General features: G+C 37.6%; 2 protein-coding genes across 11 annotated transcripts; both read right to left on the bottom strand.

Annotated features, from left to right (window-relative positions):
• Positions 1-23348: 23348 nt before the first annotated feature.
• On the bottom strand, positions 23349-57662 carry arhgap32a (Rho GTPase activating protein 32a). 2 transcript variants are annotated; one of them, XM_048160881.1, is made up of 22 exons: positions 57417-57555; positions 53604-53721; positions 47558-47645; positions 47372-47466; positions 47181-47265; positions 38392-38478; positions 37549-37686; positions 35008-35100; positions 34393-34515; positions 34228-34305; positions 32495-32576; positions 32075-32224; positions 31870-31972; positions 31271-31415; positions 31096-31178; positions 30339-30446; positions 30098-30243; positions 29789-29990; positions 29540-29685; positions 28803-28877; positions 27857-28507; positions 23349-26455 (listed from the first exon to the last, which is right to left on the bottom strand). In XM_048160881.1, exons 2-22 carry the CDS (start codon positions 53690-53692, stop codon positions 24201-24203), a joined length of 5022 nt encoding a protein of 1673 aa, XP_048016838.1. In that variant the 5' UTR covers positions 53693-53721; positions 57417-57555; the 3' UTR covers positions 23349-24200. The 2 variants fall into 2 exon arrangements, with proteins under 2 accessions (XP_048016838.1, XP_048016837.1); XM_048160880.1 differs by lacking the exon at positions 53604-53721 and having other exon boundaries at positions 57417-57662.
• Positions 57663-60302: 2640 nt separating this feature from the next.
• On the bottom strand, positions 60303-143346 carry igsf9ba (immunoglobulin superfamily, member 9Ba). Of its 9 annotated transcripts, none has more exons than XR_007180415.1 (22): positions 142987-143346; positions 121625-121822; positions 111581-111727; positions 95058-95209; positions 90330-90447; positions 80615-80756; positions 79261-79406; positions 76795-76937; positions 76573-76713; positions 76360-76479; positions 76125-76275; positions 72198-72321; positions 71835-72010; positions 71514-71740; positions 70970-71054; positions 70133-70294; positions 69893-69938; positions 69165-69251; positions 66914-68560; positions 66266-66311; positions 64844-65656; positions 64672-64689 (listed from the first exon to the last, which is right to left on the bottom strand). XR_007180415.1 is itself a non-coding variant. In XM_048160987.1 (21 exons), exons 1-21 carry the CDS (start codon positions 143048-143050, stop codon positions 64469-64471), a joined length of 4428 nt encoding a protein of 1475 aa, XP_048016944.1. In that variant the 5' UTR covers positions 143051-143340; the 3' UTR covers positions 60303-64468. The 9 variants fall into 9 exon arrangements, 7 of the variants coding, with proteins under 7 accessions (XP_048016944.1, XP_048016945.1, XP_048016948.1 ...); XR_007180416.1 differs by lacking the exon at positions 64672-64689 and having other exon boundaries at positions 64844-64974; positions 65378-65656; XM_048160987.1 differs by lacking the exon at positions 66266-66311 and having other exon boundaries at positions 60303-64689; positions 64844-64974; positions 142987-143340.
• Positions 143347-144179: the final 833 nt, after the last annotated feature.

The raw sequence follows: 144179 nt of genomic DNA, 5'->3' as shown, positions 1-144179 counted from the left end.
GACCAAATATGATGTTGATCTGATTAAAGCTCTAGGAGGAGTTAATTAAAGTACAACATCTGGAAATGGCAAAAACTGCACAAATTTTGCAAAGAAAATTCAAAATATCTGACTTCCTGTTGGTTTTCAGATTTCACTCCAAGAGACTTTTTTGTAGGTATTGGGCTGTTAGATGTGTGTACCACATTTCATACCTGTACGTGAAATGTAGTGTCAGGGGCACTTTGTTGAATTTTTTTAGGTGGCGCTATCGAGCCATTTTGCCACACTTAATTCTGAAACCCATATCAGACATACATTTTCACCACTTCTGACGCATCTGCAAAGTTTCATGAGTTTTCGAGTATGTTTCGGCCCTCAAAAAAGTGATTCACCTTACATGGTGAAACATCAGACTTTGTCGGTCACCACGGACACGCCCTTCAACGAAAACTCAAGATCTTTGCAATTTAACATCTCAAAGGCCTTAAGATTAGACTGGCCATATATGATGTTGATCTGGTTTAATCTCTATGAGGAGTTTATCACAGTGTAAAACATGTCATTTCCTGTTGCCCCCAGGTGGCGCTATGACTGTAACTGAATATTGTCATATAGATGTCTTCAGGTCAGGACTCTAATAAAACATGTGAAGTTTGGGGCAGATCAGACATTGTATGCCCAAGTTACAACAACTTCCTGTTTCATGGCGAAACATTGAACTTTGCCAGGCCGCCATGGACACGCCCTTCAGCGAAAACTTTAGATCTTCGCAATTTAACGTCTCAAAGGCCTTTAGATTAGACTGACCAAATATGATGTTGATCTGATTAAAGCTCTAGGAGGAGTTCGTTAAAGTACAACATGTGGAAATGGCAAAAACTGCCAAAATTTTGTAGAGAAAATTCAAAATATCTCACTTCCTGTTGGGTTTACAAACTTTGCACCCAGGGGCTTTTTTGTAGGTATTGGGCTGTTACATCTGTCTACCGAATTTCATAACTGTACGTGAAACGTAGCACGAAGGATGCTTAATTGAAATTTTGTAGGTGCCGCTATCGAGCCATTTTGCCACACCTAATTCTGAAACCCATATCAGATGTAAATTTTCACCACTTCTGACGCGTGTGCAAAGTTTCATGAGTTTTTGAGAACGTTTAGGCCCTCAAAAATGCGATTCATTTTGGAGAAGAAGAATAACTGGCTGAGCAATTCCAATAGGGTCCTCACACCATCGGTGCTCGGGCCCTAATTATTGATGGCTAACTGAACCGGACCGTCATTTAACAATTGTTAGCTTGGTTGCTGTCACCGGCATTTCTTTTACCTTTTCACTGACGTAATGACGCAATGACGTGCACTTGCTAGTCTGTTCCATTTACGTGTTCTCCAAATGCTAAAGAGGAGCCTCGCCTAGCCTCTGAAAGAAGTGACTTGGAAGGACCAGTCCTGCAAAGGAAGTATCCTTGACATTGAGAAACGCCTTGGTTCTTAGAAGGCTCGTCAGTTGAACCAACTCCGAACTGGCACTAGCACTAGCTCTGAACTAGCACCTGGTTCGTGCTGGTGGAAAGGGGGTAACAAGTACTTTCAAACCGAGGGGAAATCTTTCGCCCTCATGCAAAATTCCAGACCACATGGTTTCCTATTGAAAGTAGGGCTGCACGATTAATCGCATGCTTTTGTCATGTGTGTCTCGTCAGTAAAGCCGGTTCTGTGATTAGTGGTAAATGTCCATCACCTGCTTTCAAATGGAGTGGCACTTAATATACAGAGCCGTAGTTCGCGGACAAGCTACGCAATATCGCGTTCGCTAATCGAAAGCGATTCATCTGCGATTATGAACACGATATTGCGTAGCTTGTCCGCGAACTACGGCTCTGTATATTAAGTGCCGCTCCATTTGAAAGCAGGTGATGGACATTTACCGCTAATCACAGAACCGGCTTTACTGATGAGACACGCATGACAATCTCGTGCAATTAATCGTGCAGCCCTAATTGAAATAACTGTATTTTGGCCGCAAAAACAACGGTAAATGTGTCCACACCTTAAGACCTAGATCTAGCACAAAAGTCTCACCAGAGTAGCGCAGCATCCTGCCCTGTTTGGCAACAGAGGGTTAACGTTGCTTTTAGGTACGAGAGGAGTGCAGCAGGCAGCTTAGCTGGGGGTGTGCTACTGCCTTGCCCCTGACCCACATTCTCAGACGGAGCAGGCAGCAAATAAATATCTTCATCGCTGTCACTGGCTGTGTGTCTGAGAGCTTGATCTTTCCCATGGCTGCTGTCAGTGGGAGAGGCAGCCTGCCTCGACTCAGTGGGAATACGAGGTTTGCCGATGAGTCATCTCAGTATGTGGTGGGCCACAAAATATTTGGGAGAGAAGAAAGTAAACTTCTCAAAAAACTGTAATGGCAATAATTGACGTTTGGGGTTATGGTCCGTAGGCTACATGGGCTGACACCACATTGGCCTTTAGATTAACCACAGGAAACACATTTGGGGCGCAACAGCAGGAAAATTCTCCACACGGACTACATGTCAAATGGCACGTCAGAAGATTGCGACTGTACCGAAAATAATCCTTGATAAATGGCCAACATGACATTAACCAATGCAAGCATTAGTCTCATACATCATTCTCGGACAATGTCCCCCCAGGCATGTTTTATGTTTCAGATACAAGGCAATATTTCTCAGCTGTAAATGTCATGTTTGACTGTGCAGTTTATCAGCGATCTGTTCCCCTCAGAGAGCGCTAGTTTCGATAGGATGTGGAATTGATTTTATTGAAAAGCTCGTAACTGATCTCTACCTACAGCTTTCCCTGCATGCGACTCGGTCTAGCGGAAAGCGGCACTACAATGTCTCGCTCGTACACACAAACAGCTCCCACTAAAAGAGCTGAGTCACTAGCACTGTTATCTGAGATTGACACATCCACTATTCCTGAGAGCACTGTTGTCTGAAAGTTTAACTGGCAGAATCAAATCTCACAGCACTTGTATTAACCTCCTATCTTTTAGCCATCTTATTTGGTATTGTTAAGGTCTAATTGGTTTTCAAATTAATTAAGGTTTTAAAGGAAGTATACTTGTCTACACAGGCAAAGTCGGGGTTTACCACCTATAAAGACAGCACGGTTGGAGTCTGTAGTCAAACATTTTCATTGTGCAGTCGATGCAGTTTTTTCTCTTGTTTTTCACCTAATGGGTTTTACTTGATAACAGTGTTGTGGAAGCTATTTTGAAATAGCTTGTCAAGCTACAAGCTACTCTTGAATTAAAGTAGTTCAACTGCAGTCAAGCTACTTCTCTCAAACTGCAGTTAGATGCACTCGCTCATAACAAAAGTAGCAAACTGCTTTGAAGCTAAGAGAGCAATGTCTCAATTAGGGTGACAGTAAACTAGAAATGGCAAATTTACAAAAGATTTTAAAACATAGTAACAACCTGCAACATTTTAAAAAAAAAAAAGGATACTTTAGCTAATTTTAAAAAGAACTTTACTTTTTGAACAGAACTTTAAATACAACGTACTGTACTTAAAGGGATAGTTAACCCAAAAATGAAAATTATCTCATGATTTACACACTCTCAAGCATGCTAGGTGTATATGACTATCTTCTTTCAGACGAACACAATTGGAGATATATTTAAATATTTCCTTATTTCCTTATATTAATATTTCCTTAGTCCTCCAAAGTTTATAATGGTTGTGAATGGGGGCAAAAAAGAAGCATAATCCATACAGCTCCAGAGGGTTAATGAATGCCTTTTGAAGCGAAGCGATGCATTTTTGTAAGAAAAATATCCATATTTAAAACTTTATCAATTCAAATAACTAACTTCTGGCGAGTACTTCGCAAGTCAATTTGGGCGGGAGAGTAACCTTTGACATGACGCAATGACGAACACGGAGGCACAGGAGAGACAAAACAAAACACCAGTCACAAATTGTAGAACGAGAATTTTAAATAGAAATAGAGGGTTTCGATATAAGAGAAGAGGAGCTTAAATTTGTTGCTCAGCCCTATTTGTTTAAACCGTGGGAGACGTCTAAGCTTACAATACTCCTACATCCTGCTTCATACATCATGTCAGTGGGTTACTCATTTGCTGACTTGCACAGTTTGCGTATGGTTGTCTGCCGGAAGCTACTTTTTTGGTAACACTTTTGAATAGGGAACATGTATTCACTATTAACTACGACTCTTCCCTCAATAAACTCCTAATTTACTGCTTATTAATAGTTAGTAAGGTAGTTGTTAAGTTTAGGTATTGGGTAAGATTAAGAATGTAGAATAAGGTCATGCAGAATAAGGCATTAATATGTGCTTAATAATTACTAATAAACAGCCAATATTCTAGTAATATGCATGCTAATAAGCAACTAGTTAAAAGACCCTAAAATAAAGTGTTACCACTTTTTTTTTTTTTTTTTTTAAATGTGGCCCCCCATTCACAACCACTATAAACCTTGGAGGACTAAGGATATTTTATATAAATATATCTCCGATTGTATTCTTCTGAAAGATGACTGTCATATACACCTGGGTTGGCTTGAGGGTGAGTAAATCATGGGATAATTTTCATTTTTGGGTGAACTATCCCTTTAAAGCGTAAACTGAATGTAATGTTGAGCACTTAAATGCATGTTAATTGCAATTAAATGAAAATGTATTGTAGTTTGAATTTATATTAAATGCATCTAAAACTTGTATGTCATGTATTAAATATGTTTGCAATTATACATTTGCAGTGAAGTTGTAATTTCCCACGTAGAAGGTGACGTTCTCAGGACCTTGTTCCCTAAAAGTTCTCTAAAGGTGACGAAAAGTCAGAACCTTTACAGAACATTCGGGACGTTCCTAAAACGTCCTCTTTTGGTAATGAAAGTGCTGCAGTTCAAGGTTCCTTATATGACTTTAGGGGGACGTTCCATTTTAAGGTAAAAAAAGAATGTTACAAAGAGGACATTTGGGACATTAACAGAACGTTCCCACGCGGTCCTCCGTTGGTCATTTAGTAACGTTCCCGATATGAGTTTAGGGGGACGTTCTATTTTGGTTATTTTATGGTTGCGCGAGAACGTTACAAAGAGGACATTTGGGAAGTTATCAGAATGTCCTATAGTAGTAGTCCCCTAAACATTCCCAGAACGTCCTGAATGTTCCCTGAAGGTCCACCAAATAACGTCCCCCAACCCTTAAAAGAACTCCACATCATGACCTTCTCTGAACGTTCTGGGAACAACCATTTTAACCATTTCTCTGGCTGCTTTAACTGTGATATCAAGACACATTAGTTATAGCAAAAAATGCAAGCGAAATTCTGATCAGATGAATTGGGTTATTTAATGATGATGATTCACTGATCATCACCAGAGTCTAAACTATGAGTGTATTAACTGTTAGTTTTGCATTAATTAAAAGTTAGTTGTTGTTTTTTAAATTCCTTATACAGACAGAGTTTTGAGCAGTGCCTTTTAGACTCACACAGACATCATTAATCAGCGTATGAACCTCAACAATGGTGACACTAAACAAAAATCTTTTTGTGACTTTAGTAGCTTGTTTTGTTATGCTCAGAGTTAATCTATTTATCTGAAAATGTTGTCACCATTGTTGAGGTTCATACGCAGAATCTTGATGTCTGTGTGAGTCTACATGATGCTGTCTGAATAATTTCTGCACAATGATAAAAACTTCAAAATATCAAAGCAAAACAGAATTTTATGTATTATAGAACAACATGAAATGAATACAATATTCAGAGATCAGTGAATAAGGCCATGTATGATGACAAAATCATCAACAATGAGTAACCAAATCCATTTGATCAGACTTTTTTTTCTCACAATTTTTTTTTATTTTTATTTTTATTTATTTTTTTGCAACAAAGGTGCTTTAGAAACACAGTTACAACAATTGGGTGAAAAAGTAATGTCAAAATATCAAGGGTCAGGAGCTCAACTAAAGCAAGCGTTTACCTCCGTAACGGTGACATTTATAAAATTTGATAAAACATCAACACCTCATTAAGAAGATTTGAAGGAAAGAAATAAAGTCAGAGTGGTTTGTAATAAGTGAAGCTGCAGAGATCTAGAGAAATCTGTTAGTGTTTAATGTTCTGTTTCTGTTATCTGAGTTTTGTGAGGTTATCATTGTGCTGGAGAGTAGAGCCTGTGCTTCAGTCAGTGATGATCCAGAAACACTGATGTTCTGCTGCATGTTGCTTTATTTAAAGATTGCAGTAACTGTGTAGTTGCTGATGCAGTGATACAGCAGTTACATTAGCTCATGCATGTGCTGTTATCAGCTAATGACTTACTGCAAGAAATTTGCATTTTAAAGAAAAAGTTTCATAATATTAATCCAGAAATTACCTATAAATAGATTTTTTGTTTTCTGTAAGACATTTAAGAAAAATTAGTTTTTTGTTTGAACAGCCACTTTTGTTAGTCAATTTAGCTGCACCTGCCCACAGTGCAAAAACCACTTCTAAGTGCTTTGCTGACCATGATATTACTGTGCTTTATTGGCCAGCCAACATGCCTGACCCCTGAATCTATGGGATATTTTCAAGAGAAAGATGAGAAACAGTCGATCTAACAATATACAGATGATCTGAAGGCTCAATAGTGCCTCAGCAGTGCCACAGGCTGATCACTTCCATGCCACACTTCACTGATGCTGTAATTTGTGCTAGGAGCAAGTCATTTGCTGTAATATGTGCTGCCGACCAAGTATTGAGTGCACAAATGAACATACTTTAAAGAACTTGAACTTTTCTGTTTTGAAAATCCATTTTTTGATTGATCTTAGGAAATATTCTAATATTTGGACTTTCATTAGCTGTACGCTCTAATCATCAAAATTAAAAAAAAAAAAAAACTTTTGAAATGTTTTACTTTACATGTAGGGAATCTAGAATATATGAAAGTTTCATTTTTAAAAATAATTTATAATAAAAAAATGAACTTTTTCACGATATTCTAATTATATGACCAGCACCTGTATATTAACTGTAAATGTAATATTGAATGACACCAGTGTTAGGGGTAACGAATTACAAGTAACGCAAGTTATCAGATAACTTTTTCATCTAACTAAAGTAACGTATCACTTTTACAGGGAGTGCAGAATTATTAGGCAAGTTGATTTTCTGATCATATTTTTTTCCCAAGCACATTTTACCAATTCCAATCCACATCAATCTTAATAACTACTATTAATATTGTTTTTAATCATTTATAAGTGATATATAATTGTTCATGAAGGCTGGAAATGAAAAATGCCTTATATTCAGGTGTGCAGAATTATTAGGCAAGTTTTCTTTTACAGGCAAAATGAGCCAAAAAAGAGATTTAACTCAGACTGAAAAGTCAAAAATTATTAAATACTCATGAGAAGGACGCAATACTAATGCAATACTAGAAATTGCAAAGTTAAAGCATGACCAAGGGACAGCAAAATGCTCATTGGGTCAGCGGGGTCAGACAAAAACAGGTGGAAAAGAAAAGACACGTTAACTGCAAAATAATTAAGAATTATGTGTGAAACCATCAGGAACCCTTTAGTCTCCAGCGCCACCATTTTCCAGAACTGCAACCTACCTGGAGTCTCCAGAAGTGCAAGGTCTCAGGATCTCAGAGACTTAGGTTAGCTAAAGAATCCTAAAAAATGACCCGCACTTGATAAGAATCACAAGCTGAAGTGTTATAAAATACATGAAGACTGGGTTTTTATAGGCCTTATAAACAGACAGCTTGAGAGTGACTCCTGAAGGACCAGCACCACATCCTCTTGTACCACTGTTTGAAGAATTTATCTTCCAGAATCTGGCAGTAAGTTTTGGAAGATCATTTTTTTTACTTCTTACTAAAAGTAAACTCCCACACCTTACTGCCAGATTCTGGATAAATTCTTCAAACAGTGGTACAAGAGGATGTGGTGCTGGTCCTTCAGGAGTCACTCTCAAGCTGTCTGTTTATAAGGCCTATTAAAACCCAGTCTTCATGTATTTTATAACACTTCAGCTTGTGATTCTTATCAAGTGCAGGTCATTTTTTAGGATTCTTTAGCTAACCTAAGTCTCTGAGATCCTGAGACCTTGCACTTCTGGAGACTCCAGGTAGGTTGCAGCTCTGGAAAATGGTGGCGCTGGAGACTAAAGGGTTCCTGATGGTTTCACACTTAATTCTTCACCTTAATTCTTAATTATTTTGCAGTTAACATGTGTCTTTTCTTTTCCACCTGTTGTTGTCTGACCCCGCTGACCCAATGAGCATTTTGCTGTCCCTTGGTCATGCTTTAACTTTGCAATTTCTAGTATTGCATTAGTATTGCGTCCTTCTCAGTATTTAATAATTTTTGACTTTTCAGTCTGAGTTAAATCTCTTTTTTGGCTCATTTTGCCTGTAAAAGAAAACTTGCCTAATAATTCTGCACACCTGAATATAAGGCATTTTTCATTTCCAGCCTTCATGAACAATTATATATCACTTATAAATGATTAAAAACAATATTAATAGTAGTTATTAAGATTGATGTGGATTGGAATTGGTAAAATGTGCTTGGGAAAAAAATATGATCAGAAAATCAACTTGCCTAATAATTCTGCACTCCCTGTAGATTTGAGATACTTTTTCAAATAGGTAACGCAAGTTACTTTGTTTTCCCATTTATAGACTGGCAGCTCTCCTGTTGCCATGATGAGAGAAATCAGGAATAAAGTTGCACATCCTTAAGCCTGAGGTTTATTCATTTCACTTTCGGTGGGAAAGGATCTTTACATTTGCAAAAAAAAGAAAAAAAAAAAAGAAAATCAAACAAGCCCAGCCAAGGTGAGAAAAGTAAGGCAAAAAGGAAAGCAATGCACTACTTTCCATAAAAAGTAACTAAGTAACGCAATTAGTTAATTTTTCAGGGAGTAACGCAATATTGTAATGCATTACTTTTAAAAGTAACTTAAATAACACTACAGTAAAAATTCTAATCAAGTACTTTACATATGTGATTTTGGTATGTTAGTCAGCACATCAAAATAATTCTTTAAAGCATGACAAAAGATTATTAAAAAATAATGTTTTAAAATGTACATTAAGGTAAAACTTTTCATGTATTATTACAAAGTGCACTTTTTAAAAGTGTACTTGAGTGTGTTAAGAAACAGTCATGAATGTGTACTCTCTTTAAGTACACTTAAACAAGTACACTCTTTAAGTACACTTGTTTCATTAATATTATAGAGTAAGCCACAAGTGCACATTCAGTACAATTAACACACTTAATTTTCACAAGGAATAGTTCATGTAAATTTACCCTCATGTTGTTGCAGACCATTAGTTGCTCACACTCATGGCATTCAATACAGGTGAACTATCATTTAACTCCATATAATACACCATATATATTACACCATATAAAAGAAGACCTAAACTGCTGCAGGGATTCAAATTTGTTAATTTTTTTTAATCTGTCTGACAGAGTTATTTCAGTCCAGTGAAGGGCATTTGTCTGTTCTAGTCTCATTAGCAATTAAAAAGAAACATAACAAAGAAATAGACTCTTCAGCGACAACAGTGACGTGAAAATCTGCTACCAGTCAAACAATGATTTAAAAATACTTAAAGCAATTGACATTTAATAGACGGGTCTGACATTCCGCCAATTAACAATAAGTGCTTTAGGATATTCAATCATCACAAGGGAATCAGGATTTAGGTCTTGTACATTGTAACCCATTTGCAAGTGCACTGGTGTCTTACCCCCAAGAGCTTTTGGTTTATCTCAACCCATCTTGACAGAGCAGCTCTCTGTGAAGATCGTTACTGTCCTTGATGTGACACCAAAGACTGAGCTCCACGCAGTGAACACTTCCTCCAGCAGATGTTACGGCAACATCTATTGCTTCTCTATAGCTGAGTGCACAGTGATTACTGCTTTGGCCATCTTATTTCTCTCCATTTCTCACTGCACATCACCTCTTCCTGCGGACAATCACAGGACAGGAAAATAGAACGCTTTATCCCCAAGAGGTCTGCTTAGATAGATGTCAGCCGAGTTGTGCAAGTCATCTTTTTTTGATCTGTTAGCCACAGTGGGTCTGGACAAACAGACACGTTATTTTTATATATCATTGGGGAATCATGAATTGAGTGTCCACTTCAGTGTGGTGATTGTTTTTTTGTTTTCTTTTTTCTTTTTTTTCACAATCTACCACATGAGGTTTATAGAATATCACTGCACTCATTGCATTTGCATTTTTTTTTTTTTTTCCCCCCTTTTTAACAAAACTTAAATGAGAAGCACTTCGCCTATATATTACAATTTGGAAACATTAAAATTTTTTAATTTTTTTGAAAGAAGTCTCTTATGCCCACCAAGGCTGAATCAAAAATACATATACAAAAATACATAAAAAATACATTTAATCAAAAATTGTAAAAAAAATTACTACACATTAAAAGAACTGTTTTCTATTTGAATATATTTTAAAATGTAATTTATTCCTGTTATGCAAAGCTGAATTTTCAGCATCACACAGTGTCACATGATCCTTCAGAAATCTAATAGGCTGATTTGGTGCTCAAGAAACATTTCTGATTAATATTATCAATGTTGAAACAGTTATGCTGCAGTTAAAATAGAAAACAATTATTTTAAATTGTAATAATATTTCACATTATTACTGTTTTTTTTTTAACTGTATTTTTGATTAAATAAATGCAGCCTTGTTGAGCATAAGAGACTTCTTTCAAAAACATTTAAAAAATTGTAACGTTTCCGAACTTTTGACAGGTACTGTAAAATAGACAAGATTTCTAACATTGAATTTTAAACTATTTTTAAATAAAGTTTATTTGAATAAATGTACAGTTTATTTACATAACATTATGCCAAAATTGTGAATTGAGTCTAAATGAAGCTGTCACTCAGTAGAGGCTAGGCAGTTTTGGGCACAATTTTGGTTTATATAGTTATAAATACATTTTTTTTAAATTTCAAATTGATTAAATAAAAATATTTTCTATTTTTATACAATAACTTGAGTAACTGGGTTGAAGTTTGAGCTTGACAAATGCAATCAACGCTACAATATTTATAAAAAGTGAAAATATGACAAGATTATGAATTTATATGGAAATTATGTTAAAGCTCAAGAAATCAAGATTAATAAATATGCGACATGAAATAAAACACCTAGAAATCTCAAAAAAGGATGCATGAACTTTGAATAACTTCTTATGACAAACACAACGGATATATCTACCCTAGAGAAGAACGTACAAGGTTTGTAATTCATGTTGCGTTTTTCTTAGTCTTGATTTCTCACAACTTGTGTGCTTTTTCTGGGGGAGACGGAGTGAACGGCAGCGTTAATAGAGCCTCGCCAATGCGCAAGTCGTGCAGTCGTGCACAGAAGACCAATGGTCAAGGTCAATCATTTTGTAAATCTCAGTTAGTTTTTCACCAAATCCTATCATATACCCTCAGAACACTTGAAATATACGCATGGAATCATTCTGTGATACTTTTGCCTCTTTAAAATAAAAATAAAAACCTTGATGCTGGTTCTCACTGCAATATGGTCGAGTGTGAGTAGGACTTTTTAAAAAAATCTTTTCTGGTCGAATGTTTCTTACAAGTCATTCTGTGGGTTTGTAGATTTCATGGAATTTAATATGTAAATTTTATTTAACAAAATTAATTTCTTGTTTTTTGGACAGTTTTTTGTGTCAATTAAATTAATTAAAATTGTCTGTAACAAAATCTACTCAATTTTGTCATTAAGGATTTATCTATTCTTACTGAGTAATTCCAAACAGAGAGAATATTGAATGAATCCAACATGATGGCAATTGTTTTCAGAGCACTACCACAGTGATTACTTTCTTATTAAAGTAAGTTGAAAGTTTGTTAGCAGGTCCTCAACCCAAGCACAAGTGCAACACTTCACCACAATGGTAACCCTAAAACTATTAATTAACAGAAACTTTTAAATACCAACATAATAGAACAGTAAACATTAAAAAGTCTTTCCATTTTCTCATCTTCCTAAAAACTGCTTAAAATAACACTTTATTTCAACATTTACACTCCTAGTTCAGCCCCTTTGCAAAGCATGATGGGAAGTGAAAATCCTGTTTGATTGAGTCCTGGTTGGGATTACTTGATTGAAACATGTTATTCCAATATGAAAACATCAAGTTAAGTCAAAAAGTAATCGTTTCAAGTCAATTTAACATGAATCACATTTAAACCAGAAACCTGAGACAATGGTGTTGATTCAAAATAAATTGTTTAAATAACCTGAACAGCATCAAAAAATCTTTTTTTTTTTTGAGTGTATGAACATAGATGCATTTGCGGTATCATTAGGTATTAGAGTCACAAAAATGAATTAAAGTGCAAAAAAAAATGCAGTTAACCATTAAAACGTCTAAATGTACTCATGTGTGTGTTTTTTAATAGGTGCAACGTAATGAGATGGCGGTGTAAAATCTGCAGATTGCAACAAGCGGTGATCTTTTACATTACAGACTACAACATCTGTACCTGGAAAATCAGTGCCTTGTCTGCATTTGTATTGCCCAGTTTTCTGATAAAGAGTTTTGTCCAATGTCCAAAAAAGTTTTGTTTTGTCCAATGAACCCAATATTTTTGTTTAAATTTTACTTAAATTCTACAGTTACTCATTTTAAATGGTTCACTTTTAAGGAGCTCATTTGATTAATTTTAACTCAATTCTTATTTGTTCAATTTTATTGAATAATATTGCTTGTAATCTGTTGCCACATTTTTTTTTTGAGTAGATATAGAGTATTATTTTTTACAGTGCAGCAGACTCCCCTCATTTCGGCATTTGTTTAAAATGGGTGATTCCCCGAGGGTTTGAGATTTAGCTGCTCCATATGTCAACCTTTCTAGCTCGTCATGACAACTAACCAGTAGCCAGAGCAACTTTTCTCTATTTACAGAGACATGCACGGGCGAGTAATGTATGTACGCAATGTCCCGCAAAAACCTGCCAGGTCTAAAATATAGATACCGGATTAGACAACATGTTTTGGGAGAAGGAGGGATACACAGCAAAATCTCCAGAGTTAAATCACCTCTGCTCAGAGTACATATGGTCCCTCTCTAAATAGTGCTAAAATAACACTGAAGCAGAGTTAAAGTTAATGAGATAATTAAACAATTAATTCAGTGATGATTGTGCATAAGTGATGAACACCTGCTGTTAACAAGCAGAATCACTGAAGAAAAGAGAAACACAAGAACTACAACTGACTTCAGTCACAGCCTTATTAATTGCTTAATTATCTCATTAATTTTAACTCTGCTTCAGTGTTACTTTAACACTATTTAGAGAGGGACCATATGTACTCTGAGCAGAGTCGAGTTAACTCTGGGGATTTTACCGTGTAGCCTAATATATGGACTCATTATTTAAATTTCGTTAATCTGAATAAAAAGTTACATAGTGTAAAGAATAGTTTATCTAACATTTATTACAAAAAGAAAAATGGAACACCAAAATGCACCGTATTCATGGAAAGTGCTGGCTAAATGTTAGCCATATATTAAACCTCTGGTAGAAACAGCCATAATTTATCCATTATCCCTCAACCTTTTGGCAGACAGCGCTCAACCCTGGCATACAGAGATATCAGTGGACATCTGGCTAAATGGCTGAATGGACAGCAGCACAGACTTATAAATATTCAGGTCTACTCTTTCCTACCCTATTGTATTATCACAAACTACATAAACAATGCAGATGGATGGTTTTCAGAGGTTTGTCAACTTAAATCCATTTTTCTTGATAGATTTTCACTCCTGGTGTCAAGGCAAATCAGAGCCCCGCATCTGCAGCTGAGTTATTCCACCAAGGGTAAAAATGCGAATCAGAGCTCAGCTCGTCATAGATAATCAAGCCATCAGCATGCAGATGCCAAAGCCAGAGGTACAATCTCAAATGTATAATCAGGATGAAATGTGTGTGTGCGCGTTCAAGCAGCAACCGATCAGCTCAGACTGCAATACGGCATATCTGAACTTCTCTGCTAGAACTTGCTTTTTACATGCCATGCTGTTAGTCTCTTTCTTGAGCATCAGTGATGTTGGTCAAATGGCCCTGCACACTTCAGACGGACTCTATTCTGCTCTCTAATAGCAGCGTTTAACACTAATAACAGAACACAGCAGCAAAGGGCAAAGGTGGGACTCTGTCTCTTTAACTGTCTGTCCGCATTGGTTTGGTCGCTTGAGGGCACATTAATAAAAGGACTATTTGCACTTTGAGGCCATTTTTTGATAACTGTGTTATTTCAGGTAAATGGATAATCATTCGGAGTGCTCTTTTATCAGTGTGAGGAATAAAACTGAAATGATTTACATGATTTCTTCTAAAAGTTCAAAACACTGTCCTAACTTGACCTGCATTTACAAGGCTCGTTGGAGTCATATGGGTGAATCTCACAAAACAAGAACTGTTCAGGTCACAGTTCAGCCCAAAATCATAAGAAACTGTTTTTGCTGCTTAATATTTTTGTGGAAACTGGTACATTTTTCTTTCAGGATTCTTTAACGTATAGAAAGATCAAAAGAACAGCACTTATTTGAAACAGAAATCTTTTGTGGCTTTATACCAGCACTTTTAATCAATTTAACACATCCTTACTGAATGAAAGTATTAATTTCTTTAAAAAAAAAAAAAATTTGTATAATGGTTTACACAAAAAATATTACGCTGCAAAAAAATTTTTTTTAATGAAATGTTTCTTGAGCAGCAAATCGGCATATCAGAATGATTTCTGAAGTATCATGTGACACTGAAGACTGTAATCAAGTAATGATGCAGAAAATCGCATCACAGGAATGAATTACATTTTAAAATATATTCAAATAATAAACATTTATTAGGGGCCAAGCACCGAAGGTGCGTAAGCACCTATTGTATCCGTTGGCGTTCTTATTATTCTGCTTCTTCGCTCTGGTAGTCTATGGCAGCCCATAGAACCGTATGGTAAAAAGTTGTGAAATTTGGCACACAGTTAGAGGACAGTCTGACCTTTGTCCACAGCAAATTTGGAGTCTCTAACTCAATCCCTCTAGCGCCACCAGCTGTCCAAAGTTGCACTTACAAAATTCTTTTTTCCTCTGATTCCTTGGGTCAAGACGAATCGATCCTATGACGTAATTTTCCGTCATGAAAATTTTTCCGCCATTTTAAATTTTCTGAAAAACCTACTTCCTAAAAAAACTCCTCCTAGGCCGTTACTCCGATTTTCACGAAAATTGAACCAGATCATCTTCAGACCATGCCGACAAAAAGTTATGGAATACAAGTCGATTCCTCAAAGCGTTTTCGTAAAACACATGAATGAATTGTATGTAGCGCTTGCAAAAATAGACGTAAGGCTGTATCTCCGCAACGCTTTATCGTATTCAGACCAAACTTGGGACATGTCATCACAAGCATGACCTGAGGCAACATGCAGCGTTTCGACACAGCGTCACCTACTGGTGCGGAGATATGAAAAATGGCTATTTTTGCTTATAACTTCTGATGAGTTTGTCCAAAAATCAATTTGGTCTCGTTAGATTCGGGGCATCATGCCGAGTCGAATGATATCCAATTTTCCCATATCGGCCATTTTGAATTTTGTGCTAAAATGTATTTTACTAACGCATTAGCGTATCTTTACGAAAGTCGGTATGGATCATCAGCACAATGCCCTGAAGGAGCCTGAGAAGTTTCATTATAACAAAATTTACAAAAATGCTAATAACTTTTGACTATTTTAACTCATTGTAATGAAACTGGTCTCAGTTGATTCCTTGGGTCATGCCGAGAACACGGATATCAAATTTGTCATAGTCAGCTGAACTTCCTGTCCGCCATATTGTTTTTCTTTAAAAACCTACTTTTTCTAACTCCTCCTAGACCGTTGCTCAGATTTTCACCAAAATCGAACTGTATCATCTTCAGATCATGCCAACAAAAAGTTATGGATTTCAAGTCGTTGCGTCAAACCGTTTTCGTACACCGGAGCAACGAATTTGAGGCATGATGCAAAACCCACTCTTGAAGCTGTATCTCTGCAATTCTTTGACATATTGACACCGAACTTTGCAAGTGTCATTGTCACCTCACTCTGACCATACCACATTAATGTGGTCACAGCGCCACCTATTGGTCAAAAGTGATGAACCAGTAAATGCTCATTTTTGATCATTTTTCAGCTCTTTTGCCTAAAATGATCTTAATAGGTCTTTAATTGCTCACAGTTGTAGTTTGTCTGATGCTCACAGCCATGTTGGCTGGCTTATTGTGCCGTTTTTGTGCTTGGCCCCGTAATTGCTGCTTATATTTTTAAATTGTAATCATATTTCACAATATTACCATTTTTACTGTATTTTAATCAAATAAATGCAGATTTCGTGAGCATAAGGATGTCTTTCAAAAGAAATAAAAAAATCGTAATTATTCCAAACTTTTGACCAGTAGGGTAATTTATTATATTTCTTTTTAATTTGATTTCGGGCTAAAGCGTGAGCTGAAAATGATAGGTTTTATGAGACTGTGCAAAAAAAAAAAAATTGGTTGATTCGATGTTGTGGACTTTGGTATTAACAAAGGCACAGACTCAAGATCCTTTGTTTGCCTACAGAATTAGCCAGATAAGAAGATGAAATACAAGTTTTGGAGGTTTACCAAGTGAATTTCAGCAAGCAATGTGAAAACAGCACAGAATGCACAAATCCTGCTGCCATCTCAACATTCATCTCTCAGTAGAGCCTGTTTGTGCTAACCATGACCTAAAGCATTACAAAATCATCAGGAAATCGAGGCCATACATTCTCCCCAAGTCATTGATATGACAATTTTCACCCATATAAACTTCTCAGTGCTCAATTTACTCTAACTGATGCTGGCAGAGGGAAAAACAACTTCTAAATCATCAAGTTTTCTTATGTTTTGATCATTATGAATACATAATGAGATAATTTATGATATAAAATGAAGGGCGACTTGACATAAAGTAAACAAGGTTCCGGCCAGATGCATGTAAATTTGGTGAGCCAAGACATTCATCACGGATAAGCACAATTAAAATTCAGTTTCTGGTATCTATGCAGGTTTTCAAGTAATGAGATTAAATAAATTCACCCACATGCTGAATTACCACAGCAAAACCCAGTATGCATAGCTGGGTTTTAAAATAGTATTATATTATATGTACATTTATGATGTTTGATTTAATGTCTGTCAAGTAGCAAAATTTGATGAATTTAATGCACCAGTGCATCAAATGTGAATTATTCCCTATCTGGATTATAATTTAATGGATTTAATGATTTTACAGTGAAAATGAAACTGAAAATGAGGCAATATCTACAGGATAGAATGATGTTTCCCTGTGCATTGTGAGTTATAAAAACATTACAGACTAGATATTCTGCAGCTCATTTATTCAAGTTTATAGTCATCAGCTGTCATCTTACAACATAAACCACACCAGAGCACTTTTTAGTCATCCTTTTCCAAGACCAATTTGAATCCCATCACCATTATTATTCAAAGGACTTTTGGTATAGGGTGGACAGTTTGTCATTCTGAGTCAGCGGGAGAATGGAAGATAATGATGATCATGAAGAAAAGTTATCATGTATCCCAGTTTATCCTGATCACATGACCATCTCATGGTCAAATGTATGTTATACTGGCTTATTGTTCTGTTATATATGTGCAACTGCCAAAAAAAACTGTGATTTATGATTTGACTGAGCATTAAACATGTGAAACTGCTCAAAAGAAATGAGGAGTACTCCTTTGAGTATGAAAAACACTCTCGGTATTGCTTATTCACATTACTGTATGTGTAATTTGAAACTACTTTTTAAATTAATCATTTTTTAAAAATAAAAGAAGTCTACTGTTTAGTTTTCAGTCCTTGAATTTTATTCAGCATGTGGACTTTTTGCATGCCATTTGTCTCTTCACTTGTCTGTGTTCGTACGTTCCAAACAGAGGCAATGTTCACACTGTCAGTTTTGAGGATTGACAACCACATTTAAGACAGGCGTGTGTCTCGAAATGTCACGTTCACACAGCAACTTACAATAGCGTCTCGAACGTGCAACGGGAGTCAAGCCCATTCTCTAACTATAGTGACAGAGACCAAAGTAATTTCAAAGATGGCGATGTCCATAAAACCGAAAAGTCTTATCACTTTTGACATGACAATGACCAATCTTTCATGTGAAGGACATGTTTCTAGCATCTGTAAAACCGCATTCTTCCATCTTAAAAATATATCTAAACTACGACATATGCTCTCAATGAAGAATGCGGAACAGTTATCAACCTTAAGGCTAGATTACTGTAACGCTCTACTAGGTGGTTGTTCCGCCCACTTGATAAATAAACTACAGCTTGTACAATATGCAGCAGCTATTCAGCTAACCAGTTCTTACTAGAACTAGGAAGTATGACCATATTACCCCAGTTCTGTCAACACTGCATTGGCTTTCTGTTAAACATCATATAGATTTTAAAATCTTGCTAATTACTTACAAAGCACTTTATGGTTTAGCTCCCCAGTACCTGAGTGAGCTCTTAATGCATTATAGTCCTTCACGTCTATTGTGATCTCAGAATTCAGGCCAGTTAATAATACCTAGAATATCAAAATCAATCGCAGCCAGTAGATCCTTCTCTTATTTGGCACTTAAACTCTGTGACAATCTTCCTAGCATTGTTCGGGAAGCAGACACACTCTGTCAGTTTAAATATAGACTAAAAATGCATCTCTTTAACCTGGCATACACACAACACATTATCAATTTATATTTTCAAATCCATTACAGGATTTTTAGGATGCATAAATTAGGTCAGCTGTAACTGGGAACACTTCCTATAACACCAGATGTACTCGTTACATCAGAAGAAGAATTGCATCTATGCTAATATTAGTCTCTCTGTTTATCCCGAGGTTTACCGTAGTCAACCGGATCCAGGCCGTATCCAGGTGAGATCGAGGACCTGCACCTTGACACGACCACAACGCAGCCCTGAAGTATCAGCAGAGATTGAGTCAACTAGATCATCCACTGTGAAGGCCTCATCGACACGATAGCTAGTGGCACACAGCCAGTTCCTCAATAAACCGTCCATACCATCGTGATGAATACGATCCTCAACTGGATGGAACTGGAATAAATACTTTGAATGTTGCGATCCCATCGGACTTATGATAGCTACCTGAATCGTAAAAAAGCACCGTTCGCCAGAGGAGAACTGTCATTTTACGCCTGTTTGCCACCTAATGTCACCTGTTGGAGTTTGGGTTCCTTGCCGCTGTCGCCTTTGGCTTGCTTAGTTGTGGACACTTGACATTTGATATTCAACAATGTTTTGATCTGCCTGCATTGACACCATTTTCTGCTGTGCAGCCAAAATTATAAACCAGTTATCACTGTAAAGATGCTTTGACACAATCTGCATTATAAAAAGCGCTATATAAATAAAGGTGACTTGACTTGACTTGACAAGAGTCCCACAAGTTCATCCGTCAAATCTTCATTAACCAACAGCAGCTTTAATATCTGGGTGGAGAGCGGAGCATTTGAATCACACATAGAATACAAAACTGACGGGAGCAACTACGGTGGAAAACAGTGTTATAAACAGAGTCCCTTTAAGACAAGTCATTTCACTTGGCGGCCATCTTTGAAACGCCTTTCGGGCATTCAAGTGCAGCTCCTAACTCTTTGAATGGGGAAACATCAAATTCTCCAAAGCTGTTTGCCAAGCTTTCGATTAAACTTCATATTTGAAATCACCAATGAAATCTGACAACAACTGTCTCATAAATTTTGTTTCTAAATGTTCGAATCATTAAAAAAAAATTACATTTTTCAGGCTGGATCAAGCTAATGCGCATGCACAGTCCTAAATGCATGTCTCAAGTGCCTCATTTCGGAGGCGCGGATCTGACTTTTCTATTCTAACCGGAGCTTCTAATGGCCGCTGCAGTGACGCGATGACTTTACCAATCATCGATTGGCTCTTATTTAGAAGGCGGGACTTATTCCGCCATATTGCGCGTTGCACTTATCCTCATTCAAAAAAATACGAGTGATGCGTTTTGTCAAAGAATATACACTAACAAGAAGCGACACTCAATAGAACGTTCCATTGCAACACCGGCACCAGCAGCAGCCCTGTGTCGTCGGTCCACTAGTTTCTACGGCAATATCAGCTGCTTTGTTTAAAAAAAAAAACATACATTAAAGCTGAAATCCAACCTGAATGATGACAACACAGAATAAAATACTATCACTAGTGATCATCAAATCCTTTTAACAGTTTATTTTACACACTTTGTGTTTAAGTCTTCCACTTTTTTCAAAAAACCCTTGCTCTCTAGGAACCCAGTCAGTTTGGGTTCAAATTCTTTGAAGTTCTAGTATTAGCATTTTAAACACTCAATTAATAACAACATATGAAATTAAATTAAAGACATGCATCAGAAAAATTGGGAATGTTGGACAATAAATAACAGAAAATAACAGCTTGTTTTTGTCCAAAAGTGGGAATTATGCGATAAGAGACACAGCAATACCTCATGTATTACCTATAAGATCATTATGTTTGTAGCGAGATCCATTAAAACGTACAATATATATATATATATCTCAGTTCAGATAGTGGAGTAATACTATTATTGCTCCATTAGGTCTGATCTATAATGTTCGCTGCAAACATGATGATCTTAAATGTATTAATTATTAATTTACTATTAATAAATGTGTAAAGTTGCATAAAATGGGAATACTCAATAAAGAAGGCTAGCTACGTTACCTCAGATGGATGAATGGTTGGATTCCACAACTGGTAAAATAAAACATATATAAGACAATACTACATTTACTGTAGGTGCCGTAAAATTTACTGATGACTTAATTTGAAAAATGTTCTATTGCGCCTCTGATTTGGTTGTGAAATTTGCCGTTTTTGGGTGCGTAAGATGATGTGAAGGATTCTATGGTCCAGTTGGCATTTTCACCCCATAATGGCGGCCGCACTACCAGAGCGCCAGTGTCTGTTGCTCAAAAAGGATTAGAGTTTCGCCTCTTGGGTTCTATACTCTTTGGTCTTGAGTTATTCTACAGTCTTTGATATAAAACCTTCAGATGACATACAGTTGATATCTGCCGAAACCACACATGAAAACTTTCAATGCTTTGTCTCGCGCTGTATGACATGACCGACAACAAGTGGTCCAGTCCAGTGAATGCGGCGAGTCCTGAAAATTTTACGAGTTACAGAATGCGGTGTCGCTCCTGTAAATAACCGAACTGTGTGTGAACGTAACCATAAGTTTTAAAAACCAAAGTTTTAAATGTTGGTGAGATATATTGGGTTTTACATACGTTTCTTCATAGGTTGACAACTGGATTAAAGCTAATCAAGCTAATCATTGTAAAGCACATAAAGGCATAACAATTATTTTGTTTCCTCTAGCTTAATCATGATGTTACTCAGCAAAATATGCCTGATGTCCTTGGGTCAAAGTTTGGCCCCATTCACTGGTAGATGCAGTAACTATCATAATGCTGGCAAAAAGCATTGTCGTCTCCATTGAATAGTAGCTATGATGATGAAATACATTTTTTTGCAAAAAACATAAATCTGAAATATTTCATTTTATTAAGGTGTTTTAATAGTGCCCATTTTGTTTTTGAATGGACCTTAAAAGCATGTAATTGGGTGAAAATTGCGCTGCATTTATTTGTGGAGACATTTTCATGGTTCTGGGTTATTGTATAGCCTAATGCAATGATTTATTGTTTAAGCCAACTTAAGCACAACGCTTGACGACAATGCTCTTTATTCAACCTTAGCATATCCTTTAATCTGTGATTTAGCATAATTTTCTTTTCAAACTGCGTTTGTGTTAGTTGTGGACCCAGTATGTCCAGGCTTATGCCTGCACACAGAGCTCTTGCACACTGAGTATGAGAGTATGTCAGCGGGTTCTCTAGTCAATGCATCTGTTGTTGGCTCCAAATTTCCCCAAATAGCATATTTCTGCAGCTGTTAGTGGCACCCCTACAGTATAGTGATGCTTTAGTCTTATATGGTACATTCCTGCTCCTAAATAGTCTTTTCAACACCACTTAGCCACTTTGACGCACAAACAACGTAACATGATTTTAAAGAGTACGTTGATGGTGTTTTAGCCCATGCCACACAATTACTTTAGGCTGAAAATGACAGAGGAGAGAGTCTATTATCTGAATCACAGCCAATGTGAAAGTTTTTTGTGGTTTACTTAAGTTCCAATTCAAACTCTTCAGACAGAATGAAAACGAGATGAAATATGGTTTTACTCAGCCAACTTCTGCATAACACAACATCGGTCCATTATGTGTTCCACACCATACTGCTAGTGATCTGCTTTCTTCAGTTCTGAACACCTATGAATTATTTGGCTTCAGCCTTCAGAAGCATCAAAAATTGCAGCTAGCTGGTTGCTGGATGGAAGTGTTCATTGAATTTAAAGAATAGATCTTATGCTCCTCATGCATTCTCTCAGGACATAATGTTTTACTCCACTGTAGACCACAGCCTTTGTTTGATACAAATTAGGTATTACTTTAGAAACTAATAGCTATGTAGAAGCAAAATACAAATTAAATGCAAAGGGTTATATTTTAGAGCATTTTACAGCTTGGAAAGCCAAGACAACTCAATTTCCTGTTCAATTCACTCTGTCTGACTGATAAAAAAAGTGAAAACAATTAGCATTTAATATAGAATCCGCCATGGAACTCCGCAAGTCACCACCTTTGTTTCATTTATGTCAACATCCTGACAGTTCAAAACCTTAAAACCAAAATGCCTGGGATAATGTACAATAAACGTCGTCTTGCAGAAATAATAATTGTATTGCATCAGAAACCTAGTGCCTCTGAACCTTTGATGTGCCCTCATGTTAGAGCATATGGAGGAAACTTCATCATTAGATATGTCCTCCAGACGGTGCTGCAGTGCCCTCTGCTGTTCACTGCTCAACACCTGCAGGGACGATCAAATATAGTACCCAGTCTCATTAATATTAATGTATAATGAAACGTTCATTAAAATGGAACAATAACAGGACTGTATGTTAGTAATTTAACTTCCTGACTTGAAGAGTCAGATTAAAATGCTTTAGGGTGATAGTGCTTGGTATAAAAAGTCAGCCCAATAAACCTTGAAAGCAAACTGTCAGGATTTTGTCAAAAGAAACAAAACATAATGGTCTAAGCACTGATTACATTAGGTGCAACAAGGGTACATGTCATGATTTTGAATAAATAACTTTAATGAGAGTAAAGCAAAGTGAATACATTAAAAAACAAATAAAATCGAGAACTGAGAACAGTACACTTGTTAAAAACTAAAACAGCAGTTGATAAGAACAGCATATATGTATGTAACCATGTAATGATTACTACCATTCAAATGAACTAATGGTTCAAATGAAAGCTCACTCACATCTTTAACTCAATGTAGACAATCAAAAAAGTGAAAAAGGATCATGTTTAAAGTGCCTGTTGTTACATAACACAGACCAACTATAAAGTGCATGATTATAAAATTCAGAGGGAAAAACTTCTGGGGGGTGGGGGAGACCATGACCTTTCATAGTTATTATCTCAGATCATATATGCTGATGTCATTGACATATATAACTGTGTTTGATTCCACAGTGATGGTACATCAAAAAAAGAAAAAAAAACATTCTTCACCCAAAAACACAAGGCAGTGGCTCCTATATATTGCTCCTGTGGCAAACTTTGAAAGCCTTTGTTAATTTTTCTTTTTATTAAAGACCATATTTTGATTATTTTTGCAACCTCTAGTAACAAAATGACAACATTAACAACACACTTCAACAAATAAAAGTAGCAATAAAGCCACGATAACCCATTACCATAATGTATGAGTGATATCTCAAATTTACGCAGTTTGCTTAAGCCATTTGAACTGTAATATATAGAGTATACAGTGAAAGACACCCTTCAGTGAACAATTAAAGCATTTTTTAAATTTTTTATATATTATTTTAATTTGATTAGCAATAGAAAACCACTGCCCTGCAGAGGTTGTATATTTCTGGATAATAATTTATTTATTTATTTTTAGAAATCTGTCATTCAGCATAAATCTGCATCTCAGGCCTGAGCTCTGTCTTGTGAAAACCTGCGTGGCCCACAGCTGTGGAATACAGTCTGTTACTATGAAGCGGCATGCAGCCGTAGTTCGGGAAAACACCAGAACTTGCTCGGCTGTTCTTAGGGATTTTCGGATGTATAGATACATAACTTTCAGAATAGTCAGATGGCACAAACATGCTACGAGTTCTTGTCCTACTTTGGGAAGAGAACGAAAGTCTGTGGTCCCGCTCCAGGGTAATTTTCGCTTGACCATTTGGATGGCGAGTTTTTACACTCTGCGATCTCTTAGACCTCTGAGGGTCCCTGCTCATTGCTCGAATGTACTGGTAGTCCTCTTTGGAGTTGCTGAGAGTCTTATACATCAGCCTGTCTTGGTTGCGGTGTGCGACACCAAAGCTATCACTGGACCCGGTCTGTTTGAAGTCAGGGCAGCTGTACTCCTTATGTAGGGTCAGGTTACGTGGCAGTACTGTGGACTCGGGCCTGTGTTGAGGATAGTTGTGCATTGATCGACTCTGCTTCATTATAAGAGCTGACTTAGATCCCTGCCCACTACCATGCCTGTCTGACTTCGAGGGCACAGGCATATCAGGCTCAGAAAGTGGGTGCTCTGGAGAGTAATGGGACACCATGGTCACCCTGTACTTCCCATCAGCCCCTTCAGTTGAAATCAGCATCTCCTTCCCAGAGTTTGACCTGCTCCTAGTGTGCATTGTTTCTTGGCACTGACGGTCGCCTCTTACAAGATGGGGCTGGGACACAACTGGACCCGACAACCTCTCCTTGGCTGCATTTTCCTGCCTAATGGAATGTCGATCAGATAAACCTGAATTAAAAGCCCCGTAGAGAGAAGGGTTCTTCATTCTTGGCTGGAGACCGACATCTCTGGTCATGAAATCTGACTCGTTGTTCACCGGGAGGTTACGTAGAGGCTTGTGGTAGTACTCTGTACTGCCCATAACCTTTGATGAACGAGAAGGCAGTTTGCTGAGTGTGTAGGAGAGAGTGTATCCATGACTGTCCTCTCGATATTGATTGTATCGAGCCTCTGAATAGGGGCTGTACCTATACCGAACCTTCCCATCTTCAAAATAAGGCCGCACTTGCTGGATGTCTGATGCCGGTGGTTTTTGGTAAGGTTTCCTCTGGCTACCTTGATTCTGGAGGAAGAAAAACTTGTCCTCTGGTGGAGTGTGCATTGAACGTACCCTGCGGATAGTGGGGTAGACGGAGGCTCCATCCAATGGCGGATACCTTGGTCCTCCATGTCTATAGAGACCGACTGAGGAGTAGTCTTCCCGTTGACCTTTATATTTAATGGACTGGTGTAGGGATCGTGGTGCAAGGGTATTGCAGTAATTTCTTGAAAGAACTCTGGGATGGGGACGCCCATCGTCAGGCTGATAATAAGGGGTACTTTGCCCGACTGGACTTGACCAGTGTTGAGAGTAAGCAGACCTTTGGTCTCTGGGTTTGTACTGATACACTACACTTGGTGGAGTGCTTGAAGCTTGTGGAAGAACTTCATGCACTGAAGCAGGCATGGCTGTTTCCGCCAATATGGCTCGGAAGTTGGCAGCATTAGCAGCCTGCTTGTTGTGCAGTGCATCAATGGCTGAATGACTATCCAAGGAAGAAAATCTCTCTGAAAGAGCTGGCTGTAAACTTCCACCTACCTCCATCTCAGCATCAAGGCTTGATCCACCTCCATCTGTACCAACTCCAACATGGCGGATGTTATCTCTCATAGTTGTCTGGCTCTTTGGAGCCAGCTGAATCTCTGGATCTCTGCGAGAAGAGAAACCCTGGGAGGGCACATGGGTGCACTGGCCACCAGCTGGTGCATCACAGCCATCAGAGAAGCTGAGTCCGCTCTCACTGCCATGGCAGGCGCAGGTGCTGCGTAGGCTGCCTCCATCGGTGTGGCTCTCAGTAGACATGGTGCTTGATGGATCTGGGAAAGTCCTCCTAGACACATACTGTTCCTCTCTATCAGAGGATGTCTGTAGAGGAGGAGGAAACTGGAGTGTGAAAAGTGGGTTCTGATGATGAACTGGAGAAATGGGTGTGGGAGGTTCAGAGCTTCCACGTTTGCTGAGTCGAGTGGCCTGCTGGGCAGATTCTGCTAGTGCTAGAGCTAGCATACGGGCAGCACTCTTTACTGAAGGCTGTGGAGTTATGAGAGACACAGACCTCACCAAACCAGGCGTACATTCAAATGTCACTGCACCTAGAGGGAGAAAAACAAACCGACACTTTTAAATAGAGGAACACAGGACCAAAATAAAATTTAGCTTTGCTAAATTCCTGGCTTTCTCTTGCAAATATCCTGTCTTAAATGTCCTATTCCACATATGCCATTAGGTCAAAGGCTAGTTTTACTAAGATTGTTAGCTTTCTCTCATCATTTTAGAGGGTATGCATGTGATGTCACAGTCTGCCAGAGTGCCTGCGGTTACACCCACTCAGTGGCAAAAAGACTGCATGGCGGCAATGGTTTTCAGCGTGAATGCAGCGAAAAACACATAAAACACATCTAAAATGGGAAAGAGTTTTGTGATTGACTGTACAAATAGATTTGACAAGAAATCTGAGGTATATTTTTACAGACTACTGAAAGCTACAGAAAAGAAAAACAAATGGATCTCTGCAATTCACAGAAACAACTGGACCCCAGGCAGAGAAACTCTGGATTTGCAGTTATCATTTTGTGTCAATATGTTGAATTTTGAGATAAAAATCATATCCTACATTGCATTGTTATATATTTGTATTGACAACTCAATTAAATATTTACCAACTTATATTCTGCATAATTGGATGTTTTTAATAAACAGACAAAAAACGATACCAATTTTAGGGCTGGATGACATGACAATATAATTAATATTGATATAAGTGATCACCCAGATTTAGACCTATCTACAGTATACTGTATTTATATAAAGAGTTCACAGGCAAATTTGCTTTATGTATTTCCCCGGCGTCGAAATCAGGCACATGTACATGTCAGGAAACACGATTCCTGGCAGCATGTCAACATCCATGGATCATTAGATCTTTGGTAAGTTGTAAGGAACACTGCATCGAGTCCGGCCTTTAGTTTAAACTAATGATAATTTGTTTTACTTGCGTTTTCGCAGTTTCCCCTATTAAATCGAGTCATTCAGCAGGCTCGGTTGCCACTAAGTCCGGCTGAGAGGGCGTGTTCTGGCGGGAAAGTGACATCAATGCATACCCTCTATTAGTTGTCTCTATTCCTTCAAGTTAAATGCTAGCCTTGCTAATAGTTATGTTTTTCTTGCTAACATTCCCAAACTGGGGTATTCGTACCCGTACTTTGAAATGTTTTTTTATTTTGCATTGTTAATCCAATAAAACAAAAAGTACAACTTAAAAAGTTCTAGGGCTGTAAGAAGATTTATTCATAAACTATTTATTGTTTGATTTTTTTCATAATTAACAACTTAACACATTCAGTTACTGTTTTAGGGAAAGTAAACAAAATAATGAGTGTAAGTGTTGGGTTTGGCAATTTCTGTAGATGACACTTGTAGCGGAACATATGTTCCTTTTAATAAACGCATATGGATAATTTGAGTATTTGGATGAACGTAAGGCTGCCACTGACCTGAGTCTGCTCTTCTGTGCTCCTTGACATCTGCAGATTTATTTTCTGCTTTGCAAAAACTTGCAGAACGCTGATGGCCTTCACCACCTTTCACGGACACACTGGGCTTTTTCACAAGGGACATAATGTCAGAAGGACAGGACACAGTACTACTCTTTGCTACTGAGCTCTTTGTTGTGCCTTCTTGGCCAGTCTTAGAGGTGCCCACCTCCAGGTTAGTGGAGGCGGCTGGCACTTCAGAGGGTTTGTGATTTGCATGTTCTGAGTGCAGTGGGATGAGATCAGGTGGCTGGGAGGGACTTGTGACTTTGTCTGAAGGCTCCGACTCAATGAGGCTGCCTCCCGCCTTCTTGCGACTGCCTCTTTTCTTCCTGTCAGGTACTGTGGGATCAGCCAGCTGCGTGGACTGAAAAGCCAACGGGTCTATGTCTAAGGAGGCTATGCTTATAAACTCAGCTTCTGCTGCAGCGTGGGGTGGAGATATAAGAGCTGGCACACAAGAGGAAGAGGAAACAGTGTCCTTCTTGTGGTCTTTGAGACTGGACCGGGAGTCTCCAGTCAATCTGCTCTCCAACAGATCCTCATTAAAGGAAATTGACAAAGCATCACTGGTGGACAGCGGTCTACGTGGACGATAGATATTTGAACCACCTGAGACAGAACAACAGAGATCAGCCTATGGATGAATATACAGTAACAAGTGTACAACAGGTGATAAGTCACTGGAAACAACTGTATTAAAAGGTTCTGTATAGATGCCCTTTCTCCTAAACCGCACCACCAAAGACACGTCAGCAAACCCCGAAGACGCATTAACTCAGAGACAGATGTGATATTTCAGTGTCAGGCAGTAGAAATATTTTTAAGTGGTATAAAAAAATAAATAAAAAAAAACTTAAAGCACCTTTAAGTATGGAAATGTAATAAACTGAAATATGATTCTTACCCTCAAAGTTATGTGAAGAGGACAGAGATTCTTCACTTTTAGCAGATCTTAGTGTTCCACTGTCTCCTCTTCCACCTGTAAAAATGAACCAGAGTTCAATTACTACATTTGATGTTTATCCTGCTGACTACATATGCCTACACTACCGTTCAAAAGTGTGGGGTCAGTACAAAAAAAAAAAAAAAAGCTGTTCTTTTGAACTTTCTATTCATCAAAGAATCCTGAAAAAGGTATCAGGGTTTCCACAAAAATTAAGCATCACAGCTGTTTTCAACATTGATAATTATAAGAAATGTTTCTTGAGCAACAAATCAGCATATTAGAATGATTTCTGAGGATCATGTGACACTAAAGACTGGAGTAATGATGCTGAAAATTCTGCTTTGCCATTACAGGAATACATTACAATTTAAAAAAAAAAAAAAAAAATAGAAAAGAGTTATTTTAAATTCTAATAATATTTCAAAATATTAAGGTTTCACTGTACTTTTAATTTTTTTTAAAAATGAAGCCTTGGTGAGGATAAGAGATTTCTTTCAAAAACAACAACAAAAAAATCTTACCGACCTTAAACTTTTGAACAATAGTGTACCTATGTATGTTTCTGTGTTCGATTTATGCATTTGAGTACTGAATCTAGTGTGACAATGATGACTAAAAATGCCCTCTAGGTTAGGCAGTTCACTAGGGTTTGGATCGGATATAGGTTTATATTAAAAAGAGAGTCAATGCTGCACCTGGAAGGGGTGTGGTTTTCATCTCATTAGGCTCACTGGGATGGCGATGCAGTTTGGGCTTGGCAGTGGCAGAAGACTTTCCCATATTAAAGAAGGAAAGCCAGTTTCCCACGGGAGATTTCTTTGCTTTGGTTGAGCCCTTCTTCCTACATTTACCAGCAACAATTTTCAGTTACTACTCCACATCTGAGTTTTTGCTTAATGATAAAAAAAATACCACAACACTAAAACCAGAACAAACTGACAGACCTCTCAGAAGGGAAGTCTATGACGGTGTGGAACTTGCCCTGCAGGGCGGCAGGCCCCTCTCCCACATCGATATACTTGCTGTCAGGAGACACGGGAGAGATGAGCTGGGCTTGAGTCCGGGCCTGGGCTTCCTCCAGAGAAAGCAGCTTGGTGGACGGAGAGCTCACCAGTAGTGACTTGGGTCGAGCTAAAGTGGTGTGGCCTGTGGATTCAGGTTAGAGTTATGAGCTCATTTAAGATCCTCATTAGTAGAGTTTCATCTAAAAATCAATTCTGGTGGGAGGAGAATTGCCGAGGCTCATTTCTCACCTGTGCTGTGGCGGATCAGAGTGCTGAGTTTGGGACTGAATAAAACATCGACGTGATTAAGGATGAACTCCACAACAACCGACTGAACACGCACTTCCATGAAAGCAGAGGTGCCGCTGAAACACGCTGACTCAATCTGTTTAGACCTGCAACATTATTGAGGGACGGATATATTGACAGATAGTTTGCCATAAGAAACATATTTACAGATAAATTTACCCAAAAGCACTGTTGAAGTCACCTGAGAAGATTTGGAGCCCAGACAATAGCAAGGTTCTTGCAGTGCATGTTGGTGACGGCACTGTACGTTCCCATACGGGATAAATGTCTCATGAGAAACTCAAGAGTCCTGGAAACAAAGCATAAGAAGAAAGATGTCCATTAATATCATTATGGGATAGTTTGCCCAGAAATCATTTACTCTCCCTCATTTCATTCTTTTTTCTTTCTTTCTTTTTTTTTTTTTTAAAGGAACAAAAATATTTTCAAGAACATTTTTGTCCACTGGTTCCCCACTGACTCTTTTTTTTTATGACTCCGATTTATTTTTGGTGATTTTTGATAGTATAGAGTGGACAGGAAGCAAGGTGGCAGAGAGAGGGGGACGGGATCAGGAAAGGTCCAGGAGCCGGGACTCGAACTCGGGTCGCCCCAAAGCGCAGTGGTGCTGCCCACGAGGCTATCGGCAAAGATCCCGCTGACTTTTATTGTATGAAAAAAAACTGTAATGTTCTTCAAAATAACTTCTTTTGTGTTACGGAGAAAAAAGAAAAGTCATACAGGTTTGGAATGACATGAGGATGAGTAAAGAATTTCTACTTTGGGTGAACTATCCATTTAAATTTAAACAGCGATGCATTTCTTTTTTGCTTTCTTTGTATGCATCACATATTTTCCCAATGCTTAATGAGCACAAAAAAAAAAAAGGTAATCATCTGATAAAAAGAAAACTGCAATTCTCTTTCTGAGCAGCAGAGGATGCTGTGGACTCATCTAACCTGTAGTGTGGGGGAGGCAGCTGCTGTATGACGTCATGGACTTTGACCAGCCTCTCCTCATCAGTGGCTGCTGATACAGCATCCTGGGAAAATATGCCAAAACGTCACCTCTGTGTTTCAATATTGGTGCTACACACAAATTGTTGTATCTGTGTTGTGGTAATTTGAAGCTTACTGAAAATTTCTCATATAGCTGGTAGGTCAGCAGTGGGTTGGGAAGCTCACGGAAATAAAGTTTGCACAGCGATCCCACCGAATGAATGTCCTGGACGTAGGTGTCCTTTGTGAGATCTGGAACATGCTCTGAGTCAAACTCGTGCCTGCAGACACAGGAGGTTGATGCATTTTCTTTTATATACATTTTTTTTAACTGTATTGAACTTTTTGTTCATCAAAGAATCCTAAAAATGTGGCACAAATGCGTTCAACATATTTATTGAGTACCAAATTATCATATAAGGATCATGTGACACTGAAGACTGGAGTAATGATGCTGAAAATTCAGCATTGCCATCACAGGAATAAATAAAACTTTACAATATATTAAAATAGAAAGTTGTTTTAAATTGTAATAATATTTCACAATATTACTATTTTTACTGTATTTTTGATCAAATAATTGGAGCCTTGGTGAACATAAAAGACTTCAAATCTTACCAACCACAAACTTTTGAATGGTAGTGTATATATACATATTTTCATATGCACTACAGAAAAATGATTATAGAATATATACTACATTTTTATTAATGAGGTCTTATAAATAAACCTCACCTCAGTTTCTGAATGTTAGAAGAAATTCCAGACAAGCGGTAAATTCCATCCACGACTCCATGTCTCTCAATGAACTCAGTGCAGCTTCTGATGACCTGTGGAACTGTTGGACCAACACACATTAAATCTGCACTTTCAATATGATTTAAACAAAATTACATTTCAGTGATGCTATAAACTTTCTCAAATGCCTCTCTCCTCTCACCATCATGGCCTGAGTTAAGCAAATGTTCTCCGAGGTCACAGCCGAACACTCTCTCTTTCAGGATACCTCGCTGTTTCAGCTTCTGCTTGGTGGGACGTGACTTCATGAATGTGCGCAGAAATGTGATCAGCTTGCCATGCTTCTTAGACACTGCAGAAAATGAAAATAAAGCTTTCAAATCAATATTGCCAGCTAGTAACCCATCTAAATATCCTAAGCCTGATATAAAATTTCATTTGAAATTGAATAAAAATCATAATGCAGTGTTGGGTGTAACTAACGCATTACAAGTAACTTGAGTTATGTAATCAGATTACTTTTTTCAAGTAACTAGTAAAGTAATGTCATCTCTCTAAGCGAAGAAATTTATGGTGTTACAATTATCTCTATTTTACAATATTCTGGGCAAAAAGTGTGTACCTGGTTTGGCCAATGAGCTGGTCACATTTGAAGGGATTTTCTCACTAATTATTTCCACACATTCAGACGGAAAGAATCCCACCTGTGAATGGAAAGATAAAATGCTTAATATCTCACTTCATTCCAACAAGGGCAAAATTATCATAATTACTCTTTAAACAGTCTGAAATCTCTTAAAGACACAGCTGTGAATAAGTCTGTGAGTCCCTCTGTACATTTACAATCTTGCTGCAGCACAATGCGAATACATTATTTATAGCCCTGCGTATCATAAGCAATTACTTTATGACACGTTTATCACCACCAAGAGAAACATTGACTGTAATGAGTAATGTGTAATGTTTTGACTCAGATAAGACACAAAAAAAGGTGCAAAAACATCTTAAACGTATAGTAAACCTAATTCTAAAGCGATGACAGTTTTCCAACACATATGGACTTTTTAATGAAATTACACATGCAGTGGAATAAACTGCAGTGCCATGACATAAGAGAAATATATGGTGACTTTATTTTGAAGAATATTACAATATAAAACATACTTTTTCTAAAAAAAAAATAAAATAAAAAATTCATTAAAACTTTAGTCAAAGACGTGTCACTCGGATTGTTTTGAATGGGATAAAGTGTTACGCTCAATATGGCGCAATAAGTCCCGCCTTCTAAATAAGAGCCAATCGCCGACTGGTAAAGTCACGCGTCACTTCAGCGGCCGTTAGAATCACCGGTTTCTATAGAAACAGTCAGACGCGCGCATCCGAAGAGACGCGCATTTAGGTCTGCGCGTGCGCATTAGCTTGATCCAACCTGAAAAATACAGTTTTTTTTGTCATGATTCGAGCGTTTAGAAACTAAATTTATGAGCCGGTTGTTGTTAGATTTCATTGGTGATTTCAAATATGAAATGTAATCGTAAGGTTGGCGAACAGTTTTGGAGAATTTGATGTTTCCCCATTCAAAGAGATAGGAGCTGCATGATGCCCAGATTGCCCGAGAGGCGTTTCAAAGATGGCCGCCGAGTGAAATGACTTGTCTTAAAGGGATTTTGCTTTAGTTCACTTTCAAACAAACTTTTCCTGATAATTTACTCACCCACATGTCATCCAAGATGTTCATGTCTTTCTTTCTTCAGTCGAAAAGAAATTAAGGATTTTAATGAAAATATTCCAGGATTTTTCTCCTTATGGTGGACTTCAATGGCCTCCAGACGGTTGACGCTGTATGTCCTACGCCTTCCTTATTCAAATTACAGAATGAATGCGGCGCCAGTTCCGTTTTTTTCCATAAGTAGAATAGGGAAGGTGTAGGACATACAGCGTAACTTTTTGAAGAATACGTAAAGCGGAAGAATGTGCAAGGCGATTATTTTTGTTTATAAAGCATATACAGTTGGGGGTTTTTTTTTTCGAAAATGACCGATCGTTTCTCTAGATAAGACCCTTATTCCTCGTCTGGTATCGTTTAAAGCCCTTTGAAGCTCCACTGAAACTGTCATTTGGACCTTCAGCCATCCGAGGGCCATTGAAGTCCACTATATGGAGAATAATCCTGGAATGTTTTCATCAAAAACCTTAATTTCTTTTCGATTGAAGAAAGAAAGACATGAACATCTTGGATGACATGGGGGTGAGTAAATTATCAGGAAAAGTGTATTTGAAAGTGAACTAATCCTTTAAAGACATAAATAAAACAAATATTAATAAAACAAAAATAATGCAGTATACTACACCCACTTGAAAACCATGTTTGCCCCTCCACCAGCCAGTGTCTTCTTTAGGAGGCATATCAATAACTGATACTATGTCTCCAACCTTTTGAAGAAAGATTACACTTCAGTTACTAATACTCCAAAAACTTACTACAAACTAAATCCATATAAAACAATACTATAACAATACCTCAAAAGAGAGTTCATCTGCTGCTTGGGCGATGTAACGCTTTATGACATGGGCCGCAGCTACAGCGGGAACATTAATAGATGATTCATCGTGAACCAGCAGGTGGTTCCCTTTGTTATCAATCTAAGAGAGTGAAGAAAGATGTATGAAAACATATGAACGCATGCATATAATCAGTAACCAATAAAACATCACCTTATGTAGTGATTTCATATTCCCTTTTACGATGGCCTGAAAGATGCAACGTCAGTGTGGAAAACACACAAGACGCTGGGAAAGAGCAAGCAAACAACTCATGCGACTGAGAACGTTGAGACAAGTTGAGTCAGGTGTCTCCTATCCTTGTTAATGACTAACTACATATAAGAAAGTGGGTGTGAACTGTTGTATTATACACAGAGTCTGAAGTCTGTACTAAAATGGAATTGTGTTTTATGAGACACATCATGAGCAATTTATTGTTGTTAAAGCAAAGGTGTGAAACACACCTCTTTTGTTAAATACACCATGCCATGGTCAATTTGCTGCCAATTGCGTCTGTATTTAAAAAGGCAGGATTTGGGGAGGCAGCCACAGGAAGCCTTGTAGGTTAAAAAGCAGGAGTGACAATTATACCTCCATCCATGTGAGTGCTGGCCCGCAGTTGATCTTGTTATCAGCGATGGCTGAGAGACGGGAAATATATGCAGTAATCATCTGGGAAAGTGTCTGCGGAGAAAAAACAGACACTGAGAAGGGATTATAAACAAAGAGACAAGTTTCAACACTCTCATTGTGGTCCCTTCGAGATATAATCCATTGATCCAACACAATAACTCTGTTACAAAGCCTAGTGAGTGGCTTTGTTGTCTGCCATCTATATTGGAAAATACTGTACCTTCTAATGGAGCACTCTAACTGAAATAAACCTCACAAGAAGAGATTTGGCACATGCTACATAGGGAGCAACAGTATGTGACACATAAATAGATAGATAAATAAATAGAGCTCTGCACAGGCAGCAAGTCACTAGTGAATTAAGTCACTATTAAACAACTTATAGTGCATCCGGAAAGTATTCATAGCGCTTCACTTTTTCCACATTTTGTTATTTAAATTCATTATTGCTGTGTCATTATTGCAATACCCCATAATGACAACATGAAATAAGTTTGTTTGAAATCTTTGCAACTTTATTAAAAAAAAAAAAAACGGAAAAAAAAAAAAATACTTTGTTGAAGCACCTTTGGCACCATTTACAGCCTCAAGTCTTTTTGAGTATGATGCTACAAGCTTGGCACACCTATTTTTGGGCAGTTTCTCTCATTCTTCTTTGCAGGACCTTTCAAACTTGGATCAGGTTGGGTGGGGAGCATCGGTGCACAGCCATTTTCAGATCTCTCCAGAGATGTTTAATCAGGTTCAAGTCTGGGCTCTGGCTGGGCCACTCAAGGATGTTCACAGAGTTGTCCCGTAGCCACTCCTTTGTTATCTTGGCTGTGTGCTTAGGGTCGTTGTCCTGTTGGAAGATGAACCTTCGCCCCAGTCTGAGGTCTAGAGTGCTCTGGAGCAGGTTTTCTTCAAGGATGTCTCTGTACATTGCTGCATTCATCTTTCCCTCGATCCGACTAGTCTCCCAGTTCCTGCCGCTGAAAAACATCCTCACAGCATGATGCTGCCACCACCTTGCTTCACTGTAGGGATGGTATTGGCCAGGTGATGAGCGGTGCCTGGTTTCCTCCAGACATGATGCTTGCTATTCAGGCCAAAGAGTTCAATCTTTGTTTCATCAGACCAGAGAATTTTGTTTCTCATGGTCTGAGAGTCCTTCAGGCAGGCTGTCATGTGCCTTTTACTGAGGAGTATCTTCCGTCTGGCCACTCTACTATACAGGCCTGATTGGTGGAGTGCTGCAGAGATGGTTGTTCTTCTGGAAGGTTCTCCTCTCTCCACTGAGAAACACTGGAGTGCTATCAGAGTGACCATCAGGTTCTTGGTCTCCTCCTTGACTAAGGGCCTTCTCCCCCAATCACTCAGTTTGGAAGATCTAGGAAGATCCAAACTTCTTCCATTTATGGATGATGGAGGCCACTGTGCTCATTGGGACCTTCAATGCTGCAGAAATTTTTCTGTACCCTTCCTCAGATCTGTGCTTCAATACAATCCTGTCTCGGAGGTCTACAGACAATTTCTTGGACTTCATGGCTTGGTTTGTGCTCTGACATGCACTGTTAACTGTGGGACCTTATATAGACAGGTGTGTGCCTTTCCAAATCATGTCCAGTAAACTGAAGTTACCACAGGTGGACTCCAATCAAGTTGTAGAAACATCTCAAGGATGATCAGTGGAAACAGGATACACCTGAGCTCAACAAGCTTTGAGTGTCATGGAAAAGGCTGTGAATACTTATGTATTTTTTGTTTTTTATTTTTTTATAAATTTGCAAAGATTTCAAACAAACTTCTTTCACATTGTCTTTACAAGGTACTGTTTCTAGAATTTTGAGGAAAATAATTAATTTAATCCATTTTGGAATAAGGTTGTAACATAACAAAATGTGGGAAAAGTGAAGCGCTGTGAATACTTTCCGGATACACTGTAAATATTTGCAGATATGATATATGTCATATGCATAATGCATATATATATATATATATATGCAAAACAAAAACAAATACTTTTTTGCTTTAAAGTCAGCATGAAATGGAAGTTCTTCCCTATTGTGGCATATATCCCAGTGAAACAGCTTTTAAAACAAGAAAAAAAATGTAGGGTTGGACTTGATTTTGTCAACCGGGAATTGATTGGATGGTTGGATTGTTGTGGTTGGTGATCTCATGTGAGTGACAGGTTGTCCAGCCCTCACTCCAGTAAACATCATCAGAGAAGAGAATTTATGTCATTGCAAGAGGGAGGTGAAGTTATTTTGATTAAAGATTATGGGAAAAATATTTCCTAAGCCAATGCAGCTGAAAAAGTGGGCGGGAACTGTTCCATTCTATTGAATAAATAGTCGTTTTTAATTTGACTGAAAAAATTTTAATCAATACTTTTCAGTATTGAATGGATTACATTAACACTTCCATTTTTGTCCAACATTTTGAATTTTCACTACACTTAATGCAATGCATTCTGGGATTGTCTTCACCAAGGATACATGTATGTGTGTAACCTACCACTGCTTTGTCCTTCAGGCTGTCTATTCGGGGCAGTTCAGGAAGCTGAGAGAATCTTCTATCATAGATACAGAGGTGGAGGTGCTTGTCAAGAACACGAAACTCTTCATATGTACGCCTCACTATCCACTTACGACCCTAAGACACATAAACAGAAAAAAAGAGAGAATAAAGAGAGTTAGAGAGAGTTAGACTGATGTTTAAATCTCCTTGAGAAATTATTGAAAATGGATGATCAAACAAAAGTGGTTTTCAAAAATATTTTCCAAAATTCTTAATAAGTCATAATTATGGTATACGGCATATTGTAGACAATGAGATTTGCTTCAGTTGTGAGGGATGGTTCAGAAACATTAGAGCAGGACTCTTTCTAAATCCTTTCAGCTCTCACACTCACAAGCACAAAAATGGGCTCTGAATTCATATTTTTAGAAGCTCTGTGAAGGAGTACAAAACCCTCCCAGAGCAAAAAACACCCCCATTGTCTTGGTATGGAAAGAAATGCAGGACCAAGAGTATTTACATTTGCAGCTTTGTCTTCATCTTGGCCTCAAAATCCTCTTTGAAAATCCTGTCTTTTCCTAAATCCGGATGCATTCCATGAAACAGATAAATTGCTCTGCAAACTGCATGCGGTTGGCCTGCCTGTTTGATCTGAAGCTCTTAAAAGGTCTTTTTATAACTTCACCATTTTTCCTAGCATGGCAGCGGGCTTAGCTTTTGCTCTGTTGCCATAACAAATCAGTGATCCTGAGATGATATTTTTTCTCCTCTGTCACACAGTAAGGGCTACAGAGGTTCTGGTTTTTGAGATTTCTTTCCCCCTGTGTGAAACAAGCTTACCTGGCAACATATCTGGATCAGATACACTAACTCCTTTGAGTCCAGGCCATTGTGTGTGAGGTCGTTCTGATCCTCAGATAAAGACAACTGTGAAGAGAAAGATTCTGAATGTTATTATTCCTTAATACTCCTATTACATACAATATACTCACAAAAAATAAACAAACAGTCAAAAAGAGAATATTAAAGGTACAGACTACAAAAAACAGTGCAAAATGAAGTTCTTTACAAACCATGCATCACATTATTCAGCGCTTCTGCGTTCTTGGTCAGAACGGCGACTCATTATTGGCAGACGCATGCATTGTGGTGCTCATGTGAACAGCATCGGCCAATACTAAGCTGGTGTAAAAACGTAAACACGGAAGTGCTGCACTGTGTTTACAACGGAAAATGCGTAGGAGATTAACAGAGTAGAGAGGTAATTGTTGAATAAATCGTTATTTTTGTTTTGTTTTTGAGCACAAAAAGTATTCTCGCCACTTCATAACATTAAGGTTGAACCACTGTAGTCACATTGACTATTTTAATGATGATTATTTGACTATCTTTACTACTTCTCTGGACCTTGAATGTGGTAATTTCGTTGCTTTCTTTGGGAAATAAAAAACCTCTCGGATATCATCAAAAATATCTTAAAGGGTTAGTTCACCCTAAAATGAAAATTTTGTCATTAATTACTCACCCTCATGTCATTCCACACCTGTAAGACCTTCGTTCATCTTCAGAACACAAATTAAGATATTTTTGATAAAATCTGATGGCTCAGTGAGGCTTCCATTGACAGACAATTAACACTTTCAAACACCCAGAAAGCTGCTAAAGACACTTAAAACAGTTCATGTGGCTACAGTGGTCCAGCTTTAATGTAATGAAGCGATGAGAATACTTTTTGTGCACCAAAATAACAACTTTATTCAACAATATCTGCTTCATGAAGCTTTGAAGCTTTACGAATCTTTTGTTTCGAATCAGTGGTTCAGAGCGCGTATCAAACTGCCAAAGTCATGTGAACCATTGAAATTTCGAAACACTTGTGACGTAACGAAGCACTGATTCGAAACAAAAGATTAGTAAATCTTCGAAGCTTCATGAAGCAGTGTTTTGAAATCGCCCATCACTAGATATTGTTGAATAAAGTCATTATTTTGTTTTTTTGGCGCACAAAAATATTCTCGTCGCTTCATAACATTAAGGTTGAACCACTGTAGTCACATGAAATATGTCTTTCTGGGTGTTTGAAAGTGTAAATTAACTTGCTGTCAATGTAGGTCTCACTGAGCCATCAGATTTTATCAAAAATATCTCAATTTGTGTTCCGAAGATGAACGAAGGTCTTATGGTTGTGGAATGACATGAGGGTGAGTATTTAATGACAGAATTTTCATTTTGGGTGAACTAACCCTTGAAAATGAAGATTTAAAAAAGTATTATTGACACGTCCTGTGAAGGTCATAACACTAATGTAATAAAAGTCCCCCTTAAGATCAGTTGGTCATTGCAACAAACAACTAACTTTACTTTAAAGTTAGAGGAAAACTACACACACACACACACAAAATGCTTATAAAATTACACATTTCAAAGTGTTCAAAAGTGCTAAAATACTTGTTGGGACAGAGTATACGGCCATTTAAATGTAAATAAAACTGAAAAATGTATTATAATTAGGATAAAATAAATACAATAAACATAAAATTCAACAATTGACATTAAACTTGTCTTCAACCACTTTAAATCCAAAATAACAGCCAATACAAATTTAAAGACCTAAAAACATGCTTAAAACAGTATAAAAGGTAGACAGAATTTACATAGCATAGCCAATTTCATGATATAAAACAGAACTGAAAGGATTAACAGCAATAATGGCAAGTAAAACTCCGCTAAAGGCCATCAGCTCCAGAGAATGAGAGAGATGACAGACACATGCTCCTCGCTGCAGCTGGAACTGCAGTTGTGGCACAGCTCAAACATGATGATGGATTTTTAAGGCTACAGAAACAACAGGCCCAGATGAGTGACACAAAGTCAACAAGAGATCTACACACCACATACAAGAAAAAAGAAAAGAAAAAGGACTTCAGGTATACCACCCCTTCAATAGTGTCTGATTCTTTCTAGTTTTAGAAACCAACACATCAAGGAATATTCCCAAAACACTAGCATAGCAGTTCCAGTGCAACTTCATCAAGGCTTTTCCTCAGAAGTTTCCACAACTGGCTGATTATAAAACATCACAACATCTACTTGTCCCTGCAAATGTGATTTCGACCCTTGACTCCAAAAGCTGATGTGATTCAGGGGTTTCAATATGTAAATGAAGCATCCAGTCAGGCAAACTCCTCACAGAGGCAGTGCCGTCTTTGTAGTGTCTGCTGTAATTTACTTCTCTGCATCATCTCAGTAATGCAGACTCCCCATGCATCATTCAACACAAACACACACACACACACACACACCAGCCTCCACATCAAAGAAAAGAACTGCGACCCTTTAATTGATAGAAAATGCTGATCCAACACTGAGCCACTTCAAAGGTGCATTAAACAAATGAAAGCATTGATTATTTATATATAAAACTAACAGAAACTTACACAAGCATTAATGACCTACTTAGCCATTGCAGTTCAGTAAAGTAATACAAACTGCAGGATAAGCACTTGATTTACAGTACATCTGTCACCAATTTCCCATAAGCACAAATAAGTCCATTAAAATAATGCACACTAATGTATTTTTACATCCTAATGCATCTAACTGAATTAGACAATTTAGGATCAACAAAACTGGTTACAAAACACAAAAGCACTGAAAATCAAAATCAGTTTTTTCCTCAGTAAAAGCATCTACAAATAAATAAATCAATAAATAAGCTTTAACAAAGTCAATTTATCTGAAATGCAAGATTTTAAGACTTATTTTCATAGGTTATATCTTAAATTAAATATATTACTGTTTCCGTTTTAAAACTAAATCTTACATACATTAGTGAATCAAAATTTGCCAATGGTAAATAAATAAATAAATAAATAAATAAATAAATAATATATATATATATATATATATATATATATATATATATATATATATATATATATATATATATATATATATATATATATATATATATATATATATATATATATATATATAAATAAAAAAATAATAATAATATTTTCTTACACAATTTCTGTGGTACTATGAGGGGAAAAGACAAAAATAACATCCCATGGGAGAACATCCCAAAAAATATGATACACAGTGTAGTGTAAAAACAGTAAAGTAGTAATAGTGCAGTGTAGTGTGTATAACAATAGTAAAACCACATGACAAAGAAGGCAAGGATTTTAATTTCCTTAAAATGGTTATAATTCTTCCTATGTGAATGAGACGGATGGATACTCACTGATATGCCGTCTGTCTTGTCTTATCAGCACGCTCAGGCCCATTCTGACAGATCCAACCCAAGAGTCCCCTATCATCTCACACCTGCCTTTCCTTATTCAGCTCTCTGCTGATGTTCTGCACGGCTGCTGCTGCACGCAGACGCAGTAACCCGTCACACACGCCCCCACAGACCAGCAGCCTGTGCTCAGTCAGCCCAGCTCATCAAAAACAAACGGCCGGATTTAGAGCGGAATGAAAATCAGCAGTGTGCTGCAGTGAAAACACGTCCTGTCTGAAACAGAGACCTTTTCCAATCTTCCTCTCCTGCAGTACAGGGATGTGCATGATGCTGTGTCTAATAACAACTGAGGAAAAGGACAAATATAGAAATGGAGCACCCCCCTCCCCTCCGCCACAACCATCTTCTTAGCCCCTCCCTGCGCTGGATGTTGGTCCTCCCACTGGATCCATGCAGAAAGGAGCTGTGCTCTCAGATACAGACCTCAGAACAGGATAGATGCATCGATGTTTTGGGATGAATATTTTACATTTGACATCCAGTGGTGACCATTTAACAAAATAAATATTGTAAATAAATAAATAAATAAATAAATATTATTATTATTGCATATACTCAATTATACAAAAAAAAATAAAAATAAAAATAAAAATGATCATAGAATGGTCACAGAGTTTTGTATAGGCTCACTTTTTGGTGATTATTTATATATATATATATATATATATATATATATATATATATATATATATATATATATATATATATATATATATATATATATATATATATATATATATATAGTTCACTTATATTTAAAAGTTGTTTTATTTTTTGAAGCCTAATAAAATGTTAAAAAAATTGATAGCTTTCAATTACACTAATGTTAAATGGCTTCAGCACAGCCCGCCTGCCATCCATCAGCCGCTGATTGGCAGCTCGATAAACAGAGAGAAAATACAGAGGGTGATAATGTGGAAGACAAAGGCAAATCCGCCCTGCCGGATCAGTTTTTACTGGGGTCGTTTGGGAAGACGAAAGCAAGGGAGTGACAGAAGAGTTTGATTCATAGTAAAAGTAGCTGTGATAATTGGCGATGACATTGGGGAAAAATTTTTTTTAAAAAAATAGCGAAAATCATTCTCATCGAGACATGAGTAGCTGTATTAGTATCAGTGATACTGACCTTCATTCATTAAAAGATGCTATTAAACAAGTATTTAAAATATACTGTCTTTCTGTTGTTTTTACATTAATTTGGAGATTAACTGTAAAAATAATTACATTATCAAATATATTAAAAAATGGCATTAAAAACTTAAGTGTTTTGTTTTTAATTGCAATTGATCACGGAAAAAAGTGTGAATTTTTTTAAAAGATTGACAGCACTAATATTGGGTATAATATAATCATATATATGTGTGTGTGTAATCTTAGTCTGAATATGATAAACTGAAGTGAGAGCTGAAAATTGCCCAATGAGTCTATGTTATTCTGACCAAAATCACTTGAATGTACATTGTAATTATGATTTCGCAAGTAGGAACTTCCCGCGAGTCATCAATATTTTTGGCTCATTTTCCCAGAAGAGAAAGGCTATAAATTTTAAATGTGTATGTTTTTTTGACAACTTCAAAGAGTAAACTCACATATAGATGGCCTAAAAAAACATTTAAAACCTGAATGCTGTGGTGAAAACTCTACTCGAGTCTTTCCAACCTTACCATGACAGGCCCTTTCTAAACCACTGGTTTGGAAAATTCCTCTAGTAAAAACATGCCATTTTTTTTTTTTCTTTGGCTGACTCTCTGAAAACCTGAGATCATGTTCGAAAATCATCTCAAAACCTGTTGTAATATCGAGTAAAAGCGCATTTAAGTTTGTAGCGACTGAAAATGGGTAAAAAGTAGACGCCAAAGGTCAACAGCCACATCGGGAGTAAACTGATTGTTTACGTCATACAATCCGTGGATTGAAATTCCACTTGAGTAATAAATTCCAGCAAAAGATATAAAGCAATAAACCAAGAAGAAATTCCTCAAGTTGCATAAAAGCTAGAAAGAGTAACCCAGTGATCATGAGTTGACCTTTCTCCATCTGGAGCCAACATGACAGTGCCATAATTTACACAAGGGATGTCAGCAATTCAATCACATGTCATGCATCTTCCCCTAAAGAGGAGTGCCAGGAGTCTTAGAGATCAGAAATTAATCAGGCTCCATGAATATGATAAATCATATAATCCAGCGCTGACCCACTTTATAACTTAGATCCTGGATCAGGATCCATCTATAACATATTCTACGAGACTTCTTGATCATGAGTTTTCAGTAAAACTGATTTGCTGTTTCATTACAAAATCTTGATGCTCACCCAGTAGTATTATCAGCCATGCAGATTAAGCTCAGATAGCAAAAGTATCAATATTTCAAGATAGATCCACCTACTGGAAACCCTTTTCTCACACAGGTCAGCAGCACCGTTTGTGGAACCTGCTGAAACCTGCAGGTTTGGGTCCATTCTAATGAAATGGTGGTGAGTGAGGACTGCAGCGCCACATGAGGCCCTCCTCTCTGTCTGAGGTGATTTATAGCAGATAACAAAGAGACTTAATCAATGTCCCAACCAGCTGCTGATATGGAGATGGAGGTGACTGTTCTGAGATCAGTAAAAGCTCATTACAGCATCACTGAATTTGGCCCAGTTCTTCTTCCATCTCTCTCTGCACTAGAGGAAGAGGCAGGGATCCTGAAAGCTCCTCTGTAAACCTGAGCCGAGGAATGTGGAACATTCACACCACCTCTGGGAATGCAACAAAGGTCTACATGAAGACGCCACAGAATGGATGTTAACTCAATCTCCTATTCTAGGACTGAACACAGACAAGGTTATTCTTGCGGTCTAAAAAAAGTATATGGAAGCTTAAACCACATTTAAATGAATGTCATTGTATTTAGACAATAAAATATGAAACCAGAGTTAGCTGTTGGCCAAGTGTGGCGAAATACTTTTGGGGCCACTTTATTTTGTTTAGGAGAGTGATTTATGTTTCACTAATAATATTAATATATCTTCATACATTTTGCTTTTAACATTCCTAAAACCTAAAATATGAGTTTCTGTGTAATCTGATATCTGACCAAATGACCTGAAGGCAAAATGTGCATCTCTCTCACATATTTCATCTCTCATATGCTTGAACAAAATGCACACAGTCAGTGTTAACATAAAATAAGACAGCTTAAAACAAATCAAAATAACATAATTAATATTAGTATTAATATTAATACAAGTACAGTGTAAAAAAAGATTTTTTTAAGTTATTGAAGTGTGTTTTACAAGTACTACTTCAGTCTTTCTACTGAAAAAAATGTCAGTGTTGACAAAATATGACAGATTAACAAAAAATAATAATAAATATTAATAATTAATGTTAATATTATTACTAGTACACTGTAAAAAATGATTTTTCAAAGTTACAGAAAATACAGAAGAGTATGTTTCACAAGAAAGTACTACTTCAGTATCTATCTATCTAGATTTTTTTTTCTTGCCAATTTGGATTTTTTGACTAAAAACCTTGCTTAGATTTATGCATGACGTATTATGCATTATGCATGTTTAGATATTTTAAGAAATTTATTTTGCCCTGGAAAAAAGAGGCAAGAAATATTTTGTTAAGTGTAAAATTCATCTCCTTCAGCTCATATATTATGATCTTTTAGTTTTGTTCAGTTGTCCTTGGTACAGAAAAGGTTTCTATTTTTTCTAAGTTTACACCAGAAAGACAAAAGGCACCATGACATTGTTAAACTGCTAAAATATGCCCATGAGCTTTGAAAGCAACAAAAGAGATGCAGTAATAAACACCATTCCTTCTTAAACATGTCTTATTTAACTGCCAAGTTTGGAGTCGAGTATCATTGTTCTGGTACATGCATGACTCTGGACTCCTCCAGCCCCCGGCCACTGTGTCAGCGTGACGCACTCAAGAGATTGAATGCAATCTAATAGAACAGGAGTCTGTGTGACCTTGAGAGCTGAAACACACAAGATGATGGAGGCGCAGAGCACAGAGCTGTGAGACGTGGAGGTAAACCTCCTGTTCCTCAGCTATGACACCGTACCCTGTTTATGATGCATCGAAACCAACACCCTCAGCTCTTAGAGCGGTACATACAGGAAAGATTGAGGAGGGGCTCGGTGGTATTTACTGGAAACGAAATCTGCTGCTCTCTGCTGGAACCCATCAGCATAGCAAAATCTGGCTGGACAAAAACGTGTTTTGGGCCTATGTCGAAATAAAAATGAAGCCCAGTATGATGTTCTGAGAGACTGTATGGGGAGAAGAGCGGCAGCAGACTGACCACAAAAAGAAAAATCAAATACAGCGGCAAATATGGAATGGAAATCGCATCTTCCAGTTAAAAGTGCCAATTGCCTTTTCTGATCAAGATTTTTTTTACGCGAGAATGCACATAACTGGACTAGGCTAAAAGATATTTTTAGCGCGATTTGAAAAAAAATTGTTTTTAGTTGCTTGAGGGTGTAAACAAAATGGCTGCCAAGTTAACTGACTCGCCTTAAAGGGACTTTGTTCATTAAGTATGTCTGCATAAAACTAATGCAAATCTCCATTTCCATCACAGCTATTAATGTCATTAATCATTATGGTTACGGTGACTATGAAGATATTAACATATGACCTCACACATTTACATATCAACACATTAACATACGCAGCATCCTGGCCTGTGCTGTTAGTGCGAGATAGCCAGTTTGTGCAATCATACCAGAACATTTGCATAAGAAGTCTTAAAGGCACAGTAGCTATATATAATGGCCAATTAAAGCTTAAGAAAATGTACATTGCCATTCAAAAGTTTGGGATCAGAATTTTTTTTTTTTAAAGAAATTTAAAATTTTATTTAGGAAGGACGCATTTCTACAATATACATATATATATTATATATATATATATATATATATATATATATATATATATATATATATATATATATATATATATATATATATATATATATATATATATATGTGTGTGTATGTGTGTGTGTGTGTGTGTGTGTGTGAATAAAATATTGCTATTATCTGAGGAAATGCTTGTATAAATTTAAGAGGAGGAAGAGGGTTTTTAAGGGGTTTTCCACAGTCTGAAGATCCTATTTGTAGGATGGCAAATAACTATACAGAGGCCAATGTGGATTGCTTGTAACTTAAACCTCAGCCCTAATTTCAACATGATGGATAATCTGCCACCACTGAAACCAAGACCAAAGCAAAGAGCCTAATTAACACATTCCCGTCAACCATGAGTGATCATGGCCTTCGGAAGGACTGCATTTACCATAAAAACCCTCACCTGCACAGAGCCAAAGTCAACAATCTCATAGTGGAAGTGGGCACATTCTGCCAGCCTGGGAAAATGGCCTTTGGTGAGGGACAGTCTGCAAAACAAAAAGAGCTCATCAGTATTCTCCTCCGTAGGTCTGAAGGAGACAAAACAGAAAATGAATTCTGTAGAAACCTTCCCTTTATCATATAAACACCTACTTTTTGACGTTCTTGACCTTCATGCTGGCCGTACTGACACATGAGCGCAGAGAAGACTCTGCAGGCAGATCATGGACCATCGGCGCTCCTCGTGCCTGCATATACGAACACACACACAAACAGACGATTACACAGCACTCCAAAGGCTTGAAGCGTGACATACAGAAATCCAGTACACAGACGCACCATAACAGCAATGGCGTCCTCCCAGCCTGCAGTCTCTGCTGGCTGCAAGCTCCTATCTTCCTCCCCCTCATCCTCCTCTGGGTGGGGCCTTAAAGAAAAGAGAATCAGAGAGGGGTATGTTGAAATAAGCTTACGCTACGACATACATACATACCTCTGCATAGCATCATTCGGCACAAAGCAATAACACCAATGAAATTTCTGAACTAGGATTGTCTTAAAGGAATAGTTCACCCAAAATGACTCGTATGCATATTACTCTTCTGTAAAACATAAAATAAGATGTTTTGTAAAATGTTCATGCTGCTCTTTTCCAATCAATGAAATAATTTAGTGATCAAAGGTTATCAAGCTCCTTAAAGGCCATCCATATGACTAGTGAACTATATTCCAGGTCTCCTGAAACCACACAACAGCTTTGAATGAGGAACAGACCAAAACTTACAGGCTGGAATACACGACACGACTTTTGCCCCAATTTGCAGCCTGGAGGAGTCAACGCTAGCTGCAGAAAGTCATGGCGTTCTGAAGATTTTGGGCAGTCAGAGTTGATAAATTTTACAGAAAATTATGGGTATTATGGGCACAAACTCAGATTTTTTAACTTTAGATCAAATCTGTTTAAATTTTAAAAAATCATGTAGTGTATTCCAGCCTTAAGTCGAAAAATTATAGTTCTGTCGTAATTTTCAAATCTCATTCATTGTTTACGTATATTCAAACTTGGAACCACAATATGTCGCAGCACAAAAAAGCTATCGTATGACTTCAGAAGAATTGGAATATAACACACAAATCATATCGACTATTTTTAAGATGCTTTTCAAAAGAACATCTTTTGTGTTCAATAGAAGGAACAATAAATGACAGAATTTTAAATTCAACATTAAAATTAAAATTCACCCCATTTATTAGGGGCCTATTGTATCTGTTGGCGCTCTTTTTTTTTTCTTCTTCTTCCAGCCCATAGAATCGTATGGTAAAAAGTTGTGAAATTTGGCACACAGTTAGAGGACAGTCTGAACTGTGTCCATAGCAAATTTAGAGTCTCTAACTCAATCCCTCTAGCGCCACCAGCTGTCCAAAGTTGCACTTATGTTTACGTTAATAACTTTTGAACCGTAAGGGTTAGAGAAAAAAAAAATCCTTTTTCCTCTGATTTCTTGGCTCAAGACGATTGCTCCTCCAAGGCCGTTACTCTGATTTTCACGAAAATTGAACCAGATCATCTTCAGACCATGCAGACAAAAAGTTATGGAATTCAAGTCGATTCGTCAAACTGTTTTCGAAAAACACGTGAACGAATTGTACATAGCGCTTGCGAAAATAGACATAAGGCTGTATCTCCGCAACACTTTATCGTATTCAGACCAAACTTGGTACATGTCATCACAAGCATGACCTGAGGCAACATGCAGCGTTTCGGCGAAGCGCAACCTACTGGTCCGGAGATATAAAAATATTTTTACTTATAACTTCTGATGGGTTTGTCCAAAAATCATAAATTTGGACTCGTTAGATTCGGGGCATCATGCCGAGTCGAATGATATCCATATCAGACATTTTGGCCGTTGGCCATTTTGAATTTTGTGCTAAAATGCTGTATTTTACGAATGCATTAGCGTATCGTTACGAAACTCGGTATGGGTCTTTAGCACCATGCCCTGACAATACTCAAGAAGTTTTGGTGCAGCGCCACCTTGTGGTCAAAAGTTATAACAAAATTTACAAAAAATGTTTGAGTAAATTAACCGATTGTAATGAAACTGTTTTCAGTAAATTCCTTGGGTCATGCTGAGAACATAGATATCAAATTTGCCATAGTCGGCTGAACTTCCTGTCCGCCATATTGTTTTACTTTAAAAACCTACTTTTTCGAACTCCTCCTAGACCGTTGCTCCGATTTTCACCAAAATCGAACCGTATCATCTTCAGACCATGCCGACAAAAAGTTATGGATACACAGCGATACGAACAGTAACAATGGTGTCGGGTGTACCGTATCAATTCGAGTCCTCATGGAAGTGCATCAAAGTGGATTTTCTTTGGCAGTGCAGAAAACAATGTGTTCTCAACATGCCGACAACACAAACAAACTCTTTGAGGCCTCAGCTACAAATACAGTGTTTGAGGGCAGGGCAAAGTAGAGGCTGATCGCTGGCAGCCAATGAAGACCATAGGCTAGCATTATGCAAATTTGTTATGAACCTACATAGAGAACAGGAAGTGAGACTGGAATTACTGACCTCATTTGTCATGCACTTTGATCTTTAAAACTGAAAAAGCATAACAGGGGCACCAACTTTTTGTAGACCCAAACCCAAGTCCCCAACAAGCCAACAGCTCCTGTATGTCCCGAACATGTGCACAGCCCAGTTAGATATATTCCTTCAGTTTGGCTGCCTAATCAAGCGGGACATGCAGGCAATAAAATAACCAAGTTGAGAGGCACCACTCATTATACTGAACTCATGACCTCTGAGTGAGGAAATAACCAAACAACGAGCTACAATTTGACCAAGGCCAAGCTGTGTCAATAACACAAGAGTAAAGCTGCTAAACAAACACATACCAGGCCTAATGCATTTTCAATGTGTCCGTTAGGATCTTAGATATAGGAAAATTTCAAAATCAGATTTGTTAATGGGGGTACTAGACCTTATATAATGTCTTTAGACCATTAGTAAAGCTGTTTAAGATGTGTAATAGTTAAACCACTCTTCAATCAGATTATGCACAAACCTAAGTTTATAAGCTAATCATGATGAATTATTCATTCATCTCTTGTTTCTAAAAATAAAAGCTCACTCTTCACTTCACATCTACATGAAATATTCCACCCATTTCAGATAATCTCCAGAGCATTACCCAGTTCACCCTGCAGCTGAGAACATGGCCAAGAGGGTCGAAACAAGGAGACATTATAGAAGATCAGATCAGTGGTGGTAAAAAGCACACTATTGTATGTTTTGCAACGCACAAGGATATCGCTTCAATCAGTCAGTCAGTCAGTCACAAATGAATCCACCCTAAGTAACAAAGAACAGGGTTTGAAATATGATGCACTCCATGGGGCAAAGAAAGGTGAGCTGGAACAGCTTTAAGGATTGGAAAGCCTTTAGAATGGGAATAAAAGCCTGGAGTTTAGGCGATTCATTCAGTAGACAAAAGACAGAGTCAGTGATTTTGTTCCAGAACATCCCACACTACCCCTTTCTCCTCCAGATTAGACCATCATGAGATTAAGTGATAAAAATGCCTGATCCGGTTCATGGAAGAAAGAGGCAAAAGTTTACTGCCATTTTAAAGTCACAGGTGCAACATAATGGCAGGATAGTGAGTTTCAAATAACAAAAAATTATGGGTCAATACATCAAAAAATTATTTTCTTAGTATTTTTGTCTCATTTTCCACTACAAATATCTAAACATTCTTAAATCAGGATACATTTACTTGAAGCAAAATGACTTCAGATATTGTGCTGTTTAATGAAAAATTTATAAAATTATTGAGTTTATGCTTAAAACAAGAAAAAAAAAAAAATCTGTTAGTGGAGTAAGAAAAATAACCTTGTTTTCCCTTTGAATTAGGTTTATTTTTCTTGCTGACATTTTTTCAGAAAACAATACAAAGCAAATGAAAAAAACTACATTTTTGCAGTGAATGCATTATGAATTATGAGAGTGTCCATTATAGTGATAATTTTGTCAGCTATTTTTTTATTATTTAGTCTTAATTCTTGCATCAAATGTCTTTGTTAATTATATTTAGTCAGCCTTAACCTGTTTTTTGTTAGTCAGGTTTTAGTTAACTAAAAGTCTGGGCATTTTAGTCTAGTTTTAGTCAATGAAAACTGTTGATGTTTTAGTCATATTTTAGTCACATTTAGTTATTCTGCACAATAATGGTTAAAGTAATCACCACTATTTTGCTCAAAATTATAATCGTAATTATTAATGATCACCACTGTTGTCATTGAGAAACTGCTGCTCGTGCCATCCAATGAACCGGATATTTGGAATGTAAAAACAACAATATATAATATAGTCATCCTCTTTTTTGCCAACAAAAATAAAGAGAGATTTTGGTAACATTTTTATTTTATATTACATATTATTCATGTCTTTTTCAAATACTGAATGTTGATTTTTCACCAAAAATTTACACTCATAAAAATAAAACTAGTTTAAATCACTTCTTTGTATTTAAAGGTGCCCTCGAAAGAAAAATTTAATTCATCTTGGCATAGTTAAATAACAAGAGTTCAGTACATGGAAATGACATACAGTGAGTCTCAAACTCCATTGTTTCCTCCTTCTTATATAAATCTCATTTGTTTAAAAGACCTCCGAAGAACAGGCGAATCTCAACATAACACCGACTGTTACATAACAGTCGGGGTGTATGCCCCCAATATTTGCATATGCCAGCCTATGTTCTCAACATTATGAAAGGCATTAGACAAGGGCAGCCAGTATTAAAGTCTGGATCTGTGCACAGCCGAATCATCAGACTAGGTAAGCAAGCAAGAACAATAGCGAAAAATGGCAGATGGAGCAATAACTGTCATGATCCATGATATCATGATATTTTTAGTGATATTTGTAAACTGTCTTTCTAAATGTTTCGTTAGCATGTTGCTAATGTACTGTTAAATGTGTTTAAAGTTACCATCGTTTCTTACTGTATTCACGGAGACAAGAGCCGTCGCTATTTTCATTTTTAAACACTTGCAGTCTGTATAATTCATAAACAACTTCATTCTTTATAAATCTCTCCAACAGTGTAGCATTAGCCGTTAGCCACGGAGCACAGCCTCAAATTCATTCAGAATCAATGTAAACAATATAACAGTATACAATACTCACATAATCCGAAGCATGCATGCCGCATGCATGACGAACACTTTGTAAAGATCCATTTGAGGGTTATATTAGCTGTGTAAACTTTGTTTAGGCACAGTTTAAGGCAAGCGCGAGCTCCGTGGGCGGGGAGCGTCAGCATTTAAAGGGGCCGCACAGCATAAATCGGCTCATATTTAATGATGCCCCAAAATAGGCAGTTAAAAAAATTAATAAAAAAAAATCTATGGGGTATTTTGAGCTGCAACTTCACAGACACATTCAGGGGACACCTTAGACTTATATTATATCTTGTAAAAAAAACGTTCGATGGCACCTTTAATATAATTTAGAAAAAAAGTTAACATTTAAACCATTAAGTAAAATATTATTTTAGTATATGTAAGTGTACACATCAACCTGAACTAACCTTGCCTTGTCATAAAAAGAAGTCATATTATCTAATACTTTTTCATTTTGACGAGGGTCTGTAGGTGTGTTTATATAGCTTCCTGTTTTATGTTTTTTTCTGTATGTTGGTTGCATCACATGATGTTGATCTGGTGGAATAAATTTAAATGTTAATAAGCAGGTTTGTTCATTTTTTTCAATAAAAATAATAAAAGATTAACTACGGTACTTAATGTAGTAGTTAAGGTTATGTTTTTCCTTTCAAGAATTTAATTTAATCAGACATTTACTTTACTGCACAATATTAGAACAGTTATCACCCTGATAAAATTAACTAAATTAACTTTGAATAAATTAATAGTAAATAAAGCGTCATGTCATCGGCTTTTACATTAAACCATGCCTGCTTGCTTGGGGCGGTACAACACGTTCATTGATGACTGTCCTTGTTATCATCTCTGTAGGGCACCAGTTGCACACAAATCACCACAACAATTTACTCCTCAGGGGACAAATTCACATCTGCTGCATGCAGTGCAGCTGAAATATGCTGTCTCAGAAATAGAATAAGGTAACCAGTCACATGACACATAAAATGCCTGCGTGTGCAAAAACCAGTACATGCACTGCACCTGGTTATGCAGAGATTCAGCCAATTGTGAAGAAAATGCCTCATCTAACCTTGCAAGAGAGGGACACACACACAGAGACACACGCTATAAGCCATAACTAGCCATAATCGAGCACTGCAGCTGCCAAAGCACACTGAGAGGAGAATTCAGGCTGTTACTCACCTTTCACAGGGATCATGACTGCATGCGTCTCTCAGAGGTGTTGGAGCTCTGCTGTGTGTCGCTGCTGCAGTCCCGCTGCACGCCTCCATGATACTGAGTCACTGCAACAGCTGCCCGTCTGTGAGGGGAGGGAGGAGACCGGACTTCGCTTTAAGATAAACCTCCAACCTTGGCAAAGGATGAAGGCCTGAGGCATGCACATGTGTGTTATGTATGTGCATGGTGGACATATTTACTTACTTTGTATTGCTATACAAGAATAAAAGGTTATATTCATTGCGGATGGATGGATGGATGGATGGATGGATGGATGTATGGATGGATAACTTAAAAGCTAGTGGGCTCCAGAAAAATTGGCCCCCTTGGTAAATTGATAAAAAAATGCAAGTTTTTGAAAACAATACTGTTATTGTCTCCATGTAAACTACACAAACGCAAACTTGTGAAAAAGGTGACGTGAATGCGTATTATGTGTTCGGTCTACAGGTGCATATTTTTTCTTTACAAAGTGACCGCCAACTACTGGCCTGACACGCATAACACAAAGTTTCTAGTTTTTTTTTTTTTGCGGATACATGTGAACAGGATATGTGTAAACGTAAAAGTCTTTCATTCAAAATATTTACAAAAATCTAACCTTTAAACAAAAATCAACCTCCATTTGCCAAGATAACAGCTCTGAATCTTCTTCTATAATTCGTAATAAGGTCGATGAACATACGGCAAGAGATCTGAGACCATTCCTCCATTCAGAACCTCTCCAGATCCTTCATATTCAGAGGTCCATGCTTGTGGACTCTTTTCTTCAGCACATCCCACAGGTTTTTTATGCGATTTGGGTCAGGGAACTGCTATGTCCATGGCAAAACCTTCATTCTGTGGTCAGTGAACTATTCTGTTGTTTATTTTGAGATGTGCGTTGGATCATTGTCATGCTGGAAGATCCAACCACAGCCCAGTTTAAACTTCCTGACAGGTGTTGATTTAATATCTGCTGGTACTTGACAGAGTTTATGATACCCTGTATCCTAACAAGTTGTCCAGGGTCTTTGGAAGAAAATTAGCCCCACAGCATTAAAGATCCACCACTATATTTCACAGTGGGGATGAGGTACTCTTCTACATGGCTATATTTCTGTCAATGCCAAACCCACCTCTAGCTTTATTTTGGTCTCATCTGACCATAAAACCCAGTCCTACTGAAAGTTCCAGTAGCGCCTGTAGATGTACAGTATTTAGGCTTTTTTTTCAACCTTCCCAAACAAGATGTGGGTGTATAGGTGAGATCTGATCATAGTTTTAGAGATTTTCAGACCCCAAGACCCAACTAGCATCTGCAATTTTCCAACTCAAACTGTCCTCCTCAATCTATGTGGGGCCAATATAGACACACATTCTCTTCCAGGTAGATTGTTGCCATCTCCAGTTGATTTTAACTTCTTAATTATTTCCCAAATAGTGGAAATGAGCATTCCAACAATTCAACTATTAGCCATTTCATGATTTGTGCAGCTCAACAACCTTTTGTCACACATCATTACTGTATTCTCAGTCTTTCCCATATGGATGACTATAGGAATTTGGTCTGTGTCGCTTCATATTTAGAGCCCAGTGAAACAGGAAGTCATGACTTATCACTTAAATGTTCCTGAACACTAAGGTGAACTTAAAAACATATCATATGAATGGGAATATACTTAATTTAGATTTTTACTCAGAATTTGTAATACTTTTGGCACACATACTTTGGAAAAAAAAACATTTATTTCATTTATTCCACACATTACATTTTGTGTAAATTAACTTCAATTAAAAAGGTTAGATTTGTGAATATTTTGAATCAAAGACTAAAAGGAGAAATGGCAAAAACAAATTTTCAGTCATTTTTGCTTATTTTTACCAAGGGTCGCAATATAGCTATATAGTCAGATAATGAAAATGAATACAGATAATAGATGCACTACAATTAAATTTTAGTTTATGCTTTAATCAGTTGGCTAAATGGTGACTGTGGACCTTGAACCTAAACGAACCAAAATGAACCTGAAGAAAATCAGTAACAAGGACAAGGAGTGCTTGTGCCATGTTCAGTGATGCATTACCATGATGAATACAGGATTTACACAGACTTATACAAGCAACGTTACAATACGCTCCATCAATAATTCAAGTGTGAAGAATAAACAAAAGGAACACTGGAATATCGAGCCACACCCACAGTGACAGTTTAACCACCTCAAAAAGAGAGACCTTATGAAGACTGACATGCACAGAACTTATGAGAGTACCGAGATACGAAAACGACAAAATATTCCTCTCACACTCTGGCCCTGCTGTCAAAAGTGCTGAGAGGGAGAAACTTGATGTTGACTCAGCAGAATGAACCCTCCCTGACAGGAAAGACAGCTCCATGTGTGCATGCAGGCACCTGAGAGGGTTAACTTCACCTTCGGTACATAGGCACACAGTAGCTCTGGTGATTAATACAAACCTAATCACACTGCCTGTATGGACACTTAAATAATGATATAATGATAATGATAGTTATAATAATATGAGCAACAGTTTATGGTCTGTATCCTTTGATACGCAACAGAAAACAGTGGGGTCCAAATGTCTGACTACATAAAAAAAATAAATTCTGGGATTTAAAATCTATTTTATATATATATATATATATATATATATATATATATATATATATATATAAAATAGATAATATATATATATATATATATATATATATATATATATATATATATATATATATATATATATATATATATATATATATATATATATATATATATATATATATATATATATATATATATATATATATATATATATATATATATATATATATATATATATATATATATATATATATATATATATATATATATATATATATATATATAAAATTGATTATATATATATATATACATATATAATAGATTATATATATATATATATATATATATATATATATATATATATATATATATATATATATATATAAAAATAGATTATATATATATATATATATATATATATATATATATATATATATATATATATATATATATATATATATATATATATATATATTATATATATATATATATATATATATATATTATTTTTTATTATTATTATTATTAGGCTTACATACAAGTATTTTCACTAGTGGTCACAGACCTTTGGACCCCATTCTAGTATTAAAGTATTTAAATAAACAGAATGAACATTATTTACAACTTGAGTATGGAATTGTGAAGGCTGATGTACATTGATGTGGTTGCTAAGCGACAGATTTTCATGAAATCCTTCAGGAATCGGTCAGTCTTGTATCCTGAATATCTGATGGGGAATGTTTACAGACAGGAAATAATATTCGTGCACACGTATTTGTTTATTGTTTTGTGACTAAGGAGGTGAAGAAGTGAACCGTATAGTGATGTTGAAATCTTCCTTTGGCTGGCAATAAAATGCGCACTGTTGTCATGGGCAACAGCATGTGACTTCAAGACTGAGTTCTGTATCTCTAATGAGTCGTTGTGTGTGTGTCCATGTTTCGTAATACTGGGCTAAACTGTTTTAGGGTGCTTGTCCTCAACCGGGGGAAGTGAATAAAATGGAGGTTTATAAGGAATTTACAACGGCGCAGATTAGACTACTAGAAATGTTTAAGTAGCTACTGATACAATATTACTAGAAAATATTACTTGTGTATACTTAGTGTTATAATATAAGTGCAGATGCTTCTTAAATCGCCAACAAAAAGAGGAAAGATCAACACGAGTCACTCACCTGTCTGTGATTGTTTCAGCGTTACTTCCCCAAATGAAATCCAAGAGTTGTATCCCTCTAGAACATCTATCCTTTATTGTGAATGCGTGTGAAATAGAGTGAAACAAAAGCATCCTTCATCGTGTGTGAACGTGGGATCTGTGAGTGAGTGAGTGAGCTCGGTCTCGAGGCAGGACACATGAAAAGTTCTTTCGCACGCACCACCTGATAAACTGAGTGCGTGTGTTTGGAGGCGTGGCTGGGGGCGTGGCCAGGAGCAAGGTGGATGTCAGTAGGATCCACTTAACTCTTGTTAGTCCCTGCTGAGAACACCCACCTGAGATTTGATCAACATTTAAAACCTTAAATATTCACGAATATGGTACAATGGCTCTAAAGACTTCCCTTAGGGGAAATGTTTTGTTTTCTTGCCCTAAAGTGTATTATGATACCTACATCTTTAGCCATTTTCCCCTGGTTTCACAGACAAGGCTTAAGCTAATCCTGGTCTAAAATGCATGTTTGAGTTGCTTTCAGTTAAAACGGCTATTTTAAAATATGTCATTGCCATTGTTTTGTCTCAAAATGCACACCAGTAATGTTTTTTTTTTTTTCTATGGTAGGCTACATTCATAAAAGCTACTTAAATATCCTAATTGAACTAAGGGTATACGTTTACACGACAACGATATGGTTAAAACGGAGAAAAGTTTTCCGCTTACCCCAGGTGAAAAAAGTACATTTTAATAATGTACTTAAAGTGCTCTATTTTGGCACACTAATTTTGTACTTAACATACTAAAAAATTCTTCATTAGTACTTCTTAAGATAATCTTAAGAGCATCTACTGTGCTATTTCGAGACACCATGAAATATGAAGTAAAATGTGTTTTTAATATACTATCTCTGTATTTAAAAAATATATTTACCACTTGTAGTACACTATGGGTTCAAATGTACTATAAGTGATGTCTAAATACATTTTTTAAATACAGAGATAGTAGCCTATATTAAAAACACATTTTACTTCATATTTCATGGTCTCAAAATAGCACAGAGTAGCCTACACGTATAGATGATTTTAAGATTATTTTAAGATTAAGATTTTTTTAGTATATTAAAGTGGAACTCAGTAAGATTTGCGAAGCTCCCCCTACAGGTTCCTCCAGTGAATCACACTGTTGAAAATACTCCAAGCGCAGCTCTGGACTACAATGACTACAACGCTTACCAGCGCAGTAGTTTTGCAAATACAGTACAAGAAATCTCGATGGAGGTGGGTAATTTTCGAAATTGTCTTATAAAGTCATAATATATATCTTGTTTTTGAATTACCGTAAAGCATTTTGTCACTCAAGCGTGAACGTGAACATGAGGCGAGATTGTGTCGGGTCGGCGCAGCTCAACTTGCAAGTGCTGTTTTTTGGCGTAGACGTGCCAGAGGGGGTTAGTGCTCGCCTCAAACACACAACTACAAGTCAATTAACCATCGTAAGGACTTAGAAAACTATGAAGGTAAAAAAAGTTACTTAGTTCTGCTTTAAGTACAAAATTAGTGCATGAAAATAGAGCACTTTAAGTACATTATAGAAACGTACTTTTTTCACCTGGGACAGACGACACCATTAACAAAACGATACCCTACAAATTCGTGAAAATGACTAAAAATGCTGTATTCTGGCAGGCATTAGATGGCGATGAAACACTATAGATAAAACATGTAATGTGCATGATGTCATCGTTTTCACAGATTCGCGTTTTTGTTGTTTACACAGAGACCGTTTTCGAAAACTTGCACTTTGAAAACCGTTTTCAAGTTTTCCGTTTTTAGTTGTCGTGTAAACGGCCCCTAAGACCAATCCTGGCATACTGTCTGTGAACCCTGTCTGTGAAACCAGGCCTTAAGTATTTTAAGAGAAAATTACATACATTTTTTCACCCTCATGTCTCAAACTGTATTACTTTCTTTCATGGAGTACAAATGAAGATATTTTGACAAAAAATTTGGTAACCAAAATAGTTTGATTTTTCAAAATATCTTTGTTTTGTGTTCTGCAGAAGAAAGTTATACAGGTTTAGAATCACATAAAGGTGAGTAGCCTAAATGATGACAGAATTTTCATTTTTGGGTGAACTATCCCTTTAAATGAAACCAAACTAACTAGCAGTTTGTGAAATATATATGCAGTGAATATCATATTTGTCAGGTAAGATTTGATTCATAGATTAAAAAAAAAAACATAACATGCAGAATGGTCAAAGGTGAAAGGTCATAACTGGTTCATTAAAGCGATAGTCAACCTGTCATCATTCACTCGCCCTCAAGTTGTTCCAAACCTGTATACATTTCTTTGTTCTGTTGAACACAAAAGAAGATATTTTAAAGAAAGTTTGTAACCAGGCCACTTTGGGGCACCATTGACTTCCATATAGAAAAAAAAAAAAAATACTATGGAAGTGAATGGTGCCCCAGAACTATTCAGCTTCCCACCTTCTTTAAAATATCTTCCTGAGTCTGTCTCAACTTTTTCTTGAGCAATCATTGTCATCATCATGATAATTATTAAATCTGTCCAATGCCAAGGCGTTGGCCACAAGACTTATGCCAGTGGCACAGTGTTATCTATTCTGTGTTAGTCACTTACTTCAGATAAATAGGTGTGTGAGAGGGAGTTGTGTTGGTTAAGGACTTTGCGACTGGATGAACACTTTTATTTCCCTATATGACAGCAGTATCAGTCATTGTGGCAGATTTTCGAAAAACACCTTCCCTCCAAGGCATTTTGCTTAATATGTAGAAACAGAAGTTTTAAAATCAGCCATTCAGATGTATCATTATTCAATAATGGCCTCTAGTGGTCACTTCAGGTACTTAAAGTCAAAAGATCACTCGTAAAGAAATAAAAACACACTCTTATATTTTTTTTATTATATCAAAATACAAAAAGTTTTACGGGGTTATTACATGGACCAAAGCGTTGGAAAATGTCAACCTAATAGAGCTTGCCAAAATGTGCATATCTGGGCATCTGGTGATGTAAACAATGCAAATTGAACAGCTCCACTATACAGAACTTCAACTGGGCTGTTAAAGACAGCACACGCTCACACTCGCACACACATATTCAACACTCCATATGTTTCATTCCCAGGTCTGGTATTGATGTAACTCTCAAGGACAATTCATTTGTCAGGATAGCATATTCTTTTTGATTGGGTTCTTATTCTAGAGCAAAACTTATAAATGTAAAAAAAAAAAAAAAAAAAAAAAGATCAAAGCAATAGAATAAAAATAAATTAACAATGGGTTTTCCTTTATTCTCTAAAAATGCCATTGCTTACTGCAGGGTTGTTCCCTTTTAATATCAAGATGCTGAATCAAAGTGTCCAGCTGAGTTATTGTGGAGGTCAATGTCATACTTCAGAAGTTGGTAGTACAGATACGAAACATTTTAAACATTTACTCCTAGCAGCATGAAGACACACCAGGCACCATATCTTAACATCTGAGTATGTGGAGACACCGAATGCCCATGAAAAAGACTGTGAAGTAGGCCTACTAATCAAGGACTAGAAGATAGAGGCACACTGCACCTTGTTTCGTAATCAGAGTCGTCTAGCAATTTGTTGGAGAATTCATTAGCAGTGGCAGAAGAATCAAACAATACATCATAATAATATTGTACATAAGGCTTTGGTACAGCACCATACTGTTTAAGAATAATACCTGAAATAAATGAGATTACTTAACAAAAGATGCCTCTGACCCAGTCATTCAAATAAATCTGAAAGAAAAAAAAAAAAAAAAAAAGTTATAATTTTTTCTTAACATAAGAACAGTCTCTTTCTTATACATTGTATGTAGGGTGATCAAGATGGAAAAACATGTTTGCCCAGAACACATCTTCAGATAATATAATCTCCAAACAAAGTACAACACAAATTCAAAAGCAGTTAAAAAAAAGCACAAAAAAAATGCAATTTGAAATATGCTTCCAATAAGCTCTAAGTATGAGGTTTAATGTTAAAACAGTCATAAATTAGTGCATAATGCAGTATTACATTCTAAGTTTTCAGTGCTGGTTAATATGAACAGCAAAAGAATCAAGAACAAAAAGATGTACATTATCTGAAACGAGACAAACAGGTCCGAACAAGTGAAATATCTTGATTATGTAAGGTTAGTTCTGTTCAATCAACGAAAAAAAGAAAAAGAAAAAGTTTCACGAAGCACCATAAGAAGTAAGCACAAAACTGAATACAGGCAATCAAAGAGTTGATATGACACTTCCTGCAAATGAGCCCTCTTACAGAAGCAAAAAAGGGGGCGTGTCTACCTGTACAGTATCATATATATTCAACAAGAAGAGAAACGCTTCTTCAGTCGGGTTCTCCCTACAAAGACCACAGAGGAGCTGAATAAAATGCCGTCAATCACCATCCACAGATATACAGCGACACTGCACCTGCATCTTAAATCAGCGTGACAGCTTTACGCGAGGATGCATCGCTCCACCGTGTCCATGAAAAACACTATAAAACAGAAATGTCGCCGCTTGACGCGTCAGACCTCCAGGTACCAGGTTCTTTCCATGCTAAATGAAAAATTTACTATCATACCGTGGGTACATTTCATGGATTATACATTTGATATGCTGCCTCCTCAAATTCGTCTTTATAAATCTTTCTAAATACGCGGGTTTTTATTCATGGTGACAGCGACCGTTCACGCGATAACGTAAGCACGTACTGAATGTCAAAGCCGATTTTTATTTAACACCTTCAACGGTTTCCATACTGAAAGATAGTGAGCGCACAGGACCTGCCCTGTGAGAGAGGTTTTATTGCTTGCGGTCCTACTCACCAGAAGAACTCGACAACGGAAATCACGACGGAGCTAGTTTAGTTAGTTTAAGACAGAGGACTGTGCGTGAGTTTGTGTGTTAACCTCTGAACCACAGCACCACGAGTTCAAAAAGACATAGCACCAAGTCATAATGTGTACAATGTGCCTACATCCTTGCACGTTATATTTCTAGATCATGTAAACATTATGTGGTTGTTGTAGGACTTGTTAGCAATGAGCTCTTGACAAAACACGTAGCAAAAACAGAGTCAAGTCTAACTTTAACACTTTTCTCCAGACAGCTAAAGGCAGGTAATCAAGAATATCTAAAAATGAACACTGCCCTCTCCTCCTCAGAGACTACACGATTAAAGCAGCCTTATGAAGTTGCACCACGTGGGGTGGAAAACGCTACTAATGACGAAGACATACATAGAAATAAGCAACAGAATCTGCTGACCTAATACCGAATAGCTCAAATCACTGCAGTGAGATGTTTGAGCATTCGTTTTCATGTCGAGTAAAATAGTTGTATTCAAAGCAAGAGAAAGAAAAGACAAAGTAAACAGCCCTTTGGGCACTCAAGTCAAATCTTCTAAACTCAAAAAAGGCTACTACGAATCTCTATACACAGAAATTCATCCCAGTGTTTCCTGCTTGTATATTCAGCCTTATTCAAGTACTGCATGAGATTTCATTCGATTTTCTTATTAAACTCCATTCACAGATTCATTTTGGAGTTGATCGCATTGGTGCGTAAACGAGAGAAACATCACAATGAAAATATCTTCTAAGAGCAAATCATACATTCACCATCGGTTAAACTAAACGATTAGCTTTCACTGTAGGTAGCAAATCAGCAGCTGTTAGTGAATTCTAGAGACAATAAACATCCTTCGGAAACACTAAACTCGTCATTAATTCAAATAACTCAAACTTTGCTATGTCATCAGATGAGCCGTGATGGATGACAAATAGTAAAGATTACAATACAATTTACTGAAGTCGTTTTCAAGAAAAAAAAAAAAAAAGAGTCAAGCTACTTTTGGAGGTTCACTTTTGTAGGTAGAAAGTAACTGAGAAGATCTTTTTTTCCCCCCACTGATTAGATTAAGGACTATTTCACTTTTCTATTTTATACTGATGTCTTCATTAGTCTGCACAATATCTACTGTAATTAGTTTGTGTACTGTATGTCCATAGCAACATATAAGAAATTATTTACTTCAAGGAAGTGACGGAAAGATTAATAATGCATTTCACCACTTCTAACTACATTTGTGCAAGACAAGGACCAAGTAATTCAGTTTAAATATCACATTTCCACTGAACATGTCAAAAAGCATATTTCTAAAATTTAATGTGAACCTGAATCATTTTTCAGCAGGGGGCTATTATTAATCTACCTCCAACCACAGATTAAAAAAAGTGCCTTAAAGGTGTCCAATATTTATTTATTTTTTGTCAAAAATAATGTAAATTATTTAAAAAATAAATAAGAAAGCATGTTTTCAGCTGTTCAAACATTGTCTAGGACTGCAGCCATTCTTTTCAAGCTTACAATTTCAGTGATATTCTGTGCTTTATATTTCACGTTTAATATGTTATAAACAAATTCATTGTAATTTCTGGGCTTACATTAATCCCTCATGTTCTGTCAAGCTTTGCCGCAAACAGACAACATATGCCATCCAAAATGAAATATGCTAGCTTGCACAAAATATGGTAGAAGTGCTGAAATAAGTTCCCGATTATTAATTCCTTTTCGTTTTTTCTCTCTCTTTTTTGAGGTATATTTTGTAGAAGGAAGAAACGAAACCCTGTAATAACTATCACATATTTGTACAGAGCATTTAACTCTCTATCCTTCACAATATACACAGTTCTGACAACGTTATGACAAAAACCGAAGTGGTCAGCAAGATTTTTCCTAGCATGTAATGGAATGCTATTATTTTCTTTTTTTTATTATCAAATGAAAAGCTTTTGTCCTGTTCCAGTTTTCAGTTTCTTCTAAAAGAGCACCCCTGTACGTTTTTCCTTTGTGTAAATTTACAGAAAATACAGATATGTGTAGTATATTGTGCCAACCGAAGAACATAATAAATTGTATCTAGTTTAGACTGATTACAAAACAGTACTGAGAGCTTGTCCATTATACGGTTTTGCTAATGGACAAGAAGACGATCCGCCCCACAGGATAAGTTTTAGTGAGTTTGGGGGGCTCTCAGAGCAGAGAACCATAGTTTGAAGGGGCAGGGTCCATACTGGCCAGCAGGGATTTTCTGTCTTCTCTGGGGTGAAGCCAGCGCAGAAGAGAGGACAGATGAAGACAGGGGGGCTTTCTAAGTGTACTTTTCCACTTTTTCTTTGAAGGAGAGCTGAGATGTTCTCTTTGCTCAGAGGCCTGAGATGCATGCGGCTGCTGGGTCTGAGAGGTGGACACATCTAAAGACAGCAGAGCAAATGAGACACAGCAACAGAATAGATTTTTACATTTTCAGGTTGCCTGTGCATGCAAACCTCTCTGCCACGATGTTAAGGTGTCAGGGCTGATAACATGTCCATTTCTCCCATTATGTAATGTATGGGTGAAACTGACCTGTCCTTTTCTTGAATCTGGAGTTGTTGTTCTTGTTGGCTGATGATTTCTTGGCTTTATTAATACAATAATATATCAGTGCTTCAAAGCTCTCAGACCCTGCAGGGACTCTCACTGCACCTAGATGCTCCCTGTGAGAGACAAACACAATGATGCATTACTTCACAGCGCCACCAGGGTGCACTATGCTTTGACCGGCCTGATCAAACTGAGATTTAGCCCTGTCAGGGAACACTTTGGCTGCCCAAAGCCAAATGCAGTGTTAAAGCCTTCATGACAAAATACTGAAAATTTGAAAATACTGCCTATCAATTGACTTTTTGGTGCCACTTTTCATTGGTCATCAGCATAAATATTAAATATCAAATCACATTTCTTTTTATAAAAAACAAAAACTCTTCTTCATTAGATGGGTACTCTGTAAATTAAAAGCACATTGTATTAGTTCAGTTAGTCTGGTGAGTTGAATTTAGCATCCCCCCACAACTCATTTACTACAGAATACACCTAAATTAACATGAATAAACCTTTTACCTCATGTTGTACACTGCTGCCATGCTGCCAGCACTGTCCAATCAAATTACAATTAGCCAAAATCTCCTGTTTCCCAGTAAGCTCACTGGTTTCCTATTAAACTGACCACAGGGGTTACATTTCCTGACAAGTGTTGTCTTTTATCGCACATGCCATTCCTCTATCATGGCAGAGATCATGACACTCAAACGTCCATACTGAAGAGTCAGCCAACAACTCATGGGTTCACAAGGCACAGAAACACAAAGCGTTTACAGAGAGTCTCCCCTGCTGCTGAGGCTGTGGAAAGAGAAAGTGAAAGTGATTAATAGAGGGGGAGGTAGACATGACTGAGCACTAAAGTTCGCCACATCAAACACACTCTGGTTACCATGAATACACTGTACAGTGGCTTCACCATGCTGACAGGAGAAGAGATGGCAGGGAGGGGAGAATGGCCAGTAAAGAACAGTCACATAAAAGAAAGGAACCAAACCACTAGGACGACAAAATGTGACAAGAAATTTTAGTTTGAGAACTGCTGTTACTGATTCGGCATCGAGAAAGAGTATTTAGAAATGGCATGCATGATATTTTTGTACATGGAAACAAAATTTTAAAGGGGAATATCCAAGTGTGCCCCTGAAAGGGCGCAAGTGCAACATTTCCTGGAAAAAAAAATAATGATCACAGAAATGCTTTGAAAAGCAGTGCTAAAAAAGCTTAAAAATGGCATTGTTTATATACCAGCTATACATTTTTTCAAGATATATACCAAAAAATACAATGTATAAATGTTATCGTGTAATGAAAAAATGTTCAAAAATAAAGTAATTCCCCTTTAAATCAGAATGATTTAAGACCCCGCCTGCAAACCCCTCCCCTTTCAGACATGGATTCGACCCTTACCTATTGTGGTGTAGAGGACCTGGTCACAACAATGCTGCCCAGATAGCTGAGATCAATCAAAAACAAAGAGGGTAAGACTACCAGAGTCTCCAGAGAAAAGCGGCGTCTCTACTCTATTATGAGGATGAGTGTTGCAAGAGATGAGCGCACACTCATCCCTGGCAACGAAGGCCGCCTAAGAAGGCCACCGTGATGGTCAAAGCCCTGAGTTAGAGGAAGTGAGAGAAATGGAAGGAAATGAGTTGGAGAGGGTGAGTGATGTGATCAGCCGACAAAAGAGGACAAAGAAGGAAGAGCCATGGGATCATCATGGATGCACTAGAAAATCCTTAACCATGAGAAACGTTATACACTACAATCATTTCTTAAATCAAGATTATACTGTTTAAAGGTTAAAGAAGAATAGGATTTGAAGAAAAAAAAAAAGAAAAAAAAAAAGGAATGGAATTTTATCCTGTGAACCCAATAAGGAGTTATACTGGAGGACATGGACATTTGTGCATATGTAAATAGTTTATAGTAAGATGTACATGTAAAGTATTTTTTATCAAAAATCGCAAAAGCATGAAAGCATTGCTTTTGCGGCACAGATGATGAATAACAAACTCCTTTGTCATTTTGGAGCCTCCAATGGTATGGTTCACCTACCCTGGAGAGGGTTCTGAGGGGAGCATCTCCTCATCTGTCCTTCTCTGAGATGGCATCTGGCCGAAAGCATCACTGCTCTCCGTGGGGGGTGAAGGGGACTGGGAGGGGTAGCTGGCCGCGGCTGTGGCAAAGGCCATGTGGGCACGGTAGCTGAGGCTGGGCCGCTGGCCACTCTGGCCTTGGGTAGGTGAAGTGGCAGGGGAAGAGGAGAGAGACCTTCGGGAAAAGGAGACACTGGCAGGGTGACGGGCACTCTCGGGCATCTCTTGAGAGCGGGAAGACCGCAGGATGCTGGGGCGGGGAGGAGGGCGAACGAGAATGTCTGGAGAGCCGGCATGTGAGCTGGGAGGGGTCTGGGTCAGTGGGGAGAGTCGTGACGGCTGCAGGACCACCTGCTGCAGGCCGAGATCCATCCTTCGTGCCGCCCTGGGGCTCAGCCAAGGCTGGGCCTCGGACCTCCAGCCGTCCGAGCTCTCACTGTGCAGTGTGCTTGGGCTCCCCATGCGAGCCGTGGCGCCTAAGTAAGGCAACACTGGTACGCCCGTACCGTGGGCAGTGTGTCTCAACTGCCCCAGAGTCTGGGCCTGTTGCATAGTTATATGCTTGGCTGAAGGGCCCTGAGGCGGGAACCTGCCGGGAGATCTGCTCAGTTGGGCTCTAGGGGCCTCCAGCTGGAGGAAAGCAGAGCTTGAAGGGAGCTGAGAGGTGGTGCTAAGAGTGCGACTATGGGAGGGGTATGGCGGGGGCTCGGGGATGTCCCGGTGGAGATATGAGGAATGACGTGGTGGAAGAGCGAGACGGGGACCCTCCTGACCCAGAAAGGGGAAGTCAGGAGGCTGCCAGATCTCGGTCGAGCGAGAGGAGGGAGGGCTATGCACCAGTGGCAGGGCGTGGCCGGAGGCGCCGTACTGATGGATCCTCAGCTCCTCCCTCTCCTCTGGGATGGTGGGATGGCGAAACGGCCCCTCAGGGGGGTATGAAGGTGAGGAGGACATGGCAGAGCTACGTGGACTAACATCAGGCATGTAAAACGGAGGGTGAAGCTCCACCTCAGCACCACTACCTAGATAGCCATAGAAGGGGCCTGGAGGGAAGACCCTGTGAAAATGGGAGACCCGGCTCTGCCCTGTGGCCTGAAGCCGACTACCCTCCGAGATGCTCATACCTTCCATGGGTCTCTGGAACCGGGGGCTGTAGGCTGGGGGCTGCATGTAGGACTCCTGGCTGGAGGACACAGGGGATATCTGGGGCCTGAGGGTGGCCATGACTGGGGGTAGGGGCCCTGGGTCATCGTTCTCCTCATCTGACTGGCGGAACTCAGGATACAAGTCTGATTCCTCCACAAAGGGAAAACCCTCAATGCGTCTGGGCTTGAGGGACGTGTCGATGTCACTGGGGTCCATGACGAATCGGCCATCAGGTCCACGGCTGATCAGCTCGATGGGCGTGGTGACCTCAGCCTCATGCTTGGACACGCTGTACTTCTTACTGGTTATTGCTCTCTTGGTTTTCTTATAGAGGGAAAGCTCTTTCTCTTTCCTGGGGCTTGGCAACTTCTTAACGTATAGACTGTGGCCACCCACGCTGGCCAGAGATGGGGGCCGGGAGGAAGCAATGCTCTCAGGACTGATCTTCCCAGAGGACAGCCTATCAATTAAAAAAAAACATGGGGCTTAGGACCGAGCCCTGGGGAATACCAGAACTTAAAATCAGCACTATCAAAACAAGAACCACTACATATAGACATGTGGAATATAATCAAAAGGAAATGGCATATTACACTTTCTATTTGTATGCTATTTACTGTTTTTTGTAAATGAAAAAAAAAATTCTGAGAAATTAGCCTTTATACATGCATGTGGCTGTTTTCATAATAGTGATTACATTAAACATTGACCTTTATTTAATGGCCATCTTGTCTAATAAAACTGAAGGACGATGTCAAGATGAGACATAATGGAGAACAACAGAATGGGGACAGGACACAGAAACACATTAGTCAATACAGGCACCAGTGGGCCAACAAAATATCAACTAAACTATATCTTCACTCAACTCTTCAATAATAATCCATCTTCCTGACTTTAAACGGTCAAACAAGTGTCAAAATTAGGAGCAGCTGAGGGCTGAAGTTGTCTATTCCCCCACAGAAGCATTGTAGCTCCGCACCACTAACTGAAAACATGCAGCTACGGCAGACAGGCGCATGTTAGCGCCTGCTGCAGAGAGAGATACAGGTGCAAGCACTCACTGAGGGCTGGTAGATGGGGGCCTGTAGCTGCTCCTGTCTGGCTCTTCCCAGTAGGGCTCAATGCCAGGCAAGGGGGTAAGAGGAGGCCTGCGGTGACAAAAACACAATAGAGACGGGGCAGAGTCGGCCGTCAACCAGACTATGGTTCCACACTGCTATGTGGAAATGGGTGGAATGGGAGCATGAGACTGCAGCTCTATTAAGACCACAATGGAATCAGAAAAGAGCGTGAATCCAAGTTTCAACTGGGTTGGAGGTACTATCCTTAATGTTCCCCTTCCTTTATCTCTGGTTAAATGTAAGAGTGACATGCTGCCATGCCTGCACTGGTCGATTCAGAGAAGCTGGGGGGTAAGCATCATGTTTATAAATATGTTCTTGCACTATTGAAAGGTTCTATCACAACCTGACTGGACGGCAAAAAAAAAAAAAAAAAGAAAAAAGAAAGAAAAAGCTTGAGAAGATTGTTTGTAATGGCAAATCAATGCATCTCACTGCTGAAAAGCAGAGGTAAGCACAGATGCATTTATAGCAGCCACTTTAGTGACTACTCAAATCCTCCTCCATGCATCCCTCACGTTAACACAGCAGCTGCTAGGGTCAGCTGTTTGATTTCCCAAACTGTACATGCTCTCTCTCTCTTTCTCTCTCTCAAGCCATGTGCCTGGTAGTCAACAGATTTGCAGAAGTGCAAAGTATGATGGATGTTACCATGCACTGGTACTTACGGAGATTCAATGCTTTTCCTTGTGTGCGTAATCGATAGTGGAGGGTCTAAGGACAAATCACACAATGCCACATCAGCATGACAATATGCTTCATATCTTTATCTCAACCACTGCAATGTTGAAGCAGGAAAAATCCAATAAATTTGTGACGTGCAACAACAATGGTGCAGAAATGATACATTTCAGCTTTAAACCAGGAATGCAACAGTGAGACTGGTCTTGAAGTTTTGAAGGACTCACCTCGCTTGCGTTTGAGCTTGCGACGATGCTGCTTGTTGACGAAACAAGCAGCGAGCGTGCTGAAGAGGATGGCAGCCGCCAAGAAACAAATGGTGGCCACAATGCCGGCCACCACTGGCTTGGCCAGCCCCTCGTCTGAGATCTCTGTGGGAGGGAAGGGGTCTGAGAGAGGAGACACACTCCAGAACATGAAATTAGGATGGAAGAATGCAGCAAGCGTGTATTCACAAAGCAGGTTAACGTGATTGCTGACAGTGATTCAGTTAGTGTGCATTACAAAGCAGACTATAGCATAGTGTTAACATAACTGCAGCCTATCAGATCAGAAGCGCCTTGCCTATTTAAATCGAGGGGGCACGTGGCTTTCAGATTTTGAAAGTGGATTTTGAATGCAACTTTCAAAAACAAATCAGTATCTTTAATAATTAAGGTTATAGCGTTCATCTAAAACATTGTGGCAGAAATCACATCTAAATTGAATCAGTCAAATACACTGCAATGCAATTCCACTTGGTACAGAACTCAAAATTTCAGCTTTTTAATTTCAAGGAAAATGCATGGTGATCTATTAAAAACATATTAGCTCAATCACTAAGTAACTTTAGCTTTACATTAGCTTTAGTTTTGGTCATATCTTAAATGAGCCAGGACTGCCATTGTTGCCCCCTCCAAAAAATAGATGCATGGAATCCTTGTATGGCATTTACACAGCAAAAAAAAAAAAAAAAAAAAAAGAATACAGTAGGGCACTAACTACAATGAGCAGCAGGGGGCAGTGAAGCTCTAGGTGGCTAAAGCAATGAATTGGTGCATTTTAGCTATGCCCCATATTCTCACCTGTACTTGACACTCCCACCACATTACTGCTCTCACTGACAAGATCATCCATTACAGCTAGCGCTCGGAATTCATACCAAGAGTCCTGGGAGACAGAGAAACAGGTCAGTGGGTCACAAATCCTGTGAGGCCAACAGGTTGAAGTGTCAGATCTACCAACAGATTTGTAACAAGAACATTTGTAGCAGACTCCGCTATATGTCAGACTGAATTAAAATGACATCCTTTGAGCTTTTCAGCTGAAATGCATTCCCACACTGCGTTTCTCTCAATAGTCACAGAGCTGCCATGCAAAAACAAACGCTGGCACATAAGATGGAACTCACAAATTTTAACCTTCAAATTAGATATTATTTGATCATTTTATTTTATTATATTATCATTCTAATATGCTGATTTGGTGCTCAAGAAACTTTTCTTATTATCAATGTTGAAAACAGTTGTGTTGCTTAATATTTTTGTGGAAACCATGATGATTTTTTTTTTGAAGATGTATAAATAGAAAGTTGGATATAAGTAGTGACATTAACACAATAAGTGTTACCTGAATGAGGTCTCTTGCTATGATCTCAGTCTCAGTGGCAGGAATCAAGTCATCCAGAACCTCCCACCTTTCTCCCAGACGAAACTCAATGATGTAACGGTCGATTGGTGAAGAGTGATTGGCCGGAGGAAGCCATGTCAACAATACACCCTGCTGTGTCCGGTTGGCTGTGAGGCACCGTGGTGGAGTTAGAAGCACCAGTGGTTCAGGGGTACTTATGGGATACCCTAGGAAAAATAAAAGGAGGTTGTTAAGTGCATCTCATGTGGAGGGTCATTCAGAGGTCCATTACACAACAGCTTGTAATGAAGTGTCACCCACCTCCTGTAGTCACAGTGACTACCTCACTGAAGGGGCCGGTGCCCAGCTTGTTCTGGGCCAGCACACTGAATTGATAGGCAGTCTTTGGCTCCAACCCCTGGACCATCAACCACATCTGAGAGCCGGGCACAGGTATGGACAGCCAATCATGTGGCCCTAAATCATTCTTCACCTTCCTATTGGATTGTAGCAAAGAGTTGCATTAAATGCATTTTACCAAGAAAATCTGATTTTAAAAACAAGAACTTCTTGCATATCACATACATTATTTCTTGAAATACAGTGAAATGTAAATGTCACGAGTATATGTAGAAAAAAAGTGAGGAAGGAACTATATTTAGTGGGGGTTCTATCATGACTTACACCGGGCCATACCAGACCGAGAACGTCTGTTCAAAGCCTCCATCATATCCAGGTTCCCAGGAAACGTTAGCGGAGCTTGTGGATGCTGACACGTGGACATTAGTTGGCGCATGTGGACTAGTGCCTGAAATAGGGTTATTTTTAATTAGCAGTGATTTCATTCGTTAATACTGTTCAGAGGTGTAAAGAGTACCTAAAAACCATACTTGAGTAAAAGTAAATGACTCCATTACAAGTTACAAGCAGTGCTTGAAATGGGCCGGTACCAGCACTTCTCTTGTTGTGCCGAATTTCGACCCCCAGCCAGATTATTACCCCTCTAGTATTGTTTAGGTTTAGGAGTAGGTGTGGGGGAGGGGTTAGGATTAGGGGGGTAATAATTTGGCAGGGGGGTGGAAATTCAGCACAACACCGGCACTTCCGACATGTACGGAAGCCCACCGAGCCCTCTCTTCTTTAGGAATGTGTTTTGAACTGAGCATTAGGGGTACCGGTACTTTTATTTTTCCATTTCAAGCACTGGTTACAAGTCACCAATTCCAATATTTTTTTAATAAAATCTTAGAGTATCTGATTTGAACAGTACTTAAGTATTTTACTCTTATACCATGGTCTTTCTGAATACTCAATTCTGATTGGCTGGAAGGTGTGCAGTAAAACCCAGGTAGATCCAAGTCAGTTTAATCACTGTTCTATATTAATGCACTGTTTTCATTGAAGCACACAGAAACATTAAGGAGCACAGAAATTTATCAATGCTGCCCGCGACCTTTATTAATAAAATAGCTTTGCTACTGAATCGCTACACTATTTTACTCAGCAACGGGGCTAACATCGCTGGTTTTATAATAATTAAACTCACAGCATCGTTGTTAATAGAGAGAGATGCTGAACAGATGCAGGTAATTCGCTCAGGCATCTCTCATCTCTCTCTCGATAATGAATTCAAATTAATGCAATAATTCATTCAAATAAATGTAACCTTACTGCACTACTTTATCTCCATGTCTGATTCAAAGTGGGCACAATGCTAGATCCAACGAGCTGTAACTGACAAAAATAACCATAATTTTTACCCTTCCGGTCAAATATTGCACTGCAAACATCAATAACACCTTTAAGTTGTCAATGCTGGCAAATGATCATGGTATAAGCAGAATAATCCACGGCTAGCTGTGCATTAAACAATTTGAATGCACTCTGCTTCGCAACGGGTGGTTCTTTGCCTCCACATTGTGTATTAAAATCATTTAATGCACAGCTAGCAGTGGATTATCCCTTATGTACTGAATGTAGGCTCAAAGATGTGCTAGTCCTCAACACCTAAGAGACATGCCAGTGACAAACTGCCAGTGAAATACATTGGTGATAAGTATTGCATTACTCATCACAAATACATTGGAGTAAAGAGTACATATATTTATTAAAAAATGTCATTTAGAGAGTAAAAGTTGCTAATATCTTTCATACAAAAGTAGCCAAAAAGATATTTAAGTACAGTGACTAATTACATTTACTCAAATACTTTACACCACTATTAAAATTACTCATACTTGCAATGTTATGGATTTGAATAAACCACTAACACTAAGTATTCAACTTTGGCACATTACTTTTGTGCTATGGATAAATGACACATCAAAACATGTTTTTTGAGCTAAGCTATTTTTTTGCAAAATTTTGTAAAAATGTAAAAATATTGTACTTAGGGTGGGGCTCTTTTACTTTGGGCCAATAAGCAACCAACCAAAACATTTTAGCAACCACACAGCAACAGTTTTGCATAGGCAAGCACCTTTTTGTTTAATCTTTACTCTCTTTTATGATACCACTCAGGCAGAAACTCTCAATTTATTACAATTAAAAACACACAAATATACACTTCAGTTTAAATGTTTGGAGTCTGTAAGAATTTTTTTTTTTTTCAAAGTCTAATTATTTCAAAAATAGAGTAAAAATTGTAAAATAAGTAATATTGTGAAATATTATTACAATTTAAAATAAGCATTTTAATTTATTACATTTTAATATATTTTGAAATGGAATTTTCAGCATCATTACTCCAGTCTTCGTGTCACATGATCCTTCAGAAATCATTTGAATATGCTGATTTGGTGTTCAAGAAACATTTCTTATTACTTTTAATATTTTTGAGGAAACCATGATCTTTTCAGGATTCTTTGATGAATAGAAAGTTCAAAAGAACAGTATTTATAACAACATGATTTTTTTTTTTTTTTTTTTTGTGACAATGTAAAATACTTTACTGTCACTTTTGATCAATTTAATGCATCCTTGCTGAATAAAAATATTAACTTCTTTCCAAACTAAAAATCTTTAAGGTCTAAGCCAGGATGTTTGTCACAAAAAAAAAAAAAAAAAAAACGTCTTTCCAAGATGAATTTAGCCTTGTCAGACAAGGCTAGAGAGATTTATGAGGAACTGAAGAACAGGAGATCCATTTGTCTGACCTGAACCTCCTCTCACTTATGTTTTCTGACCAGACAATAAACAAACCCCAAGCACAGACTGACCCAGTCTGATAATAGCAGCAGAGCACCGGGTGCTGAAGACGATGAAGACTCTGAAGTGGAGGATGGATTCAGGAGTTCCATCACATCTCTTATCGGCACCTAGCAGCTGCGCAGAATCTGTTAATTGCTCCCTCATTAAGCATAATCTTTAGACTGTCATGACACCAGTCCATCACCAAACAAATAAAGTGTGTGTGGGGTTGTGTGCCTGCTGACACATCACTTGTCATCCGAGGGCGAACTCACAGACGTGACAGCTGAGTTAGAGCCCCCACAAGCTACACAGCCCCCCTACTGTAATGACTCACTTGTGCCGCTTGGCTGGGAATCGTAATGTCCTAGCCTACACTTCCTGTCTGGCACATGATGAGAAATCACATATGTGATGTATTTTGTGTCCTTAAAAAACCTTCAAAAATGTAGGGGAAAAAAACTCAAATTCATTTAGAAAAATGTTGTATTTACTAAATGATTTAGACAGACAGACAGATAGATAGATAGATAGATAAACAGACAGACAGACAGACAGACAGACAGATAGATAGATAGATAGATAGATAGATAGATAGATAGATAGATAGATAGATAGATAGATAGATAGATAGATAGATAGATAGATAGATAGATAGATAGACAGACAGACAGACAGACAGATAGATAGATAGATAGATAGATAGATAGATAGATAGATAGATAGATAGATAGATAGATAGATAGATAGATAGATAGATAGATAGATAGATAGATAGATAGATAGATAGATAAACAGACAGACAGACAGACAGACAGACAGATAGATAGATAGATAGATAGATAGATAGATAGATAGATAGATAGATAGATAGATAGATAGATAGATCAATGTTTTATGGCTCGTTTCCACCGAGCAGTACAGTACAGTACAGTACAGTACAGGACGATTCGGGATGGTAAACCCTGATTCGGTGTGTGCCGGTAAGTAGCGATCGATATCATTCCCGCGTGAAGAAGAAAGCACCAAAGAAAACAACAATGGAGGACATACAGCTGATCCTGTTCTTGCTTCTCGGGCCACATAGCTGCGCGCCAACATTGTGTTTCAACTATATATTTAAAAAATGGCGCCTCGTGTTGTCATTCCCCTTGTAGCACATGCAAGTGACGATTCTCTGTCAACCAATCAACATTCTGCAGTGAGTCTAGCTCCACCCTTTAGGTACCGGACTACTGTGCTAGGTACCCCAATGGAAAGGTCCCAAAAAAGTGGTACGGTACTGTTCTGTATTTTGGTACCATTCACAACTTCTGACAATCAAAACGGAAATAATTACGTACTGTACTGTACTATACTGTACCGTACCACTTGGTGGAAACGAGCCAATAGATAGATAGATAGACAGACAGACAGATTTACCTATTACAAAAAGGCGTGTGCTGGCAGTGATGCTTGTTACTACATTGGTGGCAACACATTCCCACTCTCCATGATCCTCTTTGCTCAGAGACATGAATTGCAAGCTACCACTTGGTAAGATGTTATGTTTGCTTCTGCTGGGTTTCCCGACCTTGACAAAGCACAAAATAAAAAACAGTTTATGATCATCTATCCATGGCAAGGGGAATATATATTATACTCAGTGTCATGGTACCTTTCTCCATACGATGGTTGGAATCTCAGGGTCTCCAGAAGCAGCACAGGGGATGACCAGCTCTCTCCCCGCCTCCTGGCGGTACTCCCCCCCGGGCCTCACGTTGAAGTAAGGGGGGTCCTAGGGTCACATGATGACGTTCAACATACAAACCTTCAAGGAAAAAGTGATTCCTCCCGATATGACCCATTTAATTAAGACGCACTGACTCACTTTTAGCACCAGAGTGGCTGGAGGGGACTGTCCCATGGTACCTAGGACATTGTAAGGCACACAGGTGTAGGTGCCAAGGGAGTCTTCAGTGACCTCTGCCACTCGAATGCTTCCGTCTGCCATTTGGCTCCATCCAGGATACTGTGAGAGGAGTAGAGGAGAGCAGTCAGTGATGTCAAAAGTCTTGACATTTCAGACATCAGAAGTCCACCCATTACAGACCTTCTCGATTCTGAGTGGGTAGCCATCTTTCTCCCATCGGACTGACATAACTGGAGGGTTGGCATCCACTGGGCAGCGAATGATTCCCGGCAACTTTCTTGGGACGTATATGACAGGTGGCATATTCACAACACGGGCAGGGTCTGCAAAGAGGATACGGTCCAAACAGGAATAAGGGACATGGGTAAAAATGTTAGTTATGGTACAGCAGATTAGAATTTTTTTTTTTAAATATCTGAAAAATTGAAAGTCAACATGAAATTGTCACAGTCATGTTCTTGTTATTTACTACGGTTTCTAATTAGTTCATCTTCGTCCAGCTGTTCCTGTTTAGTTCCCTCATTTACTATGTGTATTTATACTCCCTGTTCTGTTCAGTCCTTTGTCGGTTATTGTTTCGTGTATTTGATTTCTTCTTGTAAAGTCTATTTTGATGTGTTATCCAGTGTTTATCTTTTTCATTCCTCGACTAAGCGTTACAGAATTCACAAATCAATTTACTTCCGTAATGAGAAAAATAATATAGGTGAGGCTTGAACTTTTTATCCACTGAGATTCCCCTGGATTGTGAAAAGTGGGTCTTGTCTGTATATAAATGTGTGTCACATTGCAAGTTGGATTTAAAATTTGAAATACTTTATGTTACAAGAATACCGGTTAATAACCATCACAATATGGTTCATTCAACTTTTAGATATAAAAATCTGCATCAACGCATCTCTCGAATCTTCACTGCAAAATCAGTGTTCCTGTGTAAGTGATGTGTCGTAACAGAACGTGCAAGTGTTATTTAAAGCCCTTCCTGTGAAGTTCTCTCACCTGCAGCAGCCCTGGGGTGTCGCTGACTGATGTAGCACAACCCCAGCGGCACAGAGGAGCGAGCTGCTAATGAGACAGTCAGCCACTGCTCTGCATATGACACAATATAATGTGCTTTTCCACCACTAATCTTTTCTCTCTTCAAACTGCCGTGCTATATTTCCCTTCAGTTAATTCATTAAGGCCCCCTTGTCACCCCTGACCTCTTTTCTGCTGTGGAGATATGGGTCATGGTGATATACTGTTCTGGGTGGTAAATTGAGAGAAAAAAAGCAATCTTTTGAATTTTTTACACTTTTCCCCTGAAAATCAACATTTAGGACAATACACATTTTCTCTACACATTACATTTTCTTCCCATTGTGACAATCAATATTGATATTTTCAGACACCCAGAATCTACAAAACAGGGTTGCTGACTGCTGACTTGTATTTAATAATATAATATAATATAATATAATATAATATAATATAATATAATATAATATAATATAATATAATATAATATAATATAATATAGGAATAATTGATGACGGGCTGTTGAATTATTAGAAAATAACGCACACCCGAGGTGGTAATGCGGCCAAGAAGTGAAGCGGAGGTTAGGTGTACTGGAGATGCCAAATTGGCCATGGGAGTGTGTGCAAGTGTGTCCCAGTACTCTCATATCTGGGATGCGTCAGGAAAGGCATCCGGTGTAAAACCTGTGCCAAATCCAATGTGTGTGAAGCAGACCCTGCAAATGAGCGGGACTAATGCTAGGAAATTATAATTAGCATATTTTGAAGAGAAAAAAAAAAAAAGCCTCACAATCTTACTACTAAATACCTATAAGTATTGAGGTTTTCCGCCATTTTTCTCACTGACACGGCCCAACATATAAAGACCGGGGCTTAAAGCAAATCCCAGACTTCCCACTGGTATTTACGACTTTGTGCATAAATACAATCTTTCCGACATGACTTGAACACACGTCCCGTCACATGCGTTATATTGGCTATGCTATAGTGGCTTCTAACGTGCCTCATCCAATCTGATTTCAGAGTTGGAACTATTTGTTTAATAATGAAGTGTGACTTTACTGGAGTGTTAATTTGCAGAGCTCGTGCTAACATACCCATGTTGTTATGATCAGATAATTTTCTTAAGCTTCCTATGAAAAAAAATGCTTGCTGTTTTCTCATTTTTGTTGTGTTTATTTTGTTACTGAGAGGAAAGTGCGCATCACATATTTACATATTCATCTAAACGTTGCTCTCAGCAGTATGGGCGGCGTCAGATGTTCGATAACAGTATAACGCTGCTCATGTATTTCGAACTTCGTTTTACCCCCAAAACGAAGTGTGAAAAAGAACTTTGCCGTAAGTATATCGGGGCCTTTATCCGCCACTTCCTGCAGCACCTCAAGAGTCCTGGTGCAGATGGAAACACACTCTCAAACCCTCCAGAGAGAGGCACCAACTAGAACATCTCCGATGCCTGGCAGCCACCACGCCATCTCAAAGGGTGTAAATAGCTCTCTCCCTTTATGTGACAGACACCAATTACGGTACATAAAACACCTCAAAGGCATGCAAGACGTAGGCCAAGATTTCAAACACAGGCCTGGTGCTGCAGGCTGTTTAAGAGGTTGGAGGTGAAACTCACATTGCACGGTCAGGTAAGCTGAAGCAGAGGGGGATATGCCCAGGCTGTTACTAGGGCTGCAGGTATATTTCCCAGCATCCTCTGGCTTCACTCTGTAGATAATGAGGGTTCCATCAATAAAGATGCGCACACGGAGCTTCAGATCACTGAAGGGAAGAGAAGAGAGATGATCTGTTTGAAAAATATTATTAAATGCATTTGTACACAGAGAAGAACTGAGGCTGACATGATCCCATTATTATGCAAGCCTGTTTCTGCCTTAGAGTACATAATACAGAAGGTGATTGGGAGAAAGTTTAAAATAAACGTTATACTTTTTGTGAAAAATACAAGCCACAATTGTTAGATAAAATCAAAGTTACAAGAATTAAAGCTGCAATTGTGAGATTTATGAATTATGATAAAAATCCGCAATCTCACAGTTCCCATAATTTCAACTACATTATGTAATTGCAACTTTTTATTTCTTACAAATGTGTCTGTTTCTCATAAATGTAATTTTATATCTCATAATTGTGATTTTCACATAATTGTGCTTTTTTATCTCAAAATTGTGACTTTCTCATAACTGTGACTTTATATCTCACAATATAAAGTCACAATTAAGAGACAGATATAAAATAACCTTTTTATTTTTTACTTTAAGGCAGAAACAGTATTTCATCCATTATAACATTATAACTGATGGCAACTAACTGGCATTCAGCTGAATTTTAGCTTCTTAACCTAAACTAGCTTTGGTTGAAGTTAACTTTATATTAATTTTTTTCTTTAACAAAGATTTTTTCCACACACAAAAGTACTGCTTCGGACCCCTGTTAAAGACCCTCGCTTTATAGATGTGCATGCCTTCAGAATGTTAGGCATGTTACTCCTTGAGGTTGATTTTACAAATATCAGTGTCCACAGGTTTTTAAACAGAGTGGTATGTTGAATATTCCCATGAACATCCGTCCGCTCCTCACACAATTCTGGCCTGTTTCCACATAGAGGAACAGACTACAGCCCTGCGGAGAGAGAGGGTCAATACGGCCACGCTTGGGGGAGTCAGAACAGCTCCTGGCTTGGCTTCAGATGATCAGCATGTTTTTTTAGGCATGTGATGACACAAGCACAGTGTCACAAGATGTTCCCATCCCGGCATAAAAACCTGCTGTGTGCGCCTCCGCGTCACTGCGCTAGAATTTGCCTTAATGCAGCTGTAGAGGGCTTGAGATTCAGGGATTCTGGGTCTAAAAATATATGTGGCTCTAATCTAAAACCTTAAGAATGTGGCAGACACACACACACACAACAGTTTCTGTATTCAAGACTCTGAGGCTTGGCACAGAAGTGAACTCGATCATAACTTTACTTCTTGAAGTAGACGTTGTCTTCCTCCCAGAACCAAGTGTAGGTCAGGTTGCCAGGATACGCCTCTGCTTGGCACGTAAATTGGGCATTCTGGGATATGTTAACAGTGATGTTCTCAGGTGGTGACACAATGTATGGAGGACCTGGTGGAGGCAAACAGTGACAGGGGTTATAGACAGACAAACAGAGAAAAAACAAAACCATTTATTGGTTATACCAAAACCATTTTCTATTTTTTAGACTAATGTGAGCTGAAAGTAAAGTTGCAATTCTGAGTGATGCAATTATGAAAAAGAAAATTGAGATATAGGTAAAGATACACTTGTGAGCTATAAAATTGCAATTATGATAAACAAAATTTCAGTCTCAGTTGCAGTATGAGAAATAGACAATTATAAGATACAAAAAGGTGCAATTACAAAATATAGTTGTAATTATGACAATCAAACAGAAGACTTAAAAAAAATAGGATGTTAAAGGCATAACCAAGTAAAAGACAAGCCAAGCCATGAAACAAAACTGTTACACATGAATCTTATTTTATTCTTCTTTACACTCTTTATAACACTTCTTTAAAATGCTGGGTTAAAAACAACCCAAGTTGGGTTGATAATGGACAAACCCAGCGGACTGGGTTAAATGTTTGCCCAACCGGCTAGGTAGTTATATTTAACTCAACTATTGTTTAAAATGAACAAAATATTTCCAAAATATGTTGGAAATTAACATTTATTAATGTTTAATATAAGTTTACTGAATAATAATGAAACAACAACAAAAAAAATGTATTAAATTGCTTATTAATAAATGTTCACCTTTTGATTATTATTGTTGCCTCTAGTAATTATGTGTCTGATTTTTAATTTCCAACCTATTTTGGGCTCATTTTAAGCAGCCATATAGTAGTTTTTAAACAATAGTTGGGTTCAATAAAATCGCTCAACACTTTGGGCAAACATTTAACCCAACTGCTGGGTTTGTCCATTTGCAACCCAACTTTGGTTCACTGTAAACCCTAATGCTCAAAATACTTAATTGGTTTGAGTAGGACAAACTTAAATTAAACAAATTAGTTCAATTAAATTAACTGCTATGAGTATTTAGAACTTTCTTTTTCTTTTGTGTTCACAGCACTAACATATTTCAAGTAAACTGAACTGTTTCATTGTCTTGAGTTGTATGAACTCATTTCTTTTAATTTAGACTAACTTAAGTAAACTGGACTGGATTTCTATTTCCCAGCATGCTTTGCCAATGGCACTCGAAAGGGAGAGTAAATGCTAAAATTAAGCGTTATATAATGTTTTTTTGTGCAAGATTAATGGTAAGGGAGATTTAGTAGTGATTAATGTTTTGTTATGGTAATTTAGAAGAGTTTCGTTAATGTGGGTCTTTGGAGTTACCATCATGATGACAAGTAGCGCATGTGGCTTGGTATGAGAGCAGACAAATTATATGTTTTATGTTGCTGTACCCATTCAGTAAGTGTTATTCCATGCTATTGTTAACATGTTTGCAAATTAACAAGTTGGCATTTTTTTGTATTTTCTTAGGGTTTACAGTGAAGTGATTTGCAAGAACTCAAAATAAAAAACTTAATTAACTAAATATTTTATGTTAATTGCAAAGGGACATTGCAAACATGAATGAGTACTATACACTCAAAACTTGATAGTTCTGCTTACTTAAAATTGGGAACATGCAACTGATTACCTCAAATTTTTTGAGTTAGCCCAACTTATTCAGGTTTACAGTGTTGTTTTTAACCCAGCATTTTACTAGTGTAGAATTATATTCCTTATTCACGAAGATACTGAAGAAATAAGTTGTCTAAATAAGAGTAAACTCACAGCTAACATGCTATTTGAGTGCACATTCAAAACAAAACTAGCTTTTGACCGCTAACTTACTTTTCCGTAGCGTATTTTCTCCAAACACATTCCGTGTTTGTTTATATACACCAAGAGACCGGAATTATTGTCTGTGTTAATCGACTGCATGCCACAGATGTGGTATTCCTTCCAATTATCCTAATTCTCCTCCGTGTTTATCTTTGTATATAAACCTGTCTAATAAAGACAGCAAGGATACTACTGTCAGACCTTCCACAGAGAATATTACCCTTCCCACATGAGGCTGTCACTGAAATTGCCAATAGACTCTTAATTAGACGTGTGGGTAGGCAGGAATACTGTCGTGACACTCGGACCGCTGTGAGATTTGTGGGTGCTCTGCAGAAAGATACAGCGTGAACATTACTTTTAGCACAAACAAACCTATGACTAGCTGTGAAATATCTTCTAATTTTAATGTGTAGACTATGCTCAGCTTCCTGGATGTTTCCTTAATGTGCAGTAAATGACACTGCATCTAAGGGGATTATTGACAGTAGCGCAGCTTTGCTTATTAATAAAATTGCGAAAGGCATCACTTGAAAGCGTCTAAAAATATCCCCGGTGTTGCTCATACTCGTGTTATTGAAGCAGGTTTTAACTAGAGTGCCTCTCCAGAGGCTTCATGAGAATATTGCTTTTTGTAAAAACAATATTGCTAGTTTACTAAACAAAACAGCCCATGGCCAAGGCAATTTTGGCTCGGCACAGTTCATATGTGTCTCCATCTGACTCACTGGTGCTCAGATGAGAGCAGACGATTCTCTTCTAAATCACTCCAACTAAAGCTCTAAATTCCAGGTAGGGCAGACAATATAGATATATATCTCTCAAATATGTCACATGATCAGATATTATATTTTGTTTCAATGTCTATGTACTTTCTTATGGGTGCATTTCCCGTACAACAATGTAACTCGCTGATTAACCACCATATGATGCATCGTTGGAGAAACTAGCCAACAAGTCATGACTGTTTCCTGAAATTAATTTAAAGGTGCCCTAGAACTATGTAATATAAGTCTAAGGTGTCCCCTGAATGTGTCTGTTAAGTTTCAGCTCAAAATACCCCATAGATTTTTTTTAATTCATTTTTTTAACTGCCTATTTTGGGGCATCATTAACTATGCACCAATATATAGGTTGCGGCCCCTTTAATTCTCGTGCTCCCCCTCCCCCGGAGCTCGCGCTTGCCTTGAACAGCATAAACACAGTTTACACAGCTAATATAACCCTCAAAATGGATCTTTACAAGATGTTCGTCATGCATTTCGAAACCACATTTAACAGTACATTAGCAACATGCTAACGAAACATTTAGAAAGACAATTCACAAATATCACTAAAAATATCATGTTATCATGGATCATGTCAGTTATTATTGCTACATCTGCCATTTTTTGCTATTGTTCTTGCTTGCTTACCTAGTCTGATGATTCAGCTGTGCACAGATCTAGACATAAATACTGGCTGCCCTTGTGTAATGGCTTGATCATGGGCTGGGATAATATTGGGGGCATACATATTAAAGGTCCCGTTTTTCATGGTTTTTTGAAGCTTTGATTGTGTTTATAGTGTGCAATATAACATGTGTTCATGTTTCGCGTGTAAAAAAAACACAGTATTTTTCACATAATTTACTTATCTGTATACCGCTGTTTCCACTGTCATAAAAACGGGCTGATGACTTCCTTGTTCTATGAAGTCCCTCCTTCAGAAATACGTAACGAGTTCTGATTGTGCCAGCGGTTCCTGTGTTGTGATTCGACAGCAGCTTAGTGCTCCTTGCCCGGAAAGGTCACGCCTCTTACCATAACGTGGAGATGCACGCACTCAGTGTTATTGTAAACATGTCTTTAATTTTACCCTATCAATTTGAGCCAGAATCAGACCCGGTGATTGGACTGCGGGATGAAAATAACAGCGTTTCGACGACATGGCGACAAACACACTCTACAAACGCAACTCTTGTGTATTCCTGTGGGCGGAGGTTAGTCAAAAAACTGTTTTAGTGACGTCATTAAAGAAGGAAGTAGAGGGATGTAGTTCAAACTGGCCGTTCGATGTAGGCGACTTCTGTTAAATAAAATATCTCGCTTGGCATTGAACTTTGAGCTTTAAAATTTTACAGATTTTATTTATACTCTAACAACAACATTACACACTAACTAAAGTTTGAAACATGGGATCACGAAGAACGGGACCTTTAATGATCCCGACTGTTACGTAACAGTCGGTGTTATGTTGAGATTCGCCTGTTCTTCAGAGGTCTATTAAACAAATGAGATTTATATAAGAAGGAGGAAACAATGGAGTTTGAAACTCAGTGTATGTCTTTTCCATGTACTGAACTCTTCTTATTCAACTATGCCAAGGTAAATTCAATATTTAATTCTAGGGCACTTTTAATAAAAAATGCCTCACAATGACAATTACAACATTCAAGGAAATAAATGAAATTATTATTTTTCTGATTATTCTCATTACAGCATCTCACAGTAACAGATCACAAAATAAGTCTAATGTTTAATGCCCTTTAAGAAACTTAATGTCCAAACAAAAAAATAAAAAGTTTAAGTTATTTATTTAATATGTTTAGCACAATATTATTAAAAGCTGGTTAAAAATCATGATATCAATCATGATTATTTTATTTTATTGAGCAACTTCATTCTTTATATATCTCTCCAACAGTGTAGCATTAGCCGTTAGCCACGGAGCACAGCCTCAAATTCATTCAGAATCAAATGTAAACAATATAACAGTATACAATACTCACATAATCCGACACATGCATGCCGCATGCATGACGAACACTTTGTAAAGATCCATTTGAGGGTTATATTAGCTGTGTAAACTTTGTTTAGGCACAGTTTAAGGCAAGCGCGAGCTCCGTGGGCGGAGAGCACGAGATTTAAAGGGGCCGCACAGCATAAATCGGCTCATAGTTAATGATGCCCCAAAATAGGCAGTTAAAAAAATTAATTAAAAAAATGTGGTATTTTGAGCTGAAACTTCACAGACACATTCAGGGGACACCTTAGACTTGTAAAAAAACGTTCGATGGCACCTTTAAGAATTTGCCTATTTAAATCCAAACAGCGACTTTTTTTTTGTGGGGCCGGACAGTGTATATGAAATTACATAGACATCACACATTTTTGGGAAATTATTTTGGGCTCATTAGAAACAAAAGTTTGAAAACAGTGCATTTATATAATATAATATAATATAATATAATATAATATAATATAATATAATATAATATAATATTCCTTATATATCAGCCAGCCCTTAGCAGGTAGGGAGTGGATGAGAAGCTCCACATATCCTGTTCATGTCCTGGTGCTCTGTGATCACACGTGTCCTCTAAATTCTCCATTTCCCAGTGAAGGCTGTGTGTTAGCGTGCTGCTCTGTATTCACAACCATGCTCCACTGCCATAAATCTGACTGCAGTGAAAGCCACAAAGCCAGTGACAGGCAGCTTGCTCGTGTTTGCTGTCATACTGTACACGGTCGACGGATAATAAACTGAACCACTTCATCATTCTATACTAACGCTAAGACCATATGGGGGGAGACTGTGGTACCAGGACCAGGTGCTGATTCAAAACGAACAATGATTATTCTGTTTGCATGAAACTCACGCTCACACACTTATCAAACAAATCCCTTCATGTCCATCAAGAAGGAGACAAGATCTTTTTCCAGGAGACATTTGATCCATTGCTTAAATGGACTGGCTTGCAGATGATGGAAATTTTTATCCCATTAAATCTTTATACTGTATAATAATTTGTTTCCAACAGCCAGACCAAAAGGTAAAGAAGCCCACATAAGAAAAATATTATGCTTTGGTAAATAATAATTGTGAGATAAACTGGAGAAATTATGACAAACTAAGTAATAAATGAGACAAAAAGTCAGAATTATGAGATGCTAAGTCATAATTATAAAGATAAAAAGTCTGAAGATAAAGGTAATTATATAATTGGGAGATAAAAAGTCAGTTTTAACAAATGTTGAAATTGAGCTAAAAAGTCATAATTATGACAAAAAGTTTATTTTTTAACTTTGTCAACTTTGTTGTTTTATGTAAATTAGCGATTTGATTCTATATTGATTACTTTGGATATATATCAGGCACAGTACATGGCAAATTTTCTCACATAGTTATGTTAGTTCATGTTACATAATTACATAATTGTGTTTCTACTCTAATTTGTTTTTTGAAATATAAACATTTAAATGTCATCTGTCATAAAATTGGTCAGATTTATTCAAACATACAATAAATATTGAAGAACAGTAAAATATATAATGAATTTGTAATGTAGTGCTTAGTATATTTAGCAAAATGCTCCTCTTCAGAGTTCATTTAGCTGACTAATGAGTCTGTGGTCACTGAATGGCTTTTCTGAGGTAATTGTAACATGACATGACATTGTTTACATGATGTTTTATTGACGTCTTTCTGTGGTTGAAACACTGATTGAGTAATTACATGAGACATAAGTTGTACTGTATCTTTCAACATACCTTCTGATGTTCATTAATGTTTATTTTGTGCTGTAACAAGTAGTAAAGCGGTAGAGATGATCCGTTCACGTGAGCTCCGCTTGATCTGAGGCGGCGACAGCGATCTGTCATACCACATTAAAGAGCGCCAAAAGCGATGTTTATTGTTTGTGTAGCGGCAGCCAGTACCCGCTAAGGGGCTAAGTAGCGGGAATACATCCATGGTGCGTTTCGATGCAAAAGGTTTTTAATTACAATGTAGAAATGAACAGCAACATGTTGAATGAAGACGGTAAGATAGAAAACAAAATAAACCAAATAAAATTAAATAAACAAACAAAAATGAAATGGTCAACAGAAAGTGAGCGTCCCAGCTACTCACCCCCTTCCTCCATGATATCCACATGCAAACTAACAGGTAATATGCACCTATACAAAATGACGTAACAAACTGGAAGTGACAATTTCAAAATAAAAGACATCAAACCGTATCTGGCACCTACAGTTTGAATGTCATAATAAAATGGACATAATTTTAAATCTAAGATCTTTGTTTTATATCAAAAGTAACAGGACAAAGCTTATTACGATTTATTGGATGTGAGGCGTGCTACAAAGTTCTGTTCATTCATCAATTGTGTAGATTAAACGATCGATTCTAGGGATTTAAAGGTCCCGTTCTTCGCGATCCCATGTTTCAAACTTTAATTAGTGTGTAATGTTGTTGTTAGAGTATAAATAAAATCTGTAAAATTTTAAAGCTCAAAGTTCAATGCCAAGCGAGATATTTTATTTAACAGAAGTCGCCTACATCGAACGGCCAGTTTGAACTACATCCCTCTACTTCCTTCTTTAATGACGTCACTAAAAAAGTTTTTTGACTAACCTCCGCCCACAGGAATACACAAGAGTTGCGTTTGTAGAGTGTGTTTGTCGCCATGTCGTCGAAACGCTGTTATTTTCATCCCGCAGTCCAATCACCGGGTCTGATTCTGGCTCAAATTGATAGGGTAAAATTAAAGACATGTTTACAATAACACTGAGTGCGTGCATCTCCACGTTATGGTAAGAGGCGTGACCTTTCCGGGCAAGATGCGCTAAACTGCTGTCAAATCACAACACAGGAACCGCTGGCACAATCAGAACTCGTTACGTATTTCTGAAGGAGGGACTTCATAGAACAAGGAAGTCATCAGCCCGTTTTTATGACTGTGGAAACAGCGGTATACAGGTAAGTAAATTATGTGAAAAATACTGTGTTTTTTTACACGCGAAACATGAACACATGTTATATTGCACACTATAAACACAATCAAAGCTTCAAAAAACCACGAAAAATGGGACCTTTAAGAATCGATACCAGTTCATAAAAATAGAGAATAGATTAAAATGGAGAAATCAATATTTTTTAGTCATATGGTTTACCAAAACATAATTTTGGAAGTTGGTCCACAGAATGAGGTGCTGCTGTTCCTGCCAGGCTACTGATGATTTGCTGGTTCCCCAAATTAACCCTTGTGCAACCTTATGGACATTTTTGTCCATTTCAGTTTTGTTTTTTGTTATAAGTGTGCCTTTGTTAATGCCAACTACATGAATTTTGGCTCAGGTGTTTATTTTTATTGGAATTTTTATTGGAATTTTAATATTTTTACCCTCATTTCTCAAGGACAAAAATGTCCACATTGAAACCCATTAAAACTGCAATTTTTTAACCCAGGGCCATTTGACTATAAAATGATACAATATTTGCAAATAGGCATTCATTCTATCGGCAAGGCTTCAAATTTTACATTTTTACCATTTTTTAATAGACCATATTTTCAAATTTGGCATATAAAAGAAATACATGGACATTTTTGTCCATTATGGACCTAAGTGTAACTTTTTTTTTTGAACGCACATGGGTTAAAAAAAATAAATAAATAAATAAAAATTTCACCCTAAAGTTGCTCTCATAGCTTAGAAGACTTCTTTACTGTGTTTTATTAACTCAGTCTCAGATGTTTCTCCTAAAGGAGAACTAAAAAATAGAAAGAAATTAGACTTTACAGTTAACGTATAGAGCTATTAAATGAATGCTGATCACATAGCTCAGATAATCTGGGCAGAAATGTCAGAAATGTTTGCATGGATAATGAAATTTCAGATTTTTAATTACATACTTTTGTATCTGGTGGACACAGAGCACAGTTTGAGACAATGTTGATCTTCTCTGAAGAGGAGACAGAGAGTCTTTTTCTCCTTTTATTCTCATTACATTCTAGATACCTGTTTACATGGTATTCAGATGCGTTTTGGTCGACGCATTGTTGTTTTTGTTCTGACAGCCGCAAGACCATGGCAAACGCAGTGAGTGCATGTTAGAAATCAGGAATGGTCAAAGAACATAGCGCTTCGTACGTTTTTCGTCTTCAAACCAAAGTTGGGTCTTCAGCAAACGTCTTGCTAGCACGGAGTAGGCAGAGAGAAGGCGGTCTTTTGCGGCTGTTCAAACGGTCGAAAGTGGATAAACTCAAAACATTTAGACCCTGTTTAAACCTGTATTTAGCGTCGTCCACTTGTGATCCGATCGACCAAAATGCATCTTAATACCAGGTGTAAACAGGGCCTAGGAGAAATATCTGAGATATTAAAGAGATCTCCACTGTGATTTTCCTTTCTTATTGACCACCAGCTAGACCAGCACAAGCCCGGCACAAACAGCTGATCTTTCCAATAAAGAAGTAAGGAATATCAGAGGTTATGATAGAGATATATAAGATCCTCATGTGAACTACAGGCGAATAAATAAACAAGCCACTCTGAAGGTGAGGGAGCTTGTATACAAGGCACGAGTGGTAACCGTAAACCTACAGTATATCAACTCCATCACTCTGAGCAGGGCTGTAAACAGCTTATACTGGAAGGCTCCATTAGGAGCTGAGTGACGGGAAGTGATCTATGCAGATGGAGCGGACTGAACGTATTGACTGCAGCAGATGTGCTTAGAGTGACGAGACGTAAAGGCCAGACTTTGACAACACTGATGTGTCCATACGCGGATTCACTGAAAGAGACTAATTAACCAGGGAGCACCGAGGGATTTGCATCTTTGCAGCTAGTATTGACGGGACGGGATGAGCAAAGTTGCAAGTAAAAGGGCAAACATTAACCGTGAAGGACGTTTGCTGGATTTTCCTGACTATCAGTACCGGAAATTTCCTTTTTGTGTATTAGATGTGCCTGTTTATTGTATATGTATCTAATTGCTGGAGAAGGAAAATCAATGGATGTGTGTTGCAACAGATATTGCAGACCTCACCTTGCACTAGCAGGCGGGTTGTGTGTAGCGCCTCCCCCTGGTCGCTGTGGGCACGGCAGCTGTAGGCCCCCCGGTCCTCCCGCGTGATGGCCTGCACTGTCAGACTGCCGTCACTCACCTACAGAAAGAGTACAAGCACAAAACATGGGTCAGAAACACAAAATGTTTAAAATAGTTAAAAGTCTGGTAATTAGATGATTTTGCATGTCTCTATACCAGGAGTTTTCAAACTGTGGTCCAAGGACCCCCATGGTGACACAAGGAGCCAGTAAGGCATCCACAAAAAAATTTAGCAAAATACATTTTATTAGGCTGTCAAAGTAAACATATTAAGATATTAATGAAATATGTTCAATGCACTATTCATTCAATTATCAATTCTGAATGCACATTTGAATTCATACACTTTCAATATTCTACTTTATTAAGGCAGCACTACTTTATCAAGTGCTTTATGAAAGTGTTTTCAATCAACACTAAAAAGTATAGCTATAAAATTGTTCGTAACACTTTGCAATAAGGTTTCACTGGTTAACATTAGTTAACTACTATAATTAACATGATCTAAAAATGAACAATACTTCTACTGCATTTATTAATCTTAATGTTAATTTCAACATCAGTCCTACAGTTATTAAAATCAAGAGTTGTAGTTGTTAACATTAGTTAATGCACTGTGAACTAACATGAACAAACAATTCAATTCAATTCAATTCAATTCAATTCAATTCACATTTATTTGTATAGCGCTTTTCACGATACATATCATTTCAAAGCAACTTTACAGAGAATGCAGGTCAACATTACAATTTAAAGAATGCAGTTAGCTAATAATGTAATAATTTAGGTAATGAATTTACAATCACTGTTAGCAGTTTAACTGAAGGTAGAAGCAATGAGCTCCTGGAAAAATGAATTACATATTAACAATAATTAGGATATATAGAACAACGAACAACTGTATTTTTATTAACTAACATTAAAAAAGATACTGTAAAAAATATATTGCTCATTGATGGTTCATGCTAATTAATACATTAACTAATGTTAACAAATTAGACCTATTTTAAAGTGTGACCAAATTGTTAAAAATTGTTTAAAAATAATTAAATAATATAATAAATAAAATAAATACGATAAATAAAATAAAATAATAAATACTATTTTCAAATTTATATTGAATAAACATTTTTTAAACATTTAACAATTAACATTTTGTGCTTTCTAAAGACATTTTTTAACAATAAAAAAATGAAATAAACATGACATTTATTATGCATTTATTTCGGCATATATTTATTTATTTATACTAAAAAGTGTTAAAACTTAAAATGTATAAAATAGTTTCAACTGATATTTTTTACATTTAAATTAAAACCTGACTATTTAAACCTAATTGGAGGCCTTATTGTAGATGTTGCGCTTTCAAAATCATATTTCAAACAACATTGAAATGTAAAAAGAGATTATGCATTGTTTTGTTTGTTCGCTTTGTAAAAAACCAATCAAAATATATCAGTTTTCGCATCCGAGCCTTGAAAGTGCAGTTGCCTCTTCCCGAACAGCACACGGGTGACGTGAATTATTGCGTAGGTTCCTGACAGGGCGTTTTAGAAGAGGAGTGGGTCGAGTCTTATTCCCTGCACGTCAATTGCTTTAGCTAGAGGAGACTGGCCTTATTGTTCCTCCCACACAATATCCCAAGGTGTGTCAAGTCCTGCTGGACGGTTGACACAATCCTCCCGGCCTGTTCCATCACCATCCTGTCGCTGACAGACACATCACACTGATGACCCAGACGAGAGGAGGTAATAAACTCTCTCAAACACAGAGAGATGTGTGCAGAGAGATCTAATTTAAACACACACTGCTGTGGAGGAGGGCAGGGTGAGAAACAAGCTCTGTGCATCGAGACGAGACATCTGTGCCTCTTGCTCTTTAGTGTGTGTATTCCTTCATCACATTCTTCCATTTCTCTAACTTCTAGCCATGGAAGCCGGGAAAAGAATGGAGGACCACCGGCCTCCTCACCACTGTTCTTAAAGGTGAGGTCACGACACACTTCTTTTGAGTAAATGTCTGGGACTGTGGCTGGTTAGCAGTGGGAACGGCTTTTAAAAGTAAGAGCCAAGAAGCTGAAGCAGAGTGCTTTCTCCTCACAGAAGAAATAATTAAATATAGATTTGATACAATCTAATTGCAGCCGAAACAAGATTAATCACAGCATATGGGGCAATTTACTAAATGTGACGTGGAATTGCTTGGGCTGCTGCCAGCATTTACATTCACTGACATAAAAGTCAAGTGGGATTGTTTGCGAGGAGGTTTCGGGATTAAGCGTACAGCTCTTTTCTCAGAGCTAACTTCAATTTTCTGAGCTTTTTGTAGGTCCAAATACTGTTGTTTTATCATGTTGGACAACATATCTTATAGTTTGATTTTGATTTAATAACATCTGACAATTTTTTTAGCTATTCTAATAATTATTTTTTCATTCAAATAAAAATTACATAAAAAAAAAGTGGCTGGTGCTATATTAAAATAAATGCCTCTTTGTTTGATATTTTGTTTTATAATGCAAAGAAGAATTTATAATAATTTTATTTAATAATTACATATAATTTTATTATGATATTTATATGTATGTTATATAATGCAAAATACACAATTAATAATCATTTAAATATCACAATTAGTTTAATATTAATAAACAATAATCAATTAATCATTTTTTGTTTTGTGTGAATGTTTTGCTGCTATAATAAATGCCACTCAATTTGATATTTTGTTTTATATTTCAAAGACATGCTAATTAATACATACTAATAATTTTAATAACATTTTAAGTAAAATAATCATAAATAATAAATGATTATATGTAACAAAACGTTATGTTAAATCAGAATTTGTTTGAAAAGTTAGCTTATTAAAATAACAGATTATATACTTTATCATGTCTTTAGCAGTATTTAAAATATTATTTGTTATATTACATGCATTATATATATATATATATATATATATATATATATATATATATATATATATATATATATAAATACATAATACAAATAATATTTTAAATAATTCATACTGCTAAATACATGATAAAGTCTTTAAAAGTAATGTAATAATGAATAATAATTTAGTTAATAATTACATTTAACTAATTAATAAATATATAAAAAATATTTTGAATGTTTTTGTTTGCAGCTATAATAAATACCGCAGTGTTTGATATTTAGTTATATAATGCAAAGACATGCTAAAATGTCCAAACGTGAGAGTTCACGCCTCACCCACCAAACAGCTTATAAGACATCATAAACGTGACCTTTTGGGAATACGCTCCACTGCCGTGGAGCGAAGCCACGGGGTTGGAGAGTAACCTTGCTAAGAGCGGTCATGAAAGAAAAACAGCAGCCAGCCATCACTTCCTGTTCATCAGTCGGCAGTGAGTAAGAGTGGCAGGCAGAATACGGCAAATGGCATTCAAACACACCTCATGTAAATGCTAGCTGTGACCAAAATCACGCTGGGAAATGCGGAACAAGACGAACACAGCTAACAAAGGCGGTGCAGGTGGCTATAGTCTGGAACAGATGAAAGTGAACATTCAGATGTAAGACAGAAGCAGCTACACTGTCTCTCTTGTCTTTTATTTGTCTGTTTCCTCAGGGATATCTCCTCTGATGTGCTGAGAGGCAATGCCTACTGGAGCCAGACTGACTGCCTGTTCTGTCAAATCCTGCACCGCCTCCTCCCTCGCAGCCTCCATGCAGTGTAAGTTGGAAACACGCTTGTCAGTTTTTCTCCGTTCCCACTGCAGGCGTGTGCTCTTCAACTGTCAGACCCTCGACGTGGGCCCCGGCTAACAGAGCGTTTTCTTACAAATAGCTTGTGATGATTCACGCTTCCATTTCCAAAAAAAATTAGACAGTACAATTCACTGCAGATCAAATTCATGGCTAGACTAAATTCATACTGGCTATATTTGGAGACTTGTTAAATCATTGTCAATTTTCTACTTTATCAAGACAGCAGCTAACCAAAATGAAATGCTACATCATCTGAAACTGTTCACATAATATAATATAATATAATATAATATAATATAATATAATATAATATAATATAATATAATATAATATAATATAATATAATATAATATAATATAATATAATATAATATAATATAATATAATATAATATAATATAATATAATATAATATAATATAATATAATGATTTAGCACAAATTTATATAAACTTTAACAATATAATATTTCTGTCATAACTTCTTCAAGTTAAACCAAACTTTTGTTTTGACGTTTTAGTTTCAGTGTGTATTTGACGGTAGTTTTTCTCAAATGAAATGGTGAAAAGCTTGTGAAGTGACTGTGAAGTGACTGAAAACACAGTGAGCATCACATGTGTGTGAGTTTGTGTATCAGACAAAACCACGGCATTCATTCATACACAGAAACGCGCAGTAATCACTTATTAGCGACATGCACTGACTGAGACTAATCCATATTGAGTAAAAATGTCCAGAGCTTATCATCATTATTGACGTAAATTTTATTGCAATCTCTATATGATATTGTTTATCGCCCAGCCCTAGTTTGAATGCCAATCTAGTTAAGGATACTCAGATATTTAGAAAACAAGCAAAAAAAAAGATTAAGAAAAAATTCTGATTAAAAAAAAACAAAAAAAAACACAGTTACCGTGTATTTCCTGTTGCTGGTCAGCTGATCCCCCTCTCTCAGCCAGGTGACCACCGGCTTGGGGTTTCCAGAGGCAGTGCAGGTCAGAGTAATGCTGCCACCCTCCCTCGCCTCCACGTACTGCGGTGGCGTGTCCGTGAACGTAGGGGGCGCTGGGAGAGAAACAAAGAAAGGACAAGTTGAGTTTAGATTCTTTTTATATTTAATATAATATCACAACCTCAGGACCCCATAGTAAATGTGTAATGCTCTCTGTTGAGATCTGCAGCCACAGAGAACATACAGTTACAATACTCAGGTTGTTATGCATCTGCTAAGGTGTTCTTAATTATGGATAATGCGTAGCTATTCAGCTGTGTTGATGGTGGTGGAGCTGGTGTGGAGTTAGAGTTAGTACTGGCTGTGGATAAAGTCCTTGTTGTTGGTGATTTTAATATCCATGTAGATAATGATAAAGACTGGGATTGGCATTTATAGACATTCTAAACTCTACTGGAGTTAAACAAAACATGTCAGGACCCACTCATTGTCGTAATCATACTTTAGATCTAATATTGTCATATGGAATCGATATTGATGCTGTTGAAATTCTGCAGCAGAGTGACGACATCTCAGATCATTATATAGTCTCGTGTATACTACATTTAGCCAAGGCTGCAAAACCGCCACCCTGCCATAAATATGGTAGAACCATCACTTCTACCACTAAAGATTGCTTTATAAGTAATCTTCCTGATCAGTTACCAGACAGCTTAGACCTCGATGTTGCAAAAGAAACTATTGACTATGTCTTTTCCAGCAGAAAAGACTCAGTCGCTGAAAGAAGATTAAGGAAACTAATCCAATGCCGTGGTACAACAAGCACACTCAGGCCCTTAAGGGAGCTGCCAGAAAAATGGAGCGCAGCTGGAAGAAAACAAAACTAGAAGTCTTTCGCATTTCGTGGAGAGAGAGAATGATTGAGTACAGAAAGGCCTTAAAAACTGCTAGATCTGCTTATTTCTCAAATCTTTTATTTTCTTCTAAACAACCCTAGGTAGTTGATAGAGCTTCAACTTCTGATGTTTCCAAACAGCACAGAAGTAATGACTTTATGAACTTCTTTACTTGCAAGATTGACAATATTAGAGAGAAAATTATAACCATGCAATAGTCTACTACAGTATTACGTCAGACAGTGCACAGTAGTGTCCCTAAGGGAAAAATTCCATTCATTGGTTGCTTTAGGACAGGAAGAATTGTCTAAACTTGTTAAATCATCAAAATCAACAACATGTATGTTAGACCCTATACCGACTAAGCTATTGAAAGAGATGCTTCCAGAGGTCATAGATCCTCTTCTTAATATTGTTAATTCATCTTTATCACTAGGATACGTACCAAAAACTTTTAAGCAGGCTATTATTAAACCTCTTATTAAAAAACCACAACTTGATCCTAGAGAATTAGTCAATTACAGGCCGATCTCGAATCTACCTTTTCTGTCAAAAATACTAGAAAAGGCAGTATCATCGCAACTACATTCCTTCTTGGAAAGAAATGGTATCTGTGAGAATTTCTAGTCAGGATTTAGACCGTAACATAGTACTGAGACTGCTCTCATTAGAGTTACAAATGATTTGCTCTTATCATCAGATCGTGGTTGTATCTCTCTATTACTGTTAATAGATCTCAGTGCTGCTTTTGACAGTATCAACCACAATATTCTTATGAATAGACTTGAAAATTATGTTGCCATTAGTGGAATTGCATTGGCATGGTTCAAATCATACTTATCTGAACGTTATCAGTTTGTAGTAGAAAAGAAGAAGAGATGAAGAGATGTCATATCGATCACAAGTTCAATATGGAGTACTGCAAGGCTCAGTACTAGGACCGTTGCTTTTCACTCTGTACATGCTACCCTTGATAGTAGTGTCCATCGAATGTGCACTTCAGTATCTTACTGGAAGTAGTAGGTCATTCTGAGACTTTTCGCCTACTGTTTTTCGAATACTATGTATTCGGACATACTTCTCTGTTGGCTTACTGTTTTTCACATGCTATAGGTAAGTATTCGATTTCGGATGCAGCATCTATCTTTTTGTGAGCGGGGGGTTTAACTAATTATGGAACAAATTATTAACATCCAATCACAGAACATCTCACTGAGCTCATATCGGAGTGTTGAAAATTGGGCTGCAAAATTGATCTCACAATACAAAAAATAACATTGAAATCACGCTTAAACGCGATTCTTAGTGCGATTATGAAATCCCAAAAGCCGAGATTATTTTTTTATGTGCAGCTTGTCAATGAAGTATGGCTCCAAACGCTAATCCATCTGAAAGCACTGTGAGTTTGAGTCGCTTATAATGCACATTTGAAAAAGCAACATGTGTCAGACATCTTTAGAGACATGAGAAGCATTTATTAACATCTTGTCCAACAAAAGACAACATTTAATAAAATGTTTTTACTCCAAACTCACTTCATAACGACAGTTGAGCATCCTTCTGTGAGATGATGTGGCTTCTTACACAGAATAAGGCAGTTGTGTGTTTATTAGTCATGTTTAATCAATCAAAGCATTTCAATCTTCTATTCAGCTACAGTGATAGTACAATGCCCATAGGGATATCCTGGAATGACGTGTGTTATCTGCTTCTATGGCAAGGCATATTCGGAGTTTCTGCGCAAAAGCGCCCTCTGGCTTTCAGATGGAGAAGCATACACTCCTGATCACAGAGATGTACAGCTCTGCCAAGCTGCGCATAAAATAATCGCAGCCGTTGCCAAATCGGGTGTGATAAAATTTGTGATTTATCGCGATATATCTTGCAGCTCTAGTTGAAAACATGATGGAGAAGATCGTTTTAAATGTAACGGGATTCCCAGCATATTTATATCGGCCTCCTCTTGTTCTGATTGAATAGATCATTTGAATGTGTTTCTTCCAAACTTTGTTAATAATAAAAAAAATCCAGAGCATGAGTAGGTTTGGCATGTAAAAATACAAATACGTGCAAAATGTCATAGTTAACTATGTCTGACGTGAAAACTAGGGCTAGTCATATTCCCATGAAATGATAAATAACAAATAACACAAAATTTCTGTTATGTTTCATTCATTTAGTTTTTAGTAAATACAAATGTGACCTTGTTGATTGTAGCCATGGCAATGTCTGCCCCAAGACCACGACACAAGCACTGCCTTGACTGCACAAAACGCTTCCACTTCAAGAAAAAGCAGCAGCTGCGTGCCGACTCCACCGCTTGCCACGTCCCGTGTGAAAGGGCCTTAAGTGATTGCTAGGTGGTTGTTTATTCACCCAAGTCTCTATTATGTGATTCAGGGCCCTTTTTCAGTGAACGTCTATGGGGCTGTTTCATTGTTTTGCCACCAATCATAACACATAATCACACTATCTATCAAGTGGTAATACAGGTATAAACAATCTCTAGGAATATGTATGTGCACTTTCAGCAGTGAAATCCCAACTTCCTCTGCATGTGGGTCACTGTTAGCCTATAGCAGTTTTGCTTTCAACAGCGCAAACACCTGGTGAAAAATAAACAAAGCAAGCAATTAATGCCTCTGAACATCTGTCCATCTGTGCCTACCATGAGCTTTTTCATCCACGCTACAATCTGTTGCAGGCTAAACACAAGGGAGAAGAATTTATAGCCCAAAACATCTTGCTCATCAAATCTCTAAAAATATATATGTATTCCCTAGGGATGTATCACAATGGTTGACTACTTCAGCACCATACTAGTTCATTATTGACACTGACTAGTTTTTCTAGATTTTTTCTTGCATCTCTTTTTAGTTTTGATATTTTTAGCAGCAGTGCTAATTAATGTGCTGACAGCATATCAAGCAGTTTTCACAGTAAAACTTCTCAGAAACATTGCGTTTTAATTTAAAGGGCCTCCTCAGCTATAGTCTTTGACTGTATCTTATAATGTTTTTGAGTTGTAAATAGCATTCTGTTCCATTCCAACACACTAAATGTTTCTGAACTTGTCTGATGTGAATGCATCCTAAAAAAATGTGTTAACTAGTCGTTTAGGCGACCCACCAAGTCAATTCTGACACTATGTCTTTTTTAAATATCCCTGATATTGACCAAAAGATTCCTTCTTCCTTGTTACCATTTCCATCTCTGTTTCTCTCTTAGGAATACTCTTTGATACACACTTGAAGGTACTTTAAGGGACAAACAAACTCCATCACACACCTGCCCTACTTTCTGGACTTGTCTCACTATGTGTTTTTGGGAAATCTTGGGCTCACACTGCGAATGACAAACAGAAGACATATTTCAGAAGGCACTCATCTGAAGGTCTTTCCACACAAACAGATGGTCTGGACAGAGCTCACTGACTAGACACCCAACACCTCAAATTTTCTCTTTCTCTCACTCCAGACTTTAACTTCTGCCAAACAAACAAGCATAGCTTTCAAATGCTGATTGAGGTCTAATTAATAATACCTAAAATTATTCGAGAAGACAGATTTCATATACTGAGCTATACTAATTTGCCTTTGTAAAAGAACCCTGCCAAAAATCTTCAATGAACCTGTCAAACTCTGAAATGCAACAAGAAAACCATTGACATTGATGTAAATATTCAGCAGTGAGGTTATCCAAAGAAGAAAACTGATCATGTTTACCAAATTGCTAATTAAGCATATGGTTTTTTGCTGTGTTCATACCAAAGTTATCCATCGATCCCAATGACATCCACTGTATGGACTTAAAAACTGATACAGTCTTATGTGATCCTAGTCATCCTGGTTAAAACAACATGATGAGTAAATGATGACAGAACTTTCATTCGGGTGACTTATTCCTTGCTTAAGGGGACAGAGATGATATCTGATCCATTGTGGGTTCAAATCTGCAACCTTTAGGTTGCCAGCTCAGATCTTTAACCGCTAGGCTTCACCATTGTGGTTTAGACTGGCACTTATTATCAGAAGCTAATGATCTGTGCCCGCTATGGGGTTGGGCAGGATGCTCTGAGAGAGACAAGTGTGACGGCCGCACTGATGAAGAGAGGCTGTGTGATGACCTGAGTGTCTTCACAGTGCCACTACTGTTCTTTAAGCGGGTACATCTGCCCGGCTGACACCTGCTGGGTACACGCGGGCAGCCGGCCACCCTCTCACCCGTCCTGGCAGGAAGAACAGCCACTGTCCACACAGGATCCATACACAAGTGGATGCTAATATCGCCGGCAACAGGAAACCAGTGCTGTCAGGCTTTTCTGCCCTTGTGAGGCCAGACAGCACCTGCTCCAACAAAGACGCTTTTGGACAAGATGGGCAGTCTGAATACCAATGAACACCAGTGTTTATTACAAAACTTTTAAGATAAGCTTATGCAGTGAATGAGCATGAGCAAGTGTTCATATCTGTGATGCAACTAGTTACTGCAGATTGGACAGTAAGTAGTGGTCATTAGAGGTCAACCGATTGATGGGTTTTGCCGATTAATCGGCACCGATAACCGATTGCTGGAACAAACAGTTGTCGGCAAAAGTCCATACCGATAATTTTTCCAGGTTGCGTCCATTGCTGGAGCGGCGGAGAAGGGTGTGTTGTCATTATACAATATGAAAGCGGCCTCTAGAGGCAAAATAAAAACTTTCACTGACGGCTCGTGGAGTTTGTTTTGACACGCGAAGCTGCACACTGCACAGAGCGGGATCCTTCAGATACGGATTTAAAACATAGATAACTAGACAGTATGTATACAGAACACTACAGTACATGTTTTCATATCATTATAAAGTAATTAATTTGTTGACTAGATGCTGCATTAGTAGAGAACAGAAGTATGTTTGCTGTTGAGGCTGAAAGGACACGATTAGTACCTCTAGTGGTTAAAACAAACACGCAAAAAAAAAACACACGCAACTCAAGTTAAGTCAAGTTACAATCTATTTGCATTAGTTTATATCCAGCTGGACACTTTTATGTATTTGTTATGCAGAGTGAGCAAGTGATGTAAGAAAGCAAACTGATATGTTCATGCAGCCGACAGAAACATGTAAGAAACAAATAAGAAACGCATTCCGATTTTTATAATTCTTTTTTTTTTTCATCACTGTAATACATATTTTGTTATTTTCATTAGATATTCATCAAACAAATAAAATGTGAGAGTATATAACATACATGCGTGTCTAATTTCAATTGCCTTTGTGTAGATATTTACAGTAAATATGGCCATCTTTAAACATGACTGTTTGGATTTATATGAAATGGTAACACTTTACAATAAGAGTTCATTTGTAACATTAATGCAGTATGCAGTTAATAAAAGTATTGTTCATTGTTAATTTCAACATTTACTAAAACATTTTTACATTTTAAAGATGTATCTCTTAACATAGTTAATGCACTATGAACTAACGTGAATGATATATATATATATATATATATATATATATATATATATATATATATATATATACGTACACACAGTATCTCACAGAAGTGAGTAAACCCCTCACGTTTTTGTAAATATTTTATTATATCTTTTCATGTGACAACACTTAAGAAATGACACTTTGCTACAATGTAAAGTAGTGAGTGTACAGCTTGTATAACATTGTAAATTTGCTGTCCCCTCAAAATAACTCAACACACAGCCATTAATGTCTAAACCGCTGGCCACACAAGTGAGTACACCCCTAAGTGAAAATGTCCAAATTGGGCCCAAAGTGTCAATATTTAGTGTGGCCACCATTATTTTCCAGCACTGCCTTAACCCTCTTGGGCATGGAGTTCACCAGAGCTTCACAGGTTGCCACTGGAGTCCTCTTCCACTCCTCCATGACAACATCACGGAGCTGGTGGACGTTAGAGACCTTGTGCTTCTCCACCTTCCGTTAGAGGATGCCCCACAGACGCTCAGTAGGGTTTAGATCTGAAGACACGCTTGGCCAGTCCATCACCTTTACCCTCAGCTTCTTTAGCAAGGCAGTGGTCATCTTGGAGGTGTGTTTGGGGTCGTTATCATGTCTCCGAAGTGAGGGGATCATGCTCTGCTCATTCATGATTGCACTGAACCATGAAAAAATTTACTTTTTAAATATTATATACACACAGTCATGCCCAAAATTATTCATACCCTTGGTAAATATGACCAAAGAAGGCTGTGAAAATAAATCTGCATTGTTAATACTTTTTTTTTTTTTTAAATAAAAGATCAAAAGACAAAAATCCAACCTTTCATTGGAGAATAATAATTTTAAATGGGGGGGAAAATCTCATTATGAGAGAAATGTTTTTCTCTAATACACATTGCTCACAATTAATCATACCCTTTTATTCAATACTTTTTGCAACCTCCTTTTCCCAAGATAACAGCTTTGAGTCTTCTTTTATAATGCCTGATGAGTTTGGAGAACACCTGACAAGAGATCAGAGACCATTCCTTCATTCCTTCAGAATCTCTCCAGATCCTTCAGATTCCCAGCTCCATATTGGTGCTGCTTCTCTTCAGTTCACTCCACTCATTTTCTTTAGGGTTCAGGTCAGGGGACTGGGACGGCCATGGCAGAAGCTTGGTTTTGTGTTCATTGACCCATTTTTGTGTTGGTTTTGATGTTTGTTTTGGATCATTGTCCTGATGGAAGATCCAACCACAGCCCATTACATGACTTCTAACAGGGACAGTCAGGTTTTGATTTTTTTATCTGTTGGTATTTGGTAGAATCTATTATTCCATGTATCTGATCAAGATGTCCAGGACCTCCAGCAGAAAAATAAGCGCACAACATTAAAGATCCAGCAGTATATTTCATTGTACAAATGGGGTACTTTTTACCCCTGTGTGCACCAAACCTATCTTAAGTGTTTGCTGCTAAAAAAGCAAATCTGTTTGCTTCATCTGACCATAAAACTTTTGAAAAGTAACTGACACTACTGGAACTTCAAACGGGATGGGTTATATAGTGAGATGAAGCAAAAAAAAAAAATTGCTTTTTTAGCAGCAAATTTTTATCTTATATCTTGGGAAAAGGAGGTTGCAAAGAGTATTGAGTAAAAGGGTATGATTAATTGTGAGCAATGTGTATTAGAGAAAAACATTTCTCTCATAATGAGATTTTAGCCCCATTTAAAATGATTATTCTCCAATGAAAGGTTGGATTTTTGTAGATTTTTTAAATAAAAGATTAAAAGTATTAACGATGCAGATTTATTTTCACAGCCTTCTTTGGTCATATTTACTAAGGGTATGAATAATTTTGAGCACAACTGTGTATATATATATATATATATATATATATATATATATATATATATATATATATATATATATATATATATATATATATATATATATATATATATATATATATATATATATATATTTTTTTTTTTTTTTTTTTTTTTTTTTTTTTTTTAAGTAATTTTTTTCATGGTTCAGTACCATGTTTCCATTCAGTATCAATTTTAAAAACTATCCGTTGATTAATCGGTTATCGGCCAGTGCAGTCCAACCTAGTTAAATGCAATATCGGTCGACCTCTATTGGTCATATTATGCTGTCCTTTTCAACAATAATGTGCATAGTGATGGTCAGTGACTGACGCAAAAACAAAAACTAGGCCGCACAAAACAAAACTACATTTGTTTGCAAGTTTACAAGATTTAACAAGCTATCATTATCGTTCAGTCTGCAAAAATTCAGGCCAGCACCATTTTGGTGGAAAAGGCTTACCAAACCACAAGAGCAATTATTATTAATATTGTGATTATTAAACTGATTTTAGAGTTATTTACTTTTTACGCCCCACTGAAAAACTTTGAAGTACCCACATAATAAATGCACATAAAGCATTTCATCTCAAACTGACCAAGTCAGCTAGTGGACTATTCCTGAGAGGGTCATCTTTAAAGGCATGACAATGCATGCTTATTAAAAGTCATAAAATAGTTACATCTCATAAGAACCTTATGCCAAAATCTACTGGGAGGAGCAATATCTGCCTCTATCTTTTTCATTTCAGTCAAAGACTCTGCCATGGCTGCAGGTCAATCACACATCCGCAATCAAAGCAATGTAGTGAATTTCAAGCAGGCATTATGTCCTTTAGATTCAAAGCTGCACTGCTTGCAAATCCAACCATGAGCCATTTAGCCAAAAGGCTATTATGCGCGTCTTATTGTAAAATGCCCTGACGACATATAAAAACCACACACCATCTACACGCCGCAATCACTGATATCGACATTTCGGAAAGCACCTAAGGGCCAGGAGTGTGTGTGTGTGCGTGTGAGAGGACGTGACTGAGTGAACCGGCGAACTGACCATGAATGCAAACGAGGGAGGGCATGAATGGCCGCTGCGGCAGTAGAGAGGAAATAGGAAGCCATGAAATAAACCCTCACAGATGTTTGCACTAGCGCCGCCCGCCACAGCTGCACAGGTGACATTTCTCCGGCCGAAAAAAGATGAGGCAGACACTGAACTCATTCACCCTGGGCCAAAAACACACACATACACAAACACGCACCCCGCATGCAATAATACACCCTTCACTTGCGCCTCTCACTCGCTCGCTCTCCCACCGCAGCTCTGAAATGGAGAAACAGCTACTGTGCATTTTCCAAATAAGTCACAGTGATTTCTGCAAGCGAACGGCTGTGGACTTTTAACATGGACGTAAGGTGCAGCAGACGGTTACCCTTGCTGGTGACATTGTTTGAAGTTTGGAATATGCATGAGTCTCACCTCACAAGCATATGTTAAATATACAAATAGCCTGCGCTTACAGAGAGCTGACAGCACTAATTATACTGTTCCTGTGGATGACACCTCAATGTCTGACAGCAGACAAATAAATATCAGGTGCTGCTTCATTTCACAATGAATAATCAACAGAGATACAAATAAGCAAATTATATCACTGCAGCAAACATGTACTCATAGCCAGAGTATTCATAGTACTCATATGCAATAGTGAAAACAGCTAGCACTGATCTACTACTAACTTAGATTATTTTTCATTGTACATGGGTCAATGACGTGACAGGTCATTTTTTTGTCCAAAGGCCTTAATAATAATAAAAAACAAAGATATGACATCCAGAGTATGGAAGGTAGTAAAACTAGATCTCTTTTATTGAATCAAAAAGGTTTTAATTATATTTTTGCTACATATAAAGATATTTTAAAGATTTTGAAGCGTCAAAAGGTCATTCGGTTTAACCGTCCAAAGGCAAATACAGTAATTTCATTTGTGATAAAAAAAAATCTTAAAATGTAATAAATGTTTTTTTTTATTATTATTATTATTCTGGCATGATTTTATAACATCATATATTAACATAGTGCAAAATGGTATTAAAATTATGTGTAGAAGTCGTTGCTTTGTTATGAGAAAGAATGTCCAGAAAAATGAATTTCATTGATAGGAGTAACCAATATAAAGGGACCATTTTGGTCATTTAAGTCATGCGGTCAATATCATGTGACAGGATGTGACATCATTCAGACACCTGCAAAGGATCATATGGTCATGAAGCAAAGTAACTTACTCTCTTTTAACTATTTGAAAAATTCATGTTTTCACTTGCTCATATGCAGGTCCCGAAACAAAAGTGACATTCGGTAAAACCGAAATTTTGGTTAAACCGAATTACTTTTTTGGTGACAAATTTTGTCCATCTTGTAAAAAATGACAAAAGCAGTGTTAATTGATTATAAAAAACTATATAATCTCATTGTTAACACTTAATAAAACTTCAAAATGAATTATATCTCCATTATGTTTTTTTTTTTGTTTTTTTTACACTTTTAAAATAAAACATCAAAAAACAATACTTAAAGGTGCCCTAGAACACTTTTTCACAAGATGTAATATAAGTCTATAAGTCTTTTCAGCTCAAAATACCACATAGATATTTTTTATTCAGTTTTTTAACTGCCTATTTTTGGGCATAATTAGAAATGCGCCGTTTCTGTGTGTGTCCTCTTTAAATGCTCGCGCTCCCCTCCCCCCAAGCTCGCGACTCTATAATACATTGCATAAACAAAGTTCACACAGCTAATATAACCCTCAAAATGGATCTTTACAAAGTGTTTGTCATGCAACCTATGTGAGTATGGTATTTATTTGGATGTTTACATTTGATTCTGAATGAGTTTGATAGTAGCCTATATGTGGCTAACAGGCTAAAGCTAACGTTACACACTGTTGGAGAGATTTATAAAGAATGAAGTTGTGTTTATGAATTATACAGACTGCAAGTGTTTAATAATGAAAATAACGACATGACTCTGCTCTCCGTGAATACAGTAAGAAACGATGGTAACTTTAACCACATTTAACAGTACATTAGCAACATGCTAACGAAACATTTAGAAAGACAATTTACAAATATCACTAAAAATATCATGTAATCATGGATCATGTCAGTTATTATTGCCCCATCTGCCATTTTTTCGCTATTGTCCTTGCTTGCTTACCTGCATAAAGTCTGTGTGCTGCCCCAGACGTTAATACTGGCTGTCTAATGCCTTGAACATGGGCTGGCATATGCAAATATTGGGAGCGTAAATATTAATGATCCCGACTGTTGCGTCACAGTCTGTGTTATGTTGAGATTCGCCTGTTCTTCGGAGGTCTTTTGCACAAATCAAATTTACATAAGAAGGAGGAAACAATGGTGTTTGAGACTCACTGTATGTAATTTCCATGTACAGAACTCTTGTTATTCAACTATGACGAGGTAAATTCAATTTTCAATTCTAGGGCACCTTTAACTAAACAAAACAAAAGTGCCAAACTCTAACATAAGTTAAAAAGCATCATAATTGACGATCCTCAACTGGATGGAACTGAAATAAATACTTTGATTGTTGCGATCCTATCAGACTTATGATAGCAACCTGATTCGTAACAAAGCACTGTTCGCCAGAGGAGAACTGGCCCCCCGACTAAGCCTGGTTTCTCCCAAGGTTTTTTTTTTTTCTCCATTTTAACACCTATTTGCCACTTGTTTGCCACCTGATGTCACCTGATGGAGTTTGGGTTCCTTGCCGCTGTCGCCTTTGGCTTGCTTAGTTGGGGACACTTGACATTTGATATTCAATAGTATTCTTGACATTTATTCAACAGTGCTTCTGATCTGCCTGCATTGACACTATTATTTAAGAGCTGCTGTGCAGCCAAATTATGTACCAGTTATCAATGTAAAGCTGCTTTGACACAAACTACATTGTAAAAAGCGCTATATAAATAAAGGTGACTTGACTTGATTATTATTGCATTCTGCTAGGAAATCATGAGATCATTTGCTATTATTATTATTATTTATTTTTATTGACAGCATTATACATCTAATAAAAAAAGATGTCCCATTGTACATGGAAACATATATAAAATCTCAGTAGCATCAAAATGTTTGAAAACCCCTGCATTAAACAAACTTTCAAGTAACTAAAATAACTTTTTTCTCTTGCTTGAGTAGTTTCAGATATGTAATTGTGCATTTCTTCCTTATGTACCAATATGAGTTGAACACTCAATCCCTCCTGTGCAATTTCAATCAGAAGACCACATCATTGACTGAACACTTTCATCTTGCTGCTGTCCACTGAATGCTCACATATCTCACTTGGGGATGTAATTCAATAAAAACACTATAAAGGTCTAACAAAGTTGCTTATTGCCAACATATTAATACGGCAAACGCTAACGATTTCTCACTAACATGAGAAGAGACAGTGCACTGTCACTGCCACTGCAGCTCATACATGTAAAATTATGTACAGTGAGAATCAGTATGCAGTGCAGCCGAATACAAAAGGCTCCAGTATTGGAATTAATCTGCCATGTCAGCACTTGATTTAAGCCTACAGCGGCGTTGTGATACTATTAATATGCGACCGAGGGCCTTTTGGATATTGACCCCCAGGCAATGATTACTGAGCTGTGAATCATGATAGTTTACATATTGTCTTAATGGATCGTATTAAATTCATCATCTAATAAAATGCAAACACTCACCGTGGAGAAGATAATATATTTCCAGTGGTGCTGAACCATGCCCATAAATAATAAATCAGGCAAAATGCGATGTTCAAACAGAATGAGAGAGAGGAACATGACATGACCAAAGGCTTGAGCTACCCCAAATTTGCCTCTGTAGTTTGGCACCATGGAAGACATCTCCATTAGTGTAATGGAAATTATGGTGGTGCCTGGTGAAATATTACTCTGTTTATTAGACATAAGGGTAATGCACATTTCAGAGAAGGCCCGATGGGTTTCTTTTTAATGCTAGCCCATACCCTAAGGCTCATAATATTGAGTGTAAGCTTCCCTTTATTATTTTAAACACCCTTATGAAATCGCTTGACTGGCACAGTTTTGTCCTGTGCTCCTAATGAAATGGAAGTTTTGGAGGGACATATTGATTGATAGTCCCTTTCACAGTCATGAACTACAATTTGCTATTTTGCTAGTCTGGAATTGGATGCAGGACACTTATATTCTGGAGAGGATTTGATTGGACAAAAATCTGTGTAGTGCATGATGAGTCATCAATATTTCTGATCCTTTTTCCTGGACGAGAACACCATCATGTAGGAGTAAACAAGCATATGGATGACCATAGAGATTACAGACATGGATTAAATTAAATGGGACAAAACTCTAATTTTGATTTCATGGCGTCTGTAATACTTTGACAGACACAGTAACATACTAACTAAAAACAAATCATGACCCATTATTTTCCAATGTACGACAAGAACAAAAAGTCATCTCTAACGAAGATGGCAATAACGTTTTCTGATGGAAACAATGGCAACAGACCTAGACCAAAAATCACAAGGGAGTACATTGCTCATTTCTCCAGCTTGAGCATAAAAGCTGTTTTTTGTTGGGTCTACCACACATATTACTCACAGCAGCAGGCATTCATGAGTGGTAAGAGACAGTCACATCCTCCTCCACTCCTCACAGCTCTGATTTACTGCTGATATTAGAAATGAATATGAAATCAAGCCACGATTAGTCCTACTCCACCCCCAAAAGCAGACATCCATTATATGCGAAGGGGAAGGGATGAGAAGAGAGAAGAGAGAGAGAGAGAAACAAGAAAAAAATATATGTCGGCTCCGTCCTGCAGTGTATCTAGAGTCTGTGTATGGAGAAACTGAGTACACACATTCACATATGTAGATATAAGCAAAGCCTTATACACAGAAGAACAAACTACTAAATGAATATTCATCCATCCAAATCCATCCATCTGTCTAGATAGATAGATAGATACAGATTAATTATATCGCATGTTACCGATCTTACTGATATAGATATTCTACAGCAAAGTGATGTCACTGATCACTAACTTGTAACTTGCGTACTGCTTATATTTGCCATGTCGCTCCACATTATCAAGAAAGAACAATTATCTCAACCACTAAAGACACAAATAACACTGCCTAATCTGTCTCAGCTGCTCAGTGTACCCAAACACACAAATTAACTTGATGAAATGACTAGTAATATTACTCACGCCACTCTCAAGAGCAAAACTCGTAACCTAGAGAGCAAATAGAAACAAACAAATTTAGAAATCTTTAGAATCGCGTGGTAAATCCCGCTATAAAAAGGCTCTAAAATCCACCAGGGCTGAGCATCTCTGCAAACTCATAAAAAATAACCAAAACATTACTTTTATTTAGTACAGTGGCTAGAACAAATAAACAGACATCAACCTGAACTGAATATTCCAACACAGTTTAGTAGTAATGAATTTATGAATTTCTCTAAAGAGGAAATCAAAAGCATCAGAAACACAATTGTAAATGTACAACCTTTGGCAGCATTTTATGATTCAGCCTCAATTTTCACCCCTCAAGAACAACAGTGCTTTACAACTATAGGACAAGAAGAGCTAAATAAACTTATCATTGCATCTAAACCAACAACATGTTTATTAGATCCAATACCCACTTAATTACTGAAAGAGTTGTTACCTGTAGCAGAAGAGCCTCTTCTCAATATTATTAAAGGTGCCCTAGAACCTCTTTTTAAAAGATGTAATATAAGTCTAAGGTGTCCCCTGAATGTGTCTGTGAAGTTTCAGCTCAAAATACCCCATAGATTTTTTTTAATTCATTTTTTAACTGCCTATTTTGGGGCATCATTAACTATGCACCGATATATAGGTTGCGGCCCCTTTAAATCTCCCGCTCCCCCTCCCCCGGAGCTCGTGCTTGCCTTGAACAGCATAAACACTGTTTACACAGCTAATATAACCCTCAAAATGGATCTTTACAAGATGTTCGTCATGCATGCTGCTTGCATACATCGGATCATGTAAGTATAGTATTTATTTGGATGCATTACATTTGATTCTGAATGAGGATATGCTCCGTGGCTAAAGCTAACATTACACACTGTTGGAGAGATTTATAAAGAATGAAGTTGTGTTTATGAATTATACAGACTGCAAGTGTTTAAAAATGAAAATAGCGACGGCTCTGGGTCTCCACGAATACGGTAATAAACGATGGTAACTTTACCCACATTTAACAGTACATTAGCAACATGCTAACGAAACATTTAGAAAGACAATTCACAAATATCAGTAAAAATATCATGTTATCATGGATCATGTCAGTTATTATTGCTCCATCTGCCATTTTTCGCTATTGTCCTTGCTTGCTTACCTTGTCTGATGATTCAGCTGTGCACATCCAGACATTCTGCCCTTGTCTAATGGCTTGATCATGGGCTGGCATATGCAAATATTGGGGGCGTACACCCCGACTGTTACATAACAGTCGGTGTTATGTTGAGATTCGCCTGTTCTTCGGAGGTCTTTTAAACAAATGAGATTTATATAAGGAGGAGGAAACAATGGAGTTTGAAACTCAGTGTATGTCATTTCCATGTACTGAACTCTTGTTATTCAACTATGCCAATATAAATTCAATATTTAATTCTAGGGCACCTTTAACTTGTCTCTATCTCTGGGTCATGTCCCAAGACCCTTCAAGCTGGTCGTTATTAACACTGTGTCTACGCATCGCAACAGCTAGAAACTGTCTACACTGGATACAACAAAACGACCATTGAAAATACATTTGTCCTTCTTTTGAGAAGTATCGCGAGTGCTTGGAGTACATGATAGAATATGTGCTTGGACGAGGCATCAGTTTATTGTCGGGGATTTGTTGCATCCAATGTAGACAACAGCACTGATTATAATGGGGTCTATTGCTCTATTGTCTTTCTTCTGTTGTCCAGTTTGAAAGCCTGAAATGAAGGTGACCTAAACACCTGTGAAAAGATGCCAACCCCTACGAGGACTTTAGATGACGCAACACTGAATCAACATAAACAACTGCCAAATTTTCTGTAATAACTTGTAATAATTGCTTTAATGAGCTCAGTTTCATCTCTGATAACAAATTACTCTAAATTGTAATGTATAAACAAGCATTTTCTGGATGGATGGATGGATGGATGGATGGATGGATGGATGGATGGAGTCTCACCGTTGACTGTGAGGTGAACCCAGCTGCCGTTGTGGAAGGTGTCATATTGTTGTTCCAGCATGAGGACCCTGCACTCATACCAGCCCTGGTCTTCTGAGCGCACCTGGTCAATCTGCAGAGACGCTTTGCCATGCAGACTGGTTCTACCTGAAAGAGCACAGGAACAGAGGAGCGCAGAGTGAGACTTTTTTCTTTTATTTTGCAAACAAAACAGGGTTTAATTACAGTTATTACAGTCTGTACACAAATTCATTTTCACCTCAGTCAGCTTTAAAACTCATAAAAATGACAGCAGGCTTCAATTCACAGCGTCAGAAGCCAATGTCAGAAGCAGAGGACCAGGTGTGTGCATGTATTGATGGATTGTTATGATATTGATATATCTGCATCTTTGCAGTTCTTTGTCATAAATGCAGTTTTCACAATGTGATGCGGAAGCAATGCAAGATGATTTCAAGTTTCTGCTGCGTTCACTCATCACACCACAGTTGTTTTCCACCAGTGAAAATGGTGTGCTTATACCCATTCATGTGCTGTTTTTTTTGGAATGGTTTAATATTGGGCAGATTAAACATACTGCCAATCTAGACAATTGAGTTTTTAATGAATATAGTTTTTATTCATTTTAATTAACTACATGAAAATGAGAAATGTTGTTTTGGCAACTAGCTGAAATAAAATATTTTATTGCATTTCAGTTGACATTTATTTTATATAAAGCAGCAATTTTGTTTAATGGTTTTAGTTTTAATTTCAGTTAATAACCCTGACACATTGTGAATAATACCTAAAGACTTTCAATTAAAAAAAGGAAACAAGTGCAAAGCAGCATCAACAAAAAGCCTTATTTATTTAAAGCATGAGGAGAATTTCATTGTAAACTGTTCATAAAACCATTCTTGCATAAACTATTGTATTCAGTTTTAAGTTCAGTGGTTTTATGAACATTTTACACTGATTTCAGGGTCTGCCTTGTTTAAAACGACTCTTACTCTGCGGTCACCGCATACTGCACCCACTGCTGAAACAGGAAATTTATGTTTTAATTAGCTGTCTGTGTAATATTGTTTGATGGAGATTATTATTAGTTGTTATCTCCATGAAATAAAGCCCCGTATTGCCATTGTGATTACAGTTAATCACTCCAGCATGTAAAAAGAAAAAACGCTGAAATGAATATAAAAAAATAGTAACTCTATGAATGTTATAAGCTATATAACTTAAAGTCACATCATACAACAACTTTATGCAGTATTTCCAAGGTTTCACCTTGCTATTCACAAAATGATTAAATAATAAGCAGCAAGCCGCCAGCACGTGGAGCAACGTATAACATTACTAGCAAAGCAATATTCGCTTGATTTCAGCCCTCCTACACTATCAAATGAAAAGTGTACTGTACTTTAAATAGAAAAGAACGAAGTATCACAGCTCACATCTGAGTGTTACACTTTCTCTAGTAAGAGGCTTAGCAACACTGACAATACAAATAGAAACGGAAAGTGAAAAACATTCAGGAAGTCAAGCATCTCTCTGACTGAACTAAGCCATTCCAGATCTGTCCAATAGGAAGACACAATCTCTCATTTGCCTATTTGAGGACTTTAGCTAGGATTTAATGTTTTTCAATTCAAGTTCAGGGTACTGTTCACTGGGCCGATATCTCCTGAGTGTCTCAGACTCACATGTTTACGTTCCGACTGGCCTTCATACTTCATACTGCTGTGTACTGAGCAGTAGATATCATAGCCATGGGATCACAGCTGCACCTGAGAGAGGAAACAGCAGGTTTCCAGAGCAGAAAATCAATACAGCATGGGGCAGAGGAGGCTGCGGTCTTTCAGTAAAAAATAAGGCCTTCAAAATCACAGCTATTTTCGTGTAGAGTAATAAAGTACTGATGGGATCAGGCATGGGCATCAAAGTCAGGGAGAATCTTCACACTGAACGCAACAGCAAATAAAAGGCCTACCTTTGCTAAAAGGACTGCATTACTATCTTTCCCACTATCTTTTACCATAGGTTTAAATGCAGTGTTCTATGCAAGTCTATTTAAACTTCATGTGTTCTCTACTGATCAGATAACTATTTGATATCTATACTATCAATATTAGAATTATCCCGGTTTTTGCAGACTCCCCTACTAAAGCCAGTCATGTTGCAGAAAGTTTTGCCACTCAGTTCCGGTGGGAAAGTGACGTCAATGCATACCCTCTATATAGGAGCTACATATATGAGTTCACCTCAAGAGATCCCATTTTATAAATTGCACTCTATGCTCAGAGCGCACAGGGGTGTTCATTAAGCAAACTTGTTAGGCGCTTAATTACCAAAATCTTCCTGCAGGCCTCTTGCCAGAAATGAGTGCACTGCGTTTTAGGGGGCCGTAAACAGGCCCGTCCTGACTGAATACAATCTGCCTCTAGCTAAGAATCACTTTAGGAGAGCCTGTGTAAATCACATCTAAACTGCTGCAATGATTGCTGCATAGATTGTCTGTCTGCAAGACAATGAGGACTCTAATACGGTAAATTGGTTGAGGAATCAGACCCGGAGCTCTGGCAGTAGCCAACAGGGAGAGAGTTTGGGAATTTCTGCAGCAGAAAATTGCATTGTGAGTTACAGTAATAGCCTTTTGGAGTTCAGTGGTAATTGTGTGCGGGTCCAGCCAAACTGTGAGACTAAAGCCTTGTGGCGTAGAGGAACAATACAAAATGAGCTGTCATGGCGACTCTATAGTACCCACAGGAGATGATATACAGTGGAACTGAACATTAGATCTCATATCTAATTTAAAATGCAATGAGGCCACAACCAAATAGTGGAATGATAGTTAATTCACTTCCCCTTTCCTCTCCCTTACTAAAATCAATTATTTATTTTATGGGTGGGAAGGATTTATGAGAAATTGTAATATAGAGATGTGAATTATAAGTTAATTCTTTCCCAGCCTGACCTCTCATTCAGAGAGGGATATGGGTTCAGCTCCAAACCCTAATCAAACACATCTCAACCAGCTAATAGGCCAAATGTCACATGATCAAACAGGAAAACAGGACTCTCATCCGCTTGTCTGAGAAAGTGCTAATGACTGTACGAATTGAAGACGATATCTATGGACTTATAAGGTAATTAGCTAACTTCGCTGGTTATTTTTATTGTTGGCATTTATTATTTAAATATCATATGTATTTATTCAAATATAAAATATTTAAATATTAATATTTCAATATTACAAATTTAAATTTTAACCAATATTTGTGTTTGCTATGTATTTTAAATGATAAATATTCATTCATTTTTGAAGCGTTAAAAAGCCAAATTACAAATGTTTGCATTTAAAAAAAATCTAATAGTATATTAAGTATATTATTTTTTTATTTAAAATGTAAAATTAATTTACAACTTTAAATATTACATTTATTTATTAAATATTATACTAAATATTATTTAAATATATTAAAATATATACAACTTATATATTTTAAATATGCAAAGATTAACCCAATAACTACCACAACCATTATTTGTTTATTATGTATTTTCTTTTTATAAATACATTTTCATTCATTTTTTAAGTTTTTATTTCAAATTGTATATACATTTTTAGTAACAGAATTTATTGTAATACACATATTTTTAAAACATAGTAAAATACATCAAATCTATATATTTTAAAGGTGCAGTATGTAATATTGACAGCTAGCAGTACTGCAGTCCGAATTCAAAATATTGGAGAGTTGGCCCCGCCCCCTCCTCCTCAGACAAAATGCTCATGCGGGTTGCCAGATTGAGGACACACAACAGGAACGAGCACAAATGACAATGGAAGGTGATGAGCCTTCAAATTGATCTGTTCATTTATCCATGTTATAATATGGCTCTGGTCATAGAGCTTTTTAGATGGATATCGAGGCTTTTTATGTCGGGTGGAATCTGCGATCTCCTAACCAGTATTGGGTAAATTGGCAGTGGCATTGGCAACAAAAACAGACATTCCGACACGGAACGCACATTTAAAAGTAGAATAACTGGCTGTAGCATTGTTTTTCGGAGAAACAATTATGTGAACTTATCTGCAAATATATTATGGTATTGTAAGTTTTAGTCCAAAAAAAATTGCATACAGCACCTTTAAATATGCAAAGTTTAAAGTCCCCCTGAAATCAAAATTTAAGTTTTTTAGCTTTTATTATGAATATGTTAGCCTTAAAGGAACACTCCACTTTTTTTGAAAATAGGCTCATTTTCCAACTCCCTAGAGTTGAGTTTTTTTGAGTTTACAGTTGAGTTTTACCATTTTCGAATCCATTCAGCCGATCTCCGGGTCTGTCGGTACCACATTTAGCATAGCTTAGCATAGTTCATTGAATCTGATTAGACCATTAGCATCTTGCTCAAAAATGACCAAAGAGTTTTGATATTTTTCCTATTTAACACTTGACTCTTCTGTAATTACATCATGTACTAAGACCGATGGAAAATTAAAAGTTGCAATTTTCTAAGCCGATATGGCTAGGAACTATACTCTCATTCTGGAGTAATAATCAAGGAACTTTGATGCCGTACCATGGGTGCAGCAGGCGCAATGATATTACGCAGCGTCTCTCACAAATGTCTCCATGGTTGCAAGGCACGCTTCCTGTGCAAACAGAGGGTCACAGCCGCTGCGTAATATCATTTTACCATAAAAAAAACGGTAAAACTCAACTGTTTAACTCTAGGGGAGTTGGAAAATGAGCCTATTTTCAAAAAAGTGGAGTGTTCCTTTAAGGTTATAAATAAGCTGCTGTGTTCCAAAACAATGACAAAATTTGCATTTAGGAGACATAAGCATTCAAAACTTACAGTCTCTCACTTCCGCTAAAATGGATCACGGATTTCATGACATCACATCACACTTCAGTTTCTCGTCAAATCTTCAGTCCAATCAAATGCTCTCTAGAATCTGAAGCCCCGCCTCCTCCTACACTCTTACAGATGCTTGGCTCAAGTCATTTATTCATGCATTTACTACTTTCTATATGGTGAATGGCACATAGTGCACTATTTAGGGAATAGGGAACGATTCAGACAGTGTAAATATGCTTTCCATTGACGCGAATGAAGTCCGTTTTCGCGGCAGAGATTAGAAGGAAACAGAGGTTTTACAGAGTCTAACGGCTCTGGTGAGCTGTAACATAAACAAAACACTATTGGCTATTTAAAAAAAGGGGCGGGGCTGTTCGATATATCGCCCTGTCTTCCTGTTTCAGTTAAAATTACTTCAACACATTTAATAATGCTGCGCATTCCAACACTCTTCAGTGGACCTTTAACATAATGACTACTTAAAAGGTCCCGTTTTTCGTGTTTTTTTGAAGCTTTGATTGTGTTTATAGTGTGCAATATAACATGTGTTCATGTTTCGCGTGTAAAAAAACACAGTATTTTTCACATAATTTACTTATCTGTATACCGCTGTTTCCACTGTCATAAAAACGGGCTGATGACTTCCTTGTTCTATGAAGTCCCTCCTTCAGAAATACGTAACGAGTTCTGATTGTGCCAGCGGTTCCTGTGTTGTGATTCGACAGCAGCTTAGCGCTCCTTGCCCGGAAAGGTCACGCCTCTTACCATAACGTGGAGATGCACGCGCTCAGTGTTATTGTAAACATGTCTTTAATTTTACCCTATCAATTTGAGCCGGAATCAGACCCAGTGATTGGACTGCGGGATGAAAATAACAGCGTTTCGACGACATGGCGACAAACACACTCTACAAACGCAACTCTTGTGTATTCCTGTGGGCGGAGGTTAGTCAAAAAACTGTTTTAGTGACGTCATTAAAGAAGGAAGTAGAGGGATGTAGTCCAAACTGGCCGTTCGATGTAGGCGACTTCTGTTAAATAAAATATCTCGCTTGGCATTGAACTTTGAGCTTTAAAATTTTACAGATTTTATTTATACTCTAACAACAACATTACACACTAACTAAAGTTTGAAACATGGGATCACGAAGAACGAGACCTTTAACTTAATATTTGCGTTTGCTATGTATTTTAATGATAATTACGGAGTATTATATTGTAAGCTTAGCAACATCTTAGCAAGCTGAGTCTCCTACGGGCTAGTGTGAGGAGCGTTTTGCGTTGCTGTCCATAAACAGCGTTCCAGATCTTTTAAACTTATGAGATACTAGTGCAGTTAGAACACTCCCTTAGAAGGTAGCTGCCTATGTAGGCTGTAGACAGCGCAGCAGGTTTTAAAACAGAACTCTCTTAATTTAGAAAGCAACAGAAGTTTCCGATTGACAGCAGTTAAGTGATCAAATAATCTCAAACAATCACAGAGATGGATGTGTCTCACGCATGCCCAGTGTCATGGAAAGTGTGTGCTTTGAGAAGTGCTGACAATAGTTGATTTTTCACCCAGACGGCCAGCAGCACACCTGCGGTAATTAAGGTTCAGTAATGCACCTTGAAAAAGAATGAGTGCCATGCTAGCAGGCAGCTATTACTAAAGCTTTTCACAATCCGTGTCAAAGGCAAAAGGCTCGCTTTCACGTTAAGTAGTAAACAGAAAAACTGTGCTTTCACTCAGCCTCACACAAAATCAGCACATTAGATCAAATTCAACAATTTTGACTTCAAAAGGAACTTTGAATGGTTTGTTTTCAGTCAACAGCTTTTTTTAAAGCTGTCATGAGCAGGTAAATTTAATCAAACCAAACGTAAATCTCGGGGCTGAGTCCCAATTCACATTCTATTCCTTCTGCAAATGCCACCTTGAATTTTTATCCTGGTTCAGGCTGGTTTATGCTGGTTCATGGTGTTTTGATGCTGGTACACTTTAATGTACTATTAAATTGGAATTACTGCTGAAAATCTGTGATTCAAATTTTAATTTCAACCTGGAAAGTTATTGTGAAATTAAAAACAAAATCGTGATGCCGATAATATAATTTGTACTGAACAAAAAAAATAAAGTAGAAAATTACATATTTTCTATGCAAATTTTTTTTTTTAAATTTACATATATTCACAATTTGTGACCAGTGTTATTTTAATATTATTTAATAGTATTTATTAAGCTTCTATTTTAGTATTTTCTGTTTTCATTTTCATTTTAGTTTAAGTTTTAGTAATTTTGTTATGTGCTTTTGTCATTTTATTCGTTTATATATTAGGGCTGTCAACGTTAACACATTAACGCATGCGATTAATTCAAAATCCTTAACGTGCTAAAATAATTTGACGCATTTAATGCAAAAAAATTACGGAAGCATGTGAAATTGTGTCATAGCTTAATTTACGTCACGCAGTTAGATGAGCTTAAAGTCCATGCTGATTATATCAGAGATGGCAGAAAGAATTATTCATTCCAGTGTCTGTTTCACTTTAAAACACGAATTCGTGTCATATTCCGTCATTGTATCTGAAGAGCGCGAGCCCTCCACATCGCTGTTCCTGTCTGAACGGAACATCCCGCCACTGTATGGCCAGATCATTTGAAAAGTATGTTTCTCGGCTGGATAAAGGAAACCAGCTTCTTGCTAAGTTTTGATGGAAGATGACTGCGGTGACGTACAGAAGCATGCGTGAGTCTGTTATATTGATGCGCAAACAAATCATGAGCACTCACGACGCACTGATCGCACATTGTATTTATGCACAGACACGATTCAGTACATTCATGTTGTTTTCACACACATTCAGGATAATGTTTGTCCTGTGTATGTTGCTGTGTACTTTAGTATGCAGGTCAAGGTGGTTGGTTTAGGTTTTTTTTGGCATCTCCATGTGGTCCTGTTCAGTATTGCAACTTGCCTTGTCTAAAATGTAAACAAGCTCTTGGCTGTTGCATATACTATCCACTGTAAATTCTGAAACGTTTTTTGTTTTTTGTTTTTGCTGTGATTTTTTTTATGGGTGCTTTGGTGTAGCCTACAAATGTATGAATTATATGAAATCATATAATTTGGTTATTTGGTGTCCTTTTTTGGAAAGACATCTAAATTTACCTGAAAAATACAGTTTTGGGAAAATCACACTTCATTCTGATGGTTTCCTTTGCTGGATATAGGCAATGATGGCAAAATCGACGTGTTAAACAAGATAAATGTATGATTAATTTCACGTTAAGTGTGCGATTAATCGTGATTGAAAATGCGCAATTAAAAAAAAATAATCTATTGACAGCCCTATTTTATATATACACACACACACACATATATATATATTACATATTTTTTTTTTTTTTTTTTTTTTTCAGTTTTAGCTTTAGCTTTAGTAATTTTAAACTTTTTTTATTTCAGTTAGTTCCCATGGCACAATTTCTAATTTTTAATTTTTAAAGTTTAGGTTAATAATATTTACATTTTAATTTTATTTTATGTCAGCCTTATTTCAATTATTGAAAACGATTTTTTAGTTAACTATAACAACACTGTCTTAGACTATTGGAAGCGCAGGATACTTTCTACACTTAGACAATAAGTTTTTAACATCAGATGGCGCTCTTGGCAATTTTTTAACCACATGCTCAAATGCTCACGAAGAAGACCGCTCGTGTGTTCGGCTGAGTCTGAGCAAAGAGCTTAGAACCCAAGAGGCGACACTTTGATACTTTTTGGGTAACAGCCACTAGATGGCGCTCCGGTAGCGCGGCCGCCATTTTGGGGTGAAAATACTAACTGGCCCATAGAATCCTTCACATCTTACGCACCCAAAATCGGCGAATTTCACTGCCAAATCCGAAGCGCAATAGAACAGTTTTTTTAAATTAAGTTACCAGTAAATTGTATGGCTCCTACAGTAAATGTTGTATTGTCTTATATATGTTTTATTTTACCAGTTGTGGAATCCAACCATTCAACCATCTGAGGTAACGCAGTTAGCCTACTTTATTGAGTATTTCCATTTTATGCAACTTCACACATTTATTAATAGTATTAATAATTCATAAATTTAAGATCATCATGTTTGCAGCGAACAATATACTTGCACCTCAGAATAGAGACCTGCACTCCCACTGGACTCCCGCGGGATCCACGGGACCCAATGCAACAGAGTGCAGCGCGGGACAAGATTTGATGGGCGCGTGCGGTGAGACACTACTCGTGTGTGGTTTGCGGGAGAATTAAATGATTCACGGGGCTTTTATTTAAATATACAATTTTTTAAAAATATAAATGTTTATTCATATATTGCAAAAAAGCAACAAGAATAACTAATATAAAATAAAAACGATTTACAGTCGCAGATATGCGAGATTCTATTTATAACTTGTGTTTGCAGTGTTGAGATATGTAGCCAATCACAGAAGATACGACACAATCAGGTGTTTATGTAACGCTGCATTCAATGCATTGATTGGCTGACTCCTGTGTTGCCGCTTGAAAAGTTGAGAAATCTTCAACTTCTGCTGCTTGCAACGCGAGTGAAGCGACGCAACGGAACCCACAATTCAGTTCAGCAAAGCATGACGTCATTCATTCAAAGTAAATGAATGTTAACGCCGACGCCCCGTGTGAATGCAGCGTTCACCAATCACAACGCTGGAGTTTTTATGCAGTGCTGAAATTTGCGTGGGCGGGAACGGGACTAAACATGAATGTCGCTGGCGGGAGCGGGACAATATAAAATTTTTTCGCAGGAGCGAGACAGAATCCTGCAGGAGCAGGCGGGTCTCTACCTCAGAATGCTTTTATGACGTGAGATTAATGTAAACAGCCCACTGCAAACACCCTTGTAATTCACTTCAACCTTTTCGAACTTTATGAATGATTATTTTATAGAAGGTTCAAGTGGTGTGTGTAAGGAATTGAAAGGAAGCAGAGTATGGCTGTTTCCAAAGCACGCAGTGCCATCTGCTGTTAAAAACTAAACTCAGAATCGATTCGACAGAGAATCACGATACATACAGAAAAGAATCGATCCAGAATCATTTCTCGATTCACGATGCATCGATGTATTGTCCCAGCCCTATTAGACAAGGATTAATTGTCTACATAGTAATTCATTGAGATTAAACACTGGACTTTACAAAAATGCTGCTGCTTACCGGCGTATTCAGGGTCCACATGAGGAGGATAGAAACGGAAGTTGATGAAGAAGGGAATAGGCACACCGAATTTGAACCACTCCACCACATAGGGAGTCTGCTGGCCGTTTAGGGGGTGGCTCACGTCACATCCCAAAACAACGCTCTCTCCTGCACGGGCCGTCACAAACTGGGGCTCCTCTCTCACTCCGTAGGCACCTGGACACAAAAAAAAAAAAAAAAAAACACACCCCTTCATTCAGCACAGGAAGTAAATAAACAGATTTAAGTGCATGTTTGCCCTATTTGTCCCTAAAAACTAAACCCAAAATGAGGCGTCAATCAGCTCATTGTCCTATTAAGCAAACATTTCTTGTGAAGACTTGGATAGTTTCCCAAATGCTGGACTTGTGAAAGTTCTCAGGTAATTATTTGTTAAAAGGAACGGCCAAGCACATAATGAGATGACAAGAGGCTTATCCACGCACCTCATTGATCTCAGCTAATTCACACTTGGATGGGTTTTACAATAGAAGGGCCAGAGTTTTAGCAATCAATGCACAAGCACGTCACATGCCCATGGGTGACCTATCGGAACGCTAAAGGTCACTGTACCTGCCTCAGCAGAAAATATATTGGGGGAATGGATTTTCTTCAGCTAGCTCCACCACAGCCATTGAGCACACTCTCCTCTATCAGAGTTAGCATGGCTTCAGCGCCTCAATGAAGGAGAAAATCACCTCCGGGATCAAAGGACCTGCTGACGGTGCATTCTCCACCATGGAGACACTGTATGGAAAACTAAGTGATTCAGTAACAGTAAAATGTAAGAAAAAGTAGGTTACAAAAACACTGCTCTCAGACTTTATTTCCTTACTACCACATTAAACATAAGAATATGCCCAAACTCAGAGTACTCCGCCATCCCAGGTTGGGATAGGAATAATTAGAAGTGAGGAGATGCTGGAAAACTGTCATAGAACAGAGGTAAGTCTGCTGTATGATGCTAATTGAGTTGATTAACTGAGCTCCTCCTGTGTTAATTAATTTTCTGAACATGCCCCTCCCAAACTTTGTTATTAAAACATCCTTTAAAGGCACAATATGTAAGATTTTTATATTAAAATTTCCAAAAACCACTTGCACAGTGTTATATATTTTGTTCTGCTGTGTACTTACATTATCCTAAATGTTTTCAAGAATTTGTAAATTCACATTTTAAAAGTGACCGTTCCTCCCTTGTCACTTGTCGCTTGTCAATGACGTAATATCTGCATTACCGCTGGTTTCCTTGTACTACATAGTAACCATGGCAACAGACGGGATAGCTGCTTAATGTCTAGTGGCTTGTTGTTTCATTCAAACATTATATGGACCATGGCAAGCAAACTTTAGGACAAAGGGGGAAAAACAAGGATCGATATTGCCTTGGTGTTTCCGAGGTGGTGAGCTTTGCCACAACTTTGACTTGACGCCGCTCTTGCACGTTATTAGACAAGGTAATAAATAATGTAGGCTAACGTTACATAACACTAATCGTTATATAGCTCAACACAATGAAATGTTAGAATATCATCAGTATGATATTCTAATGTTGAACTAGCTTACTGTTAAGTCTCATACAGCCAACAAACTAATACATAGAATAACATTACAACTTTTAACACATTCAAATGCAGTTTAATATGATAGTGAGAGCAAGTGAAACAGTGCTGCGTTACCTCACAATTTTAAATCTTCAAATAAACTGACCTGTATGAGTAGTATTTCAGCTTTGCGAGTAGTTCGGTAGAATGAAATGTTCTCAATCCTTTATATCCCCCGGGACTCGCGTGTGGCACTGATATCTGTCTCTCATTAGCAATCGCGCCCGCGATTCTCGGCCACGCCCTGCTTTATACCACAGTCATGTTGAAAACATGCATTCACTCATTCATTATCATTATTTCGCTATAAACATTATTAGATCCATCGAAATTACGGTAAGTTCCATGATTCCACGTTCATTCACTGCGTAATCAATCTACGCCTTTGTTATTGTTTTGAAGAGTTTAGCGACCCCTATCGGCGAAAAAAACATTGTTCCTTAAAGCTTAAAGGTGCTAAAGAGGATGTTTTGTTTTATACATTTTTGCAATATTACTTGAAACTGTCTTTACTAACTGATAAAAGACTATTTATTAGGTGCACTGAAAGGAATAATATTAATATACATCATCTGTGCACGAGGTAGGGCCTTAAAAACATCAGCCAATCGTTTACGCGATGATTGATTGGCCCGCTGGCTTGTCAATCACTGCCATGACGTTCCTTGTGAGAGACGTGCGCGGCTGCGCGCTCCAGTAACTTTCCACACTCCACAGGCGCCGCATGCAATGTTTTTGTCAGGAGACAGGAGTAACAACTGCAGATTATGAGTTACCTGCGGTGAGTCCGACATAATGAATCCACTAACACGACATAGCGAATGCCGGTGGTAAACAAACACTCATGTTCCAATACTTGTGGCTGCTTCAGGAAGATTCGGAGCACAAATGAATCAGTGTATCGAATCATGATTCGGATCACGTGTCAAACTGCCAACGGCTGAAATCACGTGACTTTGGCGCTCCGAACTGCTGATTCGACACGCTGATTCATAACGCTCCGAAGCTTCCTGAAGCAGTGTTTTGAATCGGCCATCACTATATAAGTCATTATTTTGTGTTTTTTTGGCGCACCAAAAATATTCTCTGCGCTTTATAATATTAATATTGAACCACTGTACTCACATGAACTAATTTAAATATGTTTTTAGTACCTTTATGGATCTTGAGAGAGGAAATGTCATTGCTCCCTATGAAGGCCTCAAGGAGCCATCGGATTTCAACAAAAATATCTTAATTTGCGTTCCAAAGATTAACGAAGGTCTTACGGGTGTGGAACGACACAAGGGTGAGTAATAAATGACAGAATTTTCATTTTTGGGTCAACTAACCCTTTAACCTAACAAAATGAATGCCTTGCGGTTCAGTGAGTAAGTGATGACCTGAGCGGACTTACACTACCATTCAAAAGTTTGGAGTCAGTAAGATTTTATTTAAAAATATTAATACTTTTATTCAGCAAGGATGCGTTAAATTGATCTCAAGTGACAGTAAAGTCATGTATAACATTACAAAAGATTTCTCTTTAAATAAATGCTTTAACCTTTAACTTTATATTCATTGAAGATTTCTTAAGAAAATGTATTACTATTTCCACCAAAAAAATAAATTAACTGTTTTCAGCACTGATAATAATAAGAAATGTTTCTTGAGGACCAAATCAGCATATTAGAATGATTTCTGAATGATGTGACACCGAAGACTGGAGTAATGATGCTGAAAATTCATGAATAAAGAACATTTTAAAATATATTCAAAATATTTTTAAATAGAACATTTCACAATATTGCTGTTTTTACTGTATTTTTGATCAAATAAACACAGCCTTGCTGAGCATAAGAGACATCTTTCAGTCACATAAAAAAAAAAAAAAAAAAAAAACACATTTCTATGTCTAGTAGATCTGAAGACATAGAAATAACTCTTCATTTCACCCTTAGAAATTAATGGGTAACTATGGTACCCAACTGTTTTCCCTCACAATAAACTACACCTCCAGTATGATGCATTGTTGAATGTATCAAACCGAGCAAATTCAATCCAAAAACTCATGACACTGATTTGTGAGTCGTTCATTCATGAATCAGACTACATTTGTGCGTACATTAGTTGTTGCATGCAGTCAGCAAGAGCAAAGAACGATGTGCTGCCCAATTACTTTGTATTATTTCACATTGTCCAGTCTTCTGTAAAAGCATAGATTCAGTATTCAATCAAAAATAGCAGCGCAGGAAACGCTATTTTTGGTGTTCAGTCCACATCTGCAGAAAAATACGGATGTTTCAGAACTGCATATGCAACTAAACATTGTGGAAATCACTAATTTATAAAAAATATATAAAAATTTATAAAAATTCCAGTATTTGTAATAAAAATAAGAACTGTTTCTCGATTTTCAACCAAACTCATAGTCATATGCAACAGTGTTTACCAGTTAAATCAGCTTTATCCAGTGGAAGAGTTAATCCACTTTATTTGATTTAGCTCACACAGCTTTCGGACTGAAACAGTGCAGATTTAATCAAATTACTCCTAAAGTAGAGCTGGACCCTCCAGTCACGGACCTGGGCCCTGGAATCCGCTCTACTATTGTGAGTGCAGAAGACTGCAAAGCACCACAAAGTGAGCAGCTTAGCTTTAATAAGAGACCAACAGGGCGCATGCATATCCATAAACTCACTACAATCTGCACATGACCAGCCCAGAGCAGGTTCACAAAGAGCATTTCAGCAAGCCATAAATTTGGGTCAGGGAGTCCCACGTTTAGCCTTGTTAGAATGGCCTAATTGTCATCTTGTAACACTTCTGCCCAGATAGGAGTGTACATACTGTAATATAAATGTTGCAAGATCAAGATTTGTATATTGCACATAATTAACACTTCACTTTATCTGCTAACTAGCAGTATAGCTATATTTAGACAGCTTATTTTTATAGCTGCTATTATAATACTTTTTTAACAGTTTATTTTTCTTCCCACTGAAATCCACTTGTAATGGTAGTCTCTTTCTCTGATCCTTTGAATCAGAATTAGAAAACATTAATACTTTTATTTTTAGTGTTCTAAATATTTATCAAATCCTACTCATTACCTCACTGTGGCGCACCAGTCTTGCATTTGTATTCTGCAGATAATTTGATAGCACCAGTGGTCTATAAAATGAAAAATGTAAGGACAGAAACCAGTAACAATGGTGATATATTGTATCTAACAAGTAAGAGCAGTTACCAATAATATTACATATTTAGGCTAATTCAAAATGCACATTCACCAGTAGATCATCATATGCTCTACAGTTCATTTGCCTTCTTGAAACTTAATCATAACTAGTATCGACACTTTTAGTGGTATTTGTAAACTATGGCAACCGCAGGTAAAACCATTGCTCCGTTCACGCCACCTCATAATTACCTTAATATTGAGATGACAACACGTGACGTTGTATTCGGAGCATAGACTGTAAAAAAATATGGACGTCACCGCACGTCACTCCCGGATAACTGAAAATGGGCAAAGAGGTGGGACGTGTTTGAAACTGAGGTGCCTGGTTGCTAAACCACGCCCGCCTAGCACGACGTGATCATGTTTGCAGGCAAAGGAGCTATCTATGTATCTTAGATACAAAGCTGGGTAGTAATGGATTACATGTAATCTGGATTACATAATCAGATTCCAAAAATCAAGTACTTGTAATTAGAGTAAACTAATTAAAATACTCATAATCAGACTACAGTTACTTTTTTATGGGTTACATATTATTTACACAATGGCAGTAAGTTGTTCACAATTCATTGATTCTCCTAATTTTTCATTTTTTTTTACGTTTATATTTTTTTCATAATAAACCTGCTGTTTATATACGTTTGTGAATCTTTACGTTTTTCCGGCGGTGAGGGGGAGGGGTGTGGAATCGTGTACAGAAATCAGCAACAACAAGAATATTTGTTTTTGTAATGTTGCTGTTTTCTATATGTACTTTATTTTTGGTAAATATGTTTTAAAATCATAAGATGTGATTTTGTTTTATTCACTGTTACTATCAGCAAACACTAACAGGTACATTATGCCAAATTTACACTGCAAATGTGGCACAGAAGCGCTTCTGAAGTGGCATTTAGGTGTCTTTACACAGACTTTTTAATGCTGCTCAGAGGTGGAATACATGCTTTACACAGCAATTTCAACTGTATACTTTGACACTATAGGAACTGAGGTGGATCAGAGCAGGCATAGTTTGGTCTGGCTTTTATGCAGCATTATGTCTTTATACAGAATTTTGAGAATATATGGAATATATTTTTTCTTTGTATCTGTCAAAATTGTACAAGAGTATCCTACAATATATGTGACATCAAATAAGGGTTAGCACAAAAGTAATCCAGAAGTAGTCAGATTACATTACCAAAAATGTGTAATCTAAGAGATTTGTAATCATGCAATTTGTAATCAGTAACTGATCATCGTTCTTCAAGAAATTATTCAACCTGAGCAGCGATTATATTGTAAAATTATATATATTCATATATCTCACAAACAAATGAGCCCGTATAAAAAAGTATAATTTTTCAAAATGCAGCAGTTTTAGTTATAATATCCAAGCAGTGCTGTCGGAGTTTTACATCCTCCCGCCATTGTCATTGTAGTAAATCTCACAAACAAAACTTGCCAATGCCAAGATGATCCAACAACATGTGTTCTGTATATCTTCCACATATGTGCACGTCTACACAGATGCACATCTGTCTCGAGTCTCGATCATTAACGCAGGAAGCCATATTATTTTATAATTATATAAAATAATCCTGAAAAACCACAAACAGGCAGAGATGCCAAATTCAGATGCCAAATTCAGCAAATTCAGCGTCTGTGACTGCTCACAGACAGCAGCGCAATTCACCTGTCACTCAAGTGAACATGCCCTTAATTATGCAGAACTTTAAGGCTTAGCAGTATAGACCAAAACCACAATTTGTATCAGCTGTAAACATGTTTTTTCTGCTGTAAAGTTGCCCATTTTAACATGGGGGTCAATGAGATTCTGCTCTCTTTTGGAGCCTGTCCCTAGCGGCCAGTCGATGAATTGCAGTCACTTCCGTATTGGCTTCAAGAGAAACTGGGGGAGGTTGCCACTTGATTCTGAGCTGTTCATGTCCTCGGACTGGGAATTATGTGTTTCTATGGCAACACTATCAACACCTAAATGAATCTACAGCGGCCACGTGGTACACGTGTGAGCTTTCAGAAAACCTCCAGCTTACAAACTGTGAACGCTTTTAACGCTTCTGTATCATGATCTGCGAGTAAATGCACCTGCTCTGCGTCCATTTGTCTGTTCTGATAATTGGCCCGTGCTGGTCAATTGACTCTGTTTCGTTCCGTATTTGGAGCATTTGCCATTTCATATTTCGAATAGTACACAACTGAAATGGCCGCGCCTAATCAAAGAGACTTAAGGAGTCATCGCGTCATGTTGGGATTGCCGTAATTACGAGATTCTGACTTGTAAAATGCGTTCACGTCCTCGTAGAACTCATAATTACAACTTGTGAACGGCATTTTCTGAGAACTCTGACTTGTAACACGTGATCGCTGTACTACATGACTGCTGCAGATCCATTTTGCCGTTGATAGTGTTGCCATAGAAATGCATAATTTCGAGTCTGCGTTCAACCATGTTGTAATTGCCATGGTCTCAAGATAACGATAAGTAGGGACTTTAAGCAAGAGCTGTTGATGGAACGGCAACATCGACTGGAAGTAAACTGTCAACTGCTGTAGCTAAAGAACACAAAAATCGCTAAGCAACAACAAAGAGGACGGCGTAATGGATCATTTAATCATTTTACATAGTACAAAAAGTTAAATTCGCGCATGCACAACTGAATGCCAGAATGCCTTTGCCGTTGTGTCAGCAGCTGCTGCTTAAAGTCAATAGTATTTGGAGCTGTCCACCTCGGACTGGGAATGCATTTCTATGGCACCACTATCAACACCTAAATAAATCTGCAACATCAAGCTTTTTACAAGTTGAAACAAAAGTTGCGTCCCAAATGACATACTATGCACTATGCACTTATACACTATGTACTTATGCACTATGTACTCATCCATGTAGTGCGTGAATTGTATAAGGTTATTTTGTCATTTAACAATGGAGTCTGATACCCCCTCCAATACGTAATTAAAGCTGCGACAGTTGAGTGCATGAAGTGTCCAACATTCCACACTTCGTTTTATCCGTTATTTTAGTGCATCATCCGGGTATTTAAAGTGTACTTTTTCTTTTTGGAATTTTCAGTGTGGATGCACTACTTGCACTATTTATACTTCATAGAATAGTCATAAACGTCATAGAATAGTGCACAAGTACGCGAATTGGGACGCACCTAAAGACTATAGAATAACACAAGACGCGTCACTCGTATTGTTTTGAATGGGAGAAAGTGCAATGCGCAATATGGCAGAAAGTCCTGCCTTCTAAATAAGAGCCAATCACAGATTGGTAAAGTCATCGCATCACTGCAGCGGCTGTTAGAAGCTCCGGTTCCTATAGAAACAGTCAGATGCGTGACTCCGAAATGAGACAGAAGAGACGCGCATTTAGGACTGCGCATGCGCGTTGTTGATCCAGCCTGAAAAATACAGTTTTTTTGTCATGATTCGAGTGTTTAGAAACTAAATTTATGAGACAGTTGTTGTCAGATTTCGTTGGTGATTTCAAATATGAAATTTAATCGAAAGCTTGACAAACAGCTTTGGAGAATTTGATGTTTCCCTATTCAAAGAGAAAGGAGCTGCACTTATATGCCCGAGATGCGTTTCAAAGATGGCCGCCGAGTGAAATGACTTGTCTTGAAGGGACTTTGGTTGAAATCACGTAATTGCAATAATTACGACATGGTGTGAACGCACATTTGTATTGGCACCAGTGCGACTTATAACAGAATTTAGCAAGATTTTGAAAATAATAATCAGTCTTATTAATTAAAATGAATCAAACTGTACTCAAAATTCAGATTTCATAATTATGTTTGTATCATTTAGTAAAAAAATCCCTAACCCCAATAAATCGAACAGAATGTCATAGCAATTTTTACACCCTACTGTATGGATTACACATTATAGGCTATGGTTTGGTAAGAAATCTCCAGTTATTTAGCTCAAAGAAGGGCTTAAAACAGACTGCAAAATGCAAATGACTGTATGGCAGGCAGGAAACATGAGGATTAAAGGTGCTGGACCCTAGTATCAGCTCAACTCATGTGACCACTCACCCCTTAATCCACTTGTGTCTGCTTTCACTCCCAAAGGCACAACAAAGACACATGACCCTTTCAGCGCATATAAACACAACCATCACTCATACCACACATTTACACTGCATTATATGGGTCCTTGGTGATCCGAATGGGGCGGATATTTGTGTTATATATCAGTGGTTGAGGTCTTAACTCAACTGTTATGGTTCAGAGAACCTTGCATTTTTTTCCCTTTATTAGACCAGTAGATTAATACTGTCAATGTGTGTCATATGCATATGCTGAGGTGTTCAAACCGAACATCCATATACAGTATCTCACAGAAGTGAGTACCCCCCTCACATTTTTGTAAATATTTTATTATATCCTTTCATGTCACAACACTAAAGAAATGACACTTTGCTACAATGTATAGTAGTGAGTGTACAGCTTGTATAACAGTGTAAATTTTCTGTCCCCTCAAAATAACTCAACACACAGCCATTAATGTCTAAACTGCTGGCCACAAAAGTGAGTACACCCCTAAATGAAATTGTCCAAATTAGGCCTAATCAGCCATTTTCTCTCCCTGGTGTCTGTGACTCGTTAGTGTTACAAGGTCTCAGGTGTGAATGAGAAGCAGGTGTTAAATTTGGTGTTATCGCTCTTACTCATACTGGTCACTGGAAGTTCAACATGGCACCTCATGGCAAAGAACTCTGAGGATCTGAAAAAAAGAATTGTTGCTCTACATAAAGATGGCGTAGGCTATAAGAAGATTGCCAAGACCCTGAAACTGAGCTGCAGCATGGTGGCCAAGACCATACAGCGGTTTAACAGGACAGGTTCCACTCAGAACAGGCCTCGCCATGGTCGACCAAAGTAGTTGAGTGCATGTGCTCAGCGTCATATCCAGAGGTTGTGTTTGGGAAATAGACTGGTTGAATAGAATAGGTTGAAGGGGTGGGGTCAGCCTGTCAGTGCTCAGACCATAGGCCGCACACTGGCTGTCGTCCCAGAAGGAAGCCTCTTCTAAAGATGATGCACAAGAAAGCCCACAAACAGTTTGCTAAAGACAAGCAGACTAAGGACATGGATTACTGGAATCATGTCCTGTGGTCTGATGAGACCAAGATAAACTTATTTGGTTCAGTTGGTGTCAAGCGTGTGTGGCGGCAACCAGGTGAGGAGTACAAATACAAGTGTGTCTTGCCTACAGTCAAGCATGGTGGTGGGAGTGTCATGGTCTGGGGCTGCATGAGTGGTGCCGGCACTGGGGAGCTACAGTTCATTGAGGGAACCATGAATGCCAACATGTTCTGTGACATACTGAAGCAGAGCATGATCCCCTCCTTTCGGAGACTGGGCCGCAGGGCAGTATTCCAATATAACGACCCAAAATACACCTCCAAGACGATCACTGCCTTGCTAGAAGAAGCTGAGGGTACCTAAACCCTATTGAGTATCTGTGGGGCATCCTCAAACAGAAGATGGAGGAGCGCAAGGTCTCTAACATCCACCAGCTCCGTAATGTCGTCATGGAGGAGTGGACGAGGACTCCAGTGGCAACCTGTGAAGCTCTGGTGAACTCGATGCCCAAGAGGGTTAAGGCAGTGCTCGAAAATAATGGTGGCCACACTAAATATTGACACTTTGGACCCAATTTGGACATTTTCACTTTTGTGGCCAGCGGTTTAGACATTAATGGCTGTGTGTTGAGTTATTTTGAGGGGACAGCAAATTTACACTGTTATACAAGCTGTACACTCACTACTTTACATTGTAGCAATGTGTCATTTCTTCAGTGTTGTCACATGAAAAGATATAATAAAATATTTACAAAAATGTCAGGGGTGTACTCACCTCTGTGAGATACTGTACTTCAAGCTCTCGTGCTCTATTTTTAAAAGAGTGTGTTGAGATATCATCCAAATCATTATTTATGCAGACCTATTATTAAAAAAATAAAATAAAAAAAACAACAACATGGAACTAAACAAAATGCTTTCCCAGTCTATGCTTATAGTCTTAACAGGAAATCAAGGATGGAACTCCAGCAGCATCCCTCTAAAGATCCCTATTCAAATGAGGGAATTACTAGTCCCTGGTAAATTATTCATTGTTGGAAAATGCAACATTTGTACAGAAGACAGTCTACTTACATCAAATATTTACAGGAAAAAAAATCTTGATTTCAAAGATGCAAATTAGAAATTTGTGGCATTTAGTCCATGTCTGTTTCGTTTGAGGTCATCTAGGTCTTTTTTTTTCTTCAATAAAATACAAAAACCCTATATATATATATATATATATATATATATATATATATATATATATGATTCTTGTCTTATATCTTGAACATCACTGATCCATCTTCCATCTTTTTGTCTTTATCATTTCATTTACTTATTTTTTTATTTTTTGTCATACCAAGGAAATAAATGGTAATCAAAACTGTTAAATTAGCAACATTCTTTAAAATATCGTCTTAAATGTTTTGCAGAAAAAAAGAAAGACATGGACCAACGATGTGGGTTATTAAGTGATGACATCTGAGAGCTCTCTGTCCCTCCATTGACAGCCTACGCAACTACCACTTTCAAGCCACAGAAAGGTAGTAAATACATCATTAAAGTAATCCATGTGACTAGTGGTTTAGTGGCGACACTAGAGCATAATTTACCACTTTATTTACAAAATATTAATCTCCGACGTACCTTCACACAACAACGTCTGCTCTCGCGTCAACACAACATGCATGCATCGTGGTGCTCTCGTGAACGCGTGTTGGCCATTAATATTTTGTAAATAAAGTGAGAAATTATGTTTTTGGATTACATGGATTATTTTATGATGTCTTTACTACCTTTCTGGGGCTTGAAAGTGGTAGTTGCATTGTCAATGGAGGTACAGAAAGCTCTCAAATTTCATCAAAAAGATCTTAATTTGTGTTCCAAAGATGAACGAATGTCTTACGGGTTTGGAGCGACATGAGGGTGAACTAACCCTTTAAGAAATGCCATTCATTATGAATTTGTCACAGCTAATTAAATCATCTGATCTTATTCACTCAATGCTGGTTCCACACAAAACATTGATATCAAACATTACAGAATCAGACTATAAACAGACTATAAACCACTAAAATCCATGAATGAGTCGACTCAAAGGGGAGCTCTCAGCAGTGTGACTCCCTCCCATTCTGAGACACAAACAGCAAGCTGAATGGTAACTAAAGCTCAGACAATCCCGAACTTAAAAACCCTTTCCACCAGCAGATGGAATTATCCATTATCAGGATGAATAAACTAATGCCAAAATGCTGAAAGCTGACGAGTAAATTTGTTTATATTCATCATAATTAGATGCAGTTATACAGATTACACCACGCTCACAAATGGCATAAACTAATACTATATGATAGCAATTACTCGGCACATCAGCAGCAAAACCGTCTATTCCTGGGATCAAGCGTAATCTGTGCGCCAAGAGGCAGCGTTAGTCTCCCTGCCAACAGGGACATTGGGACACATCATGAATAGGCAATCAAATGGAGAACAGAGCAGAGGTGGGTTCTCAAGGACACTAACCCACTCGGCTGCACAGGCCACTGACAAATCTGTAATTGAATGCCAGCCTGTACATGATGAAGGTCACTTCTCAGAGAGCAATGTGTCAGAGCTGGCCAAAGAAAGCAACACATGGCGTGAGGATGAGCGACCTGGGTAAAAACATCAGTGCAAGTGAAGATATACAGTAGAAATACTACATTCCAGTGTGGTGGACATATATTTTCTAACTGGCCTCACTGATGAAAATTCTTGAATCCATGTTCTTCCAGCATGCACTGGAAAGCCTTTTCAGATGTGTAGAAGCTGTTTTATCAGCAAAATGATGACTAACCTTTTGAAAAAAACAGCATTTGCTGGTCAGATATGTTTTGAAGCATGGCAGCTGGTTTATGCTGGTTCTTAGTTGGTCATGGGCTGGTTTAAGCTGGTCCTGAGCTGGAGCTAGTTGTTTAGGACCAGCTGAGGTAACAGCACTTGACCAGCTTAAACCAGCTCATGACCAACTAAGGACCAGCATAAACCAGCTCAGACCAGCTCCCATGCTTCAGAAACATACCTAACCAGCATATGATGGTTTTTTCAACAGGGTAACTACCTCTTAATACAATGCAGCTCATATTTGTGAATCAGGTGAACTCTAAACATTAAGGGAATATAGTCAAGAGCATTTTGAGGTAACTTTATGGTTGAATTGAAGCAAATACACTCAGTATTGCATGATAAAAGTAATAGTGCCCTCTCCATGACTCTAGCACAAAAGAAAAAGTTGATGAAATAAGAGACCTCTGGGACACCAGATGGCCGCTTTGCTCAATAGAAACACAAGCCGCCATCACTGTAACAGGGTCGTAGGTGTCCATCTGATGGAGTGCATCGCAAACTCATCGCCGTGGCCCATCTGGAGGATGGTGTCTCTAAACTTACCAATCTGTTCCTAGCCTGAACATGGATTTGATGCCACCGTATGCTAAAGATCTCCAACTAGGCACTGGTTTCGAAATAGGCTACTTTAATCATAAATAACAATGCTTGAGTAGGCGAAATTTGAAGAAAGAATTTGTTCAACAGTAAGATTTTTTCTAGCTGGCCTTGTCACTTGCCCATTTATTAGTATTTTTTTTAGGGCTGTTAAGATTAACGTGTTAACGTATGTAATTATTTCTTCCAGTTTACATATTAAAATATTTAACACAACATCCATTTTTTCATCATCCTTTAGCTAGCGTTACATTACATTATATGATTACGCTATCATTCTTTCAAGTGCTATTAAACCATTCAAGCGCGATAAGACGCAAAAAAAAAAGAAAAGAACTTAAATCTGTACTGGTGTGCTGTTTGTGAATCTCCTGTCTGTGTGACAGACACACACGACTCATGTGCACAAAAAGCCGCTTCAGACAGCGCACCGGCCACAATGAGTTGTCTTTCGCGCATGAACGGACAAAAAAACACACAAAAGTATGCCAAAATGCCTGATTTGTAGAGTTTTCTTGTAAGCAGAGTCTTAAATGAGTTAAAGTCTTAAACGACCGTACATCACTGTAACTTTATTCAAAGTACTTTAATCAAAGAACAAAAGACAAAGAGAAAATCACTCACTGCTCTTGACTGAATCACTTATGTAGCTTTAATAAGGATTAATCTATATTTAATTAATAATTTATGCAGTGAATGCTGTGAAGTGTTTGATAACTTTATTCAATTTCTGTATATTTCCTACCTGTTAGATCAAATATTTAAAATACACTGTCTTTATGTTATTTCTAAATTAATTTGGTGGTTAAATGTGAAATTATTACAATACAAAAAAACGTTAATGTTAGGTGCGATTAATCACAATTACAGAAAAAATGTGTGATTAATTACTTTTTTATCGATTGACAGCACTAATTATTTTATATTACCTTCATTAAAGGTGCCATAGAATTGAGAATTGAATTTACTTTGGCATAGTTGAATAACAAGAGTTCAGTACATGGAAATGACATACAGTGAGTCTCAAACTCTATTGTTTCCTCCTTCTTATGTAAATCTCATTTGTTTAAAAGACCTCCGAAGAACAGGCGAATCTCAATATAACACAGACTGTGACGCAACAGTCGGGATCATTATTATGTACGCCCCCAATATTTGCATATGCCAGCTCATGTTCAAGGCATTACACAAGGGCAGCCAGTATTAACGTCTGGAGCTGCACAGCCGAGTCATCAGACTTTATGCAGGTAAGCAAGCAAGAACAATAGCGAAAAATGGCAGATGGAGTGATAATAACTGACATGATATTTTTAGTGATATTTGTAAATTGTCTTTCTAAATGTTTCGTTAGCATGTTGCTAATGTACTGTTAAATGTGGTTAAAGTTACCATCGTTTCTTACTGTATTCACGGAGACAAGAGCCGTCGCTATTTTCATTTTTAAACACTTGCAGTCTGTATAATTCATAAACACAACTTCATTCTTTATAAATCTCTCCAACAGTGTAGCATTAGCCCGTTAGCCACGGAGCACTATCAAACTCATTCAGAATCAATGTAAACATCAAAATAAACACTGTACTTACGCGATTAGACATGCTGCATGACGAACACTTTGTAAAGATCCATTTTGAGGGTTATATTAGCTGTGTGAACTTTGTTTATGCAATGTATTAGAGTCACGAGCTCGGGGGCGGGGACGCAGCCTGAATCGGCTCATATTTAATGATGCCCCAAAATAGGCAGTTACAAAAATTTATTTAAAAAAATCTATGGGGTATTTTGAGCTGAAACTTCACAGACACATTCAGGGGACACCTTAGACTTATATTACATATTGTGAAAAAGCATTCTATGGCACCTTTAAATGAAATTAAATAGCACACACAAGATATGATGTGTAACACAATAATTGCCTAAGTAACAGTTCCTTTAACTGGGCCTAAATTCCCTCAAACTGTCCTCCAAGCCACCAGGCCATCTTTATTTAGACATGCAGTATAATCTCAGTAAATCAATAAAGCTTATAAAGAGCTCAAATACAGGAGGAACGCAAACAGAGGCAGGTACACAGAGTCTAAGGACGTACAGTTTACCGCACCAGACATGAAGATGCCTGGAATGTTGGAATGGCATTTGATTACAGTTACGCTTAAAACTGATGACAGCAGAGGAAGAAATGCACATTCTCAGCAGGAAATCCCATCTTGAGGAAAACAAAAGCAAAGCATCAGCATCTTTTTCCACATTACACTGAGGTACGATAAGATCAGAAAGCATGACGACACACCCACCACGCAGAACAATGCAAGGTATCTTCTTAATAAGACGTCATCTAAAATATGATGAATAATGAAGCCGGCCGATTCGGCGTACAATACAGCACCTCCACTGTGGAGTTCTCCTCTATAAAGTAGCTACGCCCGAGGGAAAGTGAGAGCCGAAGATAGTAAAGTGTCCCTGAGGGAGGAACGGAGATTCTTGTGCTTGCTATCTCCTAAACACAAAGCCATCAGTGTAATATTTCACAGGAACAATTCGAAGAGATATGTGGTGGAAAATTAGCCCAATGCATATCGCTACCGAGTGCAACAAATAGCTTGCTAATGCATCAGTATATAAGAGCTCATTTTAATGAGGAGAGTCTCCACAGCAGTGCGCAGTCGAGTGCAAAGGGCTCTTCTAATGTAGTGCATTGTGAAGTCCTGTGTGTCTGAGCGGACTGTTGAATATTTCATGGCGGTGAGGGAAACGGCACGAGTCGTACCGACGGAGCCCCAGCTGATGGAGGACTGGAAGGAGACAGACTGTAAGGTGAGACTGGGAGAGGATGTAGGCAGCGCCGTGGCAGCGCGCCCAACTTTAGCAGGAGCTACTGTCTCAGCTCAGCCTAAAACACCACTACATCTCACAAGGGCTGACAGCAGCACTGTGCCTTTACTGACTGACCCGTACAGGCTGACAGTGGAAACCTATAGATATCTCATGGCTTTTTCAACATTATAAAAAAAGTCTGCAACTGAAAAAATGTTTAGTCATCGGTTGCATTCAAAATGATTGGTTGGCCTAATAAAAGTTCTGGAAACTAATACATTTAAGTTGTGGTGACGATACTTTTGAGGGCTACATTTAGCATCAGTACATTTTAGCATCAGTAAAGGGCTTTTCACACTGCGCTTAAAGGATTAGTCCACTTTTAAATAAACTTTTCCTGATAATTTACTCACCCCCATGTCATCCAAGATGTTCATGTCTTTCTTTCGTCAGTCGAAAAGAAATTAAGGTTTTTGATGAAAACATTCCAGGATTATTCTCCTTATAGTGGACTTCATTGGCCTCCAGACGGTTGAAGGTCAAAATTACAGTTTCAGTGCAGCTTTAAAGGGCTTTAAACGACACCAGACGAGGAATAAGGGTCTTATCTAGCGAAACAATCGGTCATTTTCGAAAAAAATACAACTGTATGCTTTATAAACACAAAAAATCGCCTTGAACGTACTTGCGGTTTCCGCATTCTTCAAAACGCTTACGCTGTATGTCCTACGCCTTTCCTATTCTACTTACGGAATGAACGCAGCGCCAGTTTCGTTTATCAGAAAAGTAGAACAGGAAAGGCATAGGACATACAGCGTAAGCGTTTTGAAGAATGCGGAAACCGGCCGTGTGTCTCAATCAGCTCCCTAGTTCAGTAGTCAGGGCACTGATCAGGGAGTCGGCCACATTCACTTTCATGATATACTGATTCACGACCTAGGGAGCTGATTGAGACGCAGGGCGGTATACGTTCAAGGGCGGTATACAACTGTTATAAAGCATATACAGTTGTATTTTTTCGAAAATGACCGATCATTTCGCTAGATAAGACCCTTATTCCTCATCTGGTATCGTTTAAAGCCCTTTGAAGCTGCACTGAAACTGTAATTTTGACCTTCAACTGTTTGGAGGCCATGAGTCCACTATAAGGAGAATAATCCTTGAATGTTTTCATCAAAAACCTTCATTTCTTTTCGACTGAAGAAAGAAAGACATGAACATCTTGGATGACATGGGGGTGAGTAATTTATCAGGAAGTTATCAGGAAAAGTTTATTTAAAAGTGGACTAATCCTTTAACCCTGGATTATATTCGTTCTAAACATTGCTTTTAATCTTGTGTAAAGGATGTACGGTTAGCACCGCTTTTTATCCAGGGATATGAAACCCTACTCTGGAGCAGGGTTAGCACCACTTTTGCTAGACGCTTAGCAACAGGCACCCAATCACGTGCCTCATATTCACATGCTAGAGCTTTTATGTAAACAGGTCGCATGCTGCGTTCGACCAATCAATGACAATGACACCGCAAATAAGAATGTTAACCCAGAGTTTAGGAATGTACCATGTGAAATGTCAGTTTATGAATACCCAGGATTAATTGTTAACCCCACATAAATTATGAGCAGTCTGAAACGTGAAGCAAGATAACCCACAATTCTGTTTACCCGGGTTTAGAATGACCCAGGGTTAACTATTTCAAGTGTGAAAAGCCCTTAAGAGGGTCAGGCAAGATGCTCATTTTGTCATAGTGATTAATTTATTACATTTACTTTAAAATATGTTTCAAATGCAATCCACACCCTTACAACAGGAAATTATGCAATAGAGGACCCCTGCAGACCCTCATGACAGTCAAGGTCAATAAATCTCTTACAGTAATAATATTTTTAATCTGACATTTATGATAAAGCAAGGTTAGTTCAGGTTGTAAAATGTCATGCATTGTGACTCCCCAAAAACAATGATATTTAAGAATTAGTAATAATAATATATATATGATACAGATTCTCCCTAGAATCATGGATACACAGTAGACATGTAAAGCCGTAACCAAGGATCTCAGTAAGTCGTCAGTTTTCACTCTCCCTGAACTGGGACAAGTGGTTGCACCCAACGGTCAGAAGGCTGCAGGTCAGACAAATACTGCTTGGCAAGGTAAGGGGGAAGGGAGCTTTGCCAGAGGTGTCCATTACCGACAATGTGCAAACTGTGCCAAGAGCTGCTCTTCACAGCTTTATTAAGACGGAGACTTTTGCTGGCCCTGCTTATTGTAATTCTCTGTGGCTTCAATGCAGAGGATGATGTTTGGTGTGGAAAACATACTCTTTGCTCACCACCATTACTTCACTTTTCTGATAAACTCTGTTCAAACTGAGATGACAATCCAGCTGAACGTATGAGTTGGCTTTTTTACTATTATATGACCATAAATGGGCTCTTATCTAATAGTATATCTGATATTTCTAGTTTAAAGTGCCCCTATTATGCTTTTTTTGAATATTACCTTTCATGCAGTGTGTAATATAGATTTAAAGATAAAAACGCATGACAATTAAAGTTATTGTCTCCTAAAAGAAAGAATCGATTCTGAACTTCTGAAACGAGTTGTCAGCAATTCCGGTCTCACTTCCTGTTACATACCTAGGTAACAATCTGTCAAATTTGCATAATTCCAGCCAATAATGTCTACTTTGACCTGCACTCAAGCACTGTAGTTGTATATGAGGCCTGGAAGAGTTTGGTCCATGTTGTTGACATGCCAAGAAGATGCTGTTTTCAGTGCTGCAAATCCACTTTGCATGCACTTCAAAAGGATGAGGACTTGCGTTGGAATTGGTGCGGAAAAACCAATGCCATTGTTTGTATCACTGTGTATCAAGCGCTGAGGAAGGTTCCGGAGCTGAAATTCAGATATGGTAATAAGCGTTTTGTTTCCGACCCACGCTGTAAGTGGTAGACCAATCACAACAGACTGAGCCATCTGGCCAATCAGAGCAGAGTAGGCTCACAGAAAGGAGGGGTTACAGAGACTAAATCTTCAAACTAACTATTTTCAGACTCTGAGAAATGAGGTGATCTGCAATGTATGAGAAAATTAAAGTTTTTTTTTTTTGTTTGGTTTTTTTTTACCTTGGATGCATGTTAAACTATTGTTGGAGACCTCCAAAACAAAATTAGGAATCTTTAAAATAGCATAATAGCGGCACTTTAAATGTATAATTTCCTTTTTCCTCCATTTTTTCCTTTTTCAACAGTTTTCTAAAGGTTCTGGAGATGTTTAAATCTACTCACAGAAGTCTACTCATTTTAGGATCACTAGGGCAATAAAATGTAGTACCTAAATTGTAAATACTTTTTGAAGTATAGTATCTAGTTTATTACTACAATGTGTACATTATTTTAATGTTCAGATAACCAAAATTGATGGTATTTAAACAACTCTTGCCATTATATTTCCTCACAGGAACCTCAAGAACTTCATTGGTCTGATTAGATCATTTCTTCCTTGACTGTCTAAGCTTTTGTTGCAGCACATAATCTCTTCCAACATCTCATGAGTCTCAAATGCATTTCTTGCTCTCACAAATAAACCATTGTCTTAGACTTTTTGTGATTCAGTCTCAAATGTGAAACTGATTTTTTTTTCTTGAAGCTAACAAAGCCATGCGACAGACCCAAGAAGCAAAGAAACTTTGTAGCTCAGGTGCATGTTTGGGCAGCGGTACGATTTTGTCAACCAGAGAAACTCAAAGCAATAAGTTGTGCTCTTCTCAAGCCCTAATAGATGCCACTTGTAAGCTAACATTGTCTCATTACAGTGTGCTTGACGCTCCCTAAACGACAGCTTCAAAATGGCTGATGTTGGATTTGGGAGACAGGAAACAGACTGTGACTGTTATTTCACAGAGAACATAAAATTGCAGACTGAAAGCTCTCAAACAAGCCTGGGGGTTTTCACAGTTATTTTTTGTGTTGCAACCCACAACAACTAATAACTGAGTTTATTCACTGCACTTTCCAAGTGGTGGCACTAAACTGTATAGATAACTTTATTTAATACTTTATTATAATAAGGTAGCCTATTATATACTTTACACATTTGACTATAAATAGACAAAGTTAAAGAATAATATTTTCAACTTTTATTTTTTCTTTTGTGTAATAGGCCCAAGAAATATATACCTGTATTTTTTTTATTAATTCTGCTTTTGTAAATGTCAATTACAAATTTACTTTCATAATTTAAATGACTGTATGTTCAATTAGTCAATCACTGTAGCTCACCAGTTTCCCTTCAATTAAAGGATGAAATAGCCCCTCCCCTTGGCCAAAGATAGAAATACAAGGTTAAGTCAGTCCATTCGTCAACAAATAAGGGCTCCAAATATAAGAAAAATATATACGAGAAATGATATAATACCAGTGAAAGAGGCGAAACAAGCAAATTAAAATATCATAAACATCGTTTCTTCCTAAATACACACACATATGTGTTTTAAAGCCATGCGACTGAGCTTTTATCATCATAATACACAAAACTGAGCATATATATCCCTGTGTAAACAGGCACGACAGACTGTAGTAGCCCAGACAATCGCAGCATGTCTCCATTCAGTGCCGCACGCCCCTTTTCAACACTAACTGCAATTCTGGACCGTCTTTCATCTGTGATATTCTGTATTAACGTCTCGAATCTCACAATAAATCACGGATGATTAATGCACAAACGCTCTTTGTGGCACACACACAAAAAAAGCATTTGTAATAATCAAAAGAGCATCAATCGATTGTAACAGCGACCTACACGCCTTCAATTGTCTCGCTCATGCCCTAATATGAGATGATGAAAATACTATTATAAATAACACGTTGTGAAGTTTTATCCCAAATGAATGGATATATGATGATAAAAAAAAATGCGTTAATTGTCATACATGTAGCTCAACTGGTAGAGCATGGCTCTAACGCTAAAGTCACGGCTTCGATCCCAGAAAACGCACATATTCCGATCAAATATATAGCTTTATATATAAAAGCATAGATATTTAACGCATCTGTTAAAACAGACAAATGAAACGCCTATATGCCTTTCCTTAAATGATGCAGAATAAAAATACTGCACTTCAACTCACCTTGAGCTGCCGTTCCTCGGGTGCTGAAAACACTTGCTATCAAAGTGGCCACATACCAAATCATAGTACTATTGCCGACCAGGAATAATAGCTCAAAGTGCCCCTTTCAATAAATCTTTCATATTCAATTTCCTCCGTTTCCAGTCTGATACCCTGCTTATCATATCCTGTGCTCTCCTCTCTCAGCTCTTTCCTTCATTTTTTCCCCTGCCCGTCCTTCCTATGGCATCCTCCCCCGAAGAGACAGAGCACCTGCACCAGCGCCTTTATGGAAGACGGAGATGTTCCGAAGTGCAAAGTGAAACCAAGTGTGGGAATGTAGCCATTGGGTCCGCCCCCGCTGCACTCTGATTGGCCAGTGCCAGGCGCTCTGGGGCGTGTATTGGTTAATCATCCGCCCCCTGGTAGTAAAATGGCATGGCAGATGCTCTTATTCAAGGTGAGTTGGAGTGTGCTGGTGTAGTACAACTGCTGCAGTATCATGCGCATTAACAGAAACCAAAGTCCGCACCTCTTTGGATCTTTTCTATTGTGTCTCTTTTTGAATGGCACACACAGTATGTTGTTCTGGGTCTATGCAGATATGGACGAGGCTGTAGAGTGCGTGTGGGTTTTATTGAGCTTTGACCCCGTGTAGTTTTAAATTCAGCCTGTAATGCGCCTGCAAACTTCACTTGTGCACGCACATTTCCTCTCAGGCGTGACATTTTGATTCTGATGGAAAGGGTGCATCAACATTACACACACTAAAGCAAAGGGTGTGGCAACCCATATCATCAGGGATGTGTTACAATCACCATCATTTTGGATTCATCATCATTCATTTGTCTGTTAACACTCTGTCACCAGATTCTCTCTATACTTTAATGAATGCGGAAGTAAAAGTGGCTAAAACTCTTTAATATGTATACACACACACACACACACACACACACACACACACACATACATATACATATATATGTATGTATATATATGAATGTTTACGTATATATACACACATATATACATATACATACACATACATATATGTATGTGTACGTATATATATATATATATATATATATATATATATATATATATATATATATATATATGAAGACTTAAGATCCAAAAGCCTCTAAGTGCCGTCTGAAATGGTCTTCTAAAATGAGCATTTTAATCAAGCTCGTATGTTTAGGTTTAGTAATTTC

The sequence above is a fragment of the Megalobrama amblycephala genome, linkage group LG16, assembly GCF_018812025.1.
Source record: "Megalobrama amblycephala isolate DHTTF-2021 linkage group LG16, ASM1881202v1, whole genome shotgun sequence".
Taxonomy (NCBI): domain Eukaryota; kingdom Metazoa; phylum Chordata; class Actinopteri; order Cypriniformes; family Xenocyprididae; genus Megalobrama; species Megalobrama amblycephala.
Note: the sequence above shows the minus strand (reverse complement) of the source record. Positions and strands in the feature narration are given on the sequence as shown.

Coding starts and splice junctions, on each gene's coding strand:
- igsf9ba (XM_048160987.1), bottom strand. CDS start 143,050: ATGATTTGGTATGTGGCCACTTTGATAGCAAGTGTTTTCAGCACCCGA. Junction 95,210..111,580: donor GGTTCACCTCACAGTCAACG/GTGAGACTCCAT, acceptor TTTCTCTCCCAG/CGCCCCCTACGTTCACGGAC. Junction 71,055..71,513: donor TAGCAAGAGACCTCATTCAG/GTAACACTTATT, acceptor TCTGTCTCCCAG/GACTCTTGGTATGAATTCCG.
- arhgap32a (XM_048160880.1), bottom strand. CDS start 57,529: ATGCTTTTGTTTCACTCTATTTCACACGCATTCACAATAAAGGATAGA. Junction 30,447..31,095: donor CTGCCTCCCCCACACTACAG/GTTAGATGAGTC, acceptor CTTTGTTTCCAG/GACTCTTGAGTTTCTCATGA. Junction 26,456..27,856: donor GCACAGAAGAGCAGACTCAG/GTCAGTGGCAGC, acceptor TTCTCCCTCTAG/GTGCAGTGACATTTGAATGT.